The sequence below is a fragment of the Pongo pygmaeus genome, chromosome 12, assembly GCF_028885625.2.
Source record: "Pongo pygmaeus isolate AG05252 chromosome 12, NHGRI_mPonPyg2-v2.0_pri, whole genome shotgun sequence".
Lineage (NCBI taxonomy): Eukaryota > Metazoa > Chordata > Mammalia > Primates > Hominidae > Pongo > Pongo pygmaeus.
The window spans coordinates 46,678,437-46,798,379 of NC_072385.2; the positions used below are offsets into that span (position 1 = coordinate 46,678,437).

Here is a 119,943-nt window from a genome sequence, read left to right on the forward strand (position 1 = left end):
CTCACCGTATAGGCCTAATCAGGAACTGTCCGCGCTAAAATGTGTCTAGTTCTCTTTAGTCAGATTCCTTTGAGAGTGTGATTAAGCTCACGGTCAGTGTGGCGCGTAGGACGGGACACACATGGACAAATGCTAGGCAGGAATCACCCACGCTGGAAAGGGCGATGGCCTGAAAAAAAACGACCGCAGTTGGGATGGAAAGGAGAGGGTTGAAGTTCAGACATACTGAAGTTAGAATGGTTGGGACTTGGTAAGAGGGGAGAGAGGACGACGCCTAGGGTTTAGTGACCAGGTGATGGTGGTGCAAGCAGAGGGGAGGAGTGGGTTGGCGGGAGGAAAAAGAGGTTATTTTTGGTTTATCACCTGTGAGTTGCCTACTGGACACAAAGATGAAGCTGTCGGGAAAGTGATGCTAAATGTACACGTCTGCGTGGAGATCCAGACTTCTGGTGCAACACCTAGGTTTAGGTGAAGTATCAGAAGCAGTTGTAGCCAACAAATTCGTATCTTTCAGAGCAATCATTTCTACACCTTACGAAAAGCACCAAATCCGTCGTCTCCCCCACACAGACACGCCCACAACATGTGCAATGACGTCAGCCTTTTTGACTAGTCTCCCACTCACTCAATTCTGCGCATGCGTATGGCGCATGCGCACCATCTCCTACTGCCGCCGCTCCCTACTCTGGGCGTTGGGACTACCTCCCTCTCCGTGGGCCCCGCCCAGGCGGCTGCCCGTGACCTGCCTGGGCGCGGGGAACGGACAGCCGGAAGGGGCAAGACGGGTTCAGTTCGTCATGGGGCTGTTTGGAAAGACCCAGGAGAAGCCGCCCAAAGAACTGGTAAGGGCTACAGCGGCGGCAGATAAGCGGGTGGATCTGTGTGGGGCGTACTGGAGTTGGTAAATGACAGGACACTCTTCTCCCCACCGCCTGCCCGATACCGCCCGGCCCCCATTTCCGGGGCCTCCCACTCGACAGGGGGGCCGGAGGAAGAGTCTTTAGGAGTCGGCTGTGGGGAGCGAGAGCTCCTGGTGCCACGGCTCTCGACCAGGTAGCCGAGGAATGGATGAAGAGTTTCTCCACCTCGCCACTGAGCGCGTAGGCAGCGACACCGTCCTGGCCTCGGAAACTCCTTCCCCCTGCGCGCGTTGGTACGACCCGCCCGGAACCTTTTCCCAGCGTAGGCCCCACCCCTCTAGCCAGTCTGCGGACCACCCGGAGAACCTTGTCGTGCCCGGAGCGTTGTTTGGAGCGGGCCGGGTCGCGTCTGCCGGAGGAGCCGTCTGTTCTCCGTCCTCCCCGTTGTGTTGAAAAAGAGGCTCAGTTTCCTCTTTCCCCAGCCCTACAACCTTGTGTTGACCCTAGGCACATATTATAGCGGGGCAGGGACTCGACCCAGAAGAATGTTACAGAAGATAGTTTTGGACACGGCTTCGAACTCTCGTTACCTATTAATTGAGATAATATTGGGAGGCAAACAGTTGAAAGTGCCCTGCAGAGTCAGTGAACCTAAGTTTGAATCCTGCCTTCCCACATCTCAGCTCTGTGATTTCTGGAAAGTTCACTGTTCAGTGCCTTCTCGTCTGTCAAGCCAGAATAATAGTAGTGTTACCTCAGAGTAATTGAAGATTCAGGGATGTAAAGTTTTCATATTGGTAGTTAGGGCTAATTCTTTAAATACGGCACAGCCTTGCTACTGAAGTGCCAACCAGCAGCATCAGCATCAGCTGGGAGCTTGTTAAATCTCGGGCCCCACTCCAGACCCACTGAGTCAGATTTTGAATTTTGATAAGCTCCCTAATGATTAGCGTGCACATCAGTGCTTTGAGAAGCACTGCTCTGCAACACCTAGGCTTGTCCATAATGGAAAAAAAAAAATCCTGAAATCCTTTAATAAATGATCTTAACCTGTTCAGCTCTAGCAGGCACATTTTAAAAACTAATCTTATGCATCTTGCAATTCCTGGCACCTAAGGTGCGTTAATGTAAATTTGTTGTTGTTGTTAAAGGCCCTAGAACAGTAGACACTCATTATTTTCGTCAGGAAACTTACTCAATTTTGCTCCTTGGTAAAATAAAAATTGTGGCGCTTAAATGAAATAACGGTATAACATCACTTTGGAAACTATAGAACATTATATAGATGCACATTTTGTGACATCTGTATAGTCTAAGATTCTTGTTATTGTAGAAGTGTGGTAGGGAGAGATTATTTGTTGCCTTCAGTGTTTGGCCTTGGCATTGCCATTCGTAAATTGAGATAAGATTATGGAGAAGCAAAAAAGATGCTGGGGAAATGGTTGCTTTATTGTTTAAACTAGTCTGTAGTATATGTACTACTATACTACTCTAGTATATTGTACACTTAGGTTGTTTTTAAATGATAAATTGCTAAGAACACGATGTTGGTACACTCTTCAGTAGGGTAATCTACCTGTGAAAGCTGATTGACACTGGAAAATGGCAGGGTTGATGCATGAGATTGGTTTTTAAAACTGCTTGCCAGAGCCGAACAGGTAAGATCATTTATTGAATAAAAAATTTTAGGTTTTTTTCCCCCCATTATGGACAAGTCTGGGTATTGTAGAGCAGTGCTTCTCAAGCATTAGTGTGCACACTAATCATTAGGGATCTTGTCAGAATTCAAAATCTGATTCAATAGGTTTTGGATAGGGTCTGAGATTTCTAATAAGCTCCCAGGTGATGTTGATGCTGCTGGTCTGCACTTGAGTAGCAAGATTGTAGAGTGAATAAAGATTAGCCCTAAGTACCACCACCCTTAGCTAACATATTGAACCGGGCATTGTGTTAAGCACTCTGCAATGTTATGAGGTAGGAACTGTTATTATCTCCACTTTACAGGTGGCAACTGAGGCATACAGTATTTAGGTAATTTGCCCAAGGTCATACAGTTTGTGAATTACAATACCAGAGGTTATGTATTCTAAGGCCTGTACTTAGAATTATCATGCCATTTATGCTACCTCCCAAAGAGGGATTATAAAGGTGAAATAAGAAGCCAAAGAACTTAACTTCTAGCAAGTAAGATAAACATTTTAAGAGCTGGTTTGGATAGGGCACCTGATATGGTTTGGATCTGTGTCCCCACCAAATCTCATGTCAAATTGTCATCCCCAGTGTTGGAGGTGGGACCTGGTATGAGGTGATTGGATCATGGGAGCAGATTTCCCATGAGTGGTTTAGCACTATCACCCTTTGTACTGTCCTTGAGATAGTGAGTTCTCATGAGATCTGGTTGTTTAAAAGTGTGTAGCACCTTCCCCCTCATTCTCTCTTGCTCCTGCCGTGTAAGGTGCCTATTTCTTTGCATTCCCCCATGATTGGAAGCTTCCTGAGGCCTCCCCAAAAGCAGAAGCTGCTGTGCTTCCTGTACAGTCTGCAGAACCGTGAGCCAGTTAAACCTCTTTTCTTTTTTTTTTTTTTTAATTATACTTTACGTTCTGGGTTACATGTGCAGAACGTGCAGTTTTGTTACATATATACACGTGCTGTGGTGGTTTGCTGCACCCATCAACTCGTCACCTACATTAGGTATTTCTGCTAATGTTATCCCTCCCCAACCCCCCACCCCTGACAGGCCCCGGTGTGTGATCATCCCCTCCCTGTGTCCATGTGTTCTCATTGTTCAATTCCCACTTATGAGTGAGAACATGTGGTGTTTGGTTTTCTGATCTTGTGATAGTTTGCTGAGAATGATGGTTTCCAGCTTCATCCATGTCCCTGCAAAGGACGTGAACTCATCCTTTTTTATGGCTTCATAGTATTCCATGGTGCCACATTTTCTTAATCCAGTCTATCATTGATGGACATTTGGGTTGGTTCCAAGTCTTTGCTATTGTGAATAGTGCTGCAATAATTTTTTTTTTTTTTTTTTTTTAGATGGAATTCACTCTGTTGCCCAGGCAGTGCAGTGGCGCGATCTCAGCTCACTGCAACCTCCGTCTCCTGGGTTCAAGGGATTCTCCTGCCTCAGTCTCCTGAGTAGCTGGGACTACAGGCACGTGCCACCACATCTGGCTAATTTTTTGTGTTTTTAGTAGAGAAAGAGTTTCACCGTGTTAGCCAAGATGGTCTTGATCTCCTGACCTTGTGATCTGCCCGCCTTGGCCTCCCAAAGTGCTGGGATTACAGGTGTAAGCCACCGCTCCCAGCCCTCTTTTGTTTTTATGAATTACCCAGTCTCAGGTATTTCTTTATAGCAATGTAAGAACTGACTAATACATTACCACATACACAGGTATAGGAGTTCAGTGGTTGGAGTGATTATCTCCAGGCTGAGATGATCAGAAACAGTTTGACCTTTCACTGTCATGTGTTCCATCCTCTTCCTGCCTATGAATGGGTTCTTGACTATTTAGTAGGATTTTTAGTGTTAGATGATCCACTTTATCTGGTGCTGGAGATACCCTGCCCAAGGTTTTCTTCAAGTTCCTCCTCAGTTCTTCAAGGTACCCCTTCAGTTTTGATGATATGTTTTAGTTTGTTAAAAGAATATCCATCCACTTTAGGGTCAGCTTCTACCAAGTGCTAGGCTTTCTCTCACACCTGTGACTTGTGACCAAAGAAAGTGTTTTGTCACTAGCCGTGGTTACTTAGCATTAGTCTGTAATTCAAGAAGGTGCCAATAAAGCAGGGATGGTGTATTAGTCAGGGTTTTCCAGAGAAGTAGAACCAATAGGATGGATGGATAGATAGATAGGTAGTTGAGAGGGAATTTAATATGGAAATTGACTGGGGATTATGAAGGCTGAGAAGTACTATCATATACTGTCTGTAAGCTGGAGACCAGAGAAGCCAGTGGTGTAGCTCAGTCCGGGGTTGAAGGCTGGAGAACCTAGTGAGTTGGGGTAGCACTGATGGAAGTCCCAGAGTCCAGAGAGTAGAGAACCTACAGTTCTGATGTCCAAGAGCAGGATAAGGGTATCCCAGATACAGAAGAGAGCAAGAATTTGCCTTTCTTCTGCCTTTTTGTTATGTCCAGACCCTCAACTGATTGGATGGTGCCCACTCACATTGGGTGGGGGCTGATCTTCTTTAGTTCACTGATTGAAATGCCAGTCTCTTCCAGAAACACCCTCATAGACATATTCAGAAATAGTGCTTTACCAGCTATCTGGGTATCCCTCAACCCAGCTGAGGAGATACCTAAAATTAACCATCACAGATGGGAAATACTTTTTTCTCTGTAGAACTGCTGAGGCACTGATAAAGTATTGAGAGCTGTATATGAATAAGAAGCCAAGTAATGTTAGTTTGGCTTTTTTTTTTCTTTTAAGGGAGAAAGAAAATACTTAAGAGGCCAAGTGAAGGAAATTTTTAAAGATAAGAAAATGTTGGCAGAAATGAAAGAGGCATTAGAGAGAGAGGGAATTGACTAAATGCTGTAGTTTCAGCTGGGCAGTTTTTGAGTTGGGATAAACTTACAAGACAGCTCCTTCTGTTGGGGGCTGAAAGATGCAGGCATGTAGGTCTGGGTCCTGGCACAGGATAAGCAGAGGCCAGGTGTAGTCATATCACACCATGGTTGTCACACATGGTACCATTTAGGCCATGGTGACAGGTCAATTCGGGCAAGTAAGATACATTATGGGTGGTATCTCCAGAGCTCTGATATAATATGCAGCATACAGTGGGTGCTAAGTAAATGTTTGTTAAATGATGAGTGAGTATCAGAATAAGTTTTAGTAGGGTTTAAGGTCAGGTAGTCCCAAGATGAGCAATGTTTCAAGGAACTCTCTAAGGAAACATTAACTATATTAGGAGCCTCTACAGACTAAAATCTTTGCCCCTGCACAAACTTTGGTGGAGACATCTTAGTGGTGAAAGCTATTGTGTTTTAAAGGATGCAAGTAAAGACCAGACTGGGCCTGCTGAGGATGAGGATGCCTTAAAATCCATTTAGAAACCTGTAACAATCTTGGGGTGGGATCAGGAGGACATGGAATTCTGCTGGAAAGAGATTCTTCTCTTAGACTTGAGGTTCTGCTGGGAAAATTGTTCTGTCTTACTTAGGGACTTCACTAATTTAGTCTTGGGGTAGAGTGCCCCCTTCTGTGGCATCAGAATTCTTAAATCATGTGACTCACTTATGTTCTTAGACTGGGTCATGACTCATGGTTGTGGGATTCTATCAGAAAAGGGAAGAAAATGAGAAAGGGAGATGGAGTTCATACAGCAAATATCGAGTGATTTTGGTGTGCATTGGATTGGAATAAGGTTTACAAAAATAAGATGATGATGACTTCAAAGAATATAGTTTACTGGAGGAGACTGACTTGTAAATAAACACTGTAGGGAGATAGGAGCAATAATTTAAGTATGTACAAAGTCTTTGATGCCATAGTGGAGGGAGTGATTATTCAGAATGGGGAATGGAAGCTGGTCAGGGAGGGTCTCTGGGTCTTGTCACAAGTGGCATTCACCAGGTGGATAGGTAGGTATAGGATCAGGAAAGGGGAGGCATCCCTAGCAAAGTGAACTGAATATGCAGGGTTTAGAAGTGTGAAACCTATGTTAGAGGAACTAGGGAAAAAATTCCGAATGGTTGGAGGATGAAATGCTATTCTGAGTGGAATGCAGGAGGAGTGATGGTAGTGGTAAGATGTAACATTGGAGAGGTAGGTAGAGGGCAGATTAATAAAGGTCTGTGCGTCATGCCTACTAAAGATGGGGAGCAATCAGAACAGTGGGTTAGGGCATGAACTAGAAGGAAGAGATTTAGGTAGGGAGGCCGGTTAGTGGCCCAGGTGATAGATGATGTGAACCTTAGAATGGCAATGGGAATGGAGAGGATAGGATGAGTTTTAGAAATATTTAGCATAGATAGTCAGAATTTGCTGAACTACTGCATGTGGGATGAGTGCAAAGATGATTCTTAGGTTTCTGTTTAACCCTACCTCAGTCAAACCTGTTCATCCTCCTGAATGGCAGTGCCATGAGCTGAAATGGAGAGAATTCAGGAAAGGAGCAAGTTTGTTGCGAATGGTGATGGTGGAGGAGAAGGAGCCAGAGCTCAGTTTTGGACAGAATTTAAGAGATGAGAGAAGATAGACACAGGGAAATTCTGGAAGAATATTTTTCTCTTCTGCTTTGTGTCCTCAGCAAAATTGTAAACTTAAGAGCAAGGATTATGTTTCTGTTTATTCTCTATCATCCACTGGGCTGGCATAATCTTGAACTTTCTCAGGAAGAGTAAAGAGCTCATCAGGTACTTGTTTCATGGACAGGAGTAGGGATGGTGTGCCGGGTCCGACCCGCAGATCCTGGCCAAACGACGGATGAAAGAATACACCCAGACACAGGTATCCAGTGAAAAAGCGGGCTAGGGGAACCAGGCTGCTCACAGACCCTGAGGAGGGTGTTGTAGCAACCGTGGCCCTGACAAGTTGGTGCTGTGGGTATTTATTCAGTACAGATTTAATGACAAAGGCTTTGAGTCAACACACTTGTGGGTAATTAACATGGTCCCTCGCCCCCCTTCCCCGAGAGAGCAGTCCTGCTGGTGGATGATTAAAGGCCAGTTTCTGAGGCCTAAGTAAACTACTTATCTAGATCAGTTTCTTTACATCCCCTTACATCTCCCAGATAAGAGAATCTGGCTGCCTTCAGCCAAATCCTTTTCTGAAACTTTTGTAAAAACCTCCCTACCTTCCATGAAGGTTTGCATCTTTTTACAATTTTTCCCACCACCCTGACCGATCTCCTACAATGGTGAGAGAAAACACTTGGACATTTGAAATCTTGCATGATTGAGCTGCTATATACTCAGCTGACAGTGACAGGAATAGGCAGATTTTGATCTAAGGTCACTTGTATTTGTTGCTTTTGGCTGATTTCTAGTTTTATGTATATTTTAGATTGTCTTGAAAGATACACAAAATCCTAGATTGCCTCCAGGAGAGGAGCTAGGTAGCTGAGGGTCAAAAATGGGAGGGAAACTTTTCACTATTTGCCTTTCTATAGCTATTGAATTTGTACCATTAAAATGTATTATCTAGTCTGAAATTATCTTAAAAATGTTTTCTGGAGTCAGTAGTTATTTTCCTACTTTAAATTGATTTTATGTATTTTTGTATTTTAAGTATTTGCTTGTTATATTTTTCCAGTCCTTTAATTTCGCTCTTAAATATGTAAAAAAATCTTTAATATTTTAAATTAAAAAACAGAGGATAACATATCCATTGTGGTAGGCTGAAAAAGCTCCCCACCCCAAAGAGATCAGGTCCTAATCCCTGGAACCTATATATGTTCCTTATTTGGAAAAAGAGTCCTTGCAGGTATGAATAAATTAAGGTTCTTGAGATGGGGAGTTATCAGGTGGCTCCTAAATGCAATCACCTGTATCCTTATAAGAGTGATTTAGAGGGAGATTTGACATACACAGAAGAGAAGGCAATGGGAGGATGGAGCAGAGACAGTACTGAAGATGCTGGCCTTGAAGATTGGATGGTGAGACTGCAAACTAAGGAATGCTGGTAGCCATTAAAAGTTGGAAGGCAAGAAATGGATTCTTCCCTAGATCCACTGGAGGAAGCATGGCCTTCCTGCTACCTTGATTTTGGCTTAGTGATACTCAGATTTCTGGCTTTAGAACTGTGAAACAGTATATTTATTATTTATTTATTTATTTTTTTTTTTGAGACAGAGTCTTGCTCTGTCACCAGGCTGGAGTGCAGTGGTGGATCTTGGCTCACTGTAATCTCCGCCTCCCGGGTTCAGTTTATTCTCATTTATGTTTTAAGTACTTTGTTATGGCAGCCTCAGGAAACAATACACTTATATACATGCTTACTGTCTTTATTGCATTTTCTTACATCAGCACACAGAGTGACAGTCACTGTCCTAAATTTGGTATGATTCCTTTCTGCTCAGTATTGTTTGTATATTTTGAAAATGAAGTTTATTCATACCAATATATGTAGATGTATTTCATGTATTTTAACTCCATGGAATTTGATTGTGTAAATTTATGACAACATATTAGTTCTAAGGCCGGGAACGGTGGCTCATGCCTGTAATCCCAGCACTTTGGGAGGCTGGGGCGAGGGGATCACTTGAGGTCAGGAGTTCAAGACCAGCCTGGCCAACATAGTGAAACCCCGTCTCTACTAAAAAATACAAAAATTAGCCGGGTGTGGTGGCAGGCGCCTGTAATCCCAACTACTCCAGAGGCTGAGGCAGGAGAATCGCTTGAACCCAGGAGGCAGAGGTTGCAGTGAGCCGAGATCACCTACTGCACTCTAGCCTGGGCGACAGAGCGGGACTCAATCTCAAAAAAAAAAAAAAAAAAAAAAAAAAAAAATCTATACACACACACACACACACGCACACACACACACACATATATTCTATTGATGGACTTCTAGATTGTTTCCTTGTGTAATACAACAATGCAATGAACATTCTAATACCTGTATGCTTGTGTATTTGTGAGAGAGTTTCTTTAGGCTATGTACAAGGGAAATTTTTGGATCTTAGGATATGACTTCTTTGTATAAAAATACTGCCAAATTGGTTTCTAAAGGGATTGAACTGCTTTGTACATTCACCAGCAATATATGAAAGTTGCTTGTCTTTACATCTTCTCTAGCACTTGTTATTAACTGAATTTTTGACTTTTGCCAGTCTTAGAGGAATAAAATGAATATCAGGCTTTTTCCTGATTACCAGTGAGATTGAACATCTTTATCTTCTCCAGTTATGTGACTTGTCATTTCACTATTGTGTATATTATCATAAAGATTTTGTCAAGTTTAATTTCTTCTTGAAATACAACACCTATGAAATGCCAAGTACTTTATTTTAAAGTTTTATTATGAAAATTTTTAAATTTTTAGAAAAGTAGAATAGCAGTGGTTAGTGCATTTGAGTTGCTATCACAAAATACTACAAGCTGAGTAATTTATACACAATAGACATTTATTTTCTACAGTTATGGAGGCCAGGAAGTCTGTGATTAAGGCGCTGACAGATATAGTGTCTGGTGAGGGCACTGCTTTTTCGTTCATAGATGGTGCCTTCTTGCTGTCCTCACATGGTTGAAGGGGCAAAAGAGCTACCTTGGGCCTATTTTGTAAGGGCATTAATTCCATTCCTAAGGGACCTAATCACCTCTCAAAAGGCCCCGCCTCCTGATACTGTCACTTTGAGGATTAGGATTTCAACATACGAATTTGGGGACATGCACCAACATTCATACCATAGCAGATAGTACAGTGAAAACCTGTGTAATCAAATGTTGATAGCACTTTGCTATTATTTGATATACATTTTTCAGCTCAGTCATTTTGAAGTAGATTATAAATATAACACATTTTGCAACATTTCATATTGCATCTCTAAAATATATGGAAATTCTGTATAACAAAAATACCTTCATATCATTGAATATCTAGTCCATATTTAAATTTTCCCAAGTGTTCCCAGTATGTTTTTTATAACTTTTTATAACTTAGGATTCAGCAAGGTTTGTGTTTGGCTGTTACTTGATTTTATTTAAAAATCTGCTGTTTGGGGTCGGGCGCGGTGGCTCACGCCTATAATTCCAGCACTTTGGGAGGCCGAGGCGGGTGGATCATGAGGTCAGGAGATCGAGATCATCCTGGCCAACATGGTGAAACCCCATCTCTACTAAAAATACAAAAATTAGCTGGGCGTGGTGGCGTGCACCTATAATCCCAGCTACTCGGGAGGCTGAGGCAGGAGAATCGCTTTAACCAGGGAGTCAGAAGTTGCAGTGAGCCTAGATTGCGCGACTGCACTCCAGGCTGGCGACAGAGCAAGACTCCATCTCAAAAAATAAAAAAATAAAAAAATAAATAAATATCCCCTGCTTTCTACTTATAGCATTGTAAGAATAAAGACTTGTTTGTAAAGTAGGGCATTTGTTTTGTAGAATGTTCCTTATTCTGGATTTGTCTATGTCTTGTGGTTAGTTTCCCCCCCCCCCCCCAACTTTTAAGTTTATGTGCAGGATGTGCCGGTTTGTTACATAGGTAAACATGTGCCATGGTGGTTTGCCGTGCACATCATCCCATCACCTAGGTATTAAGCCCAGTATCCATTAGCTGTTCTTCTGATGCTGTTCCTCCCCCACCATCCCCCCAAGCTGCCCTCTCCCCGCAACCGATCACCACCCCCGGCTGACAGGCTCCAGTGTGTGTTGTTGCCCTCCATGTGCCCACGTGTTCTCATCATTCAGCTCCCACTTATAAGCGAGAACATGCAGTGTTTGGTTTTCTGATCCTGCATTAGTTTGCTGAGGATAATGACTTCTAGCTCCTTCCATGTCCCTACAAAGGACATGATCTTGTTCCTTTTGTGGTTAGCTTTTTTCTCTACCCCCTGTGTTTTCTATGAAATGGAAGTTGGATCTAAGTTTGATAAGATCCAGGTTAAACAATTTTAGCAAGAATGCCTCACAGGTTACCTGTGTACTTCATAGTGTATCACATCAGGAGGCATATAATGTCTGTCTTGTAATTAATGATGCTAATAACTTTGACCACCTGGTTGAGGTAGTGACACACCAGATCTTTACATTATGTTTTTCCTTTTTATGCTAGTAACTAGCCTGAGGGGTGATATTTTAGCACCATGTGAATGTCCAGTTCTTCAGTAATCCTTCACTTAGACACGTTAACATTTATAGGTGTCCCTTTCCTGAATCAGCTATTCTATGAGGGTTTTTAGAGTGGTGATTTTTCTAATTCTCTGTTTTCTTTTTCATTTTTAGCTGGCAGTCTTCTATAAAGATCTGTCCCTTATTAGCTGGGGCTATTTGGTTACCTTGACCTATAGTTTCTATTGAAAATGCAGGATAAGTGCTTAATGCTTTTTATTTAATCGCTAATATTTAGAATAAAGAATTGGTATAATAATATCCGGTGGTATCAACTGCATTATCTCTCCACCCGTGCCTCTCAGAAGCACCATTTTGGACTCATGGATTTTTATATATTTAGTGTGTTATAGTCCTAAACATTATTCTGTTTGATACTGAAAAACTTATACATTTGGTCAGTGGGAGCTATTTCAAGCCAGTTCCTATCTGCTTTCAGCATAACTTTACTAATCTTTGAATACTTCCTTGTTTTCTAGCATATATCCTGGTATGATTTGTGAATTCCTAGCCTGAGATCTGAAATCAGCCATTTCTCCAAGATGCAGTGGTTTCTTTTAGCGGGAATGCTATTTAGAAACCAAAATTTGAGTGCGCATGATGCTTCTTAGTACTCGAGTGTCCCTGCTTCTAAGCCTTTTTATGCAACAGAACTAGGAAACATGTTCTTTAAAAAATCATGAAGGTGTTTATAGACTAAGTTGCTTTGAACCAACCCTTTGCCAAAAATAACTAAAAGAGCTAAACAAAAAGTGTAACTATATGAAATCACTGAAAGCTACCAGGGCACTGAGAAATTGCAAAATCAAGATCTCAGCAAAGAGGGAAGCTCAGTTACATGAACCCAATCATTTGGGACTACCTTCCCCCTAAAGAGATCCTCTAATTCCTAATGCAGTGGCTGACAAATAGAATTTGAGTAGAGTTTTTGACAAACCCTGTGGTTGGGGAATATAAAAATTAGAGTTCATGGCCGGGCATGGTGGCTCACACCTGTAATCCCAGCACTTTGGGAGGCCGAGGTGGGCAGATCCCCTGAGGTCAGTTGTTTGAGACCAGCCTGGCCAACATGGTGAAACCCCGTGCCTACTAAGAATACAAAAAGTAGCTGGGCATGGTGGCAGGCATCTATAGTCCCAGCTACTCGGGAGGCTGAGGCAGGAGAATTGATTGAACCTGGGAGGCAGAGGTTGCAGTGAGCTGAGCTGGGTGACAGAGAGAGACTCCATCTCAAAAAAAAAAAAAAAAAAAAAAATTGGAGTTCATAAGCAGATATTCAGGGCTTTTGGTTGGGACCCTGAAAGAATACCCCTTAGCAATAATAGTGACCTGGAGGTAGACTGGCTTTCACAAAGACTGAAGACCAGTTTCAAATAATCTCTATCCCCTGATAGGATTAATTAAGATTAGTTAAGAACCAATTGCCAGGACACTTAAGCTATATGTTTGCCAGAAGCAAATGTAATTCCTCTTTGGAAGAAGACAATATCATTCAGAAACTTACATTATCCTGCAGATTTTCATATGTAGTCATTTCTCAGTATCTGAGGAGGATTGGTTCCAGGGTCCCTCCGCCCATACCAAAATCCATGGATGCTCAAGTACTTGATTTAAAAAGAAAAAGGTAATTGCATGTAACCTATGTACATCCTCCTGTGTACTTTAATCTCTAGATTACTTATAATACCTAATACAATGTAAATGCTCTGTAAATAGTTGTTACACTGTATTTAGGGAATAATGATGGGAAAAGTCTACATGTTTCATACAGATGCAGCCAACCATTCTTTTTTTTAATATTTTTGAGCTGTAGTTGGTTGAATCCACACATGTAGAACCCATGGACATAGAGGGCTGACTGTACAATATTGAGAATTCCATTCTTAAAAAATAAGTAAATGCCTTTTATTTATTACCATTTATATGATTACAAATATTATCTCCCAGTTTGTAACATTTTACTTTCTTAATGGAGTCATGATGAATAAAAATTCTTAATTTCAATATAGATAAAAATAACAAGCCTTTTCCTTTTAGTGGTTATTGCCTTTGTGTCTTAAGAACCCCTTCTCTAACCTGAAATAATAAATGTATTCTCCTATACTGTCTTCTTAAAGCACCACAGTTTTGCATTCCATATGTCTTCAGTCCACCTAGAATGAATTTCAGTGAAGGATGGAAGAGGAATTCAGTCATTTTGTTTTCTATTTGTCTTAAGCTGTCTCTCAGCATTATTCGTGGAAAATAACCTCTTAATGGTGTTAGTTTCCTTTGCCTAGTTTGGCATATAATAGACCTCTGTGAATGAATTTGAATAAAGGATAATATTTTGGTGGTGTGAAACTCTATAGGTTCCTTGTGGTTTTCAAATATATTGTCTAATTTACTAGTTGATTTTTTATTCTGTACACCTTATGTTCTGTTTTACTTAATTATAAGGGCCTCTCATTTACTACTGAAATCCTATTGGCACTAAATAAATATTTGTCGAATTTTCTTTACATCTGTTTTAAATTTCCTTTTATTGTAGTGGTCTTTACAGTTATGAGACTTGCTTGATAAATTTTCTTGAGCTCTTTGTCTTAGACTGTGTTTCTTAACTCTAACAGAACATCATAGTCACCTGAAGAGATTTTAAATGCTACCTGTCATTTGGGCTCTACCCCTGGTCCAGTTAAATTAGTATTTTTAAAGTTTCCCAGTGAATAAGAGAAGGTCTTTGACTTTCTGGAGCTTATAGTCGATACTTGTAAGTAATCATAAGTATAATGAGCTCTACAAAAGAGGTGGGGGTATAGGGTTCTGTGCAGTTGTACTGCCTGGAGGGTTGAACCTATTCTGTGAGTCAGGGAATGTCTCCCTGAAGTAACATTTAAGCTGAGACTTTAAGAACAAGTTCAGAAAACACATTCTTTAGATAAACTGGACTTTTTCAAAATTAAAAACTTTTGTGTTTCAAAGGACATTATCGAGAAAGAAGACTTTCTTGAATGGGAGAAAATATTTGCAAATCCTGTATCAGTAAAGGGTCTACTACTATCAGAAGGTATAAAGAACTCATAGAACCCAACAAACAGACAACTCAATTAAAAAATGGGCAGAAGATATGAATAAACAATTCTCCAGAGGAGATATACAAATGACCAACAAGCACATGAAAAGATGTCCAACTTCGGCCGGGCGCAATGGCTCACACCTTTAATCCCAGCACTTTGGGAGGCTGAGGCAGGTGGATTACCTGAGGTCAGGAGTTCTAGACAAGCCTGGCCAACATGGTGAAATCCTGTCTCTACTGAAAATGCAAAAATTAGCCAGGTGTGGTGGTGAGCGCCTGTAATCCCAGCTACTTGGGAGGCTGAGGCAGGAGAATCACTTAAAAGCTGGAGGCGGAGGTTGCAGTGAGCTGAGATTGTGCCACTGTACTCCAGCCTGGCCAACAAGAGCGAAACTCCGTCTCAAAAAAAAAAAAAAAAGTCCAACTTCACTGGGCGTTAAGAAAATGTAAATCAAAACAGTGAGATACCACTTCACACTCAGCAGACAGCTATCATAAAAAAATTAGAAAATAACAGGTATTGGTGAGATGTGGTAGAAATGGTAACCAAAAGTGTAAACAACCCAGACGTCCATTAACAGTTGAATGGATAAACAAGTTGTGTTATATACATATAAAGGAATAATATCCAGCCATAAAAATGACTGAAGTACTGATACATGCTACAACATGGAGGCACCTTGAAAACATGTTAAATAAAAGAAACCAGAAACGAAAAGTTAACACATTGTGTGATTCCTTTCATATTCAGAATAAGCAATCCCATAGAGACAGGAAGCAAATTAGTGGTTGCCAGGAAACTGGGGAGGGGGAGATAGGAAGAGATTATTTAAAGGGTATAGGGAGGTGGTGGTTGTATGACATTGTAAATGCACTAAATGCCAGTGAATTGTACACTTTAAAATGGTTAATTATATAAATTTCACTTCCAAAAACAGTACATAAACCTGATTAGATTTTTAAAACTTGTATGACCATACAGTTTTAAGTACTTAAGTATTTCTTCTGAGTGGGGTTGGTCAACCTAAATAACAAGCAGAGAGAGGTTCCCTAGAAGAAAATGATGGTTATTTGGCAAAAGCATTGCAGTGGGAATATACTTGCCGTGGTAAACTATGTATATATTCAAGGACGTAAAGGAAGACAAAGATTTTTAAAGGGAAAAGGAGGATTATGTAATTGTTTTAAAATGATTATGATTGGCTACAGAGGTCAATAACAAGAGTGATGCCAGTCCAAGGTTGGACAGGCAGTTGCTGGGCAGATGTCCTTGCGGAAGTATTTTTTATGTAAGATTGCAGTGCCTTTGAGCAAGCAAGGCTGTGGTTTTTGCAGAGTCTTTTGTGATAGGTTTTGTTTAGGTATACAAGTGTGAGAACCCTCTTAGCCTTTCCAGCTCTATATAGCAGATTTGTTAATACACTAGTGACTTCATTTTGATTCTGACAACTTTCACAAATTATTACAATTGTTGTTGCATAATAAATATTTTACAGATTTTGTTCAATATTAAACATTAAAATTGAAATTTATTGAAAATATATCTTCTAATGGTATGGACTTTTAAAAAATGCCATTTAGTATGTATGTCCATGGATGACTGCTACATGAATGAATGCTACATGAATGAATGCTACAAGGGTTCAGCATAAATTCTGTTCCTGTTTTATGATTTATTAGACTCAAGTGCTGAGAAACCTTGTTGATGTAATAAAATGGTAATGGAAGGAGTTTAGTTATAGCAGTGTCACTCAGTTTTTTGAGCTTCTGAGTCATGTACTAAAAAGCACATAGTAATTTAGCATAAAATTGACTTTTAATGATTAATTGACTCATAACTCAGATTTTCCTTCAGTGTTTTTGAAACGTGAAGAATTGGAAAACAGTTCACTTGCATAACAGTTTGGTAATCGTTAGAGTAATTTACTACTTTCTCAACACCTCCACCAGCATTTCCAGTCCACCTTGTTTAGGGCTTCAGAAATTTTTGCCTGTCAGGGAACTACCATGGTAATAAGAGACATAGGTTAGGGGAATGTTTTTCTTTTGTAAAATGGAAAAGCATTATTTTTAAAGGGAAAAAGGGAAAGATGAGTTCTCATGACACAGGCAGAGTAGTTTTTGAAATGCTCACCTGTGAAAGATGAAAATTTTCTGATGCTCTTAAATCTAACTGTGCACTTGGACCTCTTCAAATCTTTATGTACCTAGACAGTACCATATTCTTTCCGAGATTTTATGTAAAGTGCTGCTTACAGCCTGCCCTCAGCTATGAATCTTTGAATAACTTAAAACTCCTGTGCACTGTGAATGAAAAGAGGTGAAATTAAAAAAAAGTAAAATTTGACCGTAAAGCTCTGTCTTTGAAAATGGCTTTTTAAATTTTGTGTCTGTAATAAATGTGGAGTTAATACAAAATTCTTAAATTAGATTGAGTTAGGAGTTTCGGCTTTTCTCCTCATTCCTTTTCTAAAAATTTTCCCAGGTCAATGAGTGGTCATTGAAGATAAGAAAGGAAATGAGAGTTGTTGACAGGCAAATAAGGGGTAAGTTATCATTTTTTGTCTTCTATTTTTCAGCCTCTTGGTATATTTTGCTTCAGTTCATAAAAATAAACTGCATTTATATATCATAAGACATAGTTTATTCCTATATCAGTTATTTATAGCTGTCTGACTGATTTTGCTTTTTAATTCTGTAATTAGTATAAAAAAAGATAATGAGCTAGAAGAAACTTTATATTTTGGAAGAGCAAAAGAAACCTCTTGCTACTTATAAAGAAATGCCTTTTATGGAATTCAAATTAAATAAATTGTACATAGTAAGAAATACAATTCCATTGTCACTGCTCTGTTTATCTTAGCATTACTGTAAATTGAGGACAGTATGTTTATAAATAAAGTTTTTTTTTTGTTTAGTACCATTTAAGGTGATTTGCAAAGGGATGGTAATATTTAAAACTCTTAAGGTTTTTAACACTTTCATGATTGGAGAAGAGTTAATATCATAAAGGTATCCCAGTATCACTTTCTTTAAAAAGAATTGAAGAGGGAAATTCCACTCCCAGCCATGAAGGAGTAATTGCTTTTCAACTTGCATTCTCATCGTAAATAAAAATTTGGACAAAGCAAGAGAGAAAAAAACTGGACAAAAATCTGTGAAACAGCTGTTTTCAAACATTGGACAGCTGGCAGTACAGGGTTGTGATCACTGAGAGAATAGAAACAAAGACAGAGAGCCTTAATATGACCCTATCATTCTGCTTGGAGATACTTTCTGGATTATAGCCCATGGAAGGCCATTCCAAGCAGAGCATAGTGGTTTCACTGGGTTGAGAATAGAGATAAGGGTTCAGGGAGTGGCTGGAATTTGTGGGGCGGAGTATCAGAGAGAAGGGAGATACTCAGAGAAAGAACTTCAAATGTCTCCATAGGATCCATTGGAGTCTTTGGCCGAATACTAAGTTGTGCATGCTTAGAGTGAAATTTCAAGAGACTGGGCAGAGAACAATTACTAGGAACAGAACAACTACCAGGAAGCTGTAAGATGAATAATTCCTAGAGCTAATAAAGGATTGAGAAGTGGTTGAGCTCTGATCAGACACAGAAAACAGACTTTGTGGAACCTCTGGGATGTTCAGTAGAGACCTCAGAAGAGTCACACCTTAATAATAAGGATCAGGTAGGTGACTCAGAAGTCACACCTTAATAATAAGGATCAGGTAGCCTAGAAAAAAGGCTACCACAAGCCCATACCAACCAACTAACAAGACTTAAAAGACTTGAAGGCTGATTTGCAGGTAATTTGACTGCCTGCCAAAGTAAAGATTAACACTCTTTAAGGGAAGACTACAAAATTCAGACACCCAACAATGAAACATATACAGTGGCCAGCATCCAATGAGATACTATTATGAAGAAGCAGGAAAATGTGACCCCAAAACAGGAGAAAAGCCAGGTAATAGAAATAGATTAAAAAAAAAACCCAAAACCCCCACAAAAAAACAGATGATTGAATTTGCAGTCAAGGATTTTTAAGCAGCTATTATAAATATGTTGAGATTAAAGGATAACTTAAACATAATGAGGAGATAAATACAAAATACAGAAAAGAACAAAATGGAATTTCTAGAGTTGAAAGATCTGAAATGAAGTGAAATTAAATGAAGAATCACTGAATGGGTTTAACAGCAAATTAGACACTACAGAAAACAAGATCAGTGAAATTGAAGATATACAAAATCCAAAATGTTCAAATGAACATTTCCTTTGCGTATCCTGTCAGCAACCCAAATATTTCAGATTTTGGATTTCGGATTTTCTGATTAGGGATACACAACTGGTATGATGCAGAACATTCCAAAATCTAAAGTCTGAAAGACATTTGGTCCCAAGCATTTTGGATAAGAGATATTCAACCTGTAATACAAATTATCCGAACTGTAGTACAGACAGAAAAAAGAAAAACAACACAGAGCTTCTAATATCAAGTGAGCTAATGTGTATAATTTGAGTCTCAGGAGGAGAGGGGTCAGGAAGGATCATATAAAATTGTAGCTGAATGTTTTTCAAATATGATGAAAACTGTTAAGCTTGCAGATCCAAGGAACTCATCTCCAAATCGAATAAACACAAAACCATACAAAGGCAAAGCATAATCAAATTACTGAAAACCAAAAAGATAACCCCCCAAAAAGACAAATTTAGGTCCAATAAACAGTGATAAGAATGATTTTAAAATTCTTATCAGAAACAATGCAAACTAGAATATCTTTCATATGGTGAGAAAAACCCCACAAAACAACCCCATGTTATCCTAGACTTAAGTCCAATGAAAATAACATTCATAGGTGAAGGTGAAATAAAGATATTTTCAAACAAAAGCCAGAAATAATTTGTTGCCAGTACAATAAATGTTAAAAGAAGTTGTGGGCTGAAGAAAAATCATACCAGATACAAACTTGGATTTATATGAAGGAATAAAGCATGCTGGAAATGGTAAATATGTAAGTAAATGTAAATTAGTTTTTCCTCTTAAGAATGTTTTTAACTTACTGACTCTTGAAAGTAAAAATAATAATGTATTGTGGGGCTTGTAACATGTAGAGGTAAAATGTATGACAATGATAATAATTGATCAGTGTCAAAAATAAATGTTAGAAACTTCATAAGTTTCATTAGTGTCTCACAGCCTTGCATATTCCTTTTTTGTGCTATGCTCACTGTAATTCTTCTCACATCCGTAGCTCATTTTGCCTTTTAAATGATGATCTTCAAGCCCAATATCTTTCATGTATGTTTCCTGTTATTTGTCATTAATAGTAATTTATTAATTTACTCTAACATGATATTGGAAAAAGATCATGGATTTTGGAGTCTTAACATTACCAGGTTTAAACTCTGATATCACCTGTCCTTAATAAATTTCTTTGAATCTCATAGAATTGTTGTGACAGTTAAATCTGTGAATATGTGTAAAGTGTTTAGGACAGTACCTGGCATGCAGTAGAGACTTCACTACTTGATGGTGATACCAAAAAAGGGGATGGGGCACTTTGATAAAGTGTGACTATGAAGTAATGTGATTGCTTTAAATGTTACTTGTGAAAGCATGTGAGGATTTATCACAGAAACACTATCAGGATCTTTCATTTGGTTTTATGCTAGCAGTCAAGGTGAATGGATTTAAAAAGAAATACTAGTGTAAAAATGAGCAACTGCAAAATGAATTTATGTTCTCAGAAGTCAAGCTATTGGCTATGCTTATTGGGGGGGAATGGTGGATTAAAGGTGACATAAGGGGGCCTTGTGGCATGTTGGTGATATTCTTTTTCTTGATCTAGGTCCTGGTTACATGAGCGTGTTTAATTTGTGAAAATGTATATAGCTGTACAGTTATGTTTACTTTTCTGTATATATGTTATACTTAAATAGCAAGTTAAAGAAAAATAATAGCAACTTAAAGCAAAATATAACTATAGAGAGTTCTCAGCTTCTCATGGAAGATTTATGGTAGTCCGCATTTTTAGCTTTCAGTCAAATGTAACACATTTTGAACACTCATTATAGGCAATAATTTGAATGAATTTAGGTAATTAATTTCATCTGCTCCTCAGATGAAAATAATCAGCTTGGGTGAGCACTCGTGACTATAAAGGTAGTTATACACATGTGAAAATGCAGAAAAGTGGAAAGTTAAAATCACCCCGAAGTTCGACCACTTAGAGATAACCACCACAAACACTTTGATGATCATGCTTTTCCAGATATATTTCTCTCTGTTTTTGTGTTTATACCCAAACATTTGTTTATAAGTGAGTCATACTAGTCTTGCTGCTGATTTTTATTTATTTTTATTGTAAAATTTACATAAAGCTGACCATTTTAACCATTTTCAAGTGTACAGTTCAGTGGCATTAGGTGCATTCATAATGTTGCGCAACCATCATCACTATCCATCTCCAGATCTTTTTCCTCATCCATACTGAAACTCTGTACCTATTAAACAGTAACTTCCTATTTCTCTCTACCCCCAGCCCCTGGTAACCACTATTCTACTTTCTGTATCTAAGTATTTGACGATTCTAAGTACCTCATATAAGTAGAATCAAATAATTTTTGTCTTTTTGTGTCTGGCTTATTTCACTTAACATAACGTTTTTAAGGATCATCCATGTTGTAGCAGGTATCAGAATTTCATTCCTTTTTAAGGCTGAGTAATATTCTGTTGTCTGTATATACCATATTTTATTTATACACTCATCTGCTGATGGACATTTAGATTGTTTCCACCTTTTGGCTATTGTGAATAATGCTGCTATGAAGATGGATGTACAGATATCTGTTTTGCTTTCAATTCTTTTCAGTACTTTTGCATACATAAATGAAAGTAGCATTACTGGATCAAATAATTAATTGTATCTTTAATTTTGGGGGGAACCATTTACTGTTTTCCGTGGCAGCTGTGCCATTTTACATTCCTATCAAGAGCTAGGCTACTCAAAAGTAGCTGTATATATGAGGGAATGTAAAAGTCACTGTGCGTGCCCAGGGAATGGTACAGGCTCATAAAATAGCTCAGAAGACCTTGAGTTTATACCTTGTGCTGATCTTTACTACAGACACCCTATGCCAATTTTAAAAAAGCAAAAAAGAAAACAAAACCAAACCTGATGAGCCCTGGGGAATCAGCATCTGATCTCCAGAGTTACCACATTAGAAGATTCAAACATTCAGTTTTCAACAACAGTAAAATCATAAGGCATACAAAGAAACAGGAAAATATGGCCTACTCAAAGCAGGAAAAAGTAAGTCACCAGAAACTGTTGCTGAGAAAGACTAGATGGTAGATTTGCTAAACAAAGACTTAAAACAAGTATCTTACAGATGTGCAAAGAACTAAAGGAAGAGGTGGATTAAGTTAAAAAAAATGTGAACAAAATGGAAATAATCAGTGGAAAGCTAGAAAACAAGATAAACCCCAAAATTCTGGAGCTGAAAAGTACAATAACTGAAGTGAAAACCTTACTAGAATGATTCAAAAGCATATTTGAGCAGGTAAAATAAAGAATCAGCAGACTTCAAAATAGAACAATTGAAATTATCAAGTCTGAGGAACAGAAAAAAAAGAGACTGGGTTTTGGGAGGCTGAGGCAGGCGTGTTGCTTGAGGCCAGGAGTTTGAGACCAGCCTGGGCAACATGGCAAAACCTCATCTCTGCAAAAAATAAAAACAAAAATCAGCCAGGTGTGGTGGTACATGCCTGTAGTCCTACCTATCCAGGAAGTTGAGGCTGCAGTAAGCCATGATCATGCCACTGCACTCCAGCATGGGCAACAGAGCAAGACCCGGTCTATTGAAGAAAAAGAAAAAGAAAAAAAAAATGAGCAGAGCCTAAGAGACCTGTCAGACATCATCAAGTAGACCAATATGCATTGTGGAAATTTTAGGAGAAGAGAGAGAGAAAGGTGCAGAAAGATTATTTGAAGAAATAATGGCTGAAAGCTTCCTAGATTTGATGAAAGATAGGAACATAAACATCCAAGAAGTTCAGTGAACTCCAGGTAGGATAAACTCAAGTGAGATCTTGCCAAGAAAGACACATTATAATCAAACTGTAGAAAGCCATAGACAATGAGAGAATCTTAAAAGGAGCAAGAGAGAAACATCTTGTCACATGCAAAGGATCCTCGTAAGATTTTAGAAGATTTCTCATCCAAAACATTAGAGGCCAGAAAGCAGTGGATTCAATACTGAAAGAAAAGGCCTATCAACCAAAATTTTATGTCTAGCAAAACTGTCAGATAAACAAAAGCCATGGGAGTTTATTACAGCTAGACCTGACTTGCAAGAGGTAATAAAGGGAGTCCTTCAGGTTGAAATGAAAGGACATTATACAGTAACTTGATGATGTATGAAGAAATAAGTATCTCCATTAAAGGTAGATTCATGGACAATTAGAAAGTTTTATAACTCTACTTTTTGTATTCTACATGATTTAAGAGACATGAATAAGAAATAAAAGGTAGTCTGTTTTTGGATACATAGTGCCTAAATGTAACATCATGACATCAGTAACTGAACTGGGAGTAGAGACAGAGTTTTATGAGAGCATAGTTTTCTTACTGCTTTTGAAATTAAGCTCATGCAGGCTGGGCACGGTGGCTTATGCCTGTAATCCCTGCACTTTGGGAGGCCGAGGTGGGCAGATCACCTAAGGCCAGGAGTTCGAGACCAGACTGACCAACATGGTGAAACCCCATTTCTACTAAAAATACAAAAATTAGCTGGGCGTGTGGTGTGCGCCTGTAATCCCAACTACTGTGGAGGCTGAGGCAGGAGAATTGCTTGAACCTGGGGGCTGGAGGTTGCAGTGAGTTGAGATCATGATGCCACTGCACTCTAGCCTGAGTGATAAAGTGAGACTCAAAAAAAAAGAAGCTCATGCAAATTCACATTAGAGTGTTATAAGTTTAGGATGTTAAGCATAATCCTTGTGGTATCCACAAAGAAAATGGCTGTACAAAAGGAAATAAGAAGGGAATAAAAACATCTCATTAACCAAAAAAATCAAGTAAACACACAAGAAAACATTAATGCAGGCAATAAGGGACAAAATAGCTATGACATGCAGAAAATAAATAGCAAGTTGGCAGAAGAAAATTTGTCCTTATCAATAATTCCTTTTTTTTTTTTTTTTTGGAGATAGGGTCTTGCTCTGTCACCCAGGCTGGAGTGCAGTGGCGTGACACGGCTCACAGCAGCCTCGACCTCCTGGGCTCTAGCAATCCTCCCATCTCAGCCTGCCAAGTACCTGGGACTATAGATGCATGCCACTGCACCAGCTAATTTTTATATTTTTTGTAGAGACAGGGTTTCATCATGTTGCCTAGGCTAGTCTGGAACTCCTGGACTCAAGCAATCCTCCTGCCTTGGCCTCCCAAAGTGCTAGGATTACAGGAATGAGCCACTGTGCCCAGCCCACAGTAATTACTTTGAATGTAAATGGATTTAAAGTCTCTAATCAAATTGGCAGAATGGATTTTACAAAACATAATCTTATATTTAAAACATATATACTGTCTACAAGAGTGAGACTAGATCCAAAAACACAAATAGATTGAAAGCAAAAGGATGGAAAAAGATATTTTATGGACATAGTAAATAAAAGACAGCAGGGATGGCTATGTTATTGTCAGATAAAATAGATTTTAAATGAAAAAAGATTATATGAGACAAAGAAGGACATTATATATTAATTAAAGATTAAATACAGCAAGAAGATAATACAAGTGTACATATTTTTGTATACAATAACAGACTGTCAAAACATATGCAGCAAAAGTGGACAGAATTGAAGAGAGAAATAGTTCTTCCATAATAGTTAGACAATACTGCACTGTCAACAATGGGTATATCAACTAGATAGGAATTAGGTAGGAAAACAGGGGACTTGAAGAATGAAGGCAGAGTGCAGTGGCTCACACCTGTAATCCTAGCACTTTGGGAGGCCGAGGCAGTTGGATCACCTGATGTCAGGAGTTTGAGACCAGCCTGGCCAACATGGCGAAACCCTGTCTCTACTAAAAATACAAAAATTAGCTGGGTGTCATGGTGTGTGCCTGTAATCCCAGGTATGGGAGGCTGAGGTAGGAGAATTGCTTGAACCTGGGAGGTGGAGGTTGCAGTGAGCCAAGATTGTGCCACCACAGTCCAGCCTGGGAGGCAGAGTGAGACTCCATCTCAAAAAAAAAAAAAAAAAAAGAAATAAAGCAATTGAATCTAAAGATGTATACAGAATACTACCCAACAACAAAATACACATTCTTCTCACATATACACAAGACATTCTTTAGGATAGACCATATGTTAGACTGTAAATCAAGTCTCAGTCAAATTTAAAAGATATATAAGGTATCTTCTCTGACCACAACAGGATGAAATTAGAAATCAGTAACAGAAAGGATACTGGAAAATTCACAGATGTATGGAAATTAAGCACCACATTCGTAACCAATGGGTGAAAAAAGAAATCACAAAGGAAATTAGAAAATACTTATAGACAGGTAAAAACCAAATCAGAACATACCAAAAGTTAGAAGGTGCAGCAAAAGCAACACTCAGAGGAAAATTAATAGCTATAAATGCTTACATTAAGAATGAAGGCCAGGTGTGGTAGCCGTAATCCCAACACTTTGGGAACAGTGAGTTGTGATGGTGACCAACCTTGCACTCCAGCCTGGGTGATGGGAGTGAAACCCTGTCTCAAAAAAAAAAAAAATCTCAGATGAGCAACCTGGCTTTCAACTTAAAGGAAATAGAATAAGAACAAAGTCAACCCAAATCTAGCAGAAGGAAGAAAATAATAAAGATTAAAGCAGAGACAGAACAGAAAAAGAATAGAGAGCATTAACAAAATCCATAGTTGATTCTTGAAAAAGACAACAAAATGTATACACCTTAACTAGATTGACTAAGGAAGAAGAGAAAGTTGAAAGTACTAAAATCAGAGTTGAAGGTGGAGACATTACTACTGATTCCACAAAAATAAAGATTATAAGAATACTATGGACAATTGTATGTTAATTGTGTAACCTAGATGTGATGGACAAATTACTAGAAACATAAAACTTACCAAGATTGAAACATAAAGAGATAGAAAATGTGAACAGACTTATACCTAGTAAGGAGAGTGAATCAGTGATCAAAAATATCCTGACAAAGAAAAGCTGTGGACCTGATGACTTCACTGGTGAATTCTATCAAACAGTTAAAGAAGAACTAACACCAATGCTTCTCAAAGTTCAAGAAATTGAAGAGAAGAAAACACTTCCTAATTCATTCTATGTTGCCAGTATTGTCCTGATATCATATCAGACAAAGATATGCTGCAAGAAAACTATAGACCAGTATCTCTTATGAACATTAGTGCAAAAATCTTCAATAGAATACTAGCAAACCAAATCCAGCAACACATTAAAATGAGTATACATCACGGCCAAGTGGGATTTATCCTGGAATGCAAGAATGATTCAACATATAAAATTTGATCAGTGTAATATAACACATTAACAGCATGAAGGGGAAAAGAAACTCACATTATCATCTCAATTGACGCAGAAAAAGCATTTGGCCAAATTCAGCACCCTTTCATGTTAAAAACAACAACTAGGAATAGAAAGAAATTACCTGAACATAGTAAAAACCATGTATGAAAAAAACCACAGGGACTATCAAAATAAATGGTGAAAGACTAAAAGCTTTTCATCTAAGATCAGGAACAAGGCAAGGATACCCACCTTTGCCACTTCTCTTTAACACGATACTGAACTTCTAGCCAAAGGAATTGGACAAGAAGAAAATAGTTAAAAGTATGTAAATTGGAAAGGAATAAGTAAAACTCTTCTGTTTGCAGCTGATACTATATGTATAATACCCTAAAGATTTTTCAAAAAAGACTTATTAGAACTAATAAATTCATTAAGTAGCAAGATACAAAATCAGCACCAAAAAAAATTGTATTTCTCTGTATTAACAATGGACAATCTGAAAAGGAAATTAAGAAAACCCATTCTCAATAGCATCAAAAATAATCAAATACTTAGGAATTTACTTAACCAAGGAGGCAAAAGACTTGTATAATGAAAATGATGAAATATTACTGAAAGGAATTAGACATAAATAAATGGAAAGACATCACATTTTCATGGATTGGGAGATTAGATATTGTTAAGATGTCAGTACTACCCAAAGCAATCTTATATATTCAAAGTGCAATCCTTATCAAAATCCCAATGACATTTTTTGTAGAAATAGAGATATCTGTCCTAAAATCTTATAGAATCTTAAGAGACCCTAAATAATCAAAATAGTCTTAAAAAAAGAAAGTTCGACAACTCACTTCCTGGTTTCAAAACTTGCCACAAAGCTACAGAGATAAAATCAATGTAGTACTGACATAAAGACAGACATATAAACCAATGGAATAGAAATAGGTATCCAGAAAAACTGTGTCTTTGTCAACTGATTTTTGACAAGGGTAGCAAGACCATTCAGTGGAGGAAAGGACAGTTTTCAGCAAATGGTGCTGGGAAAACTGGATATCCATATGCAAAAGAATTCAGTTGGACCTTTACCTAACAATGTATACAAAAATTAACCCCAAATGGATCAAAGACCTGAATGTAAGAGCTAAAAACTATAAAACTCTTAGAAAAAAACACAGGGTAAAACTTCGCAACATGAACAAACTGCTGGGCATGGTGATGTTTGCCTGTAGTCCCAGCTACTCGGGAGGCTGAGGCTGGAAGACCAGTTGAGGCCAGGAGTATGAAGCTGTAATGTGCTATAATCATGCCTGTGAATAGCCACTGCACTACACCCTGAGCAACATAGATCCATCTCCAAAAAATAAAAAAGAGTAGACAAACTGCGTGAAAATCAAAAATTTTCATGCATCTTAAAAAGATTACCTGGCAGGGCACAGTGGTTCATGCCTGTAATTCCAGCACTTTGGGAGACTGTGGTGGGTAGATTGCTTGAGCCCAGGTGTTTGAGACCAGCCTGGGCAAAGTGGCGAAACCCCATCTCTACAAAAAACGAAAAAGAAAAATTGTATATTAAAAAAATAAAAAGATGTTACCAATGGAGTAAAAAGGCAACTCATAGAATGGGAGAAAGCATTTGCAAATCATTTATCTGACGAGAAGTTGTATTCAGAATATATACAGAACACCTAAAATGCCACAACAGTAAAACGACTTAATTCAAAAATGGGCAAAGGACTTCAGTAGACTTTTGGAATTTCTCCAAATAAGCTGTACAAATTGTCAGTAAGTACATGAAAAGATGTTCAACATCACTAATTATTAGGGAAATGCAAATCAAAACGACCTCATACCCATTAGGATGACTACTATCAAAACAACAACAACAAAACCTCCAGGAAATAACCAGTGTTGGTGAGTATGTGGTGAAATTGGAACTTTGTATACTGTTAGTGAGAATGTAAAATGATGTAGCCACTGTGAAAAACAGTACAGCTGTTCCTCAAAAACTTAAAAATAGAATTACCCTATAACCTAACAGTTCTACTTTTAGGCATATACACAAAAGAAAGCAGGGTCTCAAAGGCATATTTGTACCTTCATGTTCTTCACAATAGCTAAAAATTGGAAGTAACCCAAGTGTCCATTGACAAATGAATGGTTAAGTAAAACATTGTATATACATACAATGCAATATTATTGAGCCTTAAAAAGAAAGTTCTCACATATGCTACAACATGGATGAAACTTAAAAATATTATGCTTAGTGAAATAAGCCAGTCAGAAAAAGAAAAATATTGTGATTCCACTTAAAGGAAGTACCAAGGGTAGTAAAATTCGTAAAGACAGAAAAGAGAATGGTGGATGCCAGGAGTTAGGGGAAAGGGGAAATGGAGAGTTACTGTTCAATGGGTGCAGAATTTTAGTTTTGGGAAAGACGAAGAGTTCTGGGCCGGGTGCGGTGGCTCATGCCTGTAATTTCAGCACTTTGGGAGGCCGAGGCAGGCGGATCACCTGAAGTCAGCAGTTCGAGACCAGCCTGGCCAACATGGTGAAACCCCATCTCTGCTAAAAATGCAAAAATTAGCCAGGCATCGTGGTGGGTGCCTGTAATCCCAGCTACTTGGGAGGCTGAGGCAGAATCGCTTCAAACCCGGGAGGTGGAGGTTGCAGTGAGCTGAGACCGCACCATTGCACTCCAGCGTGGGCAACAAGAGTGAAACTCCATCTCACAAAAATAAAAAAAAGAGTTCTGGGTGGAGGTGACGGTTGCACAGCAATGTGAATGTTACTTTATTCCACTGATTGTACACTTAAAAATGGTTAAGATGGCATATTTTATGTATTTTACCACAGTTTTAAAAATTGGAGAAAACACTACTGATCATAAAGCATATAATAAAGACTTATCTTACCTTTAGCTGATGCCGGTACAAGACTTATAATATGTTCAGGCTTTCCTTAAGTTGCAGGTTTTTAGAAATGATTGGTGAGTGTATAGAAACTGTACTCTTATAATTGTGGGAATACTACTTATTGATTATTGGAGCAAGCTCTGGAATGCATTTACAGTAATTTTTAAAAAATTCTTAGGGCCAGTACCAACAAATGTTAGAAAGGTGTTTTGAAATTTTGTCAAGTGTAATAGGATCATACTTTTCTTTTAAACTATTTTGATGTTGTTTCTGGAAATGATGAATATTCACTACGTTATTTTGATTTTATGTATATCCTTCCATATGTTTTTCTATTTAATAGATACATTTAGATCACAATAAGAATGTATTTGGGTGCCAATAAACCTTATTTACCCTTGATTTTTGGTGTTCTGTTCTAAATTTAGATATCCAAAGAGAAGAAGAAAAAGTGAAACGATCAGTGAAAGATGCTGCCAAGAAGGGCCAGAAGGATGTCTGTGTAGTTCTGGCCAAGGAGATGATCAGGTCAAGGAAGGCTGTGAGCAAGCTGTATGCATCCAAAGCGCACATGAACTCAGTGCTCATGGGGATGAAGAACCAGCTCGGTAAGGCTGCACTTATCTTACAGTCACCTCGTAATGCCAATGTTGCTGTTATTATCAACACGGGTTCCTTGAATAGGAGAAACTCAACTCTGGTTTTCATTCTTTATATTTTCTTAGTGTTGAGTGTTGTACAAATGCAAAATATAATAATGTTGTTTGTTTTCTTTTGTTAGTATTTTCTAAATAATAATGAAATCTACATATAAATCTGCTTTGTTTAGAAGTTAGAATGTATTGAACAGTGTTATCAAGTGACCTGAGAATTGAGTTGTGGAGTAAGAGGCCAGCCTAGATGTTTGAAGGGAGGATGAAGAAAAGAGCTTTCTACCTTTGTCCTAGGCCCAGAGCAGCCCCAGGCAAAATGTTACAACAGGCTGTGGGGCTTTGGTTCACCTCCTTTTCTGCTTCATCTCTGTCTACCTAATGCTTCCTCACATCTTAGGAATCTGTAGACCACATGATGGGTATTCAGCATACATGTGAACTGTCCATTTTAGACGACTTTTAGGAACTCATATTTAAAATAGGAATAAACATTGTTTCCTTTCAGTGTCCAGTACAGTACTGTTTGTGGTCGTTCATCTAGTTGGTTTCTTTTCTTAATTTCCATTAAATTATGAAGTAGTCCTAACTCAGAACTATAGTTATTTAGTAATGGCAGCAAGTGACTGTCAGATATTTAGATTGAATACAGACTCAGAAATCATGGAGAGCCAGGCATGGTGGCATGCAGTTGTAGTCCCAGCTGCTCAGGAGGCTGAGCAAGGAGAATTAAGTGCTTGAGCCCAGGGGTTTGAGGCCACAGTGAGCTCTGATTACACCTGTGAATAACCACTGTGCTTGAGCCTGGACAATAAATATAGCAAGACTGTGTCTAAAAAAGCAATAAGTTATGGAGAAATTTTTCACTGAAGAATATTTTCAACTCTCTGTCAGATACTTCATTGATCACACTCAAAAGAAGTTAGAAGATGAAGTGTTTTAATTTATAGGATGGTGCCAAATGAGTTTCTAATGCATTATTTGGTTGTATTTCGTTCTGAAGTTTTCTTCACATTCAATTTTAACATTCGAATGTGGTTTTAAAATATGCCTAACCATGAATGTATCATTAGTTTCTTTCTCCAGATACTGAAGAGAATAATCATGGGCTGGGAAAGAGTAAAAAAAAAAATGACAAAATATTTGTACCACATCATCCTTTAAAAAATCTATCAAGATTATCTTTTATTTATTTATTTTTGCTTTTTCGAGATGGAGTCTTTCTCTGTCACCCAGGCTGGAGTACAGTGGTGCGATCTCGGCTAACTGCAATCTCCACCTCCCAGGTTCAAGCAATTCTCCCGCCTCACCCTCCCAAGTAGCTGGGATTACAGGTGCCCACCACTATGCCCAGCTAATTTTTGTATTTTTAGTAGAGACGGGGTTTCGCCATGTTACCCAGGCTGGTCTCAAACTCCTGACCTCAGGTGATCTACCTTCCTCGGCCCTGCAAAGTGCTGGGATTACAAGCATGAGCCACCACTTCTGGCCTATCTTCACTTTTAAATGCCATGTTATTACAGCCCTAAAGTGATGATTTTTAGGCTCTTGAAATACTGAATATATCACCTAGATATGCCTTTTGATCAAACAGTATCAGTGCCATAAAGAAATAGTTTAATCTTGTCATGATGAAAGCTCAAGTATTATTGTCTTTTATAGCCAGCTTGAAAAATTCAGATTTATTCTCAATTTTTCCTGCAACATGCTCAAAAGACACATGTTCAGTTGACCATGATAAGATTGTTTAAACATTTTTCACTCTTTCCTTATTGCTTATTTTGCCTTTTTCCCTCTATGAATAAAGCAGTGTATGCACAGCCTCTTTTTTTCCAATTGTGGAGATGAAAGCAGAGGATAATGTAATAAGTCTTTATGTACCTATCATACAGAACTAATAACATTTGTCTTTTATTTTTTTTGGTAGATACAGGGTTTCACCATGTTGCCCAGGATGGTCTTGAACTCCTGAGCTCAAGTGATCCACCCGCCTCAGTCTTCCAAACTGTTGGGATTATAGGTGTGAGCCGCTGCACCTGGCCCAGAACTAATAAAATTTAACGTTTTGTTGTATTTGCCTCCTTCTATATTATTAAAAAAAAAAAAAAGCGTTATTACAAAAGTTGAAGCTCCTTTAATACCCCTTCACAGTTTCATTCTCTCCCAACCTCTCCAGAGAAAACCACTATTGTGAATCTTAAAATTTGTATGAATGGTATCATACTGTAGATACCATTCTGCGTCTTTTTGCTCCATTTATCATTGTTTTTGAAATATGTTCATGTGGATAAATGTAGGCAGGGTGCAGTGGCTCATACCTGTAATGCCAGCCCTTTGGGAGGCTGTGGCAGGAGGATCACTTGAGCCAGGAGTTCAAAACCAGCCTGGGAAACATAATGAAACCCTGTCTCTGTAAAACAAGATGGAACAAAACAATAGCAACCACGATAAAATTATCTATGTGTATTTTATATATATATATATATATATACACACACACACATATGTAGAGAGAGAGAGAGAGAGAGAGAGCATGCTGTAGTCCATTGATTTGAACTACTAGATGAAATTACATTGATGTATCACATTTTATTTTTCTGTTCCCCTTTTGATGGATATTAAGGTTATTTTCAGTTTTTGCTGTGTGTAAAGGTTTAGGACAGTTGTATACTCAGAAGTAGAATTGCTAAGTAAATAGCTAGGTTTAAATTTTGCTAGAATTACAAAATTGCTCTCCAAAGAAGCTTTACTAATTTATATTTCCAGCAGCAGTTCATGAGTTCTTTTTTTCCATACCTTTTCACCTTTTTGACTTGGTATTGTCAGACTTTTTTACTTTTGAGAAGTGTTATCTTGTGTTAATAGTTCTCTCAGAGCTACTAAACTTGAGCATTGTCTTTTTTTTGCCCTTTCTTCTTGTGTCCTGATTCCAAAATACTTTTTCAGCCAGTTATCGTCATAGTAAGTAATCATTAGTCTGCATGGAAAAAACTCTTTTATCATACACTTTCAGCAGTATACATAACAAAAGCTCCCCTGTGCACTGCACATAAAAGCCTATCGTTTAAATGTACACCCATAACAATATGTTAAGTTGTTCGTTTCATATATACTGTAGCTTTACCAGAATTGAAAAGTAAAGTATTTGCTCTTTGGCCTCTGAATGTTAAGGTGTTTGAGGGCTCTATTCTAGATCCTCTGCTCCTTTCCATCTTTACTCCCAGTAGTTGATCTTATCTAACCCCATGCCTTTAAATGCCATTGAGTTTTATCTTCAGGGCTGACTTTATCTCTAAGTGCATAATTGGTATCTCCACTCAGATGTCTTAAAGGGTATTTCAAAACTGATATAAAAAAATCTTGATTTTCCTTCTCCCACCACTTTCTCTTCTTGTAGTCTTTCTACTATGAGAATTATTTTTTTATTTTAATTTTTGGCATCATTAAAAAATTAAACATATGTATACTCTGGGTTACATTATAATTGATGAGTTTCATGAGACTTCAATCCCCCATTTGCATTTTTGTTTATGAGGTTTGGTGTCAAATTTCACTGTGGCAATCCAGTGTGAAAAGAGCAAAACCCAACTTACTGTGTAAATGTCCTTGCTGAGGGAATCCCATCTGATGCAAGGATTTTAAGTAGTTTTTTTTTTTTTTTTTTTTTTTTGAGACGAGGTCTCGCACTGTCGCCCAGGCTGGAGTGCAGTGGTGCCATCTCGGCTCACTGCAACCTCAGTAGTCTTAATGGAGAAAAGCGGGAAAGGAGTCACCAGACAGATAGATGAGAACAGTATATATATGCATAGTTCTCAAGTATTTTACCTGTAGCGTAACCCACATTATAAGTGGTGTTTTAGTTCAGCAAAGTGTCACATGAAATTTACGTTGTTAATGTGAATTTTATTGATTTTGAAGTTTTTGTATTTAATTTTGTTTTTGAAATAGTTTTATAATTGTACAGTTATAGGCATTGAGCATTTTTACCCAATTAGTAAAATACACATAATTAAAGCCAATAACAGAAAGTTATTGGTAACAGGGGAACTGTTAACATTTTATTTTTCTTCAGTGGAGGATTGAATCAGTAAATTATGATTTATTCAGGTTTCAGCATAGTATTCAGCTGTAGAAAGATGTTAATGATGCATCATTTAATAAGAAAGCAAGTTGCAGAACAGTATATGTAGCATGATAGCACTCTGTAAATAACTAGAGGATGTGTTTGTGTAGGTGTGTAAATGAATGATAAATGGATAAACAGAGGTCTGAAAAAGTTTCACTTCTGAGGAGAGAAGTTGGATTGTTTGAATCATCCTGTATTGTTTTCTCTTTAATTTCTTATTATGGAAATTTTAAGCATATGCAAAAGCAGAGTGAATACCCAAATGAATCTCTATGTACCTATCACCCAGCTTAAACAATTGTCAACTCTTGGCTGATTTTACTTAATTTATATTCATCCACCTAGTCCCTGTATTTTCCTCTGGGAATCCATATACATTTATCCCTCGGTGTCCACAGGGGATTGGTTCCAGGATCCCCACAGATACCAAAATTTGTGGATGCTCAAGTCCCTTATATAAAATGAGGTAGTATTTGCATATAACCTACACATATCCTCCTGTATACTTTAACTTCTAGATTAATTATATAATACCTAATACAATGCAAATGCTATGTAAATAATAGTTATACTATATTGTTTAGGGAATAATGACAAAAAGCTTATACATGTTTGGTACAGACACAGCCTTTCATTTTCGTTGTTGTTGAATATTTTTGATATTGAATATTTTGTTGTCTTTGGTTGGTTGAATTTACAAACACTGAACCCACAGATATGGAGGACCAACTGTAATTTCATCTATAAGTATTTACATATGGATTTCTAAAAGAAAAGCATTGTATCCTTCTATTCCTTGGTGCATCCTTTCAGTCCTGGGGACTTGTATCCTACAGTGCTTGGATGTGTGCATGTACATTGCCTTTGCACTGTATTTTCTGTTTCTTTCTGAAAGCAAACAGTCTTAGTTATTGGATTTCTCAGACTGTTCCTTTAATTTTCTTACCTTTCCCGTGTTCCATTTTGAGGATAATAATAGTTAGTACCTTCCTCATAAGCAGGTTGTGAGGCTCACTTCATTGCCTGGCACAGTAATTGCTGTATATATAGGTTCTAAATATTATCATCATTATCATGATCAATTTTGTCTGTGTAATCTTTCTGCAAAATTTCCTCAACTTTATTTTCCATTTTTTCTCATGAATTCTTTATTTTGGCTATCTTAACTTTAATTTTCAAGAAAGAGTTCTCGGTTTCTTATTTTTAAAAAAATCATTCTGTTCTTCCTCGTTGGTGCAGTATTGTCTTTTGTTAATGACAGTTGTCTTTTTGGAATTTTCTTACGTTCCATGTATTGTTTCTCAGAACTACTTCTCCCAATCATCCTCTTCTTTTTCCTATCCCACTTCTCTTTTTAAAGAAAGAGGTGGGAGGGAGGGAGGCAGAGGAGAGAGTGGAAGGGAGGAGGGTAGGGGAAGCTAGATTTAAGTATAGGCTTTCTGAGTACCTGCCCTCCCTCATCTTTTCAGGCATATAGACTGAGCTACAAAAACCAAAGTGTTAATTCATTTAATAAATATCTCTTTTAGCCCTATTATGTGCTAGGCATACTGCTGGGCACTGGGGTTAAAATCATGAATATTACAGGCACAATCACTGCCCTCTAGGTATGGGGTAAATTGCAGATGATTGAAGAAATATAATAAAAATTAAAAATAATAATAAATTTAATAATCAAATGGATATTTATGATTGCAAACTGTGATATGCACTAGGAGAACGTAAAAGAGAAATGTAGAATCAGGGATGGCTCCTTTCAGGCACTGATGAATCCTGAAAGAAGATGAACTATTAAGTTTGTGGGGTTGTGGGAAGCGGTGTGCCAACTTGGATGGCTAGCATGTGTGAAGGCCCTGGGGCCAAAAAGAACTGTGCATTCCCGACACAGAAGGAAGGTCTGGGAGGTTGGGTACCGAGCAAGTGGGAGGGATAGCTGGAGAGGATGGGCAAGGAGGTGAAGATGACAATTTTTACAGCTGTTAGGAGAGCAGTGCTTTTCAAAAGACAAGTTCAAAATAAGACGTGCTGTAGCAATGCAGATAAAGTGCAATGGGAGTTAAGAGGAAAAGTATTTTGGGGAGAATCAGGGCAGCATCTGAGTTTAGAGGGATTAGGTATACAAAGGCACGGTTGAAATGTTTCAGGCTATGTTCAGGAAACAGTTTGACAGGAATGCATGAAGGGGAGTAGTGGGAGGTGGGACTGGAAAGGTAAGTTGGAGTCAGAGTTCTGAGATATCAGGCTGAGGAATTTAAATTATTCTGTAGACATTTGAAAGCTTTAGCACATTATAAGCACAGAGCACAGGTGCAGGGAGGGATAGTGCAGTGTGATTGGAGGCAGTGGGACCTAAGAGGTAATGGAATGGAGTAGGGGAATGGAATAGGTTAGTCTAGTGAGAATGGAGTAGAAGACACAAGAACAGGTGCAGAGTGAAGGTATAAACAAGGCTGAGATGCTCTGAGCCTTTGAGCCTGGAAAGAGACTGCAGGGCCATTAACAGACACTGGAAACACAGGGAGAGGAACAGGTCTAAGAGAGGAGTCTTCACTTGGGCTGACCAGACTAGCCCCAGGAAATCAGTGGCTATTTGGTTCACCTGGCTTCTGCAGCACCTAAGCTTTTGCTGGCAGGAAGGATTCCTAGACAGGGTTGTCATGTTGGTTTATAGTGGAATGTTGCTTGTTGGGAGATTAAACACAGCAGAGTAGCTACGAGGATAGAACTTGGGACAAGGCAGGAAGGAAAAGGCTACATTTTGGGAATGGAAGAAGAGAAAACTAAGTGTAACCAAAGTTCCTGAGATGTCTTTGTCATCTTTCTATGGCCCCATCCCACCCCTAGCCTGTTGCTGCATTGAAAAGCCAAGATTTGACAAAGTCATTCCTCTTTCTTAAGATGTTCCCCTATTAAAATGCAGATGCCTCTGGGGAGGGGTAATCTATTCAGCCTTGTCACCTATTAATACATTGTCATGATTAGGTGCTTTCCGGGTGACAGCTTTCTGACAGCAGCTCCTTGCAGCGTAAGACAGATGATGAGTGTGTTTTGATTGGAAGAGAGGGTTAAGGGAGAGGTTCAAAGGTGGGGCAGGAAATAGAATTACCATATGCTCCAGCTATTCCACTTTTGGGATATACCCGAAAGAATGGAAGGCAGGGACTCAAATAGGTATTTGGATGCCAGTGTTCATAGCAGCAGCATTCACAATAGCCAAAAGGTAGAAGCAACCCAAGTGACCATTGACAGATGAATGGGTAAACAAAATGTGATATGTCTGTATAATAGAATATTATTCAGCCTTAAAAAGGGAGGAAATTATGACTTATGCTACAACAATATGGACGAATCTTGAAGGCATTATGCTAAGTGAAATGAGCACCTCAAAAAAGGATGAATACTACATGATTCCACTTATATGATGTACCTTGAATTCTCAAATGTAGAGGCAGAAAGTAGAGTGTTGGTTGCCAAGGGTAAGGGGAAATGGGTATTGATTGAGTGATGGTACAGAGGTTCAGTTTGGGAAGATGAGAAAAGTTCTGGAGACGGATGGCGGTGATGGTTACACAAAAATGTGAATGAATGTAGCTACTGCCACTTAACTATATACTTAAAAATGGATAAAAGTTACAAATTTTATGTTATGTATAATTTTGGGTTAAAATAATGTATTGTATGTTATGTATATTTTACCATTAAAGCAGTGGGGCAGGTGTGAGTGCTGAGCTATCGTGGGATTCTGAGTGGCAGAGATGCATGAGAGCTCCAAGCTCTTATATAGTGATGACAGTGTGTCTAGAGGGACAGGCCATGCAATAAAAGGGAGGCCCAGGTAGGATAGTACATCCACCTAGCTACCTTTGTCCTTTTGTTTTGTTTTGTTCTGTGCTTTGATTGGAGTACCTGAAAATGAGTTTGCAAGGTATGGATCTTTGGGGTCAAGCATAACATTTGTGAAATTTAAACCAATTTGTTGAATCAAAACACATTTTTAAAGACTTTTCTAGTATTTTTAACTTAAGTGTTATGGACTTTGATATGATTTGGCTCTGTGTCTGCACCTAAATCTCATGTTGAATTGTGATCCTGAGTGTTGGAGGTGGTCCTGGTGGGAGGTGATTGGATCATGGGGGTGGTTTCTAATGGTTTAGCACCATCCCCCTAGTGGTGTCTCATGATAGAATTCTCATGATCTGGTTGTTGGAAAGTATAGCACTTCCCCTATCTCTCTCTGTCTCCTGCTGGCCATGTGAAGATGTGCCTACTTCCCCTTTGCCTTCCACCATGGTTGTAAGTTTCCTGAGGCCTCCCCAGAAGCAGAAGCCTGTACAGCCTACAGAACTGTGAGCTGATTAAACCTCTTTTCTTTATAAACAACCCAGTCTCAGGTATGTCTTTATAGCAGTGTGAGAATGGACTAATATTGACATTGTTTTTTAAAATGCTACAGAAATATATAAAATAAAAGTAATTGTTCACCAATTTCTTTGTCTTGGCCTCAGCCCCCTTACCCACTGATAACTACTATTCAAGTGCTATTTGAACTGTCCTGCAGTTTGCTTTTGTTAGTCTAACATTATGTCATTTTATACATACCACACAAATTTATTACTCAGGTCTACAAATTTGAGCCATTAAATAAACAAATTTTGCATTTAATATTAAATTGTGATCTAGCATATATAAGATTAAAATTCAGTTTCTTTAAGGCTTGCTGAATAATAAGTAATCTAAAATAAATACATATCTGTGTCATGTGTTGTTCATGATGGTGTTTATTCAAGGGTTTTAAGTTTTCCACTCCAAAACTTTTACAGATTTAAATTCTACAGTGCATAATTGTCTTTTTCAAATGAAATATTTTCCCCTGCATAAACAAAATACAACATTAAATGAAATTTTTAAAGAGAGTGAAAATCATCTACCTTCCTCACAAATTGATTGTTTCATATTTTAGTTGTTATTCATATGAATGTTTATTTTATACTCTGTATGAATGTTTATTTTCATTATACTCATATGCTCATATGAATGTTTATTTTATACTCTGTAAATACCATATAAAAACACATCATTGGCATTAAGTGAGAGTGACACGAGGCAGTCTTCCCTCTAGAATTTTAAAGTCCAATTCCTGTTAGCAAGCTGGATCCTCAGAAACCCTTTTCCATCCTCCAGTTTCTTCCCACAGAAATGCCTTTGCTGAGCTGTTTTCATAGTATTCCTTTGCGGTTTTTTTTTTTTTTTTTTTTTTGAGATGAAGTTTTGCTCTTGTTGCCCAGGCTGGAGCGCAATGGCACAGTCTCGGCTCACTGCTACCTCCGCCTCCTGGGTTCAATCTACTCAGCCTCCCAAGTAGCTGGGATTACAGGTGCCCACCACCATGCCTGGCTAATTTTTGTATATTTAGTAGAGATGGGGTTTCACCATGTTGACGAGCCTGGTCTTGAACTTCTGACCTCAGGTGATCCACCCGCCTCGGCCTCCCAAAATGCTGGGATTACAGGCGTGAGCCACCGCGCCCGGCCCTCCTTTGCTTTTTTATGGTGGATGAGAAACAGCCACATGGAGATTATTTCTATAACTTCTATACAGTTAGTGGCGCAGTCAATAAAGATGATATACTTTAATATTCCTTAATATTAAAAGCCATGGAATAAATTTATCTTAGAACTTAGCCTGAAAAAAGTCTTTCCCAGTGAAACAGTGTTGCTTTTACCAGTGAGTGTCCTACAACCCAAAACATGATTAACTTTCATGTTTTAGCTGTTGAGATACTCACAGCTAAACTTAATCTCAGTTGCAGTAGCTTTTATTAGCCTAGGCCACTGATTCTCAACTAGGGGCATTTTTGCCCCTTGGGGGACATTTGGCAGTATTTGGGGCCATTTTTGGTTGTCACAACTAGGAGGAAAAGGGGTGCTGCTACTGGCATCTAGTGGGCAGAAACCAGGGCTGCTGCTAAACACTCTAGAATGCATAAAACAGCTGCCTCCAACAAAAGAATTACCCAGCCCAAACTGTCAATAGTGTGGTTGTTGAGATACTCCAGCCCACATTTATGTAATCAACTCACACTTTTGAGCTTTTTATCTTTTATTGTATCTGCCATATACATCTTTTTAATAAACTGCTTCAAGTTATTTTTTTTCAAGTGGAGGCATGTAAGTCATAAATAAACGTGACTTTAAATTTTTAAAGTTTCTGAAATGTACATGGTTTCGATAGTCTTTTATGACATCCTTTTGGTTTTGGTTCACCATATTATAGAATGTACTATCTCCTTTTTCTTATAATTTTTATCTTTCTGTTCGTTATTATTATGTGTTAGAGATTTCTTTGGAAATCGTGATGTACCTTTTAACTTTTTTTTTTTTTCTTAACCTTGTTACAAGGAAAAGTTGTCTTACTCCCAAGGGATTTTTACTTTTGAGGCTCAAATGTTTTTAATATCCCTTCTCTGAGTTTTCATTTGTCATTATTGTGAAATGTCGTAAGATTTCATATTTTCTTATAATCTGATTCATTGTGTTTGTAAATGCCGGTTTTCAGTTGGCTTTTAAAACCCATACTGTTGGTCTAGTGTGTCAATATTTTTACTTCATTTTATTTTTGAGATAGGGTCTGTTGCCCAGTCAGGAGTGCAGTGGTATGATCATGGCTCCCATAGCCTCAACCTCTGTGGCTTAGGTGATCCTCCCACCTCAGCCTCCTGGGTAGCTGGGACTACAAGCACGAGCCACCTCACCCAGCTAGTTTTTTGTAGAGATGGGGTTTCACCATGTTGCCCAGGCTGGTCTCGGTCTCCTGTGCTCAAGTGATCTGCTTGCCTGGGCCTCTCAAAGTGCTGGGATTACAGGTATGAGCCACTATGCCTGGCCCTATTTTTATTTGCTAATTTTTTAAAAATTTAACTGTAATTCCCATGAGAGCCTGTGATGGGTAGAGAGAGTTCTCTGTTTTTGTTGCTTTCATTATTGGTGTCCAGATTCTTTTCAGAATATTTTCACTGGGTTCCACATCTACTGATTATGAAACTTTTTTTTTTTTTTTCGAGATGGAGTCTCGCTCTGTCTCCCAGGCTGGAGTGCAGTGGCACGATCTTGGCTCACTGCAAGCTCCACCTCCCGAGTTCACGCCATTCTCCTGCCTCAGCCTCCCGAGTAGCTGGGACTACAGGCGCCCGCAACCACACCCAGCTAATTTTTTGTATTTTTAGTAGAGACGGGGTTTCACTGTGTTAGCCAGGATGGTCTCGATCTCCTGACCTCATGATCTGCCCTCCTCAGTCTCCCAAAGTGCTGGGATTACAGGCGTGAGCCACCGCTCCCGGCCATGAAACTAATTTTTTAGTTATTTTGCTTCCAGCTTTAGTTGTTGATATTACAACATGGTCATATTTATAGCAGAAATTGTTTTATGCATATAATATCCTTTTTTCATTTGTATCAGGTGTGGGAATGTAATGTTACTTTATTTTTATATGCTTTAATGTTTTTTTAAATTAAGGTTTGTGTTTTTAGAAAATAGTAGACTCACATACATGTAGTACACCTGTATTTGCAAGAAATAATACAGAGAGATTCTGTGTACCCTTCACCTAGTTTCCCCTGATGGTAACATCTTGAAAAACCAGAGTACAATCTCACAATCAGGATATTGGCATCGATGCAATCAAACTACGGAACATTTCCATCAATACAAGAATCCGTCATGTTGCCCTTGTATAGCCACACCTACTGTCCTCCCATCTCCACCTTCTCCTTAGTAGCCACTAATTCTCCATTTCTATAATTTTGGTATTTTAAGAATGTTGTATAAATGAAATTATGTAGTTATGTAACTTCTTGGGATTGGCTTTTTTCACTCAGCATACTTCTATGGAAATTAACTCAAGTGTTTACATGTATCCATAGTTCATTTCTTTTTATTGCTGAGTGGTATTCCATTATATGGATATACCAGTTTATTTAACCATTCACCCATTGTAGGACTTCTCAGTTGCTTCCAGTTGTTGGTTATTATGAATAAAGCTGCTATAAAAGTGTACAGGTTTAAATTCCCACCAGCCAATGTATGAGTGATCCTGTTTTTCTGCATCTTCTCCAACATTTTTTGTTGTCACTGTTTTTTATTTTAGGCATTCTGATAGGTGTATGGTGCTGATTGTTGTTTTACTTTGCATTTCCATAATGGCTAATCTTTTCATGTGCTTATTTGCCACCCATATCTCCTCTTTGGTGAAATGATACTTCTCTACTTTTCTGTGTCTTCAAAATTCTCTTTGATGAAATGTTTAAAAGTGAACCCTTTTTTATTTCTGGTTTTTAATTTCTTTTCCTACATCAGTTGCTTTTTGTCATCAGTATGTGGATGTTCTGTCTATAATTTAAAACACTGGGAGAATGAGCTTCTATTTCCTTCTCCCCGTTTTTTGCCATATGAATTCTTCTTTTTCTTTTTCTTTTTTTTTTTTTTTTTTTGAGACGGAGTCTTGCTCTGTCACCATGCTGGAGTGCAGTGGTGTGATCTCGGCTCACTGCAGTCTCTGCCTCCCGGGTTGAAGTGATTTTCCTGCCTCAGCCTCCTGAGTAGCTGGGATTACAAGCGCGCACCACCACACCCAGCTGGTTTTTGTATTTTTTAGTGGAGACAGGGTTTCACCATGTTGGCCTGGATCTCCTGACCTCGTGATCCACCCACGTCAGCCTCCCAAAGTATTGGGATTACAGGGGTGAGCCACTGTGCCCAGCCAAAAATTTTTTTAAAATAAAGAAATGTTCTGGAATTTTAATGATTAATACAAAAAAGAAAAGAGAAAACATATTTCTGACCCAATACTAAATCTTTCATTCTATGTAGGAGCACTTGAGTCTTTATAAAACCACCTCAGTGTTAAATTCATTTATTGTTTTTTTTCAACAAATATTTGATTGTTGGCAGTTGGCTGTGTCAGGCACAGTGCTAAGCACGGGGAAATAGTGAGTTGTCCTCCAAATAAAAGGAATCTAGTGGCTGGGCGCAGTAGCTTACGCCTGTAATCCCAGCACTTTGGGAGGCTGAGGCGGGTGGATCACCTGAGGTCAGGAGTTCAAGACCAGCCTGGCCAACATAGTGAAACCCCGCTTCTACTAAAAATACAAAATTCGCTGGCATGGTGGCACACACCTATAATCCCAGCTACTCAGGAGGCTGAGGCAGGAGAATCGCTTAGAACCTGGGAGGCAGAGTTTGCAGTGAGCCGAGATCGCGCCTTTGCACTCTAGCTGGGCAACAGAGCGAGACTGTCTCAAAAAAAAAAAAAAGAAAGAAAGAAATCTAGTGTTCTCTTGGGCAGCACATATACTAAAATTGGAACAATACTGAGAAGATTAATGTGGCCCTGCACAAGGATAAATACAAACTTCTGAAGCATTCCATTTTTTTTTTTTTAACTTTGTCCACGAAGCCTCTACAGTATGGAGCTGTCAGTGGGACTGGCACTCCACACTGAGGGAGGACTATGTGGAGAGACCCTGAAGTTGGAGAGAGCCTGAACCCAGAGAGATCTGCAGACAGGCCTGGAGTGGGGAAGGCATTTCAACATGCTGCCCAGTTTATTTCATATTCCTCTCTGTGTAACTTTGATCTTTGTTGTTTTAAATGTGGTCAACTAGCTTTTACATTACTGACTTAGTAATGTTTTCTGTAGAATTTTAACCTTTTCTGGGGGATGTGGGGGAGGTTTTATAATAAAATATACTTAAGAAAATTTGCCATTTTAACCATTTTTAAGCAGGAAATTTGGCATTTTAATTAACATTTTAATTAAATATATAACGATACTTTGAATGCTCTGGTCTTTTGAAGATTTTAGATAGGAATTTCTGTTTCAGTCTAACACATGCTTTCTGGGACTTTCTACCATTAAATAGTGCTTTATTTATAGATTGATTCATTTATTCATTCAGCACCTATTTGTTGATTGCATTCTATGCATTCAACATATTGTTAACGCAGTGGGACGCAGTCACTATCCTGATGCCATTTATATTTTAGTATATAATGTGTGTTCTTGGTTTTTGAATGTGGTATTTTAAGATTAAGCCACCAATGCCTATTTGAATGTGAATCCACTTTGGTCTTAATGGGTTTGTACAATCTATTTGAGGATAGTTTTAGTACTTTAAATAGCACCTGAGTTAATTAGAATGCTATCTGGCAACTCTGTGATTAGAGTTTTGTTCCGACTTTAGAATTAGTGTTTCATATACTTCATAAAATATAATGGATGATATTTTTGCTTTCTTTTGTTGTGTTAACTAAGGAATATGTTCAGCAGCAAATAACTGAAAACTTGACCACTGTGGCTTATATTAGAGCAGAGTGGTGGAACTAGGCCTCTTTCACCTCTCATTGCTTGTCCCCGCTTCAAGCTGGTTATCTTGTACATGGGACATGGGCCTTTCCATCAGTGCTTTCTCAGAGTCAGGAGCTGAGCAGCAGCACACCAAGGTGTGGTCATGCATCCTAACCAACTCTCACTCATCTGGGACATTCTTAAGATACATTTATAAACTGCTTCAGCAGTAGCACTTTATATTTGTATGTGTGTGAGAGTTTACAAAGCTCTTTGACATATGTGATCTCATTCAATCTTCACGAATAAGGAAAACAATTCAGCTTGCTGTAGATGACAGTGAGGAAATGGCGGAGCTGGGGTTCAAACCCAATTATCTCTAGTCTAAGTCATATGTGCACTAAAACAACCAGGCAGGAAAAAAGCCCAACGGCTCTCTGGCAGGTTGGTTTTGTAGATTCTGGAGGGAATGCCTGATGCCAGGTGTTGCTGCAGTGGAGTCCTTCCGGTCTCATCATACAAACGGCAATCTTGAATGCAGACGGCCCTTCTATTACTCTTGATTTCACCTTCAGGGTATAGTTGTTTTTATTTTTTAGTAAACTTATTTTTTGAGCAGTTTTAGGTTCACAGCAAAATTGAATACAAAGTACAGAAGATCCATGTACCCCTGCCCTCATACTTGCATAGCCGCAATCACTATCAACATCCCACATGAGAGTGGTACATTTGTTACAATCAGTAAACCTCTATTTATATGTCATTATCACCCAAAGTCCATAGTTTACATTAGGATTCACTCTTGGTGTTGTACATTCGATGGGTTTGGACACATGTATAATGATATCCACAATTATAGTATCATACAAAATAGTTTCACTGCTCTAAAAATTCTCTGTGCTCTGTTTATTCATCTTTTTTCCCTACTAACTCTTGGCAACCACTGATTTTATTACTGTCTCCATAGTTTTGCCTTTTCTAGAATGTCATATAGTTGGAATCATACAATATGTAGCCTTTTCAGACTGGCTTCTTTCACTTAGTATTATGCATTCTTCCTTGTCTTTTCATGGCTTGAAAGCTCATTTATTTTTAGTACTGGATAATATTCCATTGTCTGGACGTACCAGTTTGTTTATCCATACACCTGCTGAAAGACATCTTGGTTTCTGACAAGTTTTGGCAGTTATGGATAAAGCTGCTATAAGACATCTGTGTGCAGGTTTTTCTGTGGACATATTTTTAATTCATTATGATAAATACCAAGGAGCACACTTGCTGGATCATATGGTAGGTGTGTGTCTGGCTTTGTCTTCCAAAGTGGCTGTACCATTTTGTATTCCCATTGATAATGAATGAGAGTTCCTGTTGCTGCACATTCTCGCCAGCATTTGGTATTGTCAGTGGTCTGGATTGGGCCATTCTAAGGGGTTTTTAGTGGTATCTCATTGTTTTAATTTACAGCCCCCAAATGACATAAGATGTTGAACATCTTTTCGTATGCTTACTTGCCATTTATATTAATATATCATGTTGGTGAGTTATCTGTTCAAGTCTTTTGCCCATTTTTAAGTTCAGTTATTTTCTCATTATTGAGTTGTAAGAGTTCTTTGTATGTTGTGGATAGCAGTCCTTTATCAGATATATCTTTTGCAAATATTTTCCTGCAGCTTGGGGCTTGCCTTCTTATTCTTTTGAAGGTGTGGCTATTTTTATTATGAAATAATTTTTACCTGCCACACCTTCTTTTTTTGTTTTCCTTTTGGAACATAGGAAATACATTTTTTTAATACCTGTCTTGGTTTCTTTTGTGCTGCGATAGCAGAATACCTGAGACTGAGTAACTTATTCAGAGTAGAATTTTATTTTCTGAAGTTCTGGAGTCTGGGAAGTTCGAGATCAAGGTGCTGGCAGGGTTGGTTGTCTGGTGGGGGCTGCATTTTCTGGGGGGTAGGCATGCTGTGTTCTCATATGGCAGGAGGAAGGGTAAGAGGGGATGAACTGCCTCCTGCAGGCCTTTTCTAAGGGCACCTAATCCATTCAGGAAGGTGGAACCTCATGGCCTAATGACCTCTTAAAAACCCCACCTCTTAATACTATCACAGTGGCAGCAGCTGAATTTTGGAGGGGACATATTCAAACCATAGCAACCACCTTTGTCTTGAGTTTCAAGTGTCCAACATACAATTAGTCTGGCCTTTTAAAAATCCACTTACCTAATCCATTTTGATTGGTTATCAACTTGAGTGTTTTTGTAATAAGTTTTATTTCTAAGTTTATTTTTGTGTCCCCTTTTTCCTACAACATTGACTCTTCCTTTCTTGTACCTTCTAATAATCAGAAATGTATACCTTTTTCAAAATACAAATGATTCAGTGTTTAAATACTTCTCTAGTCACAGTTCTTTCCATGTCTCCCATCTGTTTACTTATTTTCACTAATTCAGCCCAAAAATGTTTATTGAACAAATACCATGTTCAGGTACTCTCTCTGGGTTACAGACTCAGGATGCAAATAATAATACAACTTATAATATGTATAAGGATGTATCAGGATGCAAATTATAAAATAATAATACAACTACAGGCTCATGTAGACATCAGGCTTCATAAACAAAACCAGATGGAATTTGCTTTATTTTTACCCTTTTCTTCCCATCTTTATATAATCAATAGTAATTTTTAACATTCTATAACTTTTTGTATCATTTTAATGGCATATGTAATTTATTGCTTATTTCAGCCTCACAGATTCTTGGCACTTCCTCTGTCATTCTACTAATATTAATAAATATTTTATTTTCCCATTTCAGTGTTAAGAGAAATGAAGTGTTCTCTGCAACTAGCAAACTCCCTTACTCCTTTAGAAAAATCACAGTGCTATAAATGTCAGACAGGCATTTCTCTGGTCACTCTTGTTTTCCCTTAGATGTGAAAGCTTCCTAGGGTCTGGATTCCACCAGAGGTAAACCTCTAGTGACTCCTGGTTTAGCCAGGAGGAAAGAAGTCTGTGTGCCAGTTTTAGGGAACAGCTTGTATATGACAGCTCTCAGAACTTCAAGTCTCATGAAATTCCAAAACAGGTTTAGATGGTTGCCAACTCTTTGGAATGTTAAAGACATTGAGGGTGGGGCAGTGATCTTTTGATACTACCATGATTTCTTATAAAGAAGATTGTAGTAGTCATACAATCTCAGACTACAGAAGGTTTTTCTCTAGTAAGGAACCACCTCACACTGACACACATACACATATTCACTGTGTCTGTCCTAGTTTCTCTCATTTTTCTGAGGACCAATGATAAGCTGGCTCCGTACTGAACAGACACTGTCCATAGGCTGGTGTGTGGGGAGCTCTGCTTGGGTCCTGAAGCCTTCTCTTTCCTAATGTGGCCTTTACAAGGTCTGGAGCTCTTTCTCCCATTTGTGATTTTCCTGGGTGTCACAGTTACTCCAAGCTGGCTTCCTTTCCTAAAAGTCAAGAGTGGCTTCAGGCCACTCTCCAGATTGGTCATGTGGTGTGCATGCTCATTGAATTCACATCAGTAGTAACCCAGATAGCACACAATTTAGGAAAGTCAGTCTCTTGGTCAACTAGCACAGTAATTAATTTAAAGGCACACAAATAACTTTGGGAGTCCATCTGCTACTGCTGTCATTTATTGGAATGGCTCATAATTTGGCTGTCTCTCTTTATTCCATCCTGTTGAACAATTCTGACTGTACACATTCTCTTTCAGCGGTCTTGCGAGTGGCTGGTTCCCTGCAAAAGAGCACAGAAGTGATGAAGGCCATGCAAAGTCTTGTGAAGATTCCAGAGATTCAGGCCACCATGAGGGAGTTGTCCAAAGAAATGATGAAGGTGACTTGGGGCTAGCCCTGCTTTCCTTTCTAAACCCCAGAGTCACTCTAAACAAGTAGCAAGGGGCTAGGGATGAGGGTGGGTGGGGATGAACAGACTACACCTGCTAGACAGAATTAATTTTAAGGAGTAGCTGTTAACATTGATTGAAACCATTTGAGCTCAGCGTAGCAGAGGCTGGGTCAGATTGCCAGAGTGTTCTGTAGAAGAAGCAAAAGTCTACCCAGAGCTCTAGAGGAGGTGGGGGATCCAAGGAGCAACCATTTAGGGATCAAGGAAATAAAGTTTGCAGGGTCCAACATAGGCAAGGAGATGGAAAGAAACTTGATTTACAAAAACAGGCAGAGACCGTATTTGGCCTGCAGCAGCTGTAGTTTGCTGATCCCTGTTTTAAACTAAAAAAGGAGAGACAGAATCAAATAGAAAGTGCATAAATACCTGCCACCCCCAGGATCAGGGTCTGGCAAGGACCTGTACTCGTGGCCTTCAGACAAGGACAGGGATAAAGAAGGCATTGCTGCCGAGCCCCGGCAGCCACATACTGTCCTATCTTCTAGTCTGTTGTTATAGCCATCTTGAGAGGTAGGGATTTTTGTCCTCGTTTTACATAGACAGAAACTGAGCCTTTGGGTCATCAGGTAGTTTCCCTAAGGTGACCTTGGTTGTAAGTGAAGATCTGGAATTGGGGCACTGAGGTCTGACTTTATCACGTGAGTTGTCACAGAGGAAATGAGGATGGGAGGTCCCTCACACAGATGCTGTTTCATGCTTCAGACCTGTGGCTGACAACCAAGAGTGTACACCTCAAATTCTTGTATAGAGGCTGTGCATAGAAATCACCTCCCTTCCTCTCAGGGAATTTCATTTATGAACTTGAATTATGTACAGGGTTTAGGGCATGGGAGAGAGGGGCTGGAAAAGAAAATTGCAGAAAAACAACATAGAAAGCCCAGGGCCCAGGTTGTTTGAGAACTCCTTGGGCAGTAGCAGTAAGGAAGGAACTGGGTCAGGAGGGTATGTCCTTTACAAATAGCATGTAGGTGTCTTGCCCCCAAGTTGGTGATCACTGTTCATCTAGAACCAGATAAGAAGATCATTCTTGGAGTGCCTTCAGTCTTGCTCATTTTAACTCAGAGCCACCAGGATCTGAGAGGGAAGCCTTTTTCAGAATCTAGGATCTTTTTCATAATGGTTTCTGAATACTGGGAGTAATACAGATTTGGAGGAAGGCTTGCGTGTAGTACATTCTGAAGGCCCCAGTAGGGGCTCAGCTCCTCAAGGGCAGGAACACACCTTAGTCATTCTGTTTATCCCAGGCCTATTGTGTGGCACAGAGCAGGTGGATGAATCATTGCTGATTGAATGAATAAATAAATGACAACTTCTACCTCCAGAGTGTGAAGGGCTATTACAATTAGGATTCTGGTGGACTCTTTTTAACCAGTTAGCAAGCATTTATTGCACTTCTTTTATGGTAGCCCCCAGTACTAAGATGATCCCATTCAGGAAGGCCCTAGGGTTCCACCTGGGTGAACATGAATGTGAATTTATTTGTTCATTTTGGTTGGGAAGAACGGATCTGAGGATGGGTAGAATAAGGTGGTAGTTAGATTCAGGCAGGCAGGATAGAGGGTTGCTTTAAATCTGAACCCTTCAGCATAGTCACTGAGAATTGTACCCTGGCTGAGTACAAGGGAGCCAAGGCCGGAGCTGCTACATGTGACCTTCTGCTCCTTGAATCACCAAAACATCAAGGTACAAAGCAAGGGACTTAGTTTTTTCAGGTGGCAAGACAACCAGGATTTTCTTTTTCTAGCAGCTTCTCAGAAACCTGAACCCATGCCCTCCACCACAGCCACTCAGCCCCCAAGTACCTGTTCTGCCCAGGGATGTCAGCAGCCCTCTTATTGACTTTGGAGGTTGCTGTTCCGACCCTTTGCTTCAGTAACAAACAAAGAACATTCAGTAGGGCCCTATCTGGGAGCTGAGGAACTGCTGAGCACAAAGACGGCAGGGCTAGGTTGGGTTGGGCCAGTGTTAAAGCCATTTGCTTGTGTCCTGCAGTGGTGCCGTGCTGCCTTGAGAACAGAGGAGGCTGACTGGCTGGCTCCTGCAGGCTGCCAGGCACGGGACTTCCAGAAAAGTGTCTGGCCTTTACCTTGTTGAGTCCAGAAATATTGTCTTAGTTCTCCTAGGAGTGGGTGATCAGATTTCGGTTAATCCTTGCAGACCTACCAGATTACCCCATTCTGGCAGATGTAACCTGGACAAGCTGGAGTCCTCTTCAGGCCTTGTTTGCCTTTTGCCCTGCTGTTGGCATTTTTTATCACAGCGTCTACTATGGCTCCAACCACTTTTCATACCATATTCCAACCCCTGCGTTCACAGATTATATTTGCAGTGTTAGGGCAGATGCTTCCCAAAACAGCGCTGGAAATACACTCATCTGTCAGTGAGCTGTTTCTCAGGTGCTGCCATTGTATTAAGTCTGGGTTACTTTAGGAAGCTCTGCTGACAGCCAGTAGTAGCACTCCCCACCCCTAGGGTGTTAAATTTAGAGAGCCGTTTCCCTTTGGGGCTTTTGCATTTCTACAGAGAGGACAACATCCAGTGTTTCCTTTGGCCAGCTGTCTTGTGTGTCAGCTCTTGAAAGTATGGACTGGACTTAGGCTAGAGCTCGGTCTAGGTGATGTGTAGGGTGTCTGATGGGAACAGATTTAACAGTTGACTGAAGTGACATATTTATTCTGTGTTTAGGCTGGGATCATAGAGGAGATGTTAGAGGACACTTTTGAAAGCATGGACGATCAGGAAGAAATGGAGGAAGAAGCAGAAATGGAAATTGACAGAATTCTGTTTGAAATTACAGCAGGTATGACTGTGAGATCCATCCTTTCTCCTCTCTTTTTATGGCCATTCATTAACTCCCTTCTACATTTTTAACGTTTTACAGTGTGCAGCTTATTTCTTGAAAAGTAAGCACAGTATGTATAACCATCTTTTAAAAAACACAAATAATTCTTAAAAATTTTTAGAGTTTTCATGATTTTAAAGGAAGATACTGCTCTCATATACTGCTGTTGGGATTTTAAACTGGTGTAGACTTTCTTGAAAGCAATTTGGCCATAGCCATTCAAAAGCCCTTGCCTTCGCCAAGTGCGATGGCTCATGCCTGTTATCCCAGCACTTTGGGAGGCTCAGGTGGGGGATTGCTTGAGCCCAGGAGTTTGAGACCAGCCTGGGCAACCATAGCAAGACCCCATCTCAAAAAAATATATATTAAAAAATATATATTTGACCTAACAGATTGACTTCTGGGAGTTTAATGAAATAATTAAGAATGTGCTGAAATATTTAATTCAAGGATGTCTGTAGTAGCATTATTTATAAAAATGAAACGTTTGAAGGCCAGGTGCAGTGGCTTATGCCTGTAATCCCAACACTTTGTGAGGGAGGCTGAGGCAAGTGGATTGGTTGAACTCAGGAGCCCAGCCTGGGCAACATGGTGAAACCCTGTCTCTACAAAAAATATAAAAATTAGGTGGGTGTGGTGGCACACACCTTAGTCCCAGCTGCTCGGGAGACTGAGGTGGGAGGATTGCTTGAGCCTAGGAGGTCCAGGCTGCAGTTGGCCATGATCGTGCTACTGCAGTCCAGCCTGTCTCAAAAAAAAAAAAAAAAAAAAGTTCGAAACAAACTAAATGCCTAATAAAATCATTTGTGTTATATTTATTTTAATGGAGTACTATATATTGTGATAGATGGTATAGAAATATACTCATTAACATGGAATGATGTTTACAATATGTGAATAAAGCCTTTTTACTGAAATATACATACTTTTGTGTAAAAACATGTCTATAGAAGTCTGGAAGGGAGATGATAAAAATAGTAATCTCCAAGTGATGGTTAATGAGTTTTTAAACTTTATTTTTCTTTCTAGATTTTCTGAGTTTTATGTTTAATTAAAGAAATGGTGGGGTTTAATTTTTATTTGTTCATTTGTTGGTTTTAAGCTGTTGGGGAAAGGAAGACAGTTACTCCAAGAAAATATTTTGTGAAGATTTAGAAACAATTTAGTTTTATTCAGAAAGAAGATTTAAAGTTTTCAGTAGCATTTAGGAATTTAGATTAGGAGCTTCAGAACCAAGATTCTTAAAATCCTTACAATTATTATGACTTTGGTATCATTACAGGTAGCTATTTGCACATTTCCCAGAGTGAGTAAAACCCCCCAGAACAGCTTGCTTTACTATCCCATTTTTGTATCTGGTCAGATTGGTCCAGGAATGAAAGGCAGGGAAGATTGAGGGGCTGCTTCCTTAAGTCAATGTGGTGTTCATCTTTGCTTTTTCTTTTCAGGGGCCTTGGGCAAAGCACCCAGTAAAGTGACCGATGCCCTTCCAGAGCCAGAACCTTCAGGAGCGATGGCTGCCTCAGAGGATGAGGAGGAGGAGGAGGAGGCTCTGGAGGCCATGCAGTCCCGGCTGGCCACACTCCGCAGCTAGGGGCTGCCTACCCCGCTGGGTGTGCACACGCTCCTCTCAAGAGCTGCCATTTTATGTATCTCTTGCACTACACCTCTGTTGTGAGGACTACCATTTTGGAGAAGGTTCTGTTTGTCTCTTTTCACTCTCTGCCCAGGTTTTGGGATCGCAAAGGGATTGTTCTTATAAAAGTGGCATAAATAAATGCATCATTTTTAGGAGTATAGACAGATATATCTTCTTGTGGGGAGGGGAAAGAAATCCATCTGCTCATGAAGCACTTCTAAAAATACAGGTGATTGCCTGAATGTCGAAGACTCTACTTTTGTCTATAAAACACTATATAAATGAATTTTAATAAATTTTTGCTTTAGCACTTGGCCCCATTGTAGATTGCCCTGTGCAGTAAACTTTCCAGGTGTCGGCTGCCCCAGACTGCTTCATTTGCTGGGTGTGGAAAGAGTTGCTATGGCCAGGCATATGGGATTTGGAAGCTCAGCAGAAGTGACTTCTGCTCTGTGGTTGCTGCTCCCCGGCTTTCACAGACGTGGTATGGCAGCCATTCTTTTATCTATTTAACCAAGAGGATGCTTGGGAATTGTGCTGCTTGTCCTGTTGGCTGGTGGCTGTATTATGTCCTGGGGTGTGTGTGTGGGTCTATTTAGAGCTTCTGTCCCTTCCTTCCCATTGCAAGTTGCACCTAGATGAGACAGCTGTAGGACTAGGTCTCTTTCACCTCTCATTGCCTGTCCCTGCTTCGAGCTGGTTGTCTTGTGCATGGGACATGGGCCTTCCTATCTGTGTTTTCTCAAAGTCAGGAGCTGACCAGGAGCACACTAAGGTGTGGTCATGCATCATAACCAACATTCACTCATCTGGGACATTCTTAAGATACATTTGTAAATCATTTCAGCAGTAGCACTTTGTATGTGTTGAGAGTTTACAGAGCTCTTTGACATATGCGATCTCATTTAGTCTTTACAAATAAGGAAAACAGCTCAGTTTGGGAAGTATCAGAGCTGGGATTCAAACCCAGATCCTCTGGTCCAAGTTGTATGTGCACTGAACTAATCAGGCAGGAAAAAAGCCCAGCCACTGTCTCACGGATTGTTTTTTGTATATTGTAGCAAAATCCTGAAACCATGGGGTCCTTCCAGTCTCATCATACAAAATGGCAATCTTGGCTGGGTGCGGTGGTTCATGCCTATAATCCCAGCGCTTTACAAGGCTGAGGCAGGAGGCTCTCTTGAGAATAGGAGTTCAAGACCAGCCTGGGCAACATAGCAAGATCCTGTCTCTCCAAAAAAAAAAAAAAAAAGTCTTTTGAGTCCAGAGGACCCTCCTATTACTCTTGATTTCATCTTCAGAGTGTAGTTAAAAAATTTTTTTAGATTTTTTAAATCGGTTGTAGGTTCACAGCAAAAGTGAACAAAAAGAAATTTCTCATATATCCCCTGCCCTCACACATGCATAGCCTCCCACCACTATCAATATCCCACACCAGAGTGGTACATTTGTTACAATCAATAAACCGCCATTGACCATCATTATCGCCCAAAGTCCATAGTTTACATGAAGATTCACTCTTGGTGTTGTACATTGTATGGGCTTAGACAAATGTACAATGATATCTACAATTATAGAATCATACAGAATAGTTTCACTACCCTAAAACTTCTCTGTGCTTCACCTGTTCATCCCTTTCTTCCCTAATCCCCTGGCAACCACTTAAAAAAAAATTAGGTTCAGGGGGTACATGTGCAGGTAAACTCGTGACAAGGGGGTTTGTTATACAGATTATTTAGTGACCCAGGTACTAAGCCTAGTACCCAATAGTTACTTTTCTGGTCCTGTCCCTTTTCCCACCCTCTACCCTCAGGTAGGCCCCGGTATGTTATTCCTTTGTGTCCATGTTATTTCGCTCCCACTTATAAGTGAGAACATGGAATATTTGGTTTCCTGTTCCTGTGTTAGTTTGTTAAGGATAATGGCCTCCAGCTCCATCCATGTTCCTGCAAAGGACATGATCTCATTCTTTGGCAACCACTTTTTACTGTCCATAGTTTTTCCTTTTCTAGAACGTCATATTGAAATCGTATAGTATGTAGCCTTTTCAGACTGGCTTCTTTCACTTAGTAATATGCAATTAAGGTTCCTCCATGTCATTTCATGGCTTAATAGTGCATTTATTTTTAGCACTGAATAATACTCCATTGTCTAGATGAACAGTTTATCCATTCACCTATTGAAAGACTTCTTGGTGGTTTCCAAGTTTTGGCAATTATGAATAAAGCTGTTGTAAACATCTTTGTGCAGGTTTTTCTGTGGGCATGTTTTTAATTCATTTGAATAAATACCAAGAGCTTCAGTGCTGGATCATATGGTTTGTCTTGTTTGACTGTCAAAGTGTACCATTTGCATTCCCACCGGCAATTAATGAGTTCCTGTTGCTCCACACCCTCACCAGCATTTGGTGGTGTAAGCATTCTGGGTTTTGTCTATTCTAATGGTTGTGTGGTGGTACCTGATTGATTGACATTTGCAGTCCCCTCATGACATATGTTGAACATCTTTTCATATGCTTGCTTCTTGGTAAGTTGTCTTTTCAGGTCTTTTGCCTGTTGTTTAATTGGGTATTTCTGATTATTGAATTTTAAGTGTTGTCTATTTTGGATAACAGTCCTTTATCAGATGTGTCTTTTGCAAATATTTTATCCCAGTCTGTGGTTTGTCTTCTCATTATCTTGACAGCGGCTTTCACAAAGCAGTTTTTATTTTTATTGAAATCTAGCTTATCTGTGTTTTTCATGGATTTTGCCTTTAGTGTTGTGTTTTAAAAAATCATCACCAAACCCACAGCCATCTAGATTTTCTCCTGTTATCTTCCAGGAATCTTGTGTTTTACATTTAGGTCTGTGATTTACTTTAATTTTTATGAAGGGTGTTAAAGTCTGTGTCTAGATTGATTTTTCTTTTCTTTTTTTTTCTGCATGTGCATGTCCAGTTGTTCACCATTTGTTGATGTTGAAAAGACTTCTTTTGAGACAGGGTCTCACTCTGTCGACCCATGCTGGAGTGGAGTGATGCCATTTTGGCGCACTGCAACCTCTGCTTCCTGGGCTCAAGTGATCCTTCCCCTGGTGCATGCCGTCATGCTCAGCTAATTTTTAAAGGTGTTTTTGTAGAGATGGGATTTCACTATATTGCCCAGGCTGGACTCGAACTCCTGGACTTAAGTGATCCTTCCTCTTTGGCCTCCCAAAGTGCTGGGATTACAGGCATGAGCCACTGCCCCTAGCCAAGACTGTCTTTTCTCCATTTTATTGCATTTGTTTCCTTGTCAAAGATCAGTTGACTATATTTGTGTGGGGCTATTTCTGGGCTCCCTGTTTGTTTCCAGTGATTATGTCTATTTTTTCACCATTACCACCCTATCTTGATGACTCTAGCTTTATAGTGAGTCTTAAAGTTGGGTAGTATCAGTCTTCTGACCTTTTTCTCTTTCGATATTGTGCCAGCTATTCTGGGTCTTTTGCCTCTCCATGTAAACTTTAGAACCAGTTTGTCAAGATCCACAAAATATCTTGCTGGGTTTTGAATGGGATTGCATTGAATCCACAGGTCAAGTTGGCAAAAACTGAGATACAGCAATGCCAGTTTATTGTTTTATGATAGCCTTAATCCAGCTAGTTTCTTCACAGGATGATGTTGGAAATATGGGATGCTCATAATCCCTGAGTATTTTTTATGTGGATAATTAAACTTTTTCTGGGTGGATGGTTGGATAGCCAGAATAGTGATAACCTCTCTTCCAGCCACTCAAATAAAATGATATAAACATAGGGTTGGTTTGTTTTAATTGTTGAGAGATCATGTTTTTTTCACTCTTGCTCTCAGGTAAGGAAAGAGCACTGTTGGTTCACGCATTCCTTTTTCCCTCATACACTTTGTTGGGCACTGATGTGGTTTGGCTCTGTGTTCCCACCCAAATCTCATGTTGAATTGTGATCCTGAGTGTTGGAGGTGGGGCCTGGTGGGAGGTGACTGGATCATGGGGGCAGATTTTCCCCTTGCTGTTCTCATGATAGTGAGTTCTCATGAGATCTGGTTGTTTAAAAATGTATAGCACTTCCTGCTTCACTCTCTCCTGCTCCACCATGTGAAGAAGGTGCCTTTGCCCTTCCGCCACGACTGTTAAGTTTCCTGAGGCCTCCCCAACCACGCCTCCTGTACAGCCTGTGGAACTGTGAGTCAGTTAAACCTCTTTCTTCATTAATTACTCAGTCTCAGGTGGTTTTTTATGGCACTGTGAGGACGGACTAATACAGAAAATTGGTACCAGAGAAGTGGGGTATTGCTATAAAATACCTGAAAATGTGGAAGTGACTTTGGAACTGGGTAAAGGGCAGAGGTTGGAACAGTTTGGAGGGCTCAGAAGACAGGAAGATGAGGGAAAGTTTGCAACTTCCTAGAGACTTGTTGAATGGTTGTGACCAAAGTGCTGATAGTGATATGGACAGTGAAGTCCAGGCTGAGCTGGTCTCAGATGGGAGATGAGAATCTTATTCGGAACTGGAGTGAAGGTCACTCTTGGCTGTGCTTTAGCAAAGAGAGTGGTGGCATTGTGCCCCTGCTCTAGAGATCTGTGAACTCTGAACTCAAGAGGGTATCTAGCAGAAAAAATTTCTAAGCAGCAAAGTGTTCAAGATGTAGCCTGATTGCTTCTAAAAGCCTATGCTCATTTGCATGAACAAAGAAATGAACTGTAAGTGGAACTTATATTTAAAACAGAAGCTGAGCTTTTATAAAAGTTTGGAGAATTTGCAGCCCAACCATGTGGTAAAAATAAAAAAGAAAAATCCATTTTCTGGGGAGGAATTCAAGGCTGCAGAAATTTGCATAAGAAGAGCCTCATGTTAATAGCCAAGAGAGTGAGGAAAATGCCTCCAGAGCATTTCAGAAACCTTCACAGCAGCTCCTCCCATCACAGGCATGGAAGCCTAGGAGGGAGAAATGGTTTTGTGGGCCAGGCCCAGGGCCCCACTGTTCTGTGCAGCCTTGGGACATGGCGCCCTGCATCCCAGCCACTCCAGCTCCAGCTCCAGCTGTGACTAAAAGGGGCCAAGGTACAGCTTGGGCTGCTGCTTCAGAGGGTGCAAGCCCCAAGCCTTAGTGGCTTTCATGTGGTGTTAGGCAGGTGTGCAGAAGAGTTGAGGTTTAGGAACCTCTACCTAGATTTCAGAGGATGTATGGAAACACCTGGATGTCCAGGCAGAAGTTTGCTGCAGAGGTAGAGCCCTCATAGATAACCTCTGCGAGGGCAGTGTGGAGGGGAAATGTGGGGTTGGAGCCCACACAGAGTCCCCACTGGGGCACTGCCTAGTGGAGCTATGGGAAGAGGGCCACCATCCACCAGACCCCAGAATTGTAGATCCACTGACAGCTTGCACTGTGCACCTGTAAAAGTTGCAAGCAGTTTAATGCCAGCCTGTGAAAGCAGCTGTGGGGGCTATATGCAGAGCCACAGAGGCAGAGCTGCCCAAGGCCTTGGGAGCCCACCCCTTGTGTCAGTGTGGCCTGGATGTGAGACATGGAGTCAAAGATCATTTTGGAGGTTTGAGATTTAACGACTGCCCTCCTGGATTTTGGACTTGCATGGGGCCCATAGCCCCTTTGTTTTGGCTGACTTCTCCTATTTGGAATGGGAGCATTTACCCAATGCCTGTATCCCCATTGTATCTTGGAAGTAACTGACTTATTTTTGATTTTACAGGCTCATAGGAGGAAGGGACTTGGCTGGTCTCAGATGAGACTTGACTTGGACATTTGAGTTAATGCTGGAATGAGTTAAGACTTTAGGGGGCTGTTGGGAAGGCATGATTGTGTTTTGAAATGTGAGGACATGACATGAGATTTGGGAGGGGCCAGGGGTGGAATGATATGGGTTTGGCTGTGTGTCCCCACCCAAATCTCATGGTGAATTGTGATCCTGAGTCTTGGAGGTGGAGCCTGGTGGGAGGTGATTGGATCATGGGGGCGGATTTCCCCCTTGCTGTTCTCATGACAGTGAGTTCTCATGAGGCCTGGTTAAGTGTGTAGCACTTCCCCCTTTGCTTGCTCTCTCCGTCTGCCATGTGAAGAAGGTGCTTGCTTTCCCTTCACCCTTCTGTCATGACTGCAAGTTTCTTGAGGCCTCCCAGCCATGCTTCCTGTACAGCCTGCAGAACTGTGAGTTAATTAAACCTCTTTTCTTCATAAATTATCCAGTCTCAGGTAGTTCTTTATAGCAGTGTGAAAATGGACTAACGCACGCATCACTGGAGACAAAGTGAGTCAGACACTTAGTCCTAGAAGGGCGTATGATGTGGAAGGCAAATAATGGTTGTACAGATGTGCAATAAAAGTTTCTCCATTTTCAGGTACTCAACTTGGATCCAGCAATAGCAGCATCAGCTCCCACCCACCCCATCCCACATCTCACCCCAAACACATATAGGATCTACTTGGTGCCCTAATAAAACCATTTATTCATTTCCAAGGGCACTCAAACTATCATTTCATACCACCATCTCATTTTTGTTTTGAAACATAGCTTTTTAAAAATCACTTTTCAGCTTGAGGTGGTCACCTAGTAGTTCATTCCAGGCAGGCTGTTTTCAGCTTGAGGTGGTCACCTAGTAGTTCATTCCAGGCAGGCTGTAACCTGACCATCTCTGTCTCATCTCCTATCAAAGATGTCTTCCAGAACACTTAGCAATTATACAGCTCACATGGCTTTAGGCACCTTGATTTTATGTATTTCCAGGTGTTTGTCTTGGAACTTCTGGAGAGATGGGGTTCTGACTCATTTGTTGTTTCCAAATAGTACTAGTCATGTCTGCTTTGGGCCTTTTCCCAATCCCACAACTGACAAATCATACAGCTTTCAAAGCTTTCATTAACTGGGACCATTTTTCTTGTCCTACTGTAGTGACAGGTGCTCTTCAAATGATAATCTTGATTATCAGTAAGAAAAGGATCTTAGACTTGGAAATGTTTGGTTAAAATAAACATAAAACAGGTTTTCTTTAGAACGTTTCTAAGGCTTTCATATGCTTTTTCCAAATTTATTTGACCAATACAGTTTTCTTTTGAGGCATCAGAATTAACATCCCCCAGCCACTGAACCATCTCAGAAATGCAGATCTAAGCCATAGTGGGGAAATACCTTGTTTTAGGGTAAGGAAGTTCTTTCCTGTACATAATTATAGTTTCAAAAATAGATTTATAGAATATCAGCAAGATGCTGGAGTAGACAGGTTCAAACACCCATCCTTCCAGAGAGGGGAACACCCCTGAACCCACTTTGTCAGAGCTCTGGAAAACAAAGGTTACTGTAAAGCAACCAAGTAAATCTGGATTAAGAAAAAGGAAACTTAATACTGGTAAGAAAGCTTTGTGTCATTTTTACTTGCCCCTCCTAGCATGGCAGTGGTCTTGAATACAGCAGCCCACAGACCCTGGTCCTTGGTTCCAGAGGGAACAAAGCAGGCCTTATTCACAAGTTATATGTGTCTGCCGTAAACCTGTCTGGGAGACTAACACAAGGTGCTCATCTCCGGTTTGCCTGAGAACCTCCTTGGCAGAAAAGCTGCAGGCATTGCTTGAAAACACTGTAAGGCAATCAGGAAAAAAGTGCGCCTTTTACCTGAGGGTGAAAGATTATAGTTGAAATATACAATGGACTGCCTAAAACCTGGGAAGAAAAGCTGGGGAGGTAAAAGAAACCATGGACAAATGAACTAAAAAGGAAACCAGGAAAACACTATGAATGAAATCTCAATAAAGAAACAAAGTATAAAATAGAACCACACACAAACGCTGGAGCTCAAATGTATACTAACTGAAATTTTTGAAAATACACTAGAGGGGTTCAACAGCAGGTTTGAGCAGGTACAAAGAGGAATCAGCAAACTTGAAAACAGAATAATTGAGAAAAATACAGTCTGAGGCTGGGCTTGGTGGCTCATGCCTGTAATCCCAGCACTTTAGGAGGCCAAGGCAGGAGAATTGCTTGAGCACAGGAGTTTGAAACTAGCCTGGGCAACATGGCGAGACCCCATCACTACAAAAAATAAAAAATTAGCCAGGCATAGTGGCACACACCTGTAGTTCCCAGCAACTTGGAGGCTGAACTGGGAGGAGGATCACCTCAGCCTGGGAGGTTGAGGCTGCAATGAGCTGTGATCATGCCACTGCACTCCAGCCTGGGTGACAGAGTGAGACCCTGTCTCAAAAAATCAGTCTAAGGAACAGAAAAAGAATGAAGAAAAGCCAAAGGACTTGTGGAAGCCCATCAAGCTCACCAACGTACACATTATGGCAGTATCAGAGGGAAAAGAAACAAAAAGACAATATTTGAAGATATAATGGGTGAAAACCTCTAAAATCTGAAAGAATCCAAGAAACTCAATTCCAAACAGGATAAACCCAAAGGGATCCATAATGAGACACGATAGACAAACTTAAAAAAAAATCTTTAAAGCAGCAAGAGAGAAGTGACTCATTATGTAAAAGTGATCCTCAATGTAATTTCTTATCAGAATCCATGGGGTCCAGAAGGCTGTAACGATAACATATTCAAGATGCTGGGGAGAAAAAAGCTGTCAATGAAGAATTATATTCCAGGAAAATTATCCTTCAAGAATGAAGGAGACTAAGACATTCCCTGAAAAGCAAAAATGAAGGGAGTTTGTTTCTAGCAGATCTGCCATACAGTAAATGCTAAAGCGAGACCTTAAGGCTGAAATGAAAGAACACTAGACTAACTTAAAGTCATACAAAAAAGTAATAAGAGCACTAGTAAAGATAATTCCAAGTAAATATAAAAGTCAATTATACTTCTGGTTTGTAATTCATTTTTTCCTATTTTTTGCCTTAAGGCAAATATGCATAAATAAAAATCAATGTTAATGGGCACAATGTATACAGATGTAATCTGTGACAATAACACTATAAATATGGAGGGATGAAGATGTATAGCGGCAGAGTTTTTGTATACTATCGCAGTTTATAAGCCAGGTGCAATGGCTCACGCCTGTGATCTTAGCACTTCGGGAGGCTGAGGTGGGTGGACTGCTTGAAGCAGCCCAGGAGTTTGAGACCAGTCTGGGCAACAGTGAGACCTCGTCTCTACAAAAAAATAAAAAATAAAAAAATTAGCTGAGTGTGGTGGCGCATGCCTGTAGTCCCAGCTACTCAGGAAGCTGAGGTGGGAAGATCACTTGAGCCCAGGTGGCAGATGCAGTGAGCCAAGACTGTGCCACTGCACTCCAGCCTGGGTGACACAGTGAGGCCCTGTCTCAAAAATGAAACAAGAAAAACTCCCAAAGTTTGTAAAGCTTAAGATGTTAACTGCAGTTCCTGAGGGAATAACCAAGAAAATAACTTAAAAATATACACAAAAGGAAAGAAAAGGGGTACACTACAAAGTTTCAACTAAATATGAAATAAAGCAGTAATGGTGGGATTTTAAGTAACAAAAACCAGATAAAACATACAGAAGACAGCTAAAAAGCAGAAGTCAGTCATCTAATTACTCTAAATGTATTAAACTCCAATTAAAAGGCAGATGGAAGGGATAAAAAACATGATCTACCTATATGCTGACAATTTAGATACAAAGAAAAAAAGGTTAAAAGTAAAAGGATGGAAAAGAGCCCATAGAAATGGTAACCACGAGAAAGCTGGGGTTATCTATATAATTGTCAGACAAAACAGATTTCAGTTTAAGATTTCAAGACACCAAAGAAGGACATTATATGTTGATAAAAGGACCAATCCATTAAGAAGATATGATAATTATAAACATATATGCAATTATAAACATATATGCACCTAACAACAGAACTTCCAAAAGACATGAAGCAAAAATTGCCACAATTGAAGACAGAAATAGTTCTACAGTAATAGCTGGAGACTTCAATATCCCACTTTCAATAACGAACATGACAACCAAGCAGAACATTAATAAAGAAACAAAGGGCTTGGATGACATTATATACCAAATAGACCCAACAGACATACAGAATGACCCACCCAACAACAGCAATATATACATTGTTCTCAAATGCAAGTGGGACATTCTCCAGCATAAACCATATGGACACAAAACAAGTCTCAAGAAATTTAAAAAGACTGAAATTATACAAAGTATCTTTGCCAACCAGGATGGAATAAAATTAGAAATCAGTAACAGAGGAAAACTAAAAAATTCACAAATATGTGGAAATTAACACAATCTTAAACAACCAAAGGGTCAAGGAAGAAATCACAAGGGAAATTTGAAAATACCTGAGACATTGCTCATGCCTGTAATCCCAGCACTTTGGGAGGCTGAGGTGGGCGTATCACAAGGTCAAGAGATTGAGACCACCCTGGCCAACATGGTGAAAACCTGTCTCTACCAAAAATACAAAAATTAGCTGGGCATGGTGGCACGTACCTGTAGTGCCAGCTACTTGGGAGGCTGAGGGAGGAGAATCGTTTGAACCCAGGAGGCAGAGGTTGCAGTGAGCCGAGATCGCACCACTCCACTCCAGCCTGGTGACAGAACAAGACTCTGTCTCAAAAAAAAAAAAAAAAAAAAACCTGAGATAAATGAAAACACAACATGCCAAAACATAGGGGATGCAGCAAAAATAATGCTCAGAGGGAAATTTATGGCTATAAATACCTATATTAAATGAGAAGAAAGATTTTGTATCAATAATTGTCATAGTCCATTCAGACTCCTATAACAATATACTTTAGACTGGGTAATTTACCAAAAAAAAAAAAAAACAAATTTATTGCTCACAGTACCACAGATTTTCCAGAGGCTGGAAAGCACAAGATTTGGGCAGCAGCAGATTTGGTGTCTGGTAAGGGCTTGCTCTCTGTTTCCTGGATGGTGCCCTCTGGCTGTGTTTTCACATTCCCGAAAGGTTAGGGGAACTTGCTTGAGCCTCTTTGATAAGGGCCCTAATCCCACTCATGAAGGTGAAGCCCTCGCGAGTAACTTACTTTCCAAAGGCTCCACCTCTTAATACTATTACATTGGATATTAGATTCCAATATATGAATTTTGAGAGTCAACAACATTCAGACCATAGCAATAACCTAACTGTACACTTTAAGGAACCAGAAAAAAAGAGGAACAAACTAAACCCCAGGACTAGCTGAAGGACAGACAAAGATTAGAGCAGATATAAATGAAATTGGAAACAGAAAAATAGTACAGAAAATCAACAAAATCAAAAGACAGTTCTATAAAAATACCAACAAAATTAACAGGATGAGGGCAGAAGTTACTAAAATCAGATATGAAATAGGAGAAACCACCACCCACTTTACACAAATAAAAAGGATTTTAAGAGAATGCTATAAACAATTGTATCTCAATATATCAGCAATATCCTGATACCAGTTTCAAACAAAGATACCACAAGAAAAACTACAACAAACCCTTATGGTTACAGATGCAGACATCCTCCAAATACTAGAAAATCAAGTCCAGTAACCTATTAAGTGGACTATACACCACAACCAAGTGAGATTTATCTTAGGAATACAAAGGTGGTTCATCATATGAAAATTATTCAGTGTATATGCCACATTAATAAAATGAAGAATGGAGGAAAAACCACGTGATTTCTACTGTTGCAGAAAAAAAACATATGACAAAATCCAACACCCTTTCAGGATAAAAAAAGAAAACAACAAAAACTTAAGAAATAGAAGAGAACTTCCTTAACAGCATAAAGGCCATAGATGAAAAATACACAGCTAAATCACTCTGAAAGCTTTCCCCTAAAGGTGAGGAACAAGACAAGGATGCCCACTTTCACTACTTTTATTCAACATGGAACTGAAAATTCTAGCCAGAGCAATTAGGCAAGAAAAAGAAAGGTATCCAGATTATATACAGGAGTAAGTAAAATTATCCCTGTTCACGGATGGCATGATTTTATATCTATAGTTGCAAACTACAAACCAACACCAAAAATCAGTTGCATTTATAAATGCTAGCAATACAAAAAGAAAAATCATTTCATTTATCATAGCAAAAAAAGAATAAAATACCTAGGAATAAATTTAACCACGAAGGTACAAAACTCATGCAACTGAAAACTACAAAACATTGCTTAAAGAAATTGAAGAAGACACCAATAAATGGAAACACAACATCCCATGCTCATGGATTGCAAGAAGTAAATTGTTAAGATGACACCCAAAGGAACATACAGGTTCAATGCAATCTCTATTAATACCCAGATGGTGTTTTTTTGCAGAAATAGAAAAACCTATCCCAAAATTCATATGGAATTTCCAGTGACCCTGATTAAAACAATCATGAAAAAGAAGACCAAAGTTGGAGAACTCACAGTTGTTGATTTTAAAACTTACTACAAAGTAGCAGAAATCAAAACAGTGCAGTATTGGCATAAAGACAGATACACAGACCAATGGAATATGAGAGCCTAGTAATATGCTTTCCCATCTATGATCAATTGATTTTTAACTAGAGTGCCAGGACCATTCAATGGGGGAAAGAACAGTGTTTGACAAATGTTGCTGGGAAAACTGGATATCCATATTCAAAAAAATGAAGTTGAATCTTTACACCTTATTTAATAATTAACTCAAAATAGGTCAAAGACTTAATTTAAGGGCTAAAATTTTAAAACTCCTGGAAGAAAGCATTAGAGCACATCTTTGACCTTAGATTTGGCAATGGGTTCTTAAATTTAATACTGATCCTCTGGCCTCCTACTCAGCTCACAAGTTAAAACTCAGGTTCTAGGCTTTGTCTATGTACTGATTTCAGTGTTTAATTCCTTTTTTTAAAGAAATTAAATGAAAGAGTGGCCTAGGAGAATCAGTGGGCTAAAGACAGGCGCTTCTGTGAATTTTTTTCCTTCACAGAGATGAATATTTTAGGTAGTACTGTCCTAGAACTTGTAATTTCATTTTCCTTCATAAACTTACATTATGAAGGGCCATAAAACGAAGTGTTTCATTACTTACCTTTTTAGAACCATTTAACCTGGCACTATTTGGTTTCTTGGCTAATTAATTCCTGTTTCTAAATTTAATTAATTGGTGGTGTTTCCTTGACAAAGTGTGACAGGGTTTCTACGTGGCTGAGCAGAAATTTCCATGTTAGCTTTGTAATAATCACTAAGAAAATCACTATAGCATCTAATTTCTTTCTTTGCTTTTAAGAAGAGTTCTTGGAGCAATCCATTACACCTGCATTTGAAGAAAGTTGTGTTGAAATTACAATGAAAGGATAATGCCAATAAACTGAGCCAAAATATTATATGAATATTTTAATGCAAAATGCTTAACACTTAAAATTAGCAAAGCTTCATTTAAATTAAAATTCCATTTAACTAAAGATGGTTAACCCCAAGAAATTGTACAGTAGTTGATTTCTGCTATATAATGCCAGTCCTATGCCATACAATAAGAACTGCAACATTAGCTGTCACTTCCTCCATTGCTCTTCTGGACCCTAAGGGATGAGGGAGGGGACTCAGACACAAAAAAAATACAACCCAAATAAACTGTGCAGTGATTCCTAATAGTTATAAACCCAATCTAAGTTGTCCAAACAGCTGAAGAATAACTGCAGGTATTGTTCCAGAGCTGATATGAGGTTTTGCTTTTACAGCCTGGTAAAAGTTCTGCACTAGGTGAGAAGTCACAGTTTAAGGATGCATGTTCTGTAAATAGTTACTACATATACACATTTACTGTCTGTAAACACTAGAAATATACATTAGACAGAGTACCCTCACAAGTTGGGTACAGTTTAAAAAAGAAGATGAGGTAACATGAATCTCAAAGTCCACAGGAATCCTGCCTGAAGAGTTTGAACAGCTGCCTGTAATTCATTTCCAATGTGCAGGGAGATTAAGGTTTGCCAAAACTGGATTCACTGGCTTTCAGCATAGCAACTGCATCTTTCACTGCATGGTAGATAACATTCTTCACCTAAAAATAATAGGAGAAAATATGGTCATTTTACATTTAAATCTAAAAACTGTCACTAAGAATAAACTTCCTCCTAACCAATTTTATTACCTTCTCTCAGAATTTAAAATTCAATATTCATATGAAATGTCAACATTGCAAAAGGTCCCTGGGCTCCTTCAGACCAGTATTTCATATACATTTTAAACCCATGATTTCAAGAACTCATTTTCCCCCTTTTAGAGGTTTTGATACCACGTAGACCTACTCACAGTGAGTACAGGGAGAGGCGAGTTCCAAGGTACAGCTTTTATTATTTTTCCCTAATTTTCCAAACATGAAATTATGTTACATAATTCATTACTGAAATCCTTTTGAAAATACCACCCCCTCAGACCTCTTTCAGTCTCAGAGATTCAGTTCTGCTCTACCTAAGAGTGATGAGAACACTGCAGCACTGAAGGTTAAGCACTGTGTTCAAGACTCCGACAGGCAGCTGGGCCAAGATCAGAAGTCACATCTATTCATTTTCAGTACTAAGGCCTTTCTCTGTGGGGACAGTCCCTTACAGATTCTAAACAATATCAAATCAAACCAAGGTGAGATTTCCTCTTGTTCCTCCCTCACTTAAGTAGATAGATAGTAGTACTAGATATAAAGCAAGTTCATAGACTCACTGCGTACTAAGTACGATATGGCCAAGTTCACTGACTCTCTTTATAAGGTAAAGCATGGGCCATGAAGCCATAGCCAGAGAATGCTAGGAATTGGTGCTATTTTTACCTGTAATTTATCTTCATGATTGGTATGAGTCTGTGACAGATATCGGAATTCCTGAGTAAGCCAGAAGCAGTGTTTAACATGCTCTGGAGAAACAAAATCTTCAGCCACTTTGATACAGCTATATAAGTTATGAACCTGAAAAACACCAAGTGATATATCAGTTAACAAACCCAAAAGTTTATAATATAAAGAGATTAAAGAAAAAGTAATGATCCTTGCCTGATGTGGAGCTCCTGCCGGGATAAACACCACATCCCCAAGAAACTGTACAATAGCCCAGCCTTGAACTCCATACTCTTGATGAAGACGCTTTCTTAATGATCGGTCTAAATACCAGCTTTGATCATGAATAGGATCATGGTCTGCTGGGTTTTCTTGACCTTGCTCTTCTGATACCTAGAATACATTCAAAATATTATGCAACTCGGTAACATGCTAAGGCCCAATAAGCCATTGTTTTCCTCTAAACAGTGTTGACAGTTCATAAATGTCAGGCCTTCTTCAACTTAAGTGCCCCCATTGGCAGAAAAAGACTAGTAGTATCAAAGACTTCAGCTGAATGAACCAACAGAAGAATGACGAAGAAAATGTGATGTCAGTTCCCATAAACCATGACTGACAGGCTCTGCATAAGTTTGTAAATACTGTATTTAAACAATATTTTAGTCTAGATTTTTAAACATAAGTAGGCTCAGGCTCCTTATAAATGAACTTGTTTTAAAGTTATTAGAAACCTGTCTTTACTTAATCTGACTTACGAAACAGTCCCAAAGACAGCTGCAGATTAGACTTGTTTATCCTTGATCCAGTAACTGGTAAAGCAGAGACTCAGAGTGACAATATCAAAAGAACAATATGGTGACCAAGCTGGTTTTCTGGAAGAGCCAAATGATCCTTAGCCAGAAACACTCTGATTCAAACAAATGCTTGTTAAAGACATACTTGGGGCCAGCTAACAGGTTAGGAATGTTCATATTCAAGACTCATGAATGACTAAATATCAGCCAAAGACACCTGAGTTGCAACCGGCAGCCTCAGTGCCAAACAAGTTTAAAACTGAACACGACTCACCTTTCTAGTTGCCTAGAATTTCCACACATAGCCCTTGCCAAAAAAAAAAACCTGCCAACTACAGGGGAAACCTAGAATCTTCCAAATCCCTGCATCCCTTGCTAATAACAAGTAGGGCCACTTGCTACAGGACAGTGGACAAAACCAAACTTAGTAACTCACTCAGAACATGGTCACTCAGGGCCAAGGATACACGAACGTCTGAAGTGCTCAGATTCTCAAGGCAATAAAAACCAATATATGCTGGGAGATGATAAGATGAACTAACTTCTAACTTGAAAGCAGGGAACAAAAATCTCTAAATGCACTCTAACACAAAACACAGACATAAAAGACAAGGCCTGCTTTTTTTAGAAGTGCAACCCTAATCATTTAGAATCCTTGTTCCTTAGCAACCACCTTCAGCCTATTCAATCTGACAGGTACAGATTTAACTTTTCAGGTTGTGACAATTCCCCTAGCCAAGCCAGTCAGTTCACCACATGTAGTAACATAATATTGCTATTCTCTATGCCTCTGTTCACACATGCCATAAGAAGCACACCTTTTTAAGAAATTCCCTTATCTTCTCCGTGTCCTTTGCAGCATATATGTGCCACAGTGCTCCTGGCTTCTCTTTTCCTTCAATAAATCGCTTTATTGTGAGTTCGTCAGAATCTCCATCTTGGATGGTCTTAAGGACTTCTAGAGCAAGAAGAGAAAGCAAATATCAGACCACAGGCCCTGGCTCAAAGAGTAAGCTCTCCTTTTATGCTCAGCACCCTACCTTCTTCTTGCTCACATTGTCCTTTGGGAATTCCCACATAGACCATGACATTAGCTGCATCAGATACATCTAAGTGAAGATTTGTTGTTCCATATTTCCGATCTTCAGGAGTGATTAATCCTGCAAAAACAAAGTGCCTTAAGTTTATGAAAGACAACAAAGGCTGCCAGTCTTTCCACTACCTACCTGGGGGATGGTAGGTCCCTGATTGACTCTTCTGCTGAGAATAAAAATTCTGGATCAAATTATTGCAAAAAAATTCTTTAACCAATCAATGTGCTAGCAAGAAAAGAAGGAATACTCAGAAGCCAAAAACAGCAGGAAATGGAAGTGGTACAGCAGGAAATGGAAGTGGTAAAGCAGGCTTCCGAAGCTGGGATTTGCCAAAAGGACATCTGCTAGATCAAGTGAGCTCAGGCTTTGATTGTTGCCACAGCCTAGGAGTTCTGGGGCAAGAGACAAAGCCCCAGGACCACTCGAGATGGGGAGTCCAAGGGAAAGCCCCCACCCACACACACACACATAAACCTGGAATGTCAAATGGCTATCATGAGTATAACAAGGAACACTGCCCAACGCATTCCTTGGTTCTCTCAACTGTAAAAGAGGGGTGAGGAGTGAGCCAGAACGACAGGTCCCCCGCAGTGTTCATAGTCTGTGGCTAATTCCTTGCTCACAGGAGAAGGCTCACCTTGCTCAACAATCATCCTGAAGCTTACCCTGCAGTCACCTTGGGCAACCCATTCTAACACCAGGACTCTGCTTCTTAGACTAGGCAGTAGGGAGAAGCACAGCTTGTAGTGAGCAAGCAGCGGCTGTTTTCTAACCTGTCAGCCTCTGAAAACGCCCCATAATACTGTTTTGGAGGAAGGCTTTATCTCTGGCTTGCCTGGGGCTTTGGTTTTAGAGGGTCTATACTTTTGAGAGGGCACATTTCTTCACTCCAGCTTGGGACCAGGGCCCCCAGAGCCCTGTTGTACTTTCTTTCCAGCTTGCTGAAATATCAGTCCTAGGAGTAGGTAAAGCATTTGGTATTAGGGTGAAATCATAGGATAGATGAGAGGATGATGAAAAAATATAAACAGAGAAGACAATGAAACAATTATGGCAAAAAGTTAAAAGCTGTTATATAACTGGGTGATGAGTTATATGGAGTCACTACCAGACTCTCAAGTTTTCAGTGTATTTGAAAAATAGTTCCATAGTAAAAAGCAAAATTTCAGAAAAAAGCAATTAATGTAATAGAAATAAAATGAATGAACACATGGATGATATATTATTATATGACAGCATGGATGAATATAAAAAATCTGATTCTATTTATATGAAGTTCAAAAGCAGGCTAAAAACTGAAAGAATATTGTGCAGGAATACAAATATATATGTTAACATTATAAATATAAGCAAATGATAAACACAAACTTGAAGATGGTGGTTAGACTAAGGGCAATAGGAAGAGGATGGAGCTGGGAAGAAAAGTAAGGAAAGGAGACTAGGAGGCAAAGCCTCAGCAGGACTGGCTGCCTGCTGATCCGGCCATTGCCACAGTGCAAAACGAGCAAGGAAATAACTGCTGCCCAGCCACTGGCCCAAAGTCCATCGGATCCCAGTCATGGGTAACTGTACATTGATAAAACCAGACTCTAAACCACGGTAAACTCAGATGAAACCAAAATTGTAAAAACATAATGGTCAAAGGGAAAGGAGTGCTAGACAACAAAACATCCTGAAACAAAACACCATGGACTTTTAAGGGGGAAAACAGCTGAAATAGTAGGGGCTGTTGGGTGATGGGGAGTTAAGAGTGGGGGAAGAGTAGGGAAATGGGCTCTAGCTTGGAAATTAGGAGATCTAAGTACTAGTTTCAGACCTGCCACTAGCTGCCCCTTGGAGATCCTGAACAAGTCAATGTCCCTTCTACTGTCCTCAAGTCCTGGTCCTCATTTGCAAAATGGGGGGTGTTGCAAGAACTGAAAAGAGGCTGGATTATATGATCTCTCCAAAGAGCCTTTGCACTTACTCTCATTGAAGAGTCACAGCTCAATCACGCAACCTTTGAAAAGACCACTCTAATGATGTTTACAATAAGATAGAAGGTGTTTGAAAATGAACACATCACTATTTTCATCCCCTGAATGCTTGCTTCTGGATGGGAACCATTTTGTCATAGGAAAAGCTTTTATAGAGTAACACTGCCATCTATTAGTGTCTAGGGGGAAGACCTGCTGCCAAGCTAGTTAAACCATGCAAACAATTCTTTTGAAAATTTCTCACATACCCACCTTTAAAGCTTCAGGATTTCTATAAAGCATGGATAAACTATACAATTTATTGGAAAAATGCTCTTATATACTTAAGTTTGCCCAAGATCCCAACCATGCAGCTGCTTTAATCAGTCTCTGAGGGGCTCGAGGGACAGGACCTCGAGAGAGCACACTGCAGACCCACAGCACATGGAGGACTCACCAACTGAGACCTGAGATGTGAGGAACAGGCAAGAGGCCTTGTGCCCACTGGGTCTTCTCACCCACACACCATTTCTCTGGTACCCCTACCCTGGCAGAACTATCTTGGGCATGGAGACTGCTGGGAGCTTGCACACAAAAACACTCCCCTGTCACAACAGTCCCCAACTACACTCCTGGTGGTTCCCTGAGCTGACTCAACCGTAACAGAATTGTGGGGCTGGAGTCCTTGCCCCTCTTTCCCTTCCCTCCCCCAACAGTCTTTGGAGAACATAGCAAAGACAACAACAGACCTTGTCCTTTTTGAGAAGGACACCCACAGGTCTAAGGCTAGAAATGGAAAACAACATGGAAGTAATTATGGGAGGAAGAAATAAGTAAATTTCCAAGAGGACTGGAAAAGTAGGGGCCAAATAGTAAAAATGAGTAAATAAAATTCACTGAAATATTCAAACAACTAGAACTGCATTCAACAATACATACTTCCTTCAAAATGGCCAACTCGAATCCAGCCCTAATTAAAGGCCATGTGTAAAACTGACAAAGATCTCAGTTATAATGATGATGAAAGAAAGCTCTGGTAAATGGAGAAACCAATCTTTATCCCAGGCATCCTCCTTGTTAGACAGTTAGTATTGAGTCATGTCAAAAGAATAAAAGTCCAATTCAAAGGGTACTTTGAATCCTAAGTAACTAACTTCTACTCACCAACACAGAACACTGCATTTAATTGTAGCAGATGTTAAGACAGCTGGAATGCTAGCAGATTGACCTAAATGTCCGAACACAGAAATCACTAATAAAAGTACATTCTCTCAATGATGTATCACACGCCATTAAAAGTCATCTAAAGACTAGTAAGTAACATGTAAAGATTTTACAATGTAAAATTAGGTACAGTAAAGGGAAAAACACAAAATTGCATATGCCCTACAACTGCAACTATGAAAATGAAATACACAAACATTGGCCAGGGAACGAAAGGAAATATGTAAAAATGAAAGCTGTGGCTGTATTACGCATTAGGATTATGGGTGTTTTCCACCTCTCCCTCCCACAAAATCAATTTTCCAAACATTTTGAATTGTTTTATTTCCATTTTAAAGTTAGCCATCTCCTCCTTACCATAAGCATTATACATCTTGGGACCCAGATCTGGCCGAACAAAGTAGTTTGGCAGCCTAGAGGCCAAGTTCAGTTTGCCATCTCGCCTGGTGTACTCGGGCAGTGGAATGTTGGCCATCAGATCATCAAACCTAGAACAGAACCAGGAATTTGCAAAGTAAGATTGCTTTTCTAATTCATTATTGTGTAACCTGTTTTGTTCCTTCTGCACCAAAAGGAACAAATACATCTGTGATCATGCAGACTGAGAGAGCCATCAAATATTTAAGATTAGAATTACAGTAGTTACAAAGATGTCTTCTCTCTCTCCTACAACACACAAATGTGTCAAAATCAGCTGTAACCGACCGTTCAGACAAAAGATCTCAGCAATAAATTCTAGACAAAAAGTTATGCTTAGAGATATATCATTGATTAGTTGTGACAGCCTTTTCAAAGTTTCAAGCTCAGTCAGGAAAATAGATCTACCCAGTAGATGTCTTCTTGTCTAACTCAGTGCTGTGACTATATTGTCCTGACCCTGACAGGTCAGATTCCACAACTGCCTCCAAATCAGCCTTGTAAGAAAAAGTGAGCCTCTTCTCTAGCAGGGCCTACTATGGAAAATGTGTGGTGTTCCATTAGTCAGCCAGGCCTAAAAGCCAATCACTTCTTCATCTCATCTAAAAATAAACATGCCTCCAATGACTACAGACTAGAAATGAAAAATCAGCGGCAGTATAATTACAGAACTTTTGTTATTTCCTTGAAAACTGTTTTCTCATTACCTAAAAAAAGAATTTATCCTACCAAGTCAAGGACAGAATCATCTCTCCCCACCTTCATAATCATACCTGGAAGGCATCATATCTCTAAAATCTTCTCCTGGTGGCCAGTCCTTAAGTTTCAACACCATTGGTTCTTTTTCATTTTTCAAACGATCTGAAAGGTAACCAGAATGAACTGTTACTATTTATAATTCAGAAACAGACCAAAATAAATGACAAATTAGCATTTTATGCCTCAACAATACAAATAAAATATATTTATCTCTGCAAAATTTTCATAACCTGATAAATTTAGTATACAAATATTATTTTTCCTTAATTTTCCCCTCCTACCAACTATCCACCATTTTATTTCTGCAGTGTAAAGAAATCCATTTGTACCCAGGAGGCAGCAAGGTGCAGCAAAATAAAGATCACCAACTAATGGATCTGTGTCAGGGCCTTGTCTTTCCTAGAAGCTTATTAAGCTGCTACTCATTCTTGGGAGATTCTGCCGCTCCCTTTTGCCCACTGCATGTAGGTGGTGTTTCGACAGCTGTCATCGATCCAATCTGCTCCTCCTCTACAGTGTTCCAGAAGAAGTGAGCAGCATCCCAACTAACCAACAGCAATGCACATCAACCATCAAGGGTCACAGGTGTTTAGTAAACCTAGTTTTCTGAGGCCAGCATGCAACAGAAATTACTTATTCTGCTCAGAGAGAGAGACTGACCCTATCTGATGTTCTGTCCAGGGACAACAAAGACCAACAGAACAGGTAATAATGCCTCAGGGTTTAAAAGCATAAACATTGTAACAAGGAAGGGGAGGAGGGACGTTAATTTTAAACTCCAAAATCCTGGAAAATGCTGCGGCTGCCACTGATGGGTCTCAGACTCCTGCCATTCCTGTGTCCCCTCCTTTCGCATCCTCAACCCCCTTAAAAGATCTTTCATACATACTTGGAACGTCTTCGAATCCATCCCAGAAGTCTCCTACTGTGGCTCCTGTGATGATTTCATTGGTCCTACAATTAACTAGGTCTACTTCCTGCTCACCAAACTCTTTCCTGAAGGATTCAGGTTTCCAAAGTTCAGAGTTCAATTTATGATGCACTCCAGACACCATCACTGGCTAAATGAAGAGAAGGAAGACTTTAGTCTGAACTCTGGCAGCTCTGTCCCCACTCCCGCAGGCAGTCCCTCTTCACACTGCTATTGGTATATTTCCATGGAGCTGGTGCTCTGTCTCAGAGGGTGATGTGACAGTTTCGGCTTAGTTCTCTGAGCTCCCAAAGCACCTCCAACCTTCACCATTCATCTGCTACACACCCTTGCTCTCAAACTACATGGGTAAGCATCTAGGAGAAAGGATCACCTTTCCTAGTAAGATCTCATTACTCACAGCAAGACGGACCGTGAAGAAGACAAGCGCTGGAAGGAGTGTCCAGTGACACCAGTCACCAGTGAAACAGGGTGACTGACCCCAATGTACTTGAGCCTGTTATTGCCAAGCAGGAATATGGCCTGTGACACCCCTCACTACTACTGGCTGTGTGAGGGTGCCAAATCTTTTGGCTAAGACAACCCAGAAGCTCTAACCTTTACGTGAAATAGTCTAACATTAAAATATTGACAAACAAGAAAGCAAGCCTGCTGATACACTGTATTCAGCCCATCATTTTGTTTCTTGTCTATATATGATTAAATGAGCAAATCCTATTAGTACACTGGATGGAGAAAAACACTTTTGAAAATTTATTTTTGGTTAAACACTCACATCTTTCTGTTTGGCAATTCTCCCAAATTCTTGTCCAAGAGCAGAGTGTTCCTTTAGCAAAGACCCTATCTGGCCAAACAGAGAAGCCAAAGATCCAGAAAACAGAAGCAAAACAAGAAAGCACAGAAGCAGGCCTAGAAATTATCCTAAAGATATTAACCGGCACTTAAGATCCAACAACGCTGCCCTTTGAAGCAGGCACCTGGGGACTATGTGACACCACACGGCCCTAGCCCACCTAGAATTGCCTTCAGCACAGGCTTTTCATTCAGGTAAGAGGGGTGCATGATTTTGTACCACATTTTGTCTATCTCCCAAATCCCATCAGCCTGTAGTCACACTCTCACTTTCCTCTGCTGAGGTTTACCATAGGAATTCACCAAGCCTGGATGCCCTCATCAAAAACCCAACGGGGACTGGTAGGAAGCAACAAAAACCTGACTGGAAGTCAGCTTAGGACCATCTGCCTTAAAAAGTAAGACCCACGGCCACATCCTGACCTGATTATATTCACCCGAAACAATAAAGAATAAAACAGGAGGTGAAGGAGGGGGAAAAGCCTGGGGTGGGGTTGTCAGAAGTCTGCTAAAGGAACTGAGAAGGGGGTTCTGAATACGGCAGGAGGATGGGAGGCCTACATTACCTGCCCTTGTTTCCAGCACTCCCTAAACACATTCCAGTTGCTCTTATTGTTGGGGTCTTGCAAGCACAGCAAGCGATTATCACAAAGCCAATAGTGAGGCGTGTCAAAGCCCAGAATGCTGGGCTTGATCGTTAGTCCTTGAGGCCTCTTAGATAAATCAGAAGAAGTCTTATTTTGCACCAATGAGGCAAAGATGTCATCAAGGATTTTTGGTGTATTCTTGAGTCCATTTTCTGTCTGAATTGGAGAAAGAACAAAAGTCTCAAATATGTCATTCCCCTACCATCAAGAAACTCCATTCCCATAATGATGAGTATAGATACATATCCAGAAGATTCCAAGCCATGACCCCCCAGGCAAAGAGGTACGTCCCCTGTCCCCACTTGACAACTCATAGAAGTGAGGTAACAGGAGAAAGTGGCCCGGCCCAGAACTATAGTCCCATAAAATCCATCCTCCAGTGACTCAGCCTTCTGAACCCACAAAGATAAGTATGTGATTCAGTCTCCTTTCTACTTTCAGTTCCAAATTCTCTACTCTCTTCCTGTTCTGTCTTCAACTTTACAACATGGAGTACCAACAAACAAACACATACCTTTCCTGTAGAAGAATTCAAGAGATTCCGGAGGAAACCAGAATTGTTGTTGCTTACGGGTGTTAAAATTGTGCTGTTAAATGTATGAAGGACTGTGCTGGATTTGCTTAAAGGTGGGAGGGGTGGAAGGCATTTGATTTCATTCTTTAAAATTGGCATTGTTGGTTGTTTTTCTAAAATAAAACCAAAACATCCAGATGAAAAAACATTCTGAAAGGCAAATCCCTTATTAGTATTCTACTAGCAGAATTACTTTAGAACTTGCTTTCTATTTACTGAAACAAAAAAAATACTTTAGGGAGTAAGTATGAATGATATGACTTACTTAGACAAGGATTCCTCACTGATGTTAAAAATAGTAACTATCCAGTACAATAGATTTTTGTAAATTGACCTTTGTATCTAGCAACCCTGACAAATATTTAGTAAATGTAGATTCTTTTGGATTTTTTGCATGTACTGTCTACAAATATTGGCAGCATTCTCTTTACACATTTTTTTTCCCTCAATGCACTGACCAGGACTTCCAGTACAATGCTTAATAAAGAGTGAAAACAGATATCCTTTGTCTTGTTCTTGAACATAGAAACTGTTTAAAAAAAAAACAAAAACAAACACCTCAAAGACCGGCTTGGCCAACATGGCAAAACCCCATTTCTACTAAAAATACAAAAGTTAGCAGGGCGTGGTGGCAGGCGTCTATAATCCTAGCTACTCAGGAGGCTGAGGCAGGACAATGGCTTGAACCTGGGAGGCAGAGTGCAGTGTTGCAGTGAGACAAGATCGTGCCACTGCACTCCAGCCCGGCTGGAGAGAGCAAGATTCCGTCTCAAAAAAACTCAAAACAAATTTTTTTTAAAATTCAACGACTATTTATGATCTCTCCAGTCTTGTTTTTTGGTTTCAACTCTTGATTAAGAATGTTCTTAATTTAAGAAGTTATTTGTAAATCATTAACAGGTACTGAATTTTACTTAATGTTTTCCTGCATCTTGTCCCATGATTCTTCTACATTTTTGAATGTCAGACTATATCTTCATTTCTGGAAAAACCTTGAAAAACTTGAATTCTTTTCCGGCCACTTGCTAATTGTGTTACTTCGGCTCAAATGAGCTGGTTTCTATGTGCTTCAGCTTCCTCATCAGTAATACAGAAATAACGAGCCATACTGATGATGAGGCATCACAGAGTTACATCACGTGTAAAGAGAGGGCCTGGACCACAACAGGAGTTTGAATATTCTTTTTCCTCTTTCTAAGGTATGTATAAACTCACCATCTGTGCTCTTGCCAGCTTTTCAAATTATTTTTTTTCTACAATAGTCATCTTAGACTTAATTTATGAGTTCTTTTAAGAGCTCCTTATCACATTTCTAAAGCTATATATAAAGGTTTTTCCAGAAATTCAGATGTAGTCTAACATTCAAATATTCCTTCATTTACAGTGTCAAATTTGATTCATTAAAATTTTGTTCCAGATCTTTGCATGAAAGAAGTGGCCTGCCATTCTTCTCTTCTGTAACACAGCCAGAAGGTGGAAGTCCCTACATTTTAATGCAGCAAAATTTCTCCTCTTTGGTGCTGCATTTCAAAAACACTTTCATTTGTGGCAGGTTCCAGGATGACTCCAGAGAAGCACTTTCCATTCCACATGACTTCCAACCACTGTTCTCTCAGCAAGTGAGGTTGCCAAGTCCTTCCATGAATGGACTAAAATACTCAAGAACAAACAGGAAAGCAGGAAACACTCACCCTTGTTTTCCTTGTTGACATTCCCGCTGGTTAGGTCGGCCAGCCAGTTTAGAGGAGATGTGCTGGCTGGACAGGCAGGCTTCATGCCGCCGGCTGGCTTGGAGGCTGCCTCCCCACCCACAGCTGCTGGCTCCAACACTGAGGGATTCTGCTGGAGCACTGCACCAAGAGTCGGTTTTTCTCCAGCTAAAGAAGTCTGTGTTAAGCATTAAAGGACGATTTTACATAAGCTGAAGAATGACAGCTTCCTTATCTTTTCTTCTCTCCTAATAGCTGACCAACAAGTAAGATAAATATCCAGAACAAAACCACCTAATAGTTAGCCCTGGGTATCCGCACAGCTGCAGTAATCCCGCACTAATAGAGAATAACTACAAGGTAGGAGAGATGTTAGCAACTTAAACACAGCAAGGTATTACCCCCCGCACCCTTTTACCAGCCCCTGCTGGTACATATCCCTATTACTCTATGTACCATGCTGGTTTAAAATGACCAGTTTGTGCCTGTCTCCCCTATGAACTCATCCCAGAATCAAGGATAGGCACAGAAAACATGGTTGAAAACAAATAAATGAGGCAGGCAGGAAAGGTAAAGCTGTGACTTCAGAAGGAAATGGGATGCAGAGAAAGAGAAAATGCTATTTTGACTTAGCTTTAAAAATGTGATGAGGAGCTCTTAAAAGAACTCATAAATTAAATCTAAGATGACTGCTGTAGAAGAAAATAATTTTAAAAACTGGCAAGAGTGAGTTTATACATACATAAGAGGAGGAAAAAGAATATTCAAATTCCTGTTGTGGTCCAGGCCCTCTCTTTACATGGATGTAATTCTGTGATGCCAATCATCAATATTGCTTATTATTTCTACATTACTGATGAGGAAGCTGAAGCACATAGAAACCAGCTCACTTCAGCCAAAGTAACACAACTGGCAAGTGGAAGGAAATGAACTCAAATTCAGTTCTGACTCCAAATATTACAAGTCTTCTGCTCTCCCATCCTGCCTATGACACCACAGCTTTAGAGAAATGTAAATTTCTGATTATTAAACACAATGCGGCATACTGATTAATGGAACGAGGCGGAGAAGGGACAGCAAGACCTACATGTGATGGTGGGGAGGAGAGGGATGCCACCGAGGAGAGACATATGAGGACTGAGAAAATTAACATTTTTTACATAGCGTGATGGGCAACTAAAGGTTCATTTCGTCATTTCCTTCAACTCTTCATAAACATAAGCAAAATATATTTAGTAATTTTAAAAATGTTAAAGCTTATCTTAATTCTGCAAAATACACAAAAATTTTTTTTAAACCCTTTACACATTCGACAGCTACTTATTACGTAGACTATTTAGAACTTTTTGCTTTTTCAAGAAACAAAAATGTAAAACCTACTAAAAGAGGCCACAGTAGAGTCTACGAAAGTAATGTGAAAAGTCAGAACGGGTCTCTGAACTGTCACACGAACTGTATGAATTCTTTCTCTCTCTCTTTCCACTGACAGCTATCCCCAGGTTCCTTTCAAATGCACTGATAGAAATCCTTGGGTTATTTGAAAAACAGACAAATGACAATTACAAGGGATGGTGAATTTAACATAAGCAGTAAATACCTGTTTTAGGTCTTCCTTTGAGGCTGGCTTTGAAAAGAGTTTGAATTGCCTGTTTGAACAAGGGCAGTTTGCCTTTATTCCCCATTTCGCTCTTACAGAATGAACAATGTCTCCAACATCATAGAGTGCTAAAGAAAGGGCAGAGGCAAACATCTGAACAAGGGTATTAGGTACTTTCAACCTCAACATTACAGAGCAGAAGCTGGCATTCCCCACAGGATTACTTTTCCCACTCCCTCCTTTTCATCCTGCTCCAGAGGCCTTCCCAAAAATGCATTTTCTTTTCTACTACAAAACTATCCCACAAAACTTGACTCGAAAAGTGTTGGAGGAATTATTTAATATATTTCTGGACAACTTACAATACACACTAAAATAAACTTAACGAGTAATAAAGGAAAACCAAACTACCAGCCCCCATGAGTTAACCAAGACAAGGGGAAAGAAAATCACTGCAGCACATGAAATACCTTTTCCAGGAATGATCTGTGTGGGCATTAAGTTCTCTGGTTCATGTATCTGACTCTTCACACATTTTAGCCAAGAGAAAGTCTTGTAAGCAGCACCTGCAAATAACCGATTTGTAGTAACTGTTCTTTACAGACTCTGGCTCCACATGCTTCAAGAAACCCACCAAACACAAATCAACAAAACACTTGATTTAACTGTGTAGACGGGCTGGAGGAGAATCAAATCGGTTCTCACCCTGTTGGCAATTCTTTCTCTTCATCCGGTAGCAGTCCACACATACTCCAAACCCACACCGAGGACACACCCAGTGCAGGTTGAAGATGGTGGTGTCGCACACATCACACATTTCTCGAACACCTTTGACGGCTCGCTTCCAAGCAACCTGTCCTGCAAAAATCAGTAAATCACTTAGTCTTTGGAAGGAGAGGGCTTCTGAAACCAAAAATGAAAGGTAGGGGTTATTGTCATTCCTCCCTGTGACTAGACTTCAAATTAACTTTGTTCAGCCTTCATTGCAAATGCTGTCCTCCACCCCATGAAGTGCTCCTGGATCCCCTCAGCACTCCTAGTAACTTGAATTTGTACTTCAGATTCATGCCTCTTCTCACTGTATGTATTCAGGCACAGTCTCACCTCCCTCTAGGAGACTGAACTCCAAGCAGAATCCCTATTCAGACTGTGCAGCAGTAGTTACAGAAGTTGGAGCTCAGACACGGGTATCACACAACAGTGGTTCTTAACCTCTGAGTCATGAGTCCCTTTCAGAATTTAAAGGCAGCATATGTTCCAGGCTTTCTCCAAAGGAAAAAGAAAAATTTACTCAGATCCACAAACCCAGTAATCTGCACAGAGCATCAGGTTGTTCAGATACCCTACATCCACTCAGACTGCCCATTAAAAATTCCAAGGTTCTCAGGGGGCCTGGAGGGAGTTGCACATTAACTTTGTGCAGGCACAATGGTCCAAGATCAGTTCCTTCACCAGTCAGTCAGAAATTCGATTTAGCCAGTGCCAGGAATGATGCAGGCACCCAGGACTAACTCACACTAACTAAACATCCAGCAGATAAAGGCACGACCCAGAATTCCACAAAGCAGCATTTTCTGTTCCAGTGGCCAAGACCTAATAACTGGAGGGAGAGGCCTTCCAAAACGGGATGGGCCATTGAACCCTTCCCCCAGATGGAGGAGTGCCAAATTAGGGAACCAAACCAGGTATCAGCAAGCTTTCAGAAGTGTGAGCAAAGGGAGGACATTTTTGTGGGTCACAGAAAAGCCCAAGGTCTCCTGACTAGGAGACTCCTGGCAGTCAGTCTGTCTCTCTCCTGAACAACACTGGATCAATGCTGCTGCACTCCTGTTCTATGGAGAACATCTTTTTCCCAATCCAGTTTGGGGTTAACTCATTCCTTCTTCAGACTGAACACAACCCAAATGACCAAGCTTTAGTTTATACAAAATCAATCCGACTGCTGAATGAACTTCTGCCATTACATTATAATGTAATAGCACAGCGCACAATTCATATAGCTTTAGGCATCTTACAAATGAGATTTTATGAACTTCATCTCGGACACTTGGATTAGACTGTTTTATCAGAAAGTACTCTTAGATCTCTTAGCCACCCGTTTAATGATTATTTGTCACTGAAAGGACAGAATAAAAGTAGTAATAGTCGAGCTCTGCTCCCTAATCTCAGGATCAGAGGTAAACTCTTCTGGGTATGGTGGCATATTTCAGTATCACTCACAGTGAGTTTCTCTCTCCAATGTGACCAGCTTGTCACAGAGAAAAGAAAGAGCAACAGGCTAATCAAAAAGGCAAGGAGGAAAGGTTAATCACATTTAAATCTTCAAGGAGGAGACTTAATTATGCTGTAAAAAATAACTGTGCCTTTTTCTATATAAAAAACATTTTTTAGATGACTCATCTTTATCAAAGAAAAAGCCATCACTTGCTTAAAACAGCTCTGCTGATTCAGGAGCAAAGCTACTAATACGTTCCAAAAAAGTGTTTCCACATTGCAGTCATATATGTACCACTGCCAGACCAGTTACTTAGGAATTTTTCTTTCGATCTACTACTTTTACTTAAATATATTTAATAAAGAAACTTTGTATCTCTATTGAAAGTGGAAAACTAATATTGCTTGTCTTAAACAGACTACAGGCGGGAAAAGTATAAGACGACTCTTGACTTAGAGTCTCCACTACCCCAGCAGAATGAAGTAATTCTAAAGAATAACTCTGGTTGTCCCAGGCACTCGCAATTCCCTTTCTCCCAGGCAGCTCTGGATTCCTACAGCTGGGAATGACTTAGTCCTGTTCCTTGGACTCTGAGACAGTATCCGCATATATTCAATAAGTTATTTTTATGCTTAAGCTAGGTTCAGTTAGTTGCTGGTAATAAATCAAAATTCTTAAGACTGGCATGGATGCTTGTATTCAAACATACTTGGTTAAGCAAAGTCTAAAAAGAGACATACCAGAGGAATAGAAAGGCTTCACTTTTAACTTTCAACCACTGGTAAAGATAAAATGATGGAAGAAAATATGAGGCTTACAAGACAGATGGCCCATGGTGCTTCTGGCTGGATAACTCATTTCCACAGAGGGACATGGACAGGAAGACGCTGCACCATCCTCCAAACATCCTAGCTTGAGATGTCATGAAGGAGGTCTGGCTCTAATGTGCCACCTACCCTGATTCCTGTGGCTTAATGGGCTGCCAGATCAGTGTAAGAGTGCTCCCAAAGAGGGGAGGACACAAGCACATGCACATCTAGAACCTCCACGTATTCCCTTCAAACCTTGACTCTAACAATCATTTCCATTCTGAACCTGTTCTCATTCTCATGTCTGGGACCCAGCCCTGCAGACTCTAACTCAGTAGGTCTAAGAGTCAGCCTTCCCATTCTTATTTTCCTTGAAACGTATTCATGATTAAGAACCTTTGTTTTAAAATAAACCAATCTGAGACCTCATCCCCTTTTAGTGTGCCTGCACTGCTGGTAAGGCTATGCAAATTCCACCATCACTTCACCTTCACCTTTCCTAACAAAAAAGGAGTTCCACTCCTCTGTTAATTGGCCCAAAATAAACCCCAAAGATAGGTGGCTAACTCTGATCAAACCTGTTGCAAAAGGAAAAATGCAACCTCATTATACCAAAGTTATCTAAACTTCTGGGTGAAAAAAAACCCAAGCAATTAGGACTTAGGTGTCACTTAGGAACAAAAATCAAATTGGGCTCAAAAATCCTACCCCCAAGAGACGCTCTTACTGTGTGGCTCAATAGTTGACATGGCTTCCTTTTCAGAAATCACCATTTGACAGAAGTGGTCTCCAATGTTGGCCAAGATGTACTTTGCTGTGTCCAAATCAATCCCCACGACATTTCTGGTTAAAGGTAACCACAAGCCAATTGCTTCACTGTCATACTTGTTTGGTGTTAAGAAGCCTTCTACCCGCAACACACCATGTTTGTTGAATTGTAACCTAGGGGAAGCAGGGGAAAAAAAGATATAATGTACACACACACACAACTGATTTACAACTTGTAATTACTGTTTGTTTTTTTTTTTTTTGAGACAGAGTCTCGCTCTGTCACCCAGGCTGGAGTGCAGTGGTGCCATCTCGGCTCACTGCAACCTCCGCCTCCCAGGTTCAAGCAACTCTCCCTGCCTCAGCTTCCCCAGTAGCTGGGATTACAGGTGCCTGCCACCACTCCCGCCTAATTTTTGTATTTTTAGTAGAAATGGGGTTTCGCTATGTTGGCCAGGCTGATCTTAAACTCCTGACCTCAGGTGATACGCCTGCCTCAGCCTCCCAAAGTGCTGGGACTACAGGCATGAGCCACCGTGCCCATCCACAACTTGTAATTACTATTTAAATCAACAAAGTCCTTCCTAGTTTTCTGTAATCTCCATGGCTAATCACAGCCAATGATTATTTGGCAATGTCAGTAGGAAGATTAAAAACACTTTTTCCCCAAAAGACAAGCTAGACAGGTGAAAGAGGAGGGAGGAGAAGGGGAAAGACGTATATTTTGTACTCAAACCAATATAATCATACTCCCTCCAGGGACAGTTCTTCAACTTACTGGACTTGGCACTTAAGAGCAAGGAAAATCACAAGTTACTACAGAAGTAAGTCGTTAACAAACAGAAGGTGATAAATAACCTGATCAGATTTAAATACAACTACTGCTTCAAGAAAAAAGTTCAGCTAAAGAAGGGTAACCCCTAGACAGTCACTGAAGCAATGACCACACTGGTCTGTGAGGTACTTGGTGCCTATATAAATTCCAGCTGCACGTTACTGTCCAAGCTTCTGGAAAGAGGGAAGCATTAAAATGGGCCTCAGAACCTAAGAAGTGGAACAAAGGGCAGAACATTTGTTCATTATTTGCCTTCAATACTGTATAACCCTTGAATGTTTTTTTCATAAGCTATGTATTAGTTTTAAATTTTTGAAACACAAAATTTTTTTTTTTTCTTTTTGAGACAGGCTGTCACTCCAATGCCCAGGCTGGAGTACAGTGGTACGATTATGGCTCACTGCAACCCCCATTCCCAGGCTTCAGCAATCCTCCCACCTTAGCCTCTCAAGTGGCTGGGAAGGCAGGCATGTGCCACCACGCCCAGCTAATTTTCTTATTCCGTTTTTTGTAGAGACAGGGTTTTGCCCTGTTGCCCAAGCTGGTGTCAAACTCCTGGGCTCAAGCGATCCTCCCACCTTGGTCTCCTGAAGTGCTAGGATTACAAGCATGAACCACCATACCCAGCCTAAAAGTACAGTATTCTGGCTAGGCACAATGGCTCACTGTAATCCCAGCACTTTGGGAGGCTGAGACGGATTCAGTTTGAGACCAGCCCAGAGAACACAAGACGACCTTGTCTCTACAAAAAAAATTTGTTTTAATTAGCCAGGCATGGTAGCACAAGCCTGTAGTCCTAGCTACCTGGGAAGCTGAGATGAGAGGATCACTTGAGCCCAGGAGTTTGAGGTTACACAGTGAGCTATGATCGTGCCAATGCACTCCAGCCTGGGCAGCAGAGCAAGATTCTGTCTCTAAACATAAATAAGTAAATACATACATACATACGTACATACAAACAAATATTTCTAGTAGGAGACATAAGAAATAGATATAAAACACAAGGAAGTAGCCTGTAACAGATATCATAACAGTCATTAATTCTTATAAGAGCAGAGGAGGAAGTGCTGACTGCTGACTATGAGTTTTGTGGGCCAATATAACAAGGACTTCATGGTAAAGAGAGTAACTGAGCTTGCTTTGGCAAGAAAAGGTAGACAATTAGGTAAAGAAGGTATGTCCAAGAGACAGCATTTCATATAAAAGCAAGAAAACTAGAGGTGAACAGGGTGACAACAGACTAAATAGACTAAAGGGTTTATTCAAATAGGTAAGAATCAGGAAGAACTTGCAGAGGTAAGTTGGGGTCAATTGCTGAAAGCCTTCAGTATTTCATTGGGGACCTTGACTTTGCTAGGCACTGGGCAGCTATCAAAAGTCATCATGTGAGACACATGCAAAGTTGTGTTTTAGAAAAACCATTTGTCCAAAAGAGTGTAGAATAAACTGGAAGGACAAGACACTGTTACCTAACATATGCAAATTATTTCAAGCAGTCCAAATGAGAGATGCAAGTTTTTAATTTTTTAAGACGGTCCAAATTAGAGATAGTCATAACACAAAAAATTAAATTTGAAAGCATTTCAAAGTGGGAGGTAATGGCAATAGGACCTAGCAGCTGAGCCTTACCACTGAGACCCTACCCCTATTCCTATTTTATTTGCAGAAGAATTTAATGAGATACAAACTTGATGAGGAGGCTAATGACAGCCTCAATCTTCACTCTAAACATCAGGAAAAAAGTTAAATTATGATATTCTTTTACCAAGATATGAGTTTTTTCTAGTTTCTACTACACTGGCTTCTACTATGCAGCATTAGGCAAAGGTACTTTCCCCTTTAAAGAAGTCAGAAATGAAAAAAAAGCTAAGTCATAAAGTCAATGACTTCTAGATTTACAAAAATATAGTGGGTTAAAAAAAAAAAAGCTCTAATCATATTACAAAGAACAAAAGAAAGAAAAAAAAATTATCCCTTCCCTAAAATGCCTTTGCAACTTAAACCACTCTCTCATCCAATCTAGTTATACTTTTCATAGCAGAGGAGCCATAACTACATGAAATCAAGTGAATAGAAACACAAAGACCTGTACAAAGCATAACCATTTCAGTGTCTTCAAAATACATACACATACAAATGAATATGCATTGTAATACACTGTTTAAGAAGAAAATTCTCGAGAGGAAGGGAAACAGAGTTACCCTCTACTGACAGCTTATTCTGGGCCAGGCGTTATTCAGAATATATTAATATATGCATATGTTAACACACGTTAACAGTATTACAGCTCTAAATGCTACCCCCATGCTTTATGATGTGCTTTTGCAATTTACAAAGGGATGAATGGGGCAAACTAGTACCTAAAAAACTCTTACTTCGTCAAATAAGCCTGAATCTGAAAGTTACAAGCACAGATATAATGATCTAAATTCCCTGTGCATTTAATTCGCTCATCAGCAATCTTTTAACTTAGATAAAACGAAAAGGGAGGAGGAGAATAGGAAGAAATTGAAATCAACTCTTCTGTGTATGATTAGAGTTAGTCCAACCTGAAAGTACCTAGATTTCTGAGAAAGTGAATTATATCTCAAGTTCAACTATACCAACACTGTTCATTTCTATATGAACAAAAAAGGGCTGCTTTTTTCTTCACTCAGGACAGAAGAATTTAAAGAAAATGATTTTGAAAAAAAAAATATATATATATATATGAAAATTTTGCCTATAAAATTGGAAAAGACTTTTTAAAGATAAGCCTCTCCCTGCTGGCAATGGCACAGAGACCACGGGAGCATGCTCAATCCCTGCAGTGGTCAAGGACACAGGTGCGACCTTCCTGGAGGAGAACTTGGCAGAACAGGTGTATCAAAGCCTTAAAACACACACACCTTCTGACCCAGAAATGCCACTTCTAGTAATCCTCCCAAAGCAAATAATCAGGGACATGGACAAGAAGATCATTTCTGCATTATTTCCAGTCACAAAAAATACAAAATAATCTTAATACCAACAAGGGAATTGGTGAAATAAATTATCAAACATTACTACAATGTGCTCTTACACAGAAATTCAAAAGTATTTAAAGAAAAAGGTTATGATCAAGAGGTTCCTACTATGTAATGGGAAAGTAAGATTCAAAACAGGGTGTGCAATATACCAACTAGGTATACATTTTATGATCATACAATGCACTGAAAAGTTAACGGTAGTTACTTGTAGTGGTTTTTCAGAACCTTCAACATTTTTCTATAATGACTTACTTTTTGAAATAGAAGTTTATATTTTTAAGCTGTTACTTTTAAAAAAATCAAAAATAAGAATGAAAAGTAACATGCAATAAGATCTAGATTCTCCAACCTAGAGATTATAAATGCAACATCTAGCACCTTTTTACTTCTAGATTTACTGTTGATAAAAGCGTAACAAAAGTATGCCAGATGATCTAGCATAACAAGTATGCCCAGATTATCTGAACTTTTCCCAAAATGCCTCACCTCCTGAAGTGAAAGAAGCGGCAAAACACAGGTGAGTCCTTCTGTTGCTCCTTATCCTTGCGGAGACTGTCCAAGCGACACTCTCGGCACTTAGGCAACTGTGCCACGATGTTCACACAAGAATCATCCTGTACGAAGGCCTCGCCACTCTGTTGCAGCTTTTTGAGTTTAGCTGGGTCTGTCAAAACCGACTTCCTGGATGGGGCTAGGAAAACAAAAGATTAAGGAGACAGGACCTCAAATTTTTAAAAATCACATTCATATGTGACTGAATTCTTTTCAAAAACCCAATATTCCCTTAAAGAGAACTCCCTTCTCAATTCCTGGTTCAACTGTAATTTCTAAAAATGGCTCAACAGAAGACAACTATCAGAATAACTGGGAAAGTTTTACTTTCTTTATAAAACAATTCTTATTTGCTGAATCCACTTGGCAACATAAAACCCCAAATTAAACAGCCAGACTCACAATTCAAAGTTAATGTATACTTCTATTCACAACCCTACATTTTAGGACGTTTTCAAATCAGATATTTAATTCAAACTCTCTTGAGGTTCACTTCCGCAGAGGCCTGACTTAGTGGACGGCCATTCTGTCACTTTCCAAATTCAAAAAAGACTGGTTTAAGGTGTGTTTTTAATAGTACAACGCAAAAGCTAACCATTCTAAAAATAACAATAAACAAATCGCTTTCCTACGTAGCCCCTGGGTCTATGGAGTTAGAGCATCTTCTAAATGCCTGTCACTCGACTCCTGACATGTCTTCCACTTCTTTCACACATGTGGTCCATGCAGGATTAAGAGCACTGACTACATACAGGATTATCATTCTAAGTAAATGCAGATTTTATGTTTTAACTTGTAATGGGCTGGAGAATTTGAAATGTTAACATGGTTTCTAAAGACAAGGTAGACATGTATCAGGAAAGAGCAATCACCGTGTCAGAGAAAATAAAGTAAGGAATCCATTTGTATGTCAAGAGCCTTAAGGAATATTTCATAGAGAACAGAGAAGACCTTTTCTTAGGGTCCAAGAGAGCTGAGAAGAGGGAAGTGGGTTTTTAGGCAAACAAACAAAAGTCAAAAACCAACAGCTTCTGGGGAACTAGTTGAAAGAAGGGTGGGAGAGGTCAGTCTTGGAGAAAATTGGAAGATCCCAAACCAAAGAAGGTTTTAAACAAAGTAAACATCTTGAATAATTACCTTAGAGGTGATCTAATCTTACCTCTCTTTTAAAGCAGGACTAGACCACATGTAAATTTCTACATGATGCTGTCAGTCCTTGATCCCTTAAACACTCCTACTCAGTTATAGCGAAAGAGAAGGTAAAGTAAGAAAGGAGAGAAAATAAAGAGATTAGTAGTTCAAGGATGTAATTTTAATTACTCAGATATTGAAAGACATCCTTTGAGTTGAGCCAGGCTTCCACGGATCACAGGCAAGAAGGTTATCTTATCTGTTCTATCCTGGCTCACATGAGGAAATATCTAGAAACAAGAAAGTTCAACTGTCTAAATCTAGCTCTTTACTGAGGAGAGCAACAGGTGCTACCATCAGTGATTTTCTGAATTCAAAGCCAAGTCAAGAGAAAAATGCAATGCCCACTTCTGAGGAGCCACGTATCTATCTGAACAGAAAAAAAGGCAGCTGTTTGACTCCAGTTTGCTTTTGTTTTCTAGACCCAAAGTGGAAAAAGGAGCAGAAAAGTTTTCCAAGCCTTCTGTACTAACATGCAGTACTAGTGGACACAGCTCAGAAGTCCCGTAGGCTTCTGATCACACTCTCACACCTCAACCAAATAAAAAAGTCACAGTAGATAGCAGGATGTTCTAGTCCAGGATGTAAGTAGGTTTTTCACTTCTTTTAAAATCCATTAGATGGGGAATAGCTGCATAATATATTAAATGAGACAAAGCTGGACTCCGTAACTCACTTGTGTATCTATCATGTGCTTATTGCACTAGAATCTTTACTGTTTCTTCACATAATATTAAAGTAATTTGCTTCAAAAACTAGCTGTGTGTGAGAGCTGATGATTCAAAAAGAATAAATAGAACAAAGATATGGTTATGAATATGTACTTTCTTTTGAGTGTTACATAATTTCTGAGAACAGGATAATCTTATGCAATTAATTTTATGCAAATTAACAGCTATATTAACTTAAACCTCAATGAAGAAGCTAGGTTAGAAGTATTGCTAGGCAAAGAAAGTTCTTTCTATTCTTCCAATGCTATACTAAAAAGATTTGCAAGTCAAATCTAGCCATCTTGCCCTCTAATTTCACAGAGGCCTGCAGTTAAAAAGGTAGTGTAGATATATTCATTTTTACTGATCCAAATAAATAGATTGTTTTCGTATGTTGTTTTCGTTTGTTCGTTTTTTGAGCCAAGCTCTCACTCTGTCGCCCAGGCTAGAGTACAGTGGTACAATCATAACTCACTGCAGCCTCCAACTCCTGAGGTCAAGCAACCCCCCTGCCTCAGCTTCCCCAGTAGCTAGGAATAACAGGTGTGCACCACCATGCCCGGCTGATTTTTAAAAAAATTTTTTGTGGAGATGGGGTCTCACTATGTTGCCCAGGCTGGTCTCAAATTCCTGGTCTGAAGCAATCCTCCCACAGTGGCCTCCCAAAGTATTAGGATTACAGGTGTTAGCTACTATGCCCAGCCTAAAACATTAACAAAATCCATACCAATTTCCCACATAGCTAACAGTGATCAAAAGGCATCTTTAAATTCTAATAGCTCTAAACCTTTTGACATGTTCTTCTAACTCTAGTAACAGAGCTTCTGATAACTACCACCATTATAATGCATCCTCCAACTTCATATAAGTAGCATCAAGTACAACGTACCATTTTCCCCATAAGAAGAGTAGTTTTAAATTGTGGGTGCAGCAGGACCTCCCCTTAAGCAAAGAGACTCTTCCTGGTATTTCAGCCCTATCCTTAACATCTTTAACCCAAGTCTTTTTTCCAGAAATGATACAATTCTGCATCTTTTCTAAAATTTCAAATCTCAGCTACCTATCACAGATCACCTCTTCTACTCCAACCTGGATGTTACAGAAAGATCAGTGACAAGCTGAAATAAAGTAACCACCAGATTACTTTAGATTTTGTTTCAAAATTTTCTTAACCTAAAAATTGGGAACCACCTAATTACCCACCTAATAGGAACCAGTTAAATCCTATGGTAAATGAACATAATGGAATCCTTGCTTTAAAATACTAATGGACACCTACACTAATTCACATGGTAAAATTGTTGGCATGAACCCATTTGTGTAATACAGTTTATCTGTATTTCTATATACATGAAACCAGGTACACCAAAATATTAACAGTAATTGTTTCTAAGATTTGGGAATTATACCTTCTTTCAACTTTTCTGACTGTATAAACTATTTCTACAAAGTCATTTTCACATAGTTTCTCATAGGACCAGAAAGAGATATATATAGCTACCATTTCTTACCTTCTACCAATAAAGATATTGAGAAACACTCACCATTCTGGATTTTATTGTTGCTTCTTGTACAACAGCTTTCATTATCTACTTTCACTGAAGATTCCTTTAAATTCTGTGATCGGCAAGCTAAAGCTGAAGGTTCTACCTTTTTCCCTGAACAGTTATTAGGGCTATCACTATTGACACCTGCTTTCACTTCTGGTGCATTTGAAACATCCGATGGGGAAGGTGCATGTTCTAGGTGCTTCTGCAGTTCCGGAGGATTGGCAATTTCCAATTCTGCCTTAGAAGAAGCCTTTGTAGGTAAGCACTCCTTAGGAAGGCCAGTCAATGCTTGTGGAACAGACTCCAATCTGTTTTCCTGATCAGTGTTTGTCTTAGGCTGAGTACAGCTGCCTTTTGGCTCACTCAGAATTTTCAAGTCTCCAGTTCCAATCTGAGAGGACTTTGAGAGCAACCCTACTTTGCAGACATCTGGTTTTGTTCTCAAAGCTTCAGACTTTGTATTTAGACAGGAAGAAATTTCCTCTGGTAAACTCTGTTTATGACATCTGAAAAATATAATATAGAAAGCTAGCATCCAGGCCTCTTTTTATCTCTCCATTATCTTCCCCAAACTGTTTGGTTCCCTAAGGTAATGAGTATGAAAGAAAAAAGAAAATTTCTTATATGTTACAGAATTTAGGGTAGATTTCTGTGAGCTAGAGTTAAAAGTCATCAGTCAATGGTTCTGCAAAAATATCATAAACACTCAGAAAAATACAACCCTAAATTATGCCTGCATGTTCTCAGAAATGTTTAACTTCTTACGTTAGTTCTACTTCTCACAGCACAAAGAACCTTAGCTTTCCCTCGAAACAAAATATTGTATGAAACCAAAGAATATACTCAGCAGATAAGCAGCTCTGTGGTTTATAAGTATCAAAACCAGAAGTCTGTGTAGGGACAATTCTGAAAGTTTTCTTTCTCCTTTTTTTTTTTTTGTAAATTTCAGAGAAACCTCTGCTAAAACTCTTTCTTCTATAATGAAGATTATGTTTGAATTTCAAAGATAAAACTCCATTCTTGCTACTTGCCAAGAGTCAAAAATTGAACCTCTAGTAAAGGTCAATGTGTCAAGATAAAAATTATAAAATACGTATGTATATAAAAATGTTAGAAATCCCTTCAAAGATATTCACACAAAATCTAATTAAAAACTAACAATGGGCAAGGCACAATGGCTCACACCTGTAATTCCACGATTCTGGGAGGCCAAGATGAGAGGACTGCTTGAGGCCAGGAGTTCATGACCAGACTGGGCAAAATAGCAAGTCCCCCATCTCTACAAAAAAATTAAAAATTAGCCTGGTGTGGTGGCACATGCCTGTAGTCCCAGCTACTTGGGAGGCTGAGGCAAGAGGATCAATTGAGCCCAGGAGTTCAAAGCTGCAGTAAGCTTTGACTGTACCACTGCAACTGCACTCCTGCCTGGGCAACACAGCAAGATCCTGTCTCTAAGAAACCTCAAAAACCAAAAAAAAACTAACAAACTGGCAGCAGCACAAAACCCTTTTCTGCTATGAGCAACATGTAACCAGCCCTAACAGGGAATAATTTCATTCTTGTTTGTTCAGTGATCAGGACACATAGCAAATAGAATAGCTGACTGATTACTTGGTTATTCACAGAACGATTTGGTATTTTCCCTGTACATCTTACTAGGGATAGCCTTGAAGAACTTTTGTTTCTTAGCATCCTAGAGTTCTTTCTCCAGAAAAATGCGAAGTCCTTTTTTTCTATTATACCTTTTTGTTCCTGCCTCTACCAAAGGACTTCACCCTGGAGAAGAATTTTTCATTTAAACACTCAGATGAAAAATCTTTCCTTGGATATCACCGAACTTCCTAATATTCCCTCCCTTTCTATTTTGAAGACTGCTCCTCCTCCTGTCTGACTGCCACATGGCCATCCTCCAAGCTCTATCCCAGACTAACTACTTTTTCCCAGTGAACCAGTGTGCTCAGCCACTTTCCCACCTTCCAAACCTACTTTCCTATACCACAGTCTCTCTGACCTATATCTTAAGTCTGTATCAACTGCCTGCCTACGCAGGCCACCACCACTTCCCAGAAGAGATTCTTCCCTTAAAACTACTTGCTCTGTCAACCTTGTACCTACTTTAACTTTCTAGTGAAACTTTACATTTCGTACTCGTTTTCTTCCTCTACAAGTTAGTAAGTTACCACCTACAGCTATTGCTTCCTCATTTCTATTATTCTTAGAATCCGCTCTACTGCCACATTTCTCAACTATACTTGGGTCAACTCATGTCGAGGCTACGGAGAATCTCTCACTGTAACCATGTCTCACTGTTTCTTCACACTCCCACTGACCTCAGTCTTCCATGTACAACCAACCTGTTCCCTTTTCCTTAAAAGAAGACACCTGTTTTACAAATGTCTGTACTATTTCAATTGATCATTCTCACTGTATCAAGACAGTCTCTTTTCTCATGCCCCCTTTCACTTCTATACCATTTTCCATGTTGCTCTGTGTGCCTTCTATACTTTTCACCTTCAAAAGCATCTATCCATCTTTTCTTGGAAACTCTAATGAAAAACCTCCCTGGACAACCAGGGATAAAAACAATGAGCCATGACTAAAATAATTTTTTATTATTATAATTAAACATCTTTAACAAATCACTACTCACCCTTGAGGAATTCTTGCTCCAAGGTTAGGTGGAGAGTTGGCAGCCTGGGGAGTACTTTGCTGTCTTGGGTCCTTACTAGGTGGAGTTGCTGCAGTACAGCCAAGCAGTATCTCCTTAAAAACTGTTGTAGGTACAGACTGCACAGGACACATACTGGGAGAGGCCTAGAAGATACCAAACCAACAGATATTAAAAGGAAGTCCCTAGTTAGGAAATAATAAAATGCTACCAAACAAGATCATTTCCTTAATACTAAACAAGCATAATACCATTGCCAAATAAAAAGAAACAGGAAAGTGAAACAAGTGATAAACTATCCAATTAAGGGCTTTAAGACTGTAAATAAATCACTCCAGCTTTTCACAAAACTTATGTCTTCCTACAAAGGATCACAAGCTTATCTTTTTCAGACCTCTGAACCATTGTGCCAGGAAAACAGTCAGGTGGCAATTACTTTAATAATGCAACGCAGAGGTGAACTTTTAAGTGACAGTTTTAAATGGTGGCAGCTTCACATGCATTCACTGTGGCATGACTTGAGTGCCCACCACACACTTACTGCATAGTTTGGCAGGAGACTAGACCACATAGGACTCTTGTAGGCAGTGATGCCTATTTGGTACCCAGATAAGCCTTTGCAATGCAATAAAAGTTGAGGACAGTTCTTGCTCTTATGTGGCTCATCAAGTCACAAGTCATCCCAAGCTGCAAAACGTATCAAGTTATGACAGGCCTGTGGGCAAAGTTGGGACACCTGTCCCCGTTCCCTTTTCAGGTAATTTTATCTTCACAAAAATGTAAGTATTGAATCCACTTCTTAACAGTTTATACCATTCACAAAAATAAACTTCCCACTATGAAAAAAGAAAGGAGAAACTCAAGACAACTAGTCTAAGGCTGAACCAGGTGAAACCAATTCACCCATTTCACCAGGCTCCTCACATGTGCTTAAATTTTTAAGTCATATACCTTTCTCAATCATCTTGCCTTACCACCAAATCTAAACTTGAAGAATCTCCAAAGTTTCTTCATCTTCTAGTTATTAACTTCTAAAGTTTGATTACAACTTCCACTAATAGGTTTTCTGTTTTGTTTTTTGTTTTTGAGACAGTCTCGCTATTATCACCCAGGCTAGAGTGCAGTGGCGCCATCTTGGTTCACTGCAACCTCTGCCTCCAGGGTTCTAGCAATTCTCATGGCTCAGCCTCCCGAGTAGCTGGGATTACAGGCATGCACCACCATGATCGGCTAATTTTTCATATTTTTAGTAGAGACAGGATTTTGCTACGTTAAGGCTGGTGTCCAACTCTTGGCCTCAAGTGATCTGCCTGCCTTGGCCTCCTAAAGTGCTGGGATTACAGGCATGAGCCACTGTGCCTGGCCAGCAGGTTTTTATTTTTTTTTTATTTATTTTTTTTTTTTTAATGTTATAAGAATCTTTTTTTTTTCTTTATTATTATTATTATTATTATTATACTTTAGGTTTTATGGTACATGTGCACAATGTGCAGGTAAGTTACATATGTATACATGTGCCATGCTGGTGTGCTGCACCCACCAACTCGTCATCTAGCATTAGGTATATCTCCCAATGCTATCCCTCCCCCCTCCCCCCACCCCACAACAGTCCCCAAAGTGTGATGTTCCCCTTCCTGTGTCCATGTGTTCTCATTGTTCAATTCCCACCTATGAGGGAGAATATGTGGTGTTTGGTTTTTTGTTCTTGCGATAGTTTACTGAGAATGATGATTTCCAATTTCATCCATGTCCCTACAAAGGACATGAACTCATCATTTTTTATGGCTGCATAGTATTCCATGGTGTATATGTGCCACATTTTCTTAATCCAGTCTATCATTGTTGGACATTTGGGTTGGTTCCAAGTCTTTGCTATTGTGAATAATGCGGCAATAAACATACGTGTGCATGTGTCTTTATAGCAGCATGATTTATAGTCCTTTGGGTATATACCCAGTAATGGGATGGCTGGGTCGAACGGAATTTCTAGTTCTAGATCCCTGAGGAATCGCCACACTGACTTCCACAAGGGTTGAACTAGTTTACAGTCCCACCAACAGTGTAAAAGTGTTCCTATTTCTCCACATCCTCTCCAGCACCTGTTGTTTCCTGACTTTTTAATGATTGCCATTCTAACTGGTGTGAGATGGTATCTCATTGTGATTTTGATTTGCATTTCTCTGATGGCCAGTGATGATGAGCATTTTTTCATGTGTTTTTTGGCTGCATAAATGTCTTCTTTTGAGAAGTGTCTGTTCATGTCCTTTGCCCACTTTTTGATGGGGTTGTTTGTTTTTTTCTTGTAAATTTGTTTGAGTTCATTGTAGATTCTGGATATTAGCCCTTTGTCAGATGAGTAGGTTGCGAAAATTTTCTCCCATTTTGTAGGTTGCCTGTTCACTCTGATGGTAGTTTCCTTTGCTGTGCAGAAGCTCTTTAGTTTAATTAGATCCCATTTGTCAATTTTGGCTTTTGTTGCCATTGCTTTTTGTGTTTTAGACATGAAGTCCTTGCCCATGCCTATGTCCTGAATGGTAATGCCTAGGTTTTCTTCTAGGGTTTTTATGGTTTTAGGTCTAACATGTAAGTCTTTAATCCATCTTGAATTGATTTTTGTATAAGGTGTAAGGAAGGGATCCAGTTTCAGCTTTCTATATATGGCTAGCCAGTTTTCCCAGCACCATTTATTAAATAGGGAATCCTTTCCCCATTTCTTGTTTTTGTCAGGTTTGTCAAAGATCAGATACTTGTAGATATGTGGCATTATTTCTGAGGGCTCTGTTCTGTTCCATTGATCTATATCTCTGTTTTGGTACCAGTACCATGCTGTTTTGGTTACTGTAGCCTTGTAGTATAGTTTGAAGTCAGGTAGTGTGATGCCTCCAGCTTTGTTCTTTTGGCTTAGGATTGACTTGGCAATGCGGGCTCTTTTTTCGTTCCATATGAACTTTAAAGTAGTTTTTTCCAATTCTGTGAAGAAAGTCATTGGTAGCTTGATGGGGATGGCATTGAATCTGTAAATTACCTTGGGAAGGATGGCCATTTTCATGATATTGATTCTTCCTACCCATGAGCATGGAATGTTCTTCCATTTGTTTGTATCCTCTTTTATTTCCTGGAGCAGTGGTTTGTAGTTCTCTTTGAAGAGGTCTTTCACATCCCTTGTAAGTTGGATTCCTAGGTATTTTATTCTCTTTGAAGCAATTGTGAATGGGAGTTCACTCATGATTTGGCTCTCTGTTTGTCTGTTATTGATGTATAAGAATGCTTGTGATTTTTGCACATTGATTTTGTATCCTGAGACTTTGCTGAAGTTGCTTATCAGCTTAAGGAGATTTTGGGCTGAGACAATGGGGTTTTCTAGATATACTATCATGTCATCTGCAAACAGGGACAATTTGACTTCCTCTTTTCCTAATTGAATAACCTTGATTTCCTTCTCCTGCCTAATTGCCCTGGCCAGAACTTCCAACACTATGTTGAATAGAAGTGGTGAGAGAGGGCATCCCTGTCTTGTGCCAGTTTTCAAAGGGAATGCTTCCAGTTTTTGCCCATTCAGTATGATATTGGCTGTGGGTTTGTCATAAATAGCTCTTATTATTTTGAGATACGTCCCATCAATTCCTAATTTATTGAGAGTTTTTAGCATGAAGGGTTGTTGAATTTTGTCAAAGGCCTTTTCTGCATCTATTGAGATAATCATGTGGTTTTTGTCTTTGGTTCTGTTTATATGCTGGATTACATTTATTGATTTGCGTATATTGAACCAGCCTTGCATCCCAGGGATGAAGCCCACTTGATCATGGTGGATAAGCTTTTTGATGTGCTGCTGGATTCTGTTTGCCAGTATTTTATTGAGGATTTTTGCATCAATGTTCATCAAGGATATTGGTCTAAAATTCTCTTTTTTTGTTGTGTCTCTGCCAGGCTTTGGTATCAGGATGATGCTGGCCTCATAAAATGAGTTAGGGAGGATTCCCTCTTTTTCTATTGAACGGAATAGTTTCAGAAGGAATGGTACCAGCTCCTCCTTGTACCTCTGGTAGAATTCAGCTGTGAACCCATCTGGTCCTGGACTTTTTTTGGTTGGTAAGCTATTGATTATGCCAGCAGGTTTTTAAAACCTGACAATTTTGAATATATTTATATGTACTCTACTCACGAATGCTTTTCTCAGAAATTTACTTGACAGCCTTGAAAAGACTAGCTAGCACATACTAAACAGATATATCTGAAAAATAAGAATTTAATCACTGGCAAAGTTTTGGCATAGTTTCAACTATTTTTAGGCACTAAATTATCTGATCATATATTACACTATTTCAGTCAACTCAATTTTGGTTAAATAGTACCTTAATGTTCTCCAGAAGGTGTTATGGTTGGTTTTGGGTGTTTTTTGAGTTTCCTAATCCTTTAAATGAGGAAATTAGTTAAATAAAGTCCCTTTTGCTTATAATAGTTTATAATTCCCTGTTAATCTGAGGTTAATCTCCCAAAGCTTAATGCCAAATCATTTTGAAATGCTTATTCAAGGCTCAATTTTACCAATTATCTTTCCTCATATTGGTCACCTTCTTTATTCTGAATATGTTTAGAATTGATGCACTAATACCTTTCCTTACTCTCCCAAGAGCAACATACTTAAGAAATTTGGATTATAAACCTAAGCATAAATTTTTACTCTGTATAAAATCAAGCCGCTCAAGTTAAAAAAAAACCCTCTATCTAATTTCCCATATGTAATCAATAAACCAATAAATCTTGCCTCTATCTGCAAAGTATGTATTGAATCTACCCATTTCTTTCCATGTCACTACTACTACCATCTTTCCCCTAAGCTACATATCTCCTAACCAACCTTCCTTCCATTCTTGTTGAATCCTCTGCATCCTACCCAAAATCTCTTCTACCACAGAGCAATCTCTGTAAAACATAAATCAAATAAGATCATGGCAGTCCACTGCCTACAAGAATCCCATGTGGTCCAGTCTCCTACTCACTCCTGCTCCTCCTCCCCCCATCTCTTTCACTGACCCCCTTGCTCACAGTACTCCGACTACACTTGCTTCCTTTCTCATCTCCTAGTGTTCTAAGCCCTTTCTTGCCTGGGCCTTTGTACTTGTTATCTCTCTGGCTACATCGTTTTCAGTGGCTGGTTGGTTCTCTCTGTTCACCCACAAGTCTGTTAATATGTCACCCTCTCAAAATTTCTGATTACTCTTTCTGAAGTAGCATCCCAAAAGCCGTCCCTTACTCTTTATCATTTTTCTGTTTATACCTTACATAGCCCTTATCACACCATGAAAGTACCTTTCACTTATTTATTGTCAGTCTCCTCAAAATGGGACACACACTCTTTATGGGCAGACGCCCTGCTCTTGTGCCCACTGTTATAACCTCATAAAACCAAACATACAGTGGATGCTCAATAAATAAGACTGGTGGAATGAACATACGAATGAGTGAATGCTGTTAGCACGTAACATTTCTATATAGTTATAAATCAGTAAGTCTTATGAGTTACCTGAAGTGACAGGAAGTGATGATCACCACTGTAGATCAGTCTAGCATACACTAAATATGCAATAAATACTTGTTGGAAGGAAGGATGGAGGAACAGAGGGAAGGAGGGAAGAAAGAAGAACTCTGCTATTTTTACAAGGGTGATTCACCACACCAAGGAGAAGATTTGGAGAGCAGTGGCAACAGCACAGTGATGAAGAGTACTGGATTTTGGTGTTAGCCTTTGGTTTGAAATTCAGTCTCTAACACTTCCTAGCACTTTCTTCCCATGAAGTATATTTTACAGGGCTGTGCTTTTACCATAGTGCCTGGCACTGAAATCAATGTTAGAGATGAGCTGTCTTAAAGCAGAAAAACATTGCAAAAATTTTCTCAATTCTGTCACCACCATGTGTTAGAATTAGCACAACTTAGCGTGTTTTTCCTTTAAGAAACTCAAGTATTTCCTTCCACAACTTTCCTAAGGTTTAGCTCAACAGGAACAGGACTCCAATTCCCAAACCCACATTCACGAGTGCACCTCTGCACTGGCCTCTGACTCAACAAAGGGTCAAAGTTTCTTCTTACCTGAAGAGTTTTCCCTGAAGGTCTTCTATACCAGTCATGGCAATAGTTCCTCCCTGCCAGCAGACGGAGATAATATAATTGAGTGTATGATAGAATTCTAAAAAGGACACTGCCGGCTCACATTCCTCAGCAGACTCTTTCCCAACTAACCAGGCAACGTCGTAACTCTGAGGAATAGTCTGCTAGGCAGAGAAGACCTTCAAGGAGCCAGGTATCACTGGCAAACAGGTTTATCTTAACCAAAAGTATTCATCAAGACAGTCAAGAGTCTACCTACTCCCAAATGCCTGTCTTCTAAAGACCACCCTAAAAGTGCCAGTCCAACACATCTGGGAAGTGCAAACACAGTTAAGAATCGTGCTGAGTGCGTTACTGTACTCACCTTTCACACATTTTCAAAAACTTTCTTTCCCCACTGCTCCCTTTATCTCTCCAGCCCTCTTGAAATCTAGGCCAGGCCAGTGTATCCAAAACTCGTCTGATTACAAGAATCACCCAGAACGAAAGATATTTACCGATATGGAATAATAATTATAATACATTGCAAGGGAATCAAGGAGGCTACAAGAGTATGGTTTTTAGTTTTAAAAAACTAACAAAAAAAATCAGGTCTCTGTGATAAATAAGGGGGAGAAAAGAGACAGAAAGGAAGTATTTCAAAATGTAAACAGAGAGTCTCTGAGAAGTATGATTACAAGTGATGATTCTATTCTTTACTATACTTTTCCAGGTTAACCAAAAATTTTCAAATGAGATGAGCTTCATAATCAAAAAAATATTTTCAAAAACTTCTGAAACCCAGGTAAAAATCCACCTTCAACTTCCTTTAGAATGACATGACTAGCATAGAGCTCAAGAGCTGCAATGTACATTTTTAAAACACTTAATTTAGTTTATCATTTTAGATGCGGAAGTTAAGAAACTATCTCCAGGCTAAAGTGCAGACTTATTTTTTTAATAGCTTCTAATGTGCCCAACAATCAGCTCAATAGCACACATAGTATGGGCAACATGCTGAGAAAGATAAAAAAGTAATGCTTCCGGCCTTGTAAGAATTTGAGTCAAGAAGACAGGATCATATCATATATTATGTCTATATGCCCACATTTTACAAGTACCTCCTTGAAGGTTAGAAATTTACTTGCTCAAACACCTTTCCCATTGCTGACACACTCAACACTCTGAAGGCACCTTCCCCCAAGGGAGGTTCCCACTGACCTCAGTTCTGCTTGCACCCCAGATTGATCGCTCCACCATCCAACAGGATACGTCATTCCTATTCCCGACCCTTCTTCCTCAGCAAGTCTCACAGCTCAGCTCTCCTTTTCATCATACTCCCAATTTACACTGACACATTCCCCATGACAGGCAACATACAACCAACTTCTCCAAACTGATATTTACTACTTCTAACTCTAGATTGCCAGCAATTTCTCTAATGTTAAAACCTGACATAAAGAAATTATTATTATATCCTGTTTATCTCTCAGCTTCTAATACTATGGATTACTTGACAATATTGTCTCTGAGCTTGACATCCTCTGTGTAGTCCTGGCCACATTAATTACCCAGAGCCTTACTATCTGTTCCCTTCTAGACCAGGGACCCCTATTCCTCACCAGCTCAGCCCCTTTCTATACTGGGAGACTATATAGTATCATAAATAATTGCCTAACCACGTCACTTGGGCTTCCTAAGCTAGAACTGTCATGTTCTTTGAGGTAGACATTCCATTTGTTCTAGCTACTTCATTAGCTAGATTCCTGTGCTTCTTTCAGTCCTAACACCTAGTCTTCCACCAAATCCAACTACTGCTGTCTCCTAAATAGCTCTCCACCCGCTTAGCTACTGCCTCACCTCAAGCCTATTTATGATGTGCAATACAACTAACCTAATCAGTGCCCTCATTTCTATTCTCATGTCCTTCCCTCACCCATCATCTACAGAGCTTAAGTCAATCTCCTGAACTTAAAACCCCTGAACACCCCAGACATCCCTTCTTCATCTGCAGCATAAAACCCAAACTTCCTATCTCTGACCCTGCTTCTCTTTTTCCATGCCTCCTGTGCCCCAGCCACAATGAAACATTTGCCCTTCACCAAACAAGACATGTCCTCCCTGTCTGAGAGGCTCTGCCCAGGCTGCTTCTTGAGGCACCTGCAGAGCTCCTGCCCAGAGCACTTCCCCTGCACTTGTGGGAGCCCCCTGGAAGTCTGTCTCCCTCACTATCCTATGGAATCTGAGACAGGAACTCCAGATACCTTTCAATTTCCAGGACCAAGTATCCACCACACAGTGAGTACTTAATACAGTAACTGTGGTTTCTTGGATGGATGTACTTGAAATTACCTTGTAAACTTTAAGGCAAAAATGAAGGTATTAATTAACCTTCATTCCATAATTAACTCTTCATTCTTTCCTAAACAACCTGAGCCTCCACTCAAGAGGTCAAAGCCTATATCCTTCAAAGGAGGACAGAGACTTCAGACACTGGTTTACAAAGCTTTTGGTGAAGTATCAAAGTTCCTGTTGCTTGTATACAGGAAAGATTCAAGAAAGCCAATTAACCATCCTAGCTACATAGACTCAAGTGTTTGTGTGGCACAGTGCTAGCTTTGGTTCTTAGTCGATGCTGTAGTTCAGTCTGCCCTTAATCAAGAAACCTAGATTTATTCATTGGCTTCCCGGCCCACTCCCCATGCCATTTCTCCTGGCCTTGGTCAGTTTTTAAATTTTAAACTCCAGCCTGGGGCAGAGCACTATAAAGGAGTTTTTGATAATTATAACACAGGAAACTATCCATGTGACATTCAGGCATTTGGATTCCTAAGGTGCCAAAAAGTTATTTGTATTGGAATAGGTCCTAATGATTTAATTCACCTAAAATAGAAACAGTCTCGGTTCAAATGGTAACTATTTCAGAATAGAATTAAATCTGGTACCTAAACCCACAGTAGCATTCACAAAAGCCTATACTTTTCTGGACAGAAATTAGTAATGGCAAACCAATCACTTTCCTTGAAATACATTTGTTTACCCAATCATAAATGACCAATTAAATTCCTTATTATTGAGAAGGTGAGGGTCCTATTTCAACACCCAAACTACTCAGAATTCTAAGGCTCCTTCCCTCTTTTCATGCCAGGCATTGACACACACAACTCAATTTACCTTTAAGAACACTTCCACATGGTGAAATTGTCAAATCTATTGAGAATCTCCAGCAAATACCAAAAAATGAAACTTTTTTACATAAAATAGTGAACCATAAACTTATATTATCTCCATCTGCTTCAGTGTAGAAATTATGGCCAAGATCTGGAACTAGCAAAGAAGAGCAGACAGCAATATAACACTAAAAAAATTTGCCATGCAGCCAGGGGCAGTAGCTCACTCATGACTGTAATCTCAGCAGTTTGGGAAGCTGAGGTGGGAGGATCGCTTGAGCCCAGGAATTCAAGACCAGTCTGGTCAACATACCAAGACCCTGTCTCTACAAAAAACACAAAAATTAGTCAGGTGTCATGCATAGCACATGCCTGCAGTCCCAGCTACTATGGAGGCAGGAGTTCAAGGCTGCAGTAAGCTCTGGTTGCACCACTGCACTCCAGTCTGGGTGACGGAGTGAGATCCTATCTCTAAAAAAATAAAAATAATTAAATAAATAATAAAAAATAAAAACTAACCATGCAATGTTAGAGTTAAGGAAAGCTTTACACAAGTGACATAAATAAAGGTTACCTCAGAGCAAGATTTTGCTTGTTTGGAAACCAGGGTTCCATTATTCTCAGAAGACTTGCGTTTTACAGCTCCAATTCTTGCAGAATTACCTAAAATATTTAAAAATAGGTTAAGTTGGCTTCCCTGTTTCTCTTAATGTGAGAAGAACGGAGGAAAGGAGGAAGGAGAAGAAAGATTTTAATAACGTATCTTACCACATGTCACAAGGTTATCATGTACAACTTCAACATGAATCAGTGATGGATCAACAATTTTCAGTGCTGGAATCTTAAAAATAAATGAAACAAAGATACAGGAAAATAAAAAATGCTCAAGAACATACTGAAAATCAGGTTCATTAACCTAACAATAGGCGCTTCTTATGAATAATTTCTTTTTAAAACAACTAATTATTTCTACCTTATAAAATAATAAAGGTATTTAGTGCCTAGAAAATCATAAATGCTTTGTATAGTTATCATGCTTTGTCGAGTTATCTTACAAAGAGTTATTGTTGTCTTTACCTCCTCACAGTTGACTTGAAGAGTTTTTGATGCTGGGTTTCCATTTACAACGGTTGCTGAAAACCACTGAGTAGACGGGTCCAAGCTATAAATTTTTACTTCTGAACCAACTAAGTTTTTGTCACCTTAAAAAAAAAAAAAAAAATCTTAGAGCAATTTGCATTATCTCCCAATAGCAACATCATCCAGGACAATCTTTTCCTAAGTCTTTTTTTAAAAAAATGCAAAAGTAAACATTAAAAGAATCACTACAAACATAAGATGACTGACATTTCAGAAAAGCTAGGAGAAAATTTAAACTTTTTATTTTGTATCGGACCAAAGTAGTATTAGACAATTCATCAAGACCTCACTCACTGTCCTGTGTAGTTTTAGAGGAATCAAATTCAGGAACCCCAACAGAAATACTATGTCTGATAATCTAAAAAACACAGAAAAAAATGTATGATTGTAGAAACTCAGTAACATAAATGGGAAGGTAAGGAGTATCAAATTAATGCCTTATCCATTTTATATGGCTGATATTCAAAACATATCAAATTCCACATCAAAATATAGCTGAGCTTTAAAAATACCTACTTTTTTTTTTTTTTTTTTTTGAGACAGGGTCTTGCTCTCACCCAGGCTGGAGTGTAGCAGTGTAATCAGGGATCACTAGCCTTGACCTCTTGGGTTCAAGTGATCCTCCTGCCTCAGTCTCCTGAGTAGCTGGAATTACAGGCATATGCCACCACACCGGGCTAAATTTTTAAAAAATGTTTTGTAGAGATCGGTGTCTCCCTGTGTTGCCCAAGCTGGTCTTGAACTCCTATCCTAGGCTCAAGCAATCCTCCCACTTTGGATGTCCCAAAGTGCTGGGATCACAGGCTTGAGCCACTGTGCCTGGCCCTACTTTACTGTTAGTTTCATATAATCCCTGAACTTTCCAAATTTCAGAGGTTTTAGCAACACAGACATTTTTTGAATTTTAAATTTTAAAATTCTTAAAAATTTATTTTAGAAAAAAAGTAAGAAATGGCCGGGCATGATGGCTCACACTTGGCAGGCAGATCACTTAAGGCCAGGAGTTTGACACTAGCCTGGCCAACATGGTGAAATAGTGAAACCTTGTCTCTACTAAAAATACAAAAACTAGCCGGGTGTGGTGGTGCATGCCTGTAGTCCTAGCTACTTGTAAGGCAGAGGTTGCAGTAAGCCAAGACAGCACCACTGGCACTCCAGCCTAGGAACAAGACTGTCTCAAAAAAAAAAAAAAGAAAAAAGAAATTTCAATGAGCAAATGAATGAGAGGCTAAACCCTAGTTTCTCACAAGCTAATTATTGGTCAACTCGTGAACTATCACCACTAGATAATGCGTATACCTTTTAAAAGATGGCTTTCATCTAAATGCTTCACAATCAAAGCTTGAAATTCTTTACTGACAATCTGATTATCCGTAAGAGAAAGTCGAAGACTGTTTACATCCTGAAAAATGAAAGATCATTACATGTTAAGGGTAGTGAATAAGAAGAGTTATTTAAATTCCAGTGGGCTATTTCAATTGGTTAATCAAATGGGTTAAAGTAGTGTCAACAAACCATGTGATAGCCCAAATCATTCCAATTCCAGTAAACCAGATGGCTCAAAAAGTCCTAGACCATCAAATGATCACAGCTATAAGGCAGACTGAAGTAAAGTCATCCCAAGCTAGAAGCATGAGAAATATTAAGAGGAGCTCAAAGCATAATTTTAAACATGACTAACTTTGGCAATGGGAAAAAAGTAAGCAAACAAACAGCTGGTCAATCCAAGTAAAAAACACTCTGTATCCTAAATACTGGGGATGGGGAAATCACAATCCAAATCCAAGGGACAAAAAACACAGATATGACACACAAGAGACAGATGTATATGGTCAATTCATTGCAATTACTGTCTGGGGTTTTTTTTTATTTTATATAACACACTGCATGTACTATATAATACACTGTGTAACCTACTAGCAGGGGTAGATGACCATAACTGAGAGTTAGTTTATTCATCAATCAGAAAAATGTTTCCTTAATCAATGTTCTCCAAACCTTTTGACACATTGTAAAGATTAACTCCAGAGGTACACATATCTCTTTCCACCAAAGTCCACTGATAATGGGCAGCCCTTTTTTCCATATTCCCATTAGTAAACCCATGGCTGTGCCCAGTGGCCACCCTGCGGATGAGCAAGCATGCACCCATGATGGCAATTTTAGGGAAAATCTTGAACCACATCTCGGCCTGGTTACCTAGGCCAAAACCCTATTTTCTAAGGCCCCTTAAAGCTGACCAAGCTTCAGCTCCCTTCCCGGTAAGAAACTGCTGTTTTTAACAACTTATTTCACACAGATTCATTTAACCTAACTAGTATTACAAATGCATTCTTTTTTACAAAAAGGGAGGTGGGGGGACAAACAGAAAATCTGAATGAATAGCCTAAGGCGTCAGAGTAAGCCAGTTCTGAAACATTCAATTCTTGGCAGCAGCTCAATTCTTGGCACTATTCCACAGTCTTCTGGCTTTCTGTGCACACCCAGTTATGATAAATGTAATACAGAAACTGTCAATAAGAATAACCTGCCAAACCGAATTCTAGCAGGGCAAAGAAAAAACAGTGCCAAACACAGAAGCCCTTCCAATATTAGGGCTTTATGCTTTTCTGCCACTGTGAAATGGATAGTGACCAAGAATGGGTCATCCATTTTTCCCACTGGGAAGGATAACTAGTCTGTTAGAGAAGCTGTGCTGGAAAAATGTATTTCTTTTGCCAAGTAACATTAGACAAACCTAGGGTCTCCATAAGAGATCAACATTAGTTACCAGAATGGGTTAGTTTTTGTTTTTTTTCTCATGCATGTATTGTTTATGCAATTTCAAAAAATTTAATTATACTCTCCAATTCCTACTACAAGATGAAAGTACGTATCAACGGAAAGAGCCGCAAAGGGCTTCAATAAAGTAGAAAAATATTAGGCTGCCTAGGAGACTTTAGGGCTTAACGAAAGTACAGGATAGTTGTCCAGATACCTTATCTTTTTCTCACCCACAGATAACTGAGTAAAATTCAATCTAAAGACGGATTCTAACTTTCAACTCCAATTTTTGCACATGCCAAATGATTTTCAGGTGCTCTGTGCATTATCTAGAGCAAGTATCCTACTGGGGTAATCACATCCCCCAACGTGGAATTTCGTACAGCCTACTGTGATCACCCATATCTACAAGATAATTCTCTGAAGTACTAAACTTTGAAAACTCAACATCACTAAAAGTCAAGACCACACATTATAGTTCTCCCAGTTAATTATATATTAATATTGTATTAATGACAACATTCACACTGATGGCTCACAGCCCCTCTTCCCGAGAACAAATATAAACTTACTAATTTAAATGTTTCTTTTTCAATCCCAAGAAACAAAACTAGGGTTCTACCTTAATTGAAAACCTTAAATACAGGAAAGATGTAAATTCAGAAAACAGCACTAAGAATAAAAAATTCCTTTTATCACTCAGTAAAGCAAAATATCCACAACCTCCCTGTATGTTATTTGATCCCTGCAAGCAAGTAAGTCTTCCTTTTAAGGCAGGAAAAATATCAAGATGGGTATAACATAAGAAAACTTGTGTCTGAAATTAACTAAGTGAAAGCATCTTCCTCTGGTTCCATTACTTAAACATTATAAAATAAAGTTCAGATTATGAATCCTGTTTTCACTCACTTTCCAGATATGAAAGTATGGATGAGACTCAAGCAGAGGAAAAGCCAGTGCTTTGGGCTTCCCAATACAGGCTCGGCAACCTGATAACCACTGACCCCAAACTACTTTTAGCAAATAGGTTTCATAGTTCTATACCCCAAAGAAACAAGTCAGGTATGAAGTCACAAAACAGAAGGCGGTAAAGAAGATTATTCAGCTTTAATATCTATTATTCAGCTTTTATAAATGATATCTAAAAGATGAATATTATTACAACGTGTGTGTGTTTGTGTGCGTGCGTGCAGTCTATTCCCATCATTTGCAGTAGTTATGTTTTATCAAGTTGCAAAAAACGTTTTATTAACAAATACTGAACCACTGCTCCTAGGGGAAATACAGGTGTAGGTTCCTTCAAGCCTCTGGTCACATTTTCATCAACCAATTGACACATAATCTTGTTTTATATGTTTCTGTTGAAAGACATCTTATTTAATATATACTGCTTATGCACTAACCTTGAATTCACAGCCAAGAGCACTATAACTCAGACGAACGAAGCTTATCTAACACATGTATTTTGTTCTTAAGACACATCATGGCACTTCAGCACTGCTTTTGGGGGCCATTTTAAACAGTGAAATCACCAAAAAAACAAAAAAGCACTAAAATGCAGCACGAAATAGACTGCAAAAAGCACACTTGTTTACAGCATAAGTGAAACAAGGTGGAACATCACCTTATTTAACCTTAGCTAGGAGGTGGGAACCTGCATCATGAAACTCAAATTATTTGCAGCTCTGCAAGTACTGGTGAATGACCATGAACCACCACAAGTATTGACTTGGGGTTACAAATACATTTTAGCAAGTAGGTAAATTCACAAACATAGAATCTACAAATAATGAGGATTGCTTGTATATATGTATGCATGAGTGTCTATGTATGCATGCACATATATGCATACAAACAATGGTCTACTTTTAAATATTATTTTCATATCACCTAAGTGTTTCCATACACACACACCATCAACTATAATACCCTTGTCCTTTCAACCGTAAATGGACAGCACTAACCCAAAAGCTAACATTGAGGAATGATGTCTAACACCTAACTGCTGATGGGATGGGTTTCCTGTTAGGTATTTAAATTAGAGCAATCAACATCAATATACAGTTGGCCACTGAACAACACAGGTGTGGACTGTGCAGGCCCCCTTATAAACAGATTTCCTTCCACCTCTGTCACCCCTGAGATTGCAAGACCGAAAGCCTACTCAACACGAAGACAAGGACAAAAACCTTTATAATGATCTACTTCCACTTAATGAATACTAAATGTATTCTGCTTATGATTTTAATAACATTTTCTTTTATCTAATTTTATTGTAAGAATACAGTATATAATACATATACAAAATATATGTTAACCAACTGTTTATCAAGGCTTATGGTCAACAGTAAAGCTATTAGTAGAGTTTGGAGTGAATCAAAGTTATATGTAGATGTTTTACTGTGCAAGGAGTAGGTATCCATAATACCCACACTATTTAAGGTTCAATTGTACTTTACTTCTCATGTTAAAGGAGTTCGTATTTCTGTTTCTAAGGTTTACTACTGTTTCTATGTTTTACCTGTATAGGCTTCAAAAGGTCTTTAGAAAGAAATACTCTTTGTTGATCTCCCAGAAAGCGAATAGAAGTTATGGATCCCAAACCAGCTTTGTCCAACAGAGGTTTGTACATCTAAAACAAAAGAAAACACTTTAGCATCATAACTGCTGTCAGCATAATTCTGAAAATAGGAACTGGCAATTTTCCACACACAGAGAAAGTGATAAAGCCACTAATTTTTTTTATTTACTGCAAGTTATCTCATAACAACTATTTATGCAGCCATAGATAATACAATTTTTATTCAAACCCAATAATTTAAACCAGATAGACATTTGGGAGTTATTAATATTCAAGACTGGGTCCACAGATTCATGGTGTCCCAAAAATTTATGCAAAAACTGTTTGTATGCACACTTTTCTGGGGAGACAGGCCTGTGTTTTTAACCAGTTCTAAACAGCTGGAAAAAAAAATACAAAGAGCAAAATAAAACTTTAACCACAACCCTCATCTCTCAAGAATCTCCATAGCAGCTCTTTTCACTCATGGCAAAATCAGATCACAATCTGATCAGCCTTCAACCATTCTCCCGGCCTTTCCAAACTATCCAGATCCAACCTTCCCTCCTTGAAGCACCAGCTCAAGTGCTATAAAGACTAAAGTGCCCTCTCCAGACAGCGCTCACTCTTCTCTTTGATTGCACCACACTTTGCAATGTGGATATAACACAATCATATACCAACTTATAGTATCTTTAAAGCCAAAAAATATAATAATCCAGAGGGAACCTTAAAGATCATAAGATCAAGACTGGAAACCCTACAGAGAGCAAGGCAACAGCTACTATTCGGCTCCAGCCTATTGCTGCCATAAGGCTCCAGTGTTGCCATTATCTTGTAGATTTTTTAAGAGACAATGGAAATCTAGATTTTTAGATGTATTCTCCACATTTTTTAAAGTAGGCAATTAATTCAAATGTTTTGAAAGTACTGCAAGGGCCAAACCAAACAGATCTATATGTTTGCATATGACTGCCAGTTCCTGCCTTCTGACCTAGACATTCCCACTACTACCTCCATCCCCATTTGTCAAGTGAACATGAGGTCCAACAAGTCAAGGGACTCGCTCAGAAGTGCAGAGTTCTTAAAAGGGCTGGCAGGAGATCCTGGAAGCTTTTCTGACTTTCTGGCATTACGTTTACATATTCCTTGTTTTACCCACAACGGATAAAATGCCCTCTTCTCGGGAGTTCAATAAGCCCAAGTTTTACTCACTATTGCAGGCCACTGTACAATTCGTTCAGAAATTTCAGGTGACTTTCGTTCAGCTAAAACCAAGTTATGTTCTACTAAAAATGCTCTCCTTAGAAGGCTGTAGACTTCTATCCATCTTCTTTTCCTCCAAGATTCCCCATCAAATTCCACACACACCTAGACAGACAAAATTGGGGGGTGGGGGAAGCAGATTCAATTTATTAAAATAAGCATTACAAATGCCCCAGTTGAACTATACCTTCATTATTCTATTTGAATCTTTTATTTGGATGTGCTTTCCCCCTTCCAGCTCCCTCACTTCCTGTCACAGCCCACAACACATAATCACACATGAACCAGGCTTTGGCTCCCAACTCACTTCGGGATGCAGAAGTCAAGGCTTTTTGGGCCAGTCTCTGTCCCTAAAGTAAACCCCTGGGAAGCCCAGAAACCAAACAACCCCGACTTATCAGGCGTTTACATACATTAATTAGACATCTGAGCTTTTGGAATTGGAAGACAAAAATTTGAAACTCAAAAGATGTACTTAATAAAACTGCACTGTAATTCTCTGTTGACAATATAAGTGGGCTTAAGACGACCCCCATCACCACAATCCACCACCTGCTTTTGAATTCCTCTGGAATGAGTAGAATTTAGCACAAGGCCTAATACATAGCACATCTTCAATATCCCTTTCAGTTGAATAAGCTAGGAAATTTACCACAGAATGTGGAGTCTAAAACTACTTGTTTGATGACACAGAAACAAGTGATTAACAAAATGACCAGAGTTTTTCAGAACTACCTCTAGCCTCTTACATGAAAGTTAAACTACCTTGAAATATTGTTTTCCAAGTAATTGTAATGTTTTCTGCTTCTGACCTGCGTAATACTTTTAACCCTAAGGCTACAACTCTTAAAATTTGTATACATATTTAAAGACATTTAAAAAATTCAGTCTAAAAGTGGGCTTCTGGGAGCGATCTATGAGTAGGAATTGTTTACAAAACCATAAAACTCAAAGTCATATAAAAGCACTGAAACACTCCAGCTTCCTTAAGCTATTACGAATATGCTACCCCTTAACTTATTCTAGGTTCTCTTTAATGCTTTTTGTATTCTACGAATGACAATAAACTCCCTCAATATTCAGTGTAAAAATTACTGACTTTATTTGATTTAAAATTCCTCTCCTTACTAAAGAGGTCTCTCATTTTGGTTTCCAGGAATTAGTTAATACATCTATCATCTATCAAATCTGTTCATCATTTTACAGACATCACTCATACATCCCTTTTCAACCTTCAGTTTATTAACTAGTTAACTTTATCTATCAGAACACAATTCATATATCCTTTCCTCAAACAAACCTTCCCTTACCAAAGTGCCTCTCTCTTCCAAGAGAGGTCCCCTTACTAATTGTACTCAAAGTTTTGTACTTTTCCGTCTTAGCTCTTATCCACACTTTGCAACATTTATTTGTGGTTAACTGATTGACAAATAAATTCTAATAAGTCAAAGTCTGTCTCTGCTTTTGCTTACCACTGTATATCACTGGTATATGGAACCTAATTGGCACTCAAATACTTGTTAGAATAGATTAATGAATAAATTTCCCTCTGCATTGGGTTCCTATCTTGTTTCTCTCATCTGCTTAGAAGGCACTAAATTCCCACATTAGCCCCAATCCCAAACCTTCTCCAGTCTACAGAATAAAAATAAACGAAATCTAAGATCCTACCCTTCTCAGCCAATAAAACATGCATCCCTAACTTCCCAGGCGACTTTACCTAGGAAACTACATATCTTCTTGGTATTCTAGGTTTTTAACTTTGCAGTTATTACTGAATACTTTCCAAATCAGAATAAATGTGAACACCCACATGGCAAGGCCCACATATGTTTCTCCCTGGTTATATGTTTTCTATCACTGTAATCAACCAAATGGTCTTTCATAAAGGTGGGCAGAGACTGCCCATCTTCCTTTCTGTTTCCTAGCCACAGAATCCATATGCTCTGACATCTCCCCTAAATTGGCTAGTCTTTCTGCTCCATATTCACATCAACCTCAAACCCAACCAAGCTTTAGGTAGGCAGTTTTCTTATTTATCAGCAATGTGGTATAAGAGGAATGAGCACACACAAATTCCAGATCCAGATTCAGAGATCTTGAATTCCCAGCTACACTGAATCTCTCTTAGAATGATTTTACATATATAAAATAAAATACTTATGATTACAAAGGAAACCAACTAACCTGCACCTCAGGTTAAGAACCCTCACTTAGAAAATCTAAGTTCTCTCAATGTTTTTCAAAATGAAAAAAGTAACACCTCTCATTGCATAGTTAGTCATATTTTAAAAGACAGTGTATGTAAAGTGTCTGGCAAGACAACTAGGTAGTTTTAATACCTCCATGGTTAATTCAAATCTTATCAAGGTATCACTTATTAAGTTAGGAGCAGGGGAAAGAGGGTCTTCAACACGATTATTTAATATCTATTCAGCAAAAAAAAAAAAAAAAAGTGCAGAATTAAGAAGGATTAAGATCTTAAGTGGTTTCCCAAAACTTAAGCAATATCACAGTTCTTACCAGATCACTATCTAAAGCCTAAGATAACCCTAAACCAAGAGTCAGACAGGGCCCCTTTTCATATCCCAATTTTTGAGTGATTTGGGGGAAAAAAAAAAAAAAGTTTAGCTCCTTAAAAACAATGTAAGTTTATGACTTTCAAATATTACACTGTATTAGCCAAAAATCACATTATTTTGGTTTGGAAAAAGATGACTTTAAAAAATATATAAGAAAACCAACAAGTTGTGAGCTTGCTTCAATATTGTTCAAAAGTTTCCTATCAAAACTATGTATGTCAGTCAGGCATGGTGACTCACACCTGTAATCCCAGCACTTTGGGAGGCCAAGACAGGAGGATCACTTGAGTCCGGGAGTTCTAAACCAGCCAAGGCAACGTGGGGAAACCTTGTCTCTACAAAAAATACAAAAATTAACCAGGAGTGGTGGTGCCCACCTGTGGTCCTAGATATTCAGGAGACTGAGGTGGAAGGATTGCTTGAGCCAAGGAAGTTGAGGCTGCAGTGAGTTATGACTGCGCCACTGCACTTCAACCTGAGTGACAGAGTGAGACCCCATTTCCAGAAAAAACAAAGCATCTTTCATTTGTGCCTTGAGGTCTGAGGTTTTACATTTAATGACATGCCCCAAAAAAGCCTCTTCTGTGGACATTTCTACAAAAAGACATTTATTTTTTGAGACAGAATCTTAATCTGTTGCCTAAGCTGGAGTGTAGTGGCGCGATCTCAGCTCACTGCATCCTCTGCCTCCCCGATACAGGTGATTCTCGTGCCTCAGACTCCCAAGTAGCTGGGATTACAGGTGTATGCCACCACACCTGGCTAATTTTTGTATTTTTAGTAGAGACTGGGTTTCACCATGTTGGCCAGGCTGGTCTTGAACTCCTGATCTCCTGACCAGATGATCCACCCGTCTTGGCCTACCAAATTATTGGGATTACAAACGTGAGCCACTGCACCTGGCCTAAAAAGACATTTAAATTCAGTAAGAACTAAAGTGACTTGATCAAGCTCATGCAAGCTGACAGATGCAACTAGTTTCTATTCTAAATTGTGTTATTTCACCCATGCTCCTTTGGCCCACAATGAGATGTGACTTAGGCTGTGTGGCTTCAAAGGCCAAAGAGTCAATTATGACTCACTACCTATAATTTTGAAATCTGCTCTTCTTTTAATGGGTATTTTGCAAATGTGTACCTTATTAGTACCTATGAAACACCTTGACCAAATGCTCGATATTTCAGATTTTTCAAGCCAATGTTTCCCCAACAGAAAATCTTTCTGATATGAATTAATATTATATCTAATAAACTAATATCAAAATCTCCCACTCTTACCATACTCTCATCTCACCTGACTATATGATTATAAAAGCCATCAGAAACACCAAGGAAAATGTTTCCAAGTTTAAAAGTAGGAGCACAGAATGATACGGTTTTTAGACAAATTTTTAATTACATGTCTATTTTATGCCTTGCACTACAATGCAGGATACCACTTAATTCACTACTCCACAAAGAAATTAATTCCTTGTGCTTCCACTTATGTCTTCTTATGCCTAAATGTTTGTCTAAGATCCCAAGGTCCAGCTTTCAATTAAAAGGTGTAAACAGTTTTTATACCGTGCTAGAAGTTTTCTCATTTTACATGGCTTGACTGGCAGCAGATTGCACTAACATTAAAGTTTCAACGGTGTGCAAAAATGAAAGGCTAGGCATTGGTCAAGGCACCCAATTGCTGACAATAGCAGGAAATGGTACATACAGATGGCAAGGACTAATTGCCTGCTAAGGACACCTGTAAGGACTAAGAAGGGGCATTAGACTCAAGGAAAAGGTAGGCTTCAAAGAAGAAAAGGACAAGTTAAGGAAGCAGGGCATTCCCAGCATGCATAATTATGTGAACAAAATCAGCTAGGAAGCAACTCATTTCATCCTCAAGTAGAAAGAGCAGGATAAAAATAAGATTAAAGCAGTCTTTATAGCCACATCTACTTAAGATCTGTTGTTATTCCAGATGAAGAGAATGCTATTGCCTCATCAGCAGATTCTTTCTAAACTGTTTCTCCATAGGAGAGGTAATAATTTTATGATTCCTTCACTTATCCATTCAAATAGTTGAGCACACACTACATGCCAAGCAGTGTTCTAGGTGCTAGGGATATAGAGGCTAGCAAAATAAAATGCTCTAACCTTACTCTATCTGAATATTAAAGCCTAGTGTTTAAGGTCTGGAGACAAACTCAAGCTATTTAACTTCTTTAAGCCTCAGTTTTTGACACTAAAAATGTAGTTTACCATCTAGGATATCTGTGAGGATTAAATGAAGTAATCGCCACATAATATCCATTTAATGATTATTTTTTCTTTGCTAAATCCTGATGTAACCATTTAATCATAGTTATCTACTGTTATTATGTCTTCACCTTAACTTCTCTGTAACCAACTACTAGACATATTATCTTTTTGTTATCTAAGTGATTTTGTTACAAAGTCTCTCTAGGTGAAACAAAGTTAACAAGCCTTGGCCTCATTAATACCATCCATAACTATCTAAACAAGCCAGTCTAGACAGACTTGTATTTGTCCTAATAATAGAAGAATGGTTACATATTACTTGAATGTTATTTATTCACATTCATCTCAGCCCCTCGCCCCACCCCCATCCCACCCGCCAAAAACTTAATGCCCCTAAACCCTAGTGTAAGCATGGCCTTAGTTACTTGGTTCCTGCCTCCATCTCACCAAGCACAAATTGGTTTTGGTGTTTCGAGCCCAGGAGTTCCAGACCAGCCTGGGCAACAAGACCCCCAACTCTAAAATCAAGGTAAAATAAAATCCTGGTTTTTTTTAATGCAACATGGCCCCCAAACTTAACATCTGCTACTCAACTAAGGAATGTAGTGATAAATCATGACTAAAAAAGAGACATGAGATTGGCATCTTACATGAGGGTTGAGTTGTGATGTGTACAAGGCAAAAATCCAACCTAGCCAAAATTGTTTTTGACATGAATTCCCAGTTGTTTTCACGTTAGGCACCAAAGTGCAGTGGAGAAGACACTCGGCCCAATCTGGATTCGCAGCCTCCCTTAGCAGCTAATTATGCAAATCTGGACAAGATTCCTTTTCCTAAATCTATTTCCTCATTCTGAAAATGAAGATATCACCACCTCCTCAAAGGTTGGGGGCGGAGGGAGGAGATTTAAAAAATATATATACATGGGAAGTTCCTCCTAGATTGCCTGCCTAACCCAACAGGTCCTCAATCACTGCCAGAGAAGGGAAGGGAATGCCTAGTCTCTCAACATCTGCCAAAGAACTAAAGACTGGAAAGTTTAAATAAAATCTTGTTTCCATTCAAATCACATAAAAACAAATGCACTAGAGAAAATTTTATTTGGCAGGCGAAATAAACCACAACAAGCACGACTGAATCTAGTACACAAAGCCCATCTTACAGAAAGGTTATAAGCCCAAAGCAAAAGGGTTGGCCATTCTTGCACCACAATATATTATCTCTATAAACATCAAAACCTGATTTGGCAGGAGAATGAGTGGAATGGAGGAAAAAACCAAACCTCACAGCCTATGACAGGAGCTCTACTGTGGCACAGCTCTTGATCACTGGCCCGATGGTTAAGAGGGCAGCTTCTGGAGTAAAACTTCCTGGGTTTGACAGAATACAGGCTATGTCAATTCCTACGTATGTGTCCTTGGCAAGATGCTTAATGTCTCTCAGGCACAGTAGTTTCATCCATAAAATGGGGGCAATATTAGTACCTACCCCCAATAAGTGCTATAAGGATTAAACGAGATCATAGTTGTGAAGTGCTTGGCACACGGTTAAATGCTCTTCGGTCACTCCTTTTCAACGTGAGACAAGGCACAACACTGAAGCTTTAAAACATGCCTAACAGCATACCCCTTTCCTACAACTCTTTGCAGATAAATACCAGTTTGGGCATACACTGTCACCCTGAAAGTGTTCAAATGAACAGTGTTTCAGAAATCAACATATAATCAACTGCCAATGCTAAAACTTGCTGCCTTTATTTGAACATAGTTTAAGAAAAAGCAAAGATGATGGCCAAGTGAAGATTCTGAAACACATCCACTACGCAGGGTGGAAATATCTTCTGACAAGCTTCCTTCAAGTTATCACCACTTTGGAGTCTTTGTTAGGAACCTTTTTTCAGTTATTTTTGCACAAAGGAGTCTTTGTTGGTACAATGGCTTCCTCACTGCTTGTTCCCAGACAATCCTTTCACACCAATACTTCCATTAGGGAGCACAATCAGAATTCATCTGTCTTTGAAAAGATCTAACAGAAAAAGGTTCTGAGTGTCATAATGATTAAAAAAAAAAAATCACTGGCCACACTTGTTCCCAATTCTCTCCCTCCCCTCATGCGTCCAAGTGCAGTATATCTAAGCCAGTCCTCCAATATACCATATATGGGACAGCTCCACCTCCATCCCTCCATATATGGTCATATCCCACACCCACCCACAGGCTCATCACAGACAACCAGGAACCCACTCCTGCCCTGACCCACCATATACGGACAAACACCCACCCTAATACGCCAAACAGAACTTAAGCTCCTCCCTCTACACTCACTTCATTTTTAACAAGTCTGAAAGTTTTTTCAAAAGTTGAGTGAATAAATTAACAGGAACAAACAAACAAAACCAGCTGAAAGTACTTCCAAGCACTAACCCTCAATTCTTAATGACTCCAAACGTCACTTACACGCCCAACTTAACGCTAACAAAAATACTCCTCCTCCTCTGCAGTAAAGATGAGACAGTCCTAGTGGGACACAGCACCGGCATTAATGAAGCGTGTCTGAACAACCCTAAGCCCACTATTAAAGCCAGGCAGCCAGGAGCTGTGGGCCAAACACAACTCGGCTCTATACAACCATTCCAAAGACTTTCAAGATCTAGCTTCCTGCACCTTCAGATCATATGCCAACTTTCTGGTCTCCGTTTTCAGAAAACGGAAGGAGGGAACCGATGGTCGCGTTACCAAGGTAACTGCGAAACGTCCGGCGGCAGAGGCCCGGAGCCGCCTGTACCTTCAGATCCTTCTTGGTAACGTCGGTGTGGGAGACAGCTCGAATGGTCCCGGAGAGCCAGGGCCACTCGGCGACGCGCTCCACGTCCCAGCTGTCGTGGCTGCCGTCGCTGCCGTCGGCTGCGGACAGACTGAGAAACCGCTTCCCCACCAATACCGGCCAACTTTCTCCGAGCGTGAGCACCATGGTTTCCACGCCCGCAGGAAGAGCTCCTCCCTGCAAAAACACAAAAACAAAATGCGACGGGGGCGGCCGGTGGGAGGGGGCCGGGCGGAGACAGCAGAGAGGGCGGGCGGAGGGCGCCGAACCCGCGCGAGGACGCGGCCTCGGGCGGACCCGCACCAAGCCCCCCTCCTGCGCCCTCCCGCCCCCCGGCGCCCTCCCCCGCTACACACCCGGGCCCCAACGCCGCGTGACCCTCGCTCTCCCAAGTTTGGCTTTTCTAACAGCTCAAACGCAAACGCAGAGGGAGTGAGGGAAGAATTATCTGCGGCTCGAGTGGATTTGAAAGTGCTCAGCCCCCAGCCCCGAAAAGAAAAGGCCCCTGGTGCACAGAGCCGGTCTCGGGCGGCTGGGTCCCCGCCCCGGGCGGCCCCGCCGGGGAGGGTGGGCGAGCCCGCGATTCCGCACTTGCCCCGCCGCCCCGCCCCGGCGCCCAGCTCCCCGGCCCCGACCCCCAGGCGCCCGTCTGCCGGGCCTGCGCTGCTGCCAACGGGCGGCGGGGCCGCGCGCTCGGCTCTTTCACCTTTCTTTCCCCTCTCCCCGCAGCCGAGGCCGCGGCGCTCTTACCCCGCCTCCCGCCTCCCTGAGTCACCGGCGGCAGCCGCCGTTTCCAGCCGCCTAGCCGACTCCAGCACTGACTTGGTTCAAGAGCTCTCACAAGACACGCACAGCCTCCCGGGCCCGCCCCCTCGGAGCCGCTTCCGCCGCTCATTGGCTGAGACACAGGAGCTGGGCGAGGCTCCGGGGGAAACAGACCACCACCATTGGCCTCCCGGGCGAGGGCGGGGCCAGAGGAAAAAACAATTCCTTGGCTGCCTCTTCCCTTTCCCCTCCCCCTTCCGACTCCCGGGCGACCCCCATTAGGT

General features: G+C 39.5%; 2 protein-coding genes and 1 non-coding gene across 3 annotated transcripts; 2 read left to right on the plus strand and 1 right to left on the minus strand.

Moving 5' to 3' along the window:
• The first annotated feature begins 633 nt into the window (after positions 1–633).
• Positions 634–55,002, plus strand: CHMP3 (charged multivesicular body protein 3). The gene is made up of 6 exons (XM_054475773.2): positions 634–842; positions 17,184–17,244; positions 29,587–29,766; positions 48,015–48,136; positions 50,894–51,008; positions 52,499–55,002. Exons 1-6 carry the CDS (start codon positions 651–653, stop codon positions 52,642–52,644), a joined length of 816 nt encoding a protein of 271 aa, XP_054331748.1. The 5' UTR covers positions 634–650; the 3' UTR covers positions 52,645–55,002.
• Positions 43,259–43,363, plus strand: LOC129030929 (U6 spliceosomal RNA). Its single transcript, XR_008500825.1, has one exon. It is a non-coding gene; the product is annotated as a U6 spliceosomal RNA (small nuclear RNA).
• A 10,958-nt stretch (positions 55,003–65,960) lies between the features above and the next one.
• KDM3A (lysine demethylase 3A) lies at positions 65,961–119,692 on the minus strand. The gene is made up of 26 exons (XM_054475770.2): positions 119,601–119,692; positions 118,856–119,071; positions 111,202–111,357; positions 109,948–110,058; positions 105,963–106,065; positions 104,601–104,725; positions 104,292–104,364; positions 104,098–104,186; positions 94,249–94,412; positions 91,593–92,104; positions 88,082–88,286; positions 83,712–83,926; positions 80,666–80,818; positions 80,431–80,526; positions 79,961–80,088; positions 78,346–78,541; positions 76,595–76,767; positions 76,000–76,236; positions 74,540–74,711; positions 73,665–73,752; positions 72,832–72,962; positions 69,242–69,361; positions 69,020–69,159; positions 67,624–67,800; positions 67,405–67,539; positions 65,961–66,642 (listed from the first exon to the last, which is right to left on the minus strand). The coding sequence occupies exons 2-26, from the start codon at positions 119,039–119,041 to the stop codon at positions 66,562–66,564; spliced, it is 3,966 nt and encodes a 1,321-aa protein (XP_054331745.1). The 5' UTR covers positions 119,042–119,071; positions 119,601–119,692; the 3' UTR covers positions 65,961–66,561.
• Positions 119,693–119,943: the final 251 nt, after the last annotated feature.

Coding starts and splice junctions, on each gene's coding strand:
- CHMP3 (XM_054475773.2), top strand. CDS start 651: ATGCGCACCATCTCCTACTGCCGCCGCTCCCTACTCTGGGCGTTGGGA. Junction 843..17,183: donor AGAAGCCGCCCAAAGAACTG/GTAAGGGCTACA, acceptor AAATTTTCCCAG/GTCAATGAGTGGTCATTGAA. Junction 29,767..48,014: donor GGGGATGAAGAACCAGCTCG/GTAAGGCTGCAC, acceptor ATTCTCTTTCAG/CGGTCTTGCGAGTGGCTGGT.
- KDM3A (XM_054475770.2), bottom strand. CDS start 119,041: ATGGTGCTCACGCTCGGAGAAAGTTGGCCGGTATTGGTGGGGAAGCGG. Junction 78,542..79,960: donor CAAAGGAAGACCTAAAACAG/GTATTTACTGCT, acceptor TGCTTAACACAG/ACTTCTTTAGCTGGAGAAAA. Junction 67,540..67,623: donor CGGCAGGAGCTCCACATCAG/GCAAGGATCATT, acceptor GGTGTTTTTCAG/GTTCATAACTTATATAGCTG.